Source organism: Plecotus auritus (genome assembly GCF_963455305.1).
Source record: "Plecotus auritus genome assembly, chromosome: 4".
NCBI lineage: Eukaryota > Metazoa > Chordata > Mammalia > Chiroptera > Vespertilionidae > Plecotus > Plecotus auritus.
The window spans coordinates 24,715,365-24,837,260 of NC_137775.1; the positions used below are offsets into that span (position 1 = coordinate 24,715,365).

Below are 121,896 nucleotides of genomic sequence, written 5' to 3' on the forward strand. Positions count from 1 at the left end.
TAGAGCATTTTGCAGCTCCAAGAGTGGGCAGTAGGTATGGAAACAGTGGCATTTTAAAATCCTGTGCTGACCATTTGAAGGAAAACCCTGCTAGAGAAATAAATGCAGCCATTTGCAAACGTAACCTATAAAGGCCTTGAGAAATTGTTAAAAGAAAGGAAGCTTTTCTTACAAAATATATGCTTTTAGGAGTGTGATTATTTAATCCAGTAAAGCTTGTTCAGTTAAAAATCATATCAAACTTATGAACCAGGAGGTCATGGTTTGATTCCCAGTCAGGGCATAGGCCCTGGCGTAGCAGGCTCAATCCCCAGTGGGGGGCGTACAGGAGGCAGCCAATCAATGATTCTCATCATTGTTGTTTCTATCTCTCTCTCCTTCTCCCTTCCTCTCTGAAATCAATACAACTTTTTTAATCATGTCAAAAATAAGTACTTGAATGGGGAAACTCCACACTATAAAATAAATATCTAAAGGTTAATGGAAGAGCAAAAATCATGGAGGAAAGGAAAGGAATGAGGCCTGAAACCACCAGGAACCCAATGGCTCCACAGAAGACAGCGAGTGTTCCCAAATTAGACAGAGACTCCCAGGACCAGAACGCATGGCTTCAGTTCTCCTACCTCACTACCCTTGGCTTTCTTTAAGGAAACACCCCACACAATTCATACAGTCACCTCAGGCTAGGCAAGGAGATAAAAGACATGTCTGTGTAGAAGCAGCCCTCTTTTACAAGTGCCAGTAAATTCACCAGTTCCTGAACAATGGAATTATCTGCCAGACAAGGATAATATAATGACAATAATGTTCTATTAAAACTGTCTCCATGCTCATGAATACATTTCCTTTCCTAGAATTCCAGCAGTCAAATAAACCCTGTGCTTTTTCAAAACTTCCTGACATTTTTTTCATGAGGAAAATGCCACTTTATGGTAATTTCCACTGTGTTTTATATTTGATTTACTTATAGGAGTCGGTATTACTAATTTTGCTTCTATGCTTCAGCCATCTCTCTTTCATTCTCCCTCACTGAAAATGCTGTGATTGGATAGCCTTATAATCTGTGTTTCTTTTGTGCTTCATTGTATGATCCCATGAAGACAATGGGCATTCAAAATATGTATCTTTATTGAATGTTGAAAGTATAACAGTAAAAATTATTACATAAAAAGATTTCTTTCAAATACAAAAGTCTTGAAAAAATGTGAAAAACATCCACTTCCATTCTGCACTCATGATCTGAACTTCCTGTCCACTTTCTCGCGGTTGACTCTTAAAAGTTAGACATGGTAGAGTCCTTGTGAGTCAATTCAACTCCTTTTCCATAGACCTTAACATGATGACTACCCACTGGAACTTACTCTCTTCATTTCCATTCTTAGAATAAGCCTGGAACCCTGAAGTGCAGAATTTGTTCTCACACTTGCATGTTATCCTTGTTCATGCACTGCTCTCTGAGTACATAGGGTATCGAGGACCCTCCCAGAATTTAGAAACCCCAACTACCCACAGCATCCACATCACTAGCCCTCCAACCTGGCATGTATTTCTTCCAGAGTATACTCACCCAAGCATAACATCCAAATATGTCTTCACTTAAACTGTAGTGGATTGTTTTTCTTTAAGAAGTGGAAAACATGAAATGAAGGGGACCAGACTATGCCACCCCAAAAATATACCACTTTGGCATAAAGATTATTTTGAGCTAAAAACAACTGAGAAAAAACAGACACCAGAAGAGCTCTTCCCTCCTTTTTTCTATCTAAAAGTAGGACATAAATTCCCCTTGTGAAGGTATCCCCTGCCCTCTCCCGTATCAGGAAGAGGATCACCAAACATGGAGACAGCACTGAAATAAGTCTGCATAAACAAGCCTTAATAAATAACCCTTAGCCTTAGCTAGTTTGGCTCAGTGGATAGAGCGTCAGCCTGTGGACTGAAGGGTCCTGGGTTCGATTCTGGTCAAGGGCACATGCCCAGGTTGTGGGCTCAGTTCCCAGTAGGGGGCATGCAGGCAACAGCCAGTCAATGATTCTCTCTCATCATTGATGTTTCTCTCTCTCTCTCTCTCTCTCTCTCTCTCTCTCTCTCTCTCTTCCTTCCTCTCTGAAATAAATAAAAATAAATAACCCTTAGTTACCATTAAATTTTTCCATATATTTACCTTAACATAATTATGTCTAGTCACTTCTCCAGAATTTATTGCCTTTGTTAAAATGGTATATAAGTCCTCTGAGCCTAACTGATTCTTTGTTTTCATTTCTTTTCTGTGGAATTGCTGTATAAATAAAATTAAAAATAAAGATTTTGTTTCTTTTCTCTTGTTAATCTGTTTTGTTTTATTTTTCAGTTTAATTTACATGTCCCAGGTCCAGATCCTAAGAAGGCAGAGGAAAAGTTTTTCCTCCCCTGCAGAAATAAGATGAAAAATATGTTAATCTAATTTTTGTTTCTCAGGCATGGATCAAATTCAAAACTTTTCATTTGCCATGATAACAGAGCTAACACAGGAATAAAGGAAATGAAAGAAGAAATAATGGCTTTGAGGTTTTCAAGAGCTAAAAGTAGAAGTTGTGGATGAGATGTTCATGTTCTGGCTTCAGGGACTTTTCTGGCTCATGATGTCCCCTCCTCATTAAATAGCCATATCATCCAACTAGAAAGCTTCATTTTATAAAATATAAATTCATTGCTTTAGTGAGTTTAATACAAAACATTTTAATCAGTACTTTCCTAATTTTAAAGTCCTAAAAATGTCAGTTCATGCTCTTAATTTGACTTTTTTCTTATTAGATTGATTTATTGGTACTTTCTCTCTCTGAGGTTTTCAACTACAAAGCAACCTTTTCTGCCTCGGAGCCCAGGCACACAAGTTGAAGAGCATTACAGAAATTCTAATATTCGTTCTAGAGCTGCAAGGCCGTGGTGAGGAAGCCACTGCCTTTCAGTCACATAAGGAAGCCTAGGCCCCTGGAGTCACATTTCATGGATTCTGAACACAGTATTCTTGACTAACAGGCTGGGTCAGGTCACACCTGCTTGAGTGGTGGTCTGAGGCCCTGGCTTCATTCGCCACCACTTGGGCTATAGCTTCTGACCAAGAAACAAGCACCTGGCATGAGGTTTTCCTTTGTCTGGTAGCGAGGACACCTGGCTTCTGTATTCTTGCTTCTGGGATGAATGTGCCTACTTAGAAATCAGTAAAAACTAACATAGTTATTACCACTTGGTTTCACGTGTGTTATTTCTCCAGGTCACAAGACAGTGCATACTGTCATAGAGTGATTTCTATTTTTATGAAATTCAGTACAGCAAACCTTTATTCAGTCTATACTCTGTCAACGGCACAGGTCTAGAATCTGTAGGGATAAAGAAAATGCTGACAAGCATCTAACAGGGAAAACATTCCCCGACTTTAAGGAGCTTGCACTCTATGGAAAATTCTCAGAGCACTGCATCTGAAGGACAGAGGTGACTCTTACATATGTTTCAAAACAATCATTGAAAAAGAAAAAATAGGACTAGGCCACTTTAACATCCTTCAGAGCTTAAAATTAAATGTTGCTTTCTGTATGGTTGACCTCTAAGGCAATCAAAATAAGACATAAAAAGCTACCGATTGCTACTGAAGTTTAAATCATTTTTCCAAAATGAGTTTGCCAAGAAAAAAGGAGGTGTTTTCTGCGGTGAAGGGAAGGTGAATGGGCGGGAGTGTTGAAGCGTCCCAAGGAATCACATGTGTCTAGGTTTCTGCATTTATCTGGCCCTCTGATTCCAAGAGCAAAGCAGCTAAAAGGCAGAAACTGCAGTGCTCACCTCATCTTGCCACGGGATGTTACATTCTTTCTATAAACAATAAGGTGCAAAGGTTCAGGGAGAGTGAGAAGTCTGACCTGAAGCAATTTTTCCACTACTTATCATTTTTGACAGTTACCAGAAATCAAGAGAAGGGATTTTCTTGTCTTATTAATTTCTAATCTTAAAGTTCAGGGGGTTAGTCTTTCTCAAGATTAGGATGCACTAAATACATCCGGAGGAAAGGGTGCAGTGCATTTTCTAAGAACACTGTCCAGATATGAACTCTCTCCTTTTATTCAGGATATCAGAGGAAGGGGCAGGAGAGGGGAGGAGAGTTCAGTCACCTCAGCTCAGAGCGGATGCTTCAGTAAGCACTTTATATCGCTTCCACCCACAACAGGGCAGTAGCCATCCTGGTGATGGAACTCAGTCCCAGTGCAGAGCCCACATCCCAGCCAGGGGCCGTGGGAGTCCACGCAGCTATAGATAGCCCCCCAGAACTGCCTTGGGTGACTTGTTACTACCAAGTGGGAGCGTGCACTCCTGGAAGATCCCTAAAGTGAATGCAAAAAGGGCTCCAGAAGCATGCCTTTGGCTGAACTTTAAACATCAGAGAAATAGTTGCAATGTCTCAGAAGGGATAAATATGCTGATCTTCCCATTTTAACCTATCTCATGCTGTGATTTCTCAAGGCGGTTGCATGAAAATAATATTTCTCCTCTTTAGGAATTGGTGGGCTCCTGCTGCTTATTTTCCGGTGGCAGACCTTGTGACCTGATATATGGACACCTTGATGAGCCACTGTGGCTAGAGCATTTGACACCGGCACAGAAATCTGCTCCTCCACAGGCCATAGGCACCTGGTGCAGGGAGGGGCCCCACAGCTCGTGCTGCCACAGAAATCACTCAAGTCAGAGACTGTTCCCACCACCCCACCCCAGCAGCCCAATCACCCCAAACAGGAGCACCTCCAAGCTTAGAGTCCTCCAGAAAAAGGGTTTCCACCATTCACTCTCTCTGACCTTGAGACATTAAAATAAAGCACTTCCGTCAGCGTGTACTATGTCCAGAAAAGAGGTTTCTGGAAGAAGGGTGACTTATACAAGAAATACTGGTACTGCAATCCTATATAATAAACAGGTACTATGCAAATTGACCCTCACTCCCTCGTGCCCTCGCACAAGATGGCCGCCCCCATGTGGTCAGAGATGGCCTCCACAAGATGGCCGGCAGGGAAGGGTAGTTGTGGGCGATCAGGCCAGTAGGAGAAGGCAGTTGGGGGTGACCAGGCCAGCAGGGGAGGGCAGTTGGGAGCGACCAGGCCTGCAGAGGAGGGCAATTAAGGGCAACCAGGCCAGCAGGGGAGGGCAGTTGGGAGCATTTGGGATGGTAGGGAGCAGTTAGGCTTTGATTAGGCTGGCAGAGGAGTGGTTAGGGGGTGATCAGGCTGGCAGTCAGGCAAGCGGTTGGGAGCCAGCAGTCCCGAATTGTGAGGGGGATATCCGACTGCTGGTTTAGGCCCGATCCCTGTGGATCAGGCCTAAACCAGCAGTCAGACATCCCCTGAGGAGTCCCAGATTGGAGAAGGTGCAGGCTGGGCTGAGGGACAACCCCCCTGCCCCCAGTGCATGAATTTCATGCACCGGGCCTCTAGTAAGAAATAAATAAATAAAGTACTTCTAGGTTTTCATATAAACTCAAACCATATTTAAGAACCTGTTCCCCCCCACCCCCCCAATATCTTGTCCACAGTGGAGACAGAGGCAGTTATTGTTCCTTGTCCTCATACTACCTCTACCTCTTCGATGCTAGTTATGCACATTTCCGTATCTCCAAACCCCATTAGAAGCACTATTCACTGTAAGATCTATGACAAGTCAGTTGACCTCTCTGTGCCTCGGTTGTCCATCTAGGGGTGGGGAGAGAGCTACAGAAGGTGATCTCAAGATCCCTGGCACCTGTACCTGGTCAGGGTTCAATGACTCCAGCAGTCCTTAATACTCCAAGAAGTGGCTTTGTGGAAATGGTTGAGCCACACTGGGATGATGAGGTTGGAGTATAATCATATCTCTTTAATAAGATTGGACTAAGGAATGTGGATCAGGAATGCAATGTGGTGTGGGTGGGAAAGCGTAATCAGAGTGCAGCGATGGCATATCCTCAGCCCACAGACAAGATTAGGCAAATTCCCGACACTTGATGAATGATCAGCTGCCATAGGAAACATGACTCTTCCCCGAAGAGCTGCCTATCATCTGTTTGGCAGGAGCCTCAGAGTAGTGACGCCGATGGTTTGCTCAGTCCCTGGGTGAGTCAGCACTGACTGGGATGTTGACAAGCGTGGGAACAGAGACTGACAAGGTGAAGGCCGGGTCTGTTAGGCTGATGATCGCCCGGACACATTCCAGAAGGCTTGCTGTAGACACCCATGAACAAAATGTCCTAAAACTAACCTTTGAACCCTCACTTGCAAAGCCTGAAGTGAAGGGCCTTGGAACATCCTAGGGGTGGATCCGCACACCATGGATGGGGTCACAGGCAGCTGCATGCACCGCCAAGAAAAGGACACGGGAAATTCCCAGGAGATAAGCAAGTGCGAAGCAAAGAAGGACCGCATCTTTGGAATTTTCTTTCAAAAATCAGGGCTCAGGGTTAGGGGAGTATCCAATCTGATGAGAACTATCCTGGACAGGCCTCTCACCCTCCCTGCATGGGAGAGGGTCCCTGGGTTGCCTTGAGGAGCTCCACTGAGCAGCGTGGCAGCTTCCCCAGTTCTCTCCAATCAGCTGGGTCTCCCAGGCACCAGGTGATTTCAGATCTTATAAAGCAACAGGGTCAGAGCACTAAAGACCTGGAATCCCCTTCCCAGTTGCCACGCATGTGAAAAACTTCACTGGGAGAGTTTGTAAATACAAATATTATTATTTATAAAACATATTAAACATATTAAACATATAATTGTTCAAAACATATTAAAAAAATAAACTCCCCCATCCTTAGTTCTATTTCCTCAAAGACCCATTTTTAAATAGTTCTGATTATAGGTCTTCTACATCATAGACCTAATCCATATATGTGCGCCTGTTTTTCTGGCCTTATCAGCTTCAAATAATAGCTTCCTACCATGAAAGACGTGTAGATTTAGTGCACTGCCCTACCTCTCAGCTATCTGCATTTCACCTTTCTGTTCTTATGAGTTACAGTGACATTGTAAGATCTCTAATTTTAAGGTCTCTAATGGTTACATGCATAATTTTAATATGCATAAATTCTTATCTTCAGCTTCTAACATTATCAACCTGCTCGCCATTCTGTAAGATGAGGAAAGCAGCTCAATGCCTATAACCTTGGCCCCCCACCCTTTCCTCTTCCCCGCCTGTCTGCTGGCTAATGTCATCCAGGCTTGTAACCTTTCGCACTCTGTTCTGTAATTTTAAATTCATTTTCTGTACTTTGTCTATAGTTTGACTTTAAAAATTGAAAACCAATAAGACAAATTCACAATATATAAATAGTAATTGCAGAATCAAGACCCATAAAGATGGAAATGTGATTTTGTTACCAAAAATATGCATTCAAAAAATGCTTGAAAAACAGGTTCCCTTTACTTACACTCCTATTTTTCTAAGTCATGTCACATTTCAACTTGCTTCATCTTATCATGGCTTCAGAATAGTTTTTTCTTTCCTTTATTGTAATGGATAGAATAAACATACATGTACCTTTTTACATATCTAAGATCTTTCAGATTATTAAACATATTTTTTCAATCAGTGTATTTTAATCACCACCTCCTGTCTTCCCTGTTCTAATTTGGGCCAATTGTTTCCTAGGCCTGTTTTACAGCTAACAACTTGAAATTTTTCATTTTATTCCTGAGGCAGTTTTTTCTGTTTATTAGATTACGTTTCCTGCATCCCTAAGTCATACCAGGGAGAGTAAATAGGAGCAACTTTCTGGGTCATTAGATACCTTACTCTGCATTCATTCTTATGTAACAGGTTGCTGGCTATAAATTTAGGTTCAAAATAATTTTCTCTGAGAATTTTAAAGTTTTGCTCCACTGTCTTCTAACACCAATATTATTAATGCAAAGAGTGATGACACCTTTTTTCAGGTATTCTGTTAACTCTCTCCACATGCTTTATACTAGAAATTTTTTTATTTCAACAGAATAGTTCTTGACGCATAGTGAATATTTTCCATCTGAAAACATTTTTTTAGTTCAGGTAAATTATCTTTTCTTATTTACTTGATTCTTCATCTCTGTTCCATCATCTTGGATTAGTTACATAGTAATAGCTTTCTAGATCTGTCCTCCATCTCAACTTCTTTCTGATGGCTTTCCTTTCTGTCATTCTCTACATTCTGAGCTATTTTCTCAATTATATCTTCTCTATTACTTATTTAGTTTTCAGCCATATCAACAATTCAAGTCTATTGATTTTTAAAAATCATTTGGGGAACCAGTGTTCAATATTTCAAGGGCTCTTTCACGTTCCTTCTTGCTCCCTTTCTTAGTAATCTATTCTTCTGTATGGGCACACCATCCCCTCAAATCTCTTTGAGGAGTAATTCAGTGTTTAATGCCTTCCTTCTTTCTTTTACCTGTTTGTCCCATGGTTAGTTGCTTGTTCACACATTTTGGTATTTCTCGTTTACCAAATATTTGATGATCCTTCATTAATCACCATATTTTAAATGTACGTTTTATTGATTTCAGAGAGGAAGGAAGAAAGAGAGAGATAGAAACATCAGTGATGAGAGAGACTTGTTGATTTGCTGCCTCCTGCACACCCCACACTGGGGATCGAGCCCATACCTGGGCATGTGCAACCCTGGCATGCGCAACCCAGGAATCCAACCGTGACCGCCTGGTTCATAGATCAAGGCTCAACCACTGAGCCCTGCCGGCTGGATGATAACTAATTTTTTAACAAAACAAAAAACATATTATGTATTTCCTACTTAAAAAAAAATAGTATAGTAAACACCCAAATACCCACCATCCAGCTTAGAAATAAAACTTTACAAATATAATTGAAACTCGTGATTACCACCACCACCACCACCACCACCACCCAGATTTTCTTCATTTCAGTCCTGAGCACAGCAGGGCAGGTGCCCTGGCAGCCCCACAGCTGGGAGGCACTTCTCCAGGGGACTCTGTCCTGGGGTGGGCGCAGACCTAAATGACATCTTGAGCTGATGTGGGGCTTGAGACAGTGGGATGGCCTGGGACAGGTAGGGTCTTGGAATGATACTCACCCAGTTGGAAGGGCTAGAAAAAAGGAGGAAAGGCCAATGGGATACTAAGACATAATAGCCTCTGCTTTTAATGACTGAGAACTGGGATAATGTTGGCATGGGGAGAACAGCATTTAGTCAAATACATGTTAATCAGACTGCCTTGTGAGCCCAGGAGTAACTTCTGAAGGTCCAAAGAGACACAGAAGCAGGGAATGGTATCCAGAATGTCTGTCAGGAGAAGCAAGCCCCTTTATAAGGCAGGATCCAGAGCCCAACAGCTGGGCTGGTTCCAAGTCCTAGAGAGAAGTACTTGTAGGCAGAAAACAAGTGTGGGAGATGGGCTTCCAGGCATAGGGAGCAAAGAGGTTGCCAGAATTTGGAATCAAGATATGCTTAGGTCTGAGAAGTAAGGATGAGCTTGGCCAGACCAATGACAAGAATGAAGATGAGCTCTAGCCAGTTTGGCTCAGTGGATAGAGTGTCAGCCTGCTGACCAAAGGGTCCTGGGTTCGATTCCGGTCAAGGACACATACCTTGGTTGCAGGCTCCTCCCTGGCCCAGGTCCTGGTCAGGGCTCATGCAGGAGGCAACCAGTCGATGTGCTTCTCTCACATTGATATTTCTGTCTGTCTTTACCTCTCTCTTACGCTCTCCCTAAAAATCAATGGAAAAATATCCTCGAATGAGGATTAACAACAACAACAAAAAGAATGAAGATTCTTAGAGACTGGAGCTGCTGAAATTCCTCCAACCGATACTCAGAATTGGCCTTAGGCTTAATTAATTAAAGTTAAGAAGTCTCAGCCAGGGAAGACAGGAGGTGGGGAAAGGAGGGGGAAAGGAAGATAGACCTTAGAAACCAGGTATGATCTGACACCATCACTTGACTTCAAGGGGATTTATATTTTTCAGCATCTGTGAATGAGCCAACATATCCAAAACGCTATGCAAAATTATAAAAACAAAACCCTATGCAAAATTATAAAGACCAATGTGCCCCCGCTACCAGCTCCCCTATATACCATCCAATAAATATCCCAGAGCTCCAAGAAGACCTGGTTCCATTCCTGAAACTTGTTTTGAGCACCTTTATGTGCCAGGCACTGTGCTGTGAAAGGAGACTTCCGAGGGGATGAACACTGCTTGGCCATCAGTGATTCCTGTCCTGTCGGGAAGTCGGACTGTTTCAGGCAGTATGGAAAGGACTGTGCTAGAGGTGAAGAGGGAAAGGCAAAGCAGGAGTAGACAAGGAAGGGAGACACACCATGATGTTCTATGAACTATAGTACTTGGCTGCTTCTGGAACCCAATTCACAGCAAGTGTTAAGTGTTCAGAGAGCATGGCGTTGGAGTCAGAGCCCTGGCATTGGAGTCAGACCTACCTCTGCCCATACCTTTTGTATAATCTTGGGCATGTTATTTTAAGCTCTATAAACCTCACAGCACAGTGCCTGGCACATAGAAGGTGCTCAAAACAAGTTTCTCCTCTGATCATCAGAGGATCTAGAACAGAAAGCACTAGAAATACCTTTATTACTTAGTATAAGGCCATACTCCTAAGAGGATGGGAATAAGGAGGAATAAAGGACAATTCAAAAAGAAGATCTATGCCATACTGGTTACTAAAATTGCTTAACATTTATTGCTTCCTTTAAGATTAGTAAATTGTTACGTCTCATTAGGTACACACACTAAGAATTGGAATTGATTAGACACCATAGTAGGAATGGATCAATTTCTTCTTGTCCAAAGTTTCCTCCAAAATAGTTATGTTATTTTTCTTTGTGCTTATGCAGATATATTTATTGGGAAATACCATATGTTCCTTCTCTGACAAATCCCATGCTGTGTTTATCATTGACATTCACGGTCCCCTTGCATAATGAGGTACAGTCAATTAACAATTAGCCATGCTGCTGGCTGATGGATAGGAGACCATCTTGACAATCTCCCTAAAGGTAGGAAATTATGGTAATTTGTTTCTCTTTGGCTTTGTAGGTTTCTTTTAACTACTCACTTGCAAATAAAAAAAAAAATCTGATTATCTGTGCATTTCCAAGAATCCGATCAAAATGATTTTTTTTGAATCCTATGAACACACAACATAGGAGGACTATTGTTTGGCTTCCTTTTTGTGTCTTCCCAAGCAGAAGTATTACATTGTTTTTCTTCACCTTTAAAATAGTCAGCATCTCTTCACCAAGCAGATAAAAATACTAACTACTGAAGATAATCTAGAGATAACCTTCAGCTGAGTCAAGCCCTGGCTGGAATTTCTGTCACTATTTCCATTCACCACATTGCACCACTGATTGTCTGTAGCCAGGCATTGACCACAACAATTTCTCCACTGGCCAAGGTCAGTGTTTAATGGTGATGGTTTTGACTTCAGTGAAGAATTCATAAGAGTCCTTGGCTCCTTCTCTACCTACTCCAGAACTCTTCATCCCCCCGAAAGGAAGGTTCAGCTCCCTGATGAGCCAGCAATTGGTCCAGACCAAGCCTGATTGCAACTTCTTAGCCACCCGGTGGACACGCCCCACATTGCTAGACCACACGGTTGCTGCCAGCCCATATTTGACACTATTGGCTCTTTTAATCACTTCTTCTTCGCTATCAAAGGGGACAACACACGTCACAGGACCAAATATCTCTTCCTTCATGCAGCAGGATTCATCCTTAATGTCTGTTATCACGGTGGGAAGCATAAAATAGCCTCCCTGATTCCTGGGGGGAAGACTCAGCTTGTCCACTCCCTCACCGCACAGAATCTGGGCCCCTTCAGCACGAGCTTTCTTGATGTAACTTTGGACCTGGTGGGTGAAAACCATGGTTAGTAACATCTTGCCTTCACACAAAGCAACCAAAAATTCAGTATTTTGAAATCATCTAGGAAAGACGAATGAGGTCATTGCCGAGAAATCTAAGGTCAATTATCTTATCACTCGGCTGCTGAGCCTGAGAAGCACAAGTGCTCATCACTTGGGCATTCAGTCCTCATATGGAAAAGGAGACAGTAATTTACTTAACGTTTAAGTAAATGTGTGCTTTTCATAAACCCTCTCAAAAGTCTGTTGGCAATGTATTGTTATCCTCTACTTGCTGATGATGTCATTGCGCCTCAGAAAGTGTATGCATTTCATAAAACCAATAAACAGGAACACTAGAATTTACATTCAGCCATATTCAGTAATTAAATACACAAAAAGAGTATTTTATCACTTTTTGAGGGGCTATGCCCATTGTAGAAAGTGTGAAGTGGAATGGTGTACAAGATTTAATTAAAGGTCAGTATATCCTTCAAATATCTGAGCTTCCAGAACAAATAATTTCTAATTTCTAGTCTCATTATTGATTATATTTAGAAATATATCTAGGTAACTATAATGGAAAATAAGTTATGTAATAAGCTAACCCAGTGACTTAGAGATGACAGATATTTATTAATAATAGTTGTAGACTTATAATAATGATATATACATTTATATATGGAAATGTTTAAGTCACAATGATATATGAGTCTGCCTCTGAGTGGTATTATAAGCATAAGAGAAATATAAAAATAATCCCCAAAATTTAAAGTACAGAACAAGAGTCAACTAGTACATCAAAGGCAGGGTCAATTTTGAAGGGGCATTTTGGGTTCCTACTTATCATTTATCATCTGAGGATTCTGTCCCAGTATTGAATTAGAACTCCACTATAGAACTATATTCAAAATAGAGCTATATATTTGCCATGTAAAACTAAAAAAGGTAGTGTTATCTTATTATTTGTTGCTCCAATTTGTACCACACTCAATACGCCATAAGTCAAAGACTTTTTAAAAACAGAACATTTGGTTCAATTTATCCTCCCCTCTGCTACACCTCCTCCCCCAGATGGCACAATTATCTCAAAGCCTTCCCAGAAAACCCCTAGGCCAGTTTGTGGGTAAAGACTAAAATATGTTTGGACTTCTCTTCTCCCTCCTCTCTCATTCCTTTTGAAACAACCCACCCACATTAATGGAAAGATGACAAAGGCTGCCTCTGGGGTGAATGAAGGAAGTCCAGGCCAGGGTCTCCAGCAGCACATTCTGGAGGCAATGCCAGGAAATGTGTCACAATTGGATGTACAAGGAGTGCTCTGGCTTCACATTGTCATGTCTAAACGAAATTACAGGATTATCTCTTAGAAGCTCTTGGGATAATCAAATATGAAGAGAGGTGTTAGTTTCAAACTGTGGATTTATCAAAATATTTAATGCATAAGGTGACTCATACTAAACTGAATTTATTTTCTAGAGTGATGATAGAATGATATCTATACTAGCAGCTCAGGAACTGAGATTTTCAGTAAAATCTGAAAAAAAAACAACAACCTTGGGACTGGTAATATGCTATGAAATGTAATGAATTATTATTACAAAACTTTTATTGAGTGGAGAATTGTTAGTACTTACTAGCTTTGCATATAAAATCAGAGCATAGAGAAGAATGGACTTGGGAGCCCAACTGTGCTCAAATTACTCATGAGCTAAGGGATTTTAAATGCTCAGTGTCTCAGTTTCATCATCTGAAAATAAGATTAACACTGCCACCTATTCATAGGATTAAATAAAATAAGATAAGTAAAATATTTAGCATAATGTCTGGGGCACAGTAAGTCTCTTGAATGCCAGCAGCGGTCATTGCTGTTGATGAAGATGACAATGAATGCATGATCTGACACATACTAGCTAAGAGACTTCAGAGGTGTCCCCCTCTGTGTATCAGTTTGCTTAGCTGACAAAGGAGATAGGAAACTTTAAGAGTGGACCTCATAGCCTGGTCCTACTGGGAGATGCATCTATGAACATCCTCTGGGCTTCCTCAGCCTCCCTGTAAACACTTGAGAATTCTATCTCACTAGTTATGTGCATCTATGGGAAGGCAGGCATACAGCCAGATTCTCCAGACAGACAAGTAGGGGAGGATTATGGAGGGTAAAAATAGAAAGAAAAAGCAACTGTCTGAAATAGGCAAGGGAGACTTTCCTTCATTCCTTGAGGACAGAATCATCGCAATTTACTTTGCATCCCCTGCAGCTACTAGGAACCTGGGATATGACATGTCCACTTAGGAGCATGTTCTGTCTCTGAGTTTCTGAGCCCTTTGCCATTACAACACAACCTTTACACATTCTACTTGGATTCTTCTGTCACTGCATCACCATTCTATTATGACAATCACACAGAGGTAGGATGGATACAAAGACCCCAGACTCTGCAGGGCTATTTCGATTTGGAGAGGATATAGACATAGTACAGAAGAGGAGACAAGGAATGCAAAGACTGCAGATAGACCTTCCTTGGCACACAGCCCCCAGAGCTTTCTGGCAAAAGGCAAGGAAAGATATCCCCTGTCTTCTGATCCCAGATGGTTTGGCAGACTGAACTGAAAAGTCACAATCTGAAAAGGCCAAGAGGAGGAAATGGGGGGAAACCAGGCTCTCCCTTCGTATCTTAGCCTGGACTCAGATGAGAACTAGCTCACTTGGTGAAACTCACATGGGGAGCTGGGCTGAGGCAGGAGATGGACCTGGGGTTGGGGTTACCCAGAACCTGCAGGTGGTGCACTCCTGTCTAAGGGGACACACACATGCTAAAGGAGGCCTCAGCTCCCACTGCTCTTGATACATTCTCAGTCTGCAGCAGGTAAGTCCTCAGGATCTACCAGGACACCCCGTGCATGAGGATCACTGTCATTGGACCCCAACCACCAACATACTGAAAAGAAGGTGATTTAAGGTCTTCTCTGTGGAGCCACTTAAATACATAGTTTAAGGTGTGTATTTTACTCTAGAAAATTTTTTGAAAATTGTATACTAAAATATTTTGATACTACAACTTGCTAAATTCTCTATGTTCATGTTAGGGGTAATTAAAATTACTGGGAATCACCAAAAACAAAATGAAACAGAAGTTTGATAATTTGGAGGAATATGTTGTTTTCAACTAAAATGTATTATAATTGAAAAGTTGTGGTACCTCTTTATAAGTTGATTCTTGAGAAAGCAAGAACATTGGGGAAGGGGGAATGTGGACCTACAGAAAACGGTCCACTTGCCTATTTGTAATAATTCTGTAAAAATCTCTAATGAATTTAGAAAATAAGCTGATCATATTTTTTGAAATTCTTAGTTGGCATGTAAGAAGTTGGATCTGTATAATAATGAGGTGTTGAATGCCAATATTTTTCCAAAGATTTTTAAGAAACTAGAATTCAATTCTAAAGTTGCCTGTGACATAAGCTGAAATAACCAATGGAAATAACCAATGAGGAGAGTCTGAAGCAAAACCTCAAAGGCTTGTATGTGTTTATATGGATTTTTTATTGTTATTGTGATTTAATGATCAATGATACCAGATGCTTGTGTTCAAGTGTTCAAGGAAAATGGAATCCTCAAGTTTGGGGGTATAACTAGAACACAAGATGTAGTGTTAATTCAAACATTTGTCCAACAATAATATGCACCTATTATGTTCCAGGCACTTTTTTGGGATGTAAGGATCTAGCAGTGAATGAAACTGATCATGGATCTTGCATTCTAGACAAGTAAAAATAGTCAATAAAGGAATAAATAATACATATTATATGTCAGGTGGTAGTAAGAGTCACAGAGAAAAATAAAGCTGCAAAGAGACAGAGGAAGTGAGGAGGAGAAACCAAGATGGCGGCATAGGTAAACACCTAAACTGCTGCCTCACACAACAACTTCAAAACTACAACTAAAAGACAAAACAGACATCATCCAGAACCACAGGAAGGCTGGCTGAGTGGAAATTCTACAACTAGAAAGGAAGAGAAAAGCACACTGAGACTCAGAGGAGGTGCGGAAGTAAAGGCAGAGGTACGGAGGCACACGTGCGGAGAAGGCTGGCAACTGAGTATGCGGCTGTCTTTTTCAAATGGGAGGCAGACAAAAGCTCCTGACTGCTCTGAATTCCAGTTCAGGGCAAGACTCTGGGGACCCAGACTCATACGGGAAGAAACTGGACTGTCTGGCAGTGGGCGGAACTCGAGAGCGGCTTTCTCTCAGAGGTGCTTGCAGCGCTTACCAAGGGATACTGAGAACCGGGGGCCTCTTAGGGCAGGGCTGATGGGAAGCCATTGCTGTTTGCTCCACCCTGAGACTCCGCCCCACCCCAGCTGTGCCCAGAGGCTTTTGCATATGAATGGCCTGGTCCTTTGAAATCTAAACTTACCTAACAAACTGCAGCTGAGTCAGTGAGACCCAGAACATCCAAAAGAAGGCCCAAGGCCCCACAGCAGCTTGCATTGCTTCACAGCTGGGCCTCATCTGGGCACCTCCAAAACCCAAACAAAGAAGAGGAATCTGCAGATCTCTCCATAGCTCCTGCTGGGTGGCCTCAGGCAGAGGCTAAATTAGCACTTCCTTGGAGATCTAAAAGCCAGTGTACCCAGGGGTCAGAGTAGGACCATCCAGTTTACAACTCCTCAGATCCATAAGGGACACACTCAGAGGGCAGACTCAGTGAGCACCAAAGCCCCACTGAAGCAAGTCTTGCCTCATAAGGGTGTCTCCAGCACAGAAGTTCTCCCAGGATAGACACAGCTGATCCTCACAGCCAATTGGCCTGGAGGTCAATTCCTCCCAGTGATACCAACAACAATCAAGGCTTAACTACAACAAGACTGTGCACACAGCCCACAAAGGGGTGCACCAAGATTGTCCACCTCAGGTAACTGGGGAGGCTGAGCCAGTGGGCCCTATAGGACACCTAGCACACAAAGCCACTCTATCAACTCAGGGAATCAGCCAAAATGTGGAGACAAAGAAACAGGTCACAAATGAAAGAAATGGAGGAAAGCAAACTACTGGATATAGAGTTCAAAACCATGGTTATAAGGTTTTTCAAGAATTTTCTAGATAAATTTAGTGAGACCCTCGAGGATATGAAAAAGGACCAACTAGAAATTAAGCATACACTGACTGAAATAAAAAATAACATATAGAGATCCAACAGCAGACTAGAGGATCACAAGAATCAAGTCAAAGATTTGAAATACAAAGAAGCAAAAAACACCCAACTGGAAAAGCAAAAAGAAGAAAGAATCCAAAAATATGAAGATAGTGTAAGGAGCCTCTGGGACAACTTCAAGCATACCAACATCAGAATTATGGGGGTGCCAGAAGAAGAGAGAGAGCAAGATACTGAAAACCTATTTGAAGAAATAATGACAGAAAACTTCCCCCACCTGGTGAAAGAAATAGACTTGCAAGTCCAGGAAGCGCACAGAACCTCAAACAAAAGGAATCCAAAGATGTCCACACCAAGACACATCATAATTAAAATTCCAAGAGCAAAAGATAGAGAGAATATTAAAAACAGCAAGAGAAAAACAGTTAGTTACCTACAAGGAAGCACCCATACAACTGTCAGCTGATTTCTCAACAGAAACTATGCAGGCCAGACAGGAGTGGCAAGAAATGTACAAAGTGATGAATAGCAAGAACCTACAACCAAGATTACTCCACCCAGCAAAGCTATCATTCAGAATTGAAGGGCAGATAAAGAATTTCACAGATAAGAAAAAGCTAAAGGAGTTCATCACCGCCAAACTAGTATTATATGAAATGCTGAAAAGTATTCTTTAAGAAGAGGAAGAAGAAAAAAAGGTAAAGATAAAAATTATGAACAACAAATACATATCTATCAACAAGTGAATCTAAAAATCAAGTGAATAAAAAATCTGATGAACAGAATAAACTGGTGAATATAATAGAATCAGGGGCATAGAAAGGGAGTGGACTGACAATTCTCGGGGGGAAAAGGTTGTGGGGGGGTGCGGGAAGAGACTGGACAAAAATCGTACACTTATGGATGAGGACAGTTGGGGGCTGATAAGGGCAGAGGGTGGGGTGGGAACCGAGTAGAGGGGAGCTATGGGGGGAGAAAAAGAGGAACAATTCTAACAATCTGAACAATAAAGATTTATTAAGTTGAAAAAAAAAGAGACAGAGGAAGTTCTGGTAGGTGTGACTTTATATAGGGTGAGCAGGCAAGCTCTAATTCAGAGGGTAACATTTGATCTAAGGAGAAAGCCAAGTAAATCTATGAAGGAAGAACATTCCAGGGTGCATGGGCAGCAAGAGCAAAGGGCAAGAAGGAGTGGCCTGATATTTTCAAGGAAGAATAGGGAGGTTAGCATGCAGCAGCAGAATGAGGGAGGGGAAGGGTGACAGAGGTAATAGGGACAGTGGTTAATGGGTGACAGACTCCCGGGTCACTTTAAAGACTCAGGCTTGACTGTGAACAAGGTGAGGTATGACCATACATAACAAGATACATCACAGCCAGGTGTATCAAATAACTATGATACTAAAGCAAGGTTTAAAAGTAACTTGGCTAATCTGGAAATATCAGCATGGACACAGGATCCTCTTAAAAGGACAGCGTGCGAGCTCAGCACAACCAGGTTTTAAGTTGCCTCCTCTTGATTGCTATCAGCATCCTGGGACATCTAATGAGCACTCACAGGGTCTGATGCTGGCTTTGAAGAGGGCCTATTGCCCATGTGGGGAAGAGCAGCTCATATGGCTGAAGCTGTTTGTTGTCAGAGAGCAGAGATGCCTACAAGGGGACCTTGGGTGAAGCTCAGAAGAACCATGAGGCAGCCTAAAGAAAAGGCCACTGTGGGCAAGTAGGGTCATGCTGAGCATCAAAAATATCATATTATGACCAGCCAGTGTGGTTCAGTAGTTGAGTGTCAACCTATGAACCAGGAGGTCACAGTTCAATTCTTAGTCAGGGCATGTGCCCAGGTTTCGGGCTCAATCCCCAGTGTGGGGAATGCAGGAGGCAGCCAGTCAATGTTTCTCTCTCATCATTTATGTTTCTATCTCCTGCTCCCTTTTCCTTCCCCTCTGAAATAAATAAAAATATATTTTTAAAAATATTATGTTAAAGCCCACAGGAAAATCAAATACCTTTATTTCCTTCACTGATGTATATCCCTTTATTGGCCTAAGATAGAAAAAAAAAATAGTCTCTCTGTTGATTTCCTATAGAGAGAACTAAACTTCAGGTGAGTGGTGAATTGCAAAGGGGACTTCAGTCTGCACCAAGCCCCTGAGCCTACTGCAAAAATGCTTCTGGAAGTTAACTTTTGCTACATAGGAAGCATTCAGAACATGTTTAACTTGTTTTGCAACAGTTATTTGCATGTGTGGGTGGGCAGGCATGGAGGCCTGGTGTCCAGAACAGCCGGACAAGAGAGGACAAAGAAGTCTCCTGCACCTGGTGATTCCTCATTCCATGAAGGGGCAACATCCACAACTATAAGTCCCATGGGCGTTCTGAGGACTGCTGCCTAGGCACCTGCAATCTTGCAGGCAAATTCGACTGGGAGAAAACAGCCATGCTGGTTAGCCTCACTTTAAATAAGTGACCACAGCCTCAATGAGCCCTTGGAGTTGCCTGCTGACAACACAATCATTTCAAGGTCCGTTCTCTCTCCTGATCTGCAAGACTATTCCATACCTTCTCCTCTCTCCTGAAACCCCCAACACCTTCTCTCCCCATCACCTGCTTCCTATTTCACTGAGAAAAAAAAAGAAGAGACCATCAAGCAACATCACCCTCCCACCTATGACCTCTGTGCTTCACAATATTGTGAAGGTCAATGTTAAAATGTGCTAAGTCTGCCAAATCAGTGCAGTGCCACAGATTTCTACAAACTTAAGTAACGGCTTTACCCCTTAGTGACTGATGATGGAAGCACATTTTCCTTGGTGGGCCTTAGTTACTGCATCTGAAGACAAGAGCCTTCTAGTACCAAAATCTATGACTTGTTTTGGGAAGAGTCACATCAGGTAATAGATTAAAATGACTTTAGAAATCGAAATTCCATAAACCACCCATACACCATTCATGGCTTCTCCCATGTAGGCCACTGCTAGTCACTCCACTAACTAAAGACCACATAATTTGGACTGTGTGTTCTGGAAATTACAAAATGCTATCTGCTGCAAGCCAGAGGCAGTACCCTCTCCACTGGGAACAGTTACTTATGGAGATTTTAACCTTTATACTTTGAAAATTGCCTTTCTCACTCTTCTGGTGGTATCTCCATGCTAACTTCTCAAGCGCATTCATTTCACACAGATGCTATTTTAAATCTGCACTACATTTGTTTATTCACATCCAACATTTTTAGACTCTGTATCCAGAGATAATTTCCCACAGGTCATAACTGCTCAAAAATAAGGTAGTAATTAACAATATTCCAAAGCATGCCTTGCACTGAGCTTCTCTCCAAACAATAACTCTTCCTGTGATATATATGGCAGAGATTTACTTACTTTCTCCAAATGAGCTTTACTTATCAGAGCTCCCATGCTGGCCGACGGGTCGGAGGGAATGCCTACTTTCCACAGTCTGGTAGCTTCTAGAAACCTCTTTAAAAATTCACTATAGATGCTCTTCTGGACAAAGATTCTGCTGGTACAGAGGCAGATTTCACCCTGCCAAGAATGACACATGAGGAAAATGACAAGACTGCAGGACACACTCTTTCATGGACAGATCATGCTGCACTCTGAGTAAAAAAAAAAAAAAAAAAAAAATATATATATATATATATATATATATATATATATATATATATATATATGTATGTATTTCTAAGCCACTTTCTCTAGGAATTTCTGAGAGAGAATTAATTATAATTATAATGATGATGAAAATAATCATTATACAGAATGTTTTTCACAAAAACCCTATTGGAAGGCATAATTATTACAATTTCCATAATTTACTGGTAAAGAAGTGAAGGTTCAAAATATTATGCAAGTTATTCAATTTAGGTTGAATAAAGATATATCTCATTCCACTCATCTTTCCTTCTATGGAAGTTCTAACTCTTTGGCTTAAATCTTTGTTTTTTATCTTAAAAAATTTAAAACACAGCTTTGGAGAAAATCATTCAATATTTATGCTCCATCCTGGGAACTGTCCTGGGTATTGAGGCTAATATGTTGCACAGAAGCAGGCACAATTACCCTCTCCATGAAGCCTACAGTGTAGGATATCTGATCTCATGTTCCTCACCCTCTGGGTGAGGCTGTGGCCTTGAAGACCCTGATGAGAACTATGGACCCCAGGAAAACACCTGTTCCACAGTTTCAGGAGATGCAAAGTTGCCCTGAAACTCATCTGTGACTTTAAGGTAAGAAACTAGCTCTAGACTGGTTCTAGTATTTATTTCTAAGGATGAGAATGCATTTGGGAGGCTTCTGGGAGGAGAAAAGGGTTTACTGGAGGTAGGCCATCTAGACAGCAAGAAGAGTCTGGGGAAATCGATGAATACCAGTATGGATAAGCTTGGAGTAGCAAAAATCAATCATTTTGCCCATGGCTGCTCCCTGATAAAGGTTGTATAACTCAAGAAAAGGAACGTGCTGAACAGAAGCTGTGACTCTACGAGGCTACGGATTGACACTAAGATTGAACAGATGGTGAACGGAATAACACAAAGTAACGATTCTCCTTTCACTGACAGCACTGGATTGACCTACTCCCTCCTGGCTGTGCATTGAGATGAAACAGATCCTACTTGACGGGGCAGCAGAGTTCAAAACCAACCAATAAACAAGCAAACCAAAACCCAGAGGACATGCCTGGTTGGCAAAGCTGGACCTGACAGTGGTTGGAATACACTCCTCCAGGTTGGCATCCTCAAAGATGATGGCAGGGTTCTTGCCCCCCAGCTCCAGGGAGAGCCTCTTGCAGTGGGGAGCACTCAGCTGTGTGATCCGCTCAGCTGTGGGCTGGCTCCCAGTGAAGGAGATGAGGGGCACCTCTGGATGGGACACCAGGGCCTCGCCTACCCTGGGCCCTGTGCCGAACACAATATTTACCACACCTGGTGGAACACCTGGATGGGAAACAGTATCAGTTACAGTAAGTATTCTCAGCATGTTGAGGACTTTAGGTTACGTGGAGATTCTCCTTGAAAGTCCAATAGGTAGGACTGAACTCTTATGGCTATCTCTAGTTTAATAGTAAGGCAAAAACTACAGTATCACCTCTGCCTAGCATACACCCTAGGAAGAATTTCTCCAGGTGCTTTGCCCCAGAAAATGCAGGGTACAACATTCTACATAATTCATTCCATAAAACTGATTAGGCCTCCGAGGCTGGGGATGCAGAGATTCCTCCAGTAGGTCAAGCCCGGTGAGGGAGGAGAGCCCTGCTCCAAGCTGGCATCCAGGAGTCACAATGCCATGTGAAAATGTCAAGTAGTGGGGAGGGCAAGTGCTGCAAAATCCAGGGAAGAAATTGACTCTCTTGGTTCAGGGGAGTGAAGGCGGCTCTCCCCACCCAGGAAGGTAAACTTTTGAGTTGAAGGTCCTGAGCACCATGATATAAATGTATCGTTACAATCTAGGTCTGACTTAAAGTACACAGCCTAGTTTGCCACATAGGATTAATACCAGTAAGTGCTGATTCACATTTACTGGGTACTTACTGCGGGTCAGTCATTGCTGTGAGGGATTTACCTTCTTTAGATCCCCCAACACTTCCATTAGGGAGGTAGCATTGTTAGGAAATAATTGTTAAGTAAATGGATGCTTATCTAAATGTGCATTATCCGAATTAGAAATGGCCCTTGACTTCAAGTGTTCAGAGAGAAAATCTGTGTGCAATTGTGTTGTGTCCTGGAAGCCCTTAGGGTTTGCCTGGAGGCAGCTGAGTTTGTTCCCTCTGTTTCTTCAGGCTTGAAATACATCAGGAACAGAAGTCTCCAGTGTATGAGGATTTTGAACTACTTCCTGCTCCTAGTATTTTTCCCTTGCTCCAGATTAGACATTCTCTCAACAGAAACATAATTTTTTTGGATTAGAACATTGTCTTCAAGGATATGCTTTTAATATATAAATAATAATTTTACATTGATAATTCATTATCATCCAAAACATCTTTGCATAGAGACACAGCCTTAGTCCAATCACCTTGAGGCCACAACCGAGGCCCCATTCAGGTGAGCCCCCAAGGGGAAGATTCAATGAGCCTCATTTCCAGTGATGGCTCCTCTGCACTCAATGTGCACATGTTGAAATCTAGCTTAGAAGTCAGTTTTCTGGGTCATATATCTCTGCCAGGTGAGGGAAGGCCCAAAGCCAGGCACCAAGTGACAGCAGCTGGGTCCTGGGTTGGGGCAAAGAAGATGCTTGGGGGAGAAGGCCTCCCTGTGGCTGATGGGAGGAAAATAAGAACAAGTGTCCCATTGAAGCATCCATCTTATATAAATACTGCTGTTTGAAATTTTAGCCCTGCTTTTTGGCTTCTGTAAATTCTTGCTTGCTAAGACTACTCCCACTTCAGAGAGGCCATTAAACCTTCCCCAGACAAGGTTATCAGTGCTGGTGCCAGGCCAGGCCTCTGGTTGAGGTCTCGAGGCCCCAGCACATACGGGCTCTTTAAGAACTTGCAAAAGGGGCCAGAAACACCCCATATTTGGGAGACAAAGAAGGTAAAAACATATAAATAGGGAAAATTCCTGCATGTTGGGCCCAGAATTTGAGAGACATTCTCCTCTGGACCCGCGTGTAATAAATGTAACTCCATCTCTCTAAGTATTGCTTTGTTCATCTTCAGTTTTCTGTAACATTATTGGTTCCCTGACCAGGAACAACTGTGCTTGGTCTTTTTGGCCTCCGGTGAATGGGCCGGGTTTGGGGCCCGGGGAGCCAGATAGGCCTCCGGAGGTGCCGCTCTGCTGATTTAGCAGAATTGAACCGGGAGACTCTGGGCGCTCCCGGACCTCAGCCCAGGACCCGGCTGGCATCTGGAGAGAGTGGACGGACACTTCTGGACCTGTCAACAGAATCTGTAAGGTAGGGGCCCCGTCAGTTCAGCCCACTCCAAGTGAGTGGAATGGGGAGCTTGATCACCTCCCTGGAAGCCATACGGCTTCCTCAGGCAAATTAATCAGGAGTCAGGAATCAGGTGATTGTTTAAACTCTGGGTAAATATCTGGTAGAAGTAAAAAACTCGGACTAGCTAGTATGTAAATGTGGGACTCTGGAGGTGAATGAAGGAATTATGAGTTCACTCTGTTGTTTGTTTGTGGGGGACTAGCCAATTTGCTACTGAGAAGGGGGACTGGACACAGTCTTAACTCCTCCGGTAGGTTCTCACCAAGTCGTTGGTTGAGAATTCTGTTCTGGGGCATGGGTGCCGGGAGTGCCCCCAAGCCCGTCTGGGGAGTTGGGCATTGTTTTGTTTATCTGCTCAGCTCCAGTTTGGGCTAGTCTACTGAGAGAGTGTGAGTATGGATGTTTGTCTGTCTCGGCATAATTATCTGCTCATTAACTGGTCTTTGTGAAGCAAAAGCCACTTTGTGCCTTCTGGCTGTACACAGGAGAGTATTTGTTATCTCTTTCTATTGTTTAATTTGTTAAAGATAGGGCGGACCTGCTGTGATGGTCTGCAAACGTCTTAAGCAGCGCTGCTGAGTTATTTTTCTCAGAGATGTTTGCTCTCTATCACAGTAGGAGGGAATCAGCCCATTTAGCTAATAAAAATTTTTCTCTCTGTTTGTATAAGTAAGGGTATCAGTTTGCTCTGATTTGTGAATTTGCTGTATTAAATAGAAATTTTAAAGCCCTAGGGTTAATTTAAAGGTATAAATTTGTGACATTTCGAAGAACAAAGAACTTTTATTTATGACTTTCTTATCTCTTTACAGGCCCTGTCCCTGCCTGTGGCATCATAGTCCAACATTTGTTTGACTTGCTGTTTTCAGTTATTAGGATCCTCATAGGGGACATAATCCTCTCTCATCCTGATTCTAATAGCATCTGTAACTGGATTAAAGATCTTTTCTTTCAGGAGGCCATCCAGGCTTTCAGTTTGCAAGAAATCTCCCTACACACCCTTATCTTCCTCCTCCCTATCTTTCCAGGCTAAGAGTCATTTTTTCCCACAGGTCGGACCTCAGTCTTCGAAAGGGAGGACTGCTACAGCGGTAGTCTGTAGTTTTCTCTGAAACTCCCACTGTTTCTATTTCTCCCCTCTGTAGGAATTGTCTTCCTCAGACTCACAATTGGAAAAAGAGACAAGCAACTGGACTGGGGATGGGACGGGATGGGACGGGACGGGGTGGGGAGGGGATGGTCAGAGAAATCAAGAATGATAAAGGAGGAGGATTTAAGATCCTCTATGGGCTTAGAATAAAAAGGGAAAATCTATTAGGGAAAACAACGGTTACAGAAAGAAAAAAGTATCCTTAAATGTAAAAAGCCTAAATATACAGGATCTCAGACCATTTGCCTTGTTTCAGGACAGAGTAAATGGTTAATGCAGAAAAAAGGGGCGGGGGGGGGGGGTCAGAAGTTAATTATGAAGCAGGGAGAGATAGGTTTTTGTTGATTTTTACTGGCTGCAGACCACTCTGCTGGCGTAGGGGTCTGGTCCAGGTGTCTTATCACAACTTCACTAGATTCAAGGTCGCAAGTTTTCTGCAAGCATAATTAATACATTAAAAAAACTAAACCACCAAGAGCCAAGCGAAGGAGAAATGGAACTGAAGTCCGCAGCTGTCCTGGTGATTTAAAACTGGTTGCTAGGCAGACTCAGCCCCTGAGAGCCAGGTGAAAGAAGTGGGGCTGGATGCCCGAGCTGCCTGCAGTGGCCCTAGAAGAAGCCGCAGCAGCGAGAAAAGCAGAGGACAGCAGACATTTACCTGACACTAGAGCTACCCCACTGCCGCCCAGTGAGTAATGAGTGTTTTACAACAAGCAATACAAGACTTAGGCCTTTGGCTTGCTGGCTGCAGCAGTTAAACCAGAGCCAGTGACTGCTACTGGCCTTCCTGCAGCCCCAGGAATAGAGTAGCAGGCCTGGGATCTGTAAAAGCAGCAGATAGAGCTAGTGAAAGCTCCCTGTTTGCAAATGTACTGAAAGGGTTCAGTACCTGTTGCTGCTGGAAGAGGAGGGGCTGAGATCCCCTTCCAGTCCACTCCCTTGGGAGAGGCCTGGTCACTGCTCTGCCACAAAGGGGACTGGCAGGAAGACAAGGGACCTAAAACCCAAGCCACTGCCACAGAAGCTCTTTGCAATATGCAAAGCTATTTCTAACTGCAACTCTGGCTGTTTTGGACTGGCAGCTTAAAGTCAAAGAGCAAAGGAAAGGCACTCTCCCTGGACCGGGGAGCCTTCAGGACTTTGAGATTCTCCAAGAGATGAGGAGTCTGATGGAGGGATGGCAGAGACACTGTTGGGTTGGAAGGACCTAAGGCCACATGTTAAACTCATACATTATGGCTTTCTAGGCAGATGTCCAAGCCCAGTTATGTAGGGGTTAAGCTGCCTGTTTACAGCAAAACAACTTTCTCCCATGCCAGAATAAATTTTAGGGAAATTAGATAGGGTGTGTTTGTGCCTAGAAAGAAGAACTGGCCACCATGCACAGCCCTGACAGTGGCCTGCAGAAAACTGTATAATAGATTTAGATGATGCCTGCGTCTTCATGGACATGGCTCCAGAAAGACAAGGATAATTTTGCTTTCTGTGGGAAGGTCAAGAATAGACTTTAGTCACCTCCCTAAGATATTTGTATAGCCCTACCATGTGTCATATATGGTAGCAGAAGATTTGGCTACCTAAGGTGGCCACAGTACCAATATTGTACTTCATTGTGTTAATAATATTGCATTAACCTTACAGATTTGAATGCAGTTGCCAAAAGGGCAGGTACCCAAATGGACAAGGAAAATACCCATCTGGTTTTGGTCTCTATTGAAAGACAGTTGACAGCCTGTATACTGTCTTACAGGCCTGTGTGACCATGCCCATGTCAGGTGTGGCACAAACTTCAACTTTAGGAAACTGGGGAAGGCCTATTTGGAACAGAGGGAAGTGATAAGTACCAGCCCTTTGTTACAGGAATTACAGACCCCGTGAGGTCCTGTGACATGTGAGACCCTGTAAAGCAATAAAGCTCCCTTAGTCCTTTCTGAGAGGGCATGTCACCCCCCCCACCCAGAGACCATATGACATTTTAAGGACAAGTTAAGTGGGGGGAACCCTACTACAAGGACAGCTATAATTGTCTACTTGAATACAGACACATTTTGAATTTCTCCTTGTCATTTGAAGACAGTTATATTACTCTGAAGAATCCATAGAAAGGACTGACAAGGAAAATCAGAAGATCTTAAAGCAGGTCAGTATATTTTTCTCCTTATATAATTACTCTGAAATTTGGCAATGCTTAATAAATAATGGCAATACATTTCTTTGCATAAATTCAATAAGACTGGTTTCTAATAGTGGTTTTATTGACCAGAAACTTTGACTGGAGTGTCATGTTTTAAAGAGCCCTGTCTGAACTCTGAAGACTTGAAGCCAGTAAGAGTGCCAAGGAAAAGCCTGGTATCCTGCTTGGGAGACCTGAAAATGGCTGTTGCTGGAGCATCAGGCCCAGGCCCTACCATCACTGGCGGTTTGTCAGAGTAGAAGGGGAGCAATAAGGACGACTCTGCGTCCCTGCGGAACCCCACACACTCTAGGCTGTGATGAGTAGGAGGGCTACTGAGATGGGCCTTAAAACCGAGGGCGTGGGCCCAGGTGGAGTCGCTGCAGGTGATGGATTCACCTAACTCAGCAGATACTACAGGCAGGCCTGATGGCAGCTGATTGGCTTGGCTTCCTGGCCCTACAGGGCACAATATGATTCAATCATGAAATTCTGGCAAAGGTAGTCAGTTACCATTCTTGTTGTGTTTATGCAAACAATCAGGCCAAATTAAATACAATAGGTAAATTAGTCTTTAACTGGCTCTTTTGATAAACATAGAGGTAATTTTGAGGAGAAAAATTCTATTTCAATAGAGGTCATTAAAACTGAAATGTTTTCTTTCCCTTCCACTGGACCATTTGTTACAGTTTGTCTTTGCTAGGTCACAAGCCCACCTCCTTCTGGGCCCAGGCCTCATCGTCCTTGTGACAGATAGCAAGGATCTCTTGGCTCTGAGAGAAAACTCCGTCCCTCTTCAGCACGAAGCAGCTACAGAAGAAATTCAACATCCATTTTCCCTAAAAGAATTCAGAGCCAGGATCCTTGAGGTAATATATTAGGCAGTTAGACAGACATGAGGAGAGCAGGGACGATGAGCCAACTAGTGCTACAAGATGTAACTAAGTCTTTCCACCTCTACGTATGTGAGACAAGGGGCATAGGCAAAGAGGTACTCACCAAAGTCCCAGCCCCTAGAAAAGGCTGGTAGCCTATTTGTCCAAAAAACTTGACCCCTTTGCATTTGGGTGACCTACTTGCCTCTGGGTGGTAGCAGCCACAGCTATGCTTATTGAAAAAGCAAATAAGTTAACCCTAGGGCAGTAACTAATCCTAACTGCCCCACATGAGGTCGAGGTTTTACTCCAGAACACACTAGAGCACTGGATGTCAAACACTTGAGTCACCCAGTTTTAGGCTCTCTGGTAGACAAAAGAAAAATCAGTAACAATTTATACTGATAGCAGGTACGCATTTACAACAAGGTAAGGGTTCTCCACAGAAGCAAGAGGAAACTGGGCCACAGATGAAGCTGCCCAGGAGGCTGCCCTAAAACCAGTAGGGCCTCTATAGATTCTAGTGACTCTTCCAGATCCTGACCTACCCAATCTAGAAAAGCTAAAATCCATAACCAGTCTTTATTCAAGTTCTTACAGGCTTTACAGTCTACCCAGGAAGCAATCCAGAAGCACATCTGAGATGCTCTGCCTGTACCAACTTCTGATCCGGTTCATCCCTTCCACCCTGGTGACTATTTGGGTAAAGAAATTTGCCATCCAAGGACTGACTCCTACCTGGAAAGAACCACCTCCACGGCAGTCAAGGTCAACGGAATCCCAACGTGGCTTCATCACACCTGGCTTAAAACAGCCTAGGAAAAATTGAGAGTCCAGGACTCTTCGGACTCTCTAAAGATTACTCCTGGCCCTAATTCTCGGCCCTTATCTTATAAGCAGGCCCACTAACTTTATTAGGCAGAAAATTAAGATTATAGTCCTCAGGGCTAAATATAACTACAATGACTAAGAGTCAATGATTTGACTCATGTACATAAAACCAGTGGGGAATGAAGCATCCGTCTTATATAAATACTGCTGTTTGAAATTTTAGCCCTGCTATTTGGCTTCTGTAAATTCTTGCTTGCTAAGACTACTCCCACTTCAGAGAGGCCATTAAACCTTCCCCAGACAAGGTTATCAGTGCTGGTGCCAGGCCAGGCCTCTGGTTGAGGTCTCAAGGCCCCAGCACATACGGGCTCTTTAAGAACTTGCAAAAGGGGCCAGAAACACCCCATATTTGGGAGACAAAGAAGGTAAAAACATATAAATAGGGAAAATTCCTGCATGTTGGGGCCCAGAATTTGAGAGACATTCTCCTCTGGACCCACGCGTAATAAATGTAACTCCATCTCTCTAAGTATTGCTTTGTTCTTCTTCGGTTTTCTGTAACACCATCATTGGCAAGAGGAGGCCCTGCATCACCATCAAACATCGGGCATGTGGATATTTATCTGATATTTGGATGGGGGTGGGGGCATGAGAAGGTGGACTCTATTTTGTAAAGAAGGGGATTAGGACCTGATCCCTGTGTAAGAGAGTCAGGCACATTCACATCATACCCCCTCCAGAGGCCTAGGGCATCCACAGACGTGATCCCAAAGACCTAGGCTGGGAGGCCTCATGCCTCGGTAGGATACAAGGGGAACGGGCAGCTGAACAAGGTCCTAGGCCCAGTGCTCTTCCCTAAACAGGCATGGTTTAGCCTGCCCTCTAAATCTTAAAGAACTGACTCAACTTTCCTGGGAGCAATGTGTACGTTTTTGCTTCGACAGAAAAGACATCTAGAAAAGAGAGATGGGCTCTTTCCAAACATGCACTCAGTGGACACAGGTGTGCCCAGTAGTACCTCCTCTGTTGGAAGCTGCCCATTGCCTTCACTAGCAGAAAGGGGTGGACAAGGAGTCCGGAAGGCTGGCCAAGGGTCAGAGCCATATACCCACTGTCTCATGGAGACAAAGGGAGCTGAAGCAACTCCACCTTTTAATCTTATATAAATCCTTGCTGATGGGCTATCATCGAGCTATTACTGGAATTGCCTGCCTAAGGGCTATGGGTGTATCCCAAAACCTGAATAAAAGGGATCGCAAGGTCAGAGCAAGGCGGAGTCCTCTCTTGGGCTTCCGCCTGGCCCCCAATTCCCAAATTAGTATTTTCTTGTCTTGTCTCTTTCATTTGTGTGCGGCCTCCTCCAGAACCTGAACCCTGAACCTGAACCCTGAACCACGTGGGTCATGGGGGGGACGCTTGCACTCCTTCTTGAAGGAAGCATGCACAGCAGAGACCAAGAGAGCCAGAAAGACAACCCCCTCCCTGCCACTCACCCATCATTCCTACCCAGGCCATGGAAACACGAGCTGAGGGACCTGACAGCGAGCGGCCTTCTCATGGGGTGCAAGACAGGCTCTCCTGAGTGCTACCTTCCAACCCTGGTGCAGTGCCAGGCTGAACACCCCAAAACTGAACCAGAAACCCACCCTGAGTGTGGTCATTGCAATATTAGCAAAAAGAGGACACGAAGCCAGGTTCTATCAGCACCTGAGTAGTGATTCCAAATGCAGGGGAAACAGAGGGATGTATTTCAAATCTCTTGAAAATGGGCTGTTTCTAGCAGGTATTCTATAGCTATATAAACCAGAGAAGTACCAGTAGTACTCTTATTTTCATCAAGATTAACTCGTGGTTCCAACATCAGATTTAAGTTGACTTATCAAGGACAGCCCCTAGAGCAGGCTGGTATCTGGCTCGTTGGGGCTCTTTAAGCCTGTCCTTGTCTTCCTATCGTGTGTCCTTTGCTGCCAGCTGAGCCTCCAGGGAGGAACTGTCCTGCAGTGGCATGTTCTAGGGTTGAATAGAGGAAGCCCTGTGAGCAAGCCCCACGGATGAAGGGAATTTCTCAGAAAAGGAACAGGGAGACAAAAACCAAAGATGTCAGTGGAATCTGATTTGCTGTTTAGTAGGTTTCTATCCAAAATAACTTTTCAAATGTCAGTGACCCTAAGGGGGCTAAAGCCTACACAATGTGCAGCCCCCAAGCAAATCCTCCCTCAAACTCTAACACCTAATTACCTGCTTTCTCCAGGAGTTTGCACATCATCCACGCAGTCACTGAAGTCAGCTCGCTGGGCTTGGCGATCACAGTGTTGCCCGTAGCAATCGCCGGAGCAATCTTCCAGGTCAGCAAGTAGAGTGGCAAGTTCCAGGGACTGATCAGACCAGCTAACCGAGAGCAGAAGCAGTGCCAAAATGACATGCCCCTCGGAGCAGACCAGCCCTACAGGGTTCTCCTTCACGCTGCATGGAACCTAAGCTCCTAAAACCCCCAACTTAGCTTATCTGTAGCCAACTTCAGGGAAAGCATTCTAAAATGTATTACCAACAACTGTGCCTTGTAAAACTATAAATCAATACAGTTCAGTCTTTTCTTGAGAACTCAATAATTATATTAATGAGCAACAGTTGTATAAATTTGGGGGCTAAACAGTTCCATAATGTGATGAGTTTTGAGATTTATGATCATCTTTACATGTGTCTAAATCTCTCCCTCCTCATCATTAAACTGTCCAGCTACCATTTCTTCAGAGTTTATTGGATGGAGACATAAAATTCAAGCTTTTTAGAATTATGTATAAAATAAGAGCCAATAGGTTCTGAGGCTGTGAAATCCATCTTAGATGGGCCAGAGGATTTTTGCATTAAAAAAGTTTCTCTAAGTTCTCACCTGTATCCTGATCAGATGGGTTTTCTCTTTAAGTAACAGAACCAACAACTAAAATGTATCTTCATGTGATAGTATGAAACTGCCCAGCCTCCCAACCATGAAACAAGCAAAAATAAAAACGAAGTCACTTAATTTATAATCTGTTTTCAAGTCTGTGCTATAAAAGTATATAAACATAGTTTATGTTATTACATTTCCCATTAAAAACTCTTTGCTTTAGGAGATAATATTTTTGCAGCATAATGTATTAGCATACTTCTTAGGAGGATGTCTGAATTTTTCATAATGCCTTGAAAATACCATTTCCAAAGGTTTAAAATAATCAAATTGGTAAGATGTCCCATTTTCTTTCCTTTTAACATATTCTTTTATCCTGTCATAAAACATAACTGGTAAAATATGAACAGTGGGGGTTTTCTGAGAGGAAATAGTGACATCTAGTGGAAATTTTCAGTCATTGCAGATATTTAGAGGTCTTCAAAAGGCAGGAAGCAAAGAAATGAATGAGGAAAGTAGATAATTCAGCCAAAGCTTATTTACCATGTACCTGGCACTGTTCTGACTGTTCTACACTTACTAATTTATTTAATTCATATAAAATATATAAAGACAAAAATCAAACTATTCTTTCAGTTTTTCAGATAAGAATAGTGCAGCACACAAATGTTATGTAACTTGCCTCACACACATCCAGAAGCCGTGCTCCTAATCTACTTCCTGGAAATAGACTTTTTTTTGTTACAAGAGGGAAAAAGATCCTCCTTCGTGAATTTCCTTTCAGCATCGTTCTTTTACCTGTGATTTCCCAAGAACAATCTGCCAGGAATAAGTAGAGAATTTCACACAAAGAAAATAAATGAGAAATCGATTTTTAAGGCCAAAATTGTATTTTAGTCACAGTAGAAGAAGTCTTTCCTTTGCCTTAATCTGTCCCTTTAGATCAATTCTACAGAACTGACTGAGCTGCTCTCTGTGCAATCACGGCCCAGGCTTTCCTGGAACGGCACCTACCGATCCCCACCGGGGCCCGCACGGTGTAGTGCAGACAGCCCATGTGGTCCATCTGGGTGCACTCGGACGTGTGGTGCAGGATGGAGGAGGCAAAGAACCGGAAGTTCTGTACAGACCGGGGAATGTCCATGGTTCTTGCCAGGGTTATGGTTTTCCCTGTGAAAAAGTCAACAACAGAAAGCACAGTTGGTGTGTTTCACCATGGACAGTGGAGACAGTATCACACACATACCCCGCTCACCTTGCAGGTGCCTCCGTTCCTCCTAGCCTGGGACAGACATTCGCTGACTATACAAAGCGTTGGTCATGGTTTAATAAAACCGTGAAATAATGAGATATGAGGTTATAGGGTGAGGTGGGGGGAGGCAAATTGAGTCAAATGATCTTTGCTTTGTGGACTGCACAATTCAGAGCTGTCATCATAAATCTGCCAGATGCTAACACTTCACCCACACCAACTCCTTCAAAATCGCAAGCTTTGTACATGTCACAAAGAGGGAGTTGGAATCGTGGGTGTAAAGATAGCTGCTATTTGCACATCACAAAAACCACTTTGATAAACACGTGATGTATATTAAATGTCCCCCCGACACAGGGAGGGGTCATTAAGATGGGCACGTGGCAGAACTACGGAAGGAAACCCCTGGCGCTGCAGCTGTGTGGCACTTGATCGCCCATCACGTGCCCCACGCGCATCCTAGCTCCTGGTTGAACAAACCAGAAACCTAAGCTTGCCTGGAGTGTTCCTTAGTTGCCCTTAGAGATGCGGGGACGCTGCGGGTCCAGGAGCTCCAGCAGGAACCATTTTCTTCCTAAGGACTTGGAGTCAGGCTGCTGCCTAACCGCAGGCTGGTTTACAGCACGCACATCGTTTTAAGCAATTGTCTTTCCTAATAGATATTACTGCAAAGACCTACAGGCATTTACTACTCCATGACCCTGACTTCTGGGAAGCAGGTAAAAAATTGTGACAATTGTGTGGGACGTAGAACAGTGGTGTCTCAGATCGCTTTCTAAGTAACTTGACTGTGAACTGCTCTTCAGATTACCTTTGCTTTCTAATTCGCCTCTTAGAATTGATGGAAGATCACGTGATCAACCCTAGTTCTTCCTCCCTCCCCAGCTCCATGCCCTTTGACATGCATGTTTGCAGTTCCTTCCAGCAAACAGAGTGTATTTATTTCCCTGCCCCTTGAACTTGGGTTCAGCGGGGACTTGCTTTGGCCATGAGAATGAGGCGCCTCCGCCCTCAGAGGCCTTGGGTGGTTTTGCTTCCCCCTCTTCCTCCGCCAGGAGAAGCCTGGGTGCCTGCGGCCTGGTGGTCCCAGGAGGGGGAACACGAAGGGAGTGCCCAGTTCCAGCGATTACAGTTGAGGAAGAATCGTTGTCCAGCCTCTGAGTAACGGGTTGCACTTTCCATAAAGCATTTAGTAAGCGACAGGTGCACTCAACCCCCGGCTCTCGTAGACAGAAGGCCGGCAGAGACAGCCCTGCGGATGCGCCCGCGCTCACCTTGGTCCTTGGATTCGGCCTGAGCCAGCTCCTCCAGGGACTGTTCCAGAAGGTCCGCCAGGCGGTGCAGCACCTGCGAGCGCTCCTGCGGGCTCCTGGCCGACCAGCCGGGGAAGGCGGCTCTGGCAGCCTCCACCGCAGCCTCTACCTTTGAGGAGCAAACGGAAGAGGGTTGTCTTACCCCTTACGACTGTTGCTGCTCGCAGGGATCGCAGGAATCCAGAATCCATACAAGCCAAGATTATTTCCTGCCTAATTCCGCATATTCCCAGCACTGATTTACCCACAAGGTGTTGCTGATGTGACCAGCAAAGCAGGGGCACCACAAAAACAAAGAAAAAAATGCTCCATTTCGAGCACGGTATCCAGAATGTGGCAATCAGATAATTAGAAAGAAGCAATTTTAATTTTAACAGATGCACATTTTCAGTCATTTCAAAATATAGACTTTTAAAATATCATATGAGAGGGGAAACTTAGTTGAGATCCATAGAATCTCTAAACTCTTAATCCAGCTCAGACATATATGATAATTTTGTTTGAAATCACTGTCATCCCATTTGGAATGACCAGTCATTTTGGTCATTTATTGACTAACTAGAGGCCCCGTGCACAAAAATTCGTGCACTGGTTGGGGGGTCCCTCAGCCTGGCCTGCCCCCTTCTCACAGTCCAGAAGCCCTCAGGGGATGTCCTACTGATGGCTTAGGCCTGCTCCCCACCGCCGATCAAGGGAAGGCGACGCCCCCATCACGCCTCTGCTGCTGCCTGGGGCTCGGCCCTCGCAGCCACTGCGGTTTGCCTGAGCCTCGGCCCAGCCCTCATTGCCTGAGCCTCGGCCCAGCCCTCATTGCCTGAGCCTTGGGCCCTGGGCAGCGGCAGCCACCATCCGCAACTTGCCTGGGCCTCAGGCTGGCCCTGGGCAGCGGTAGCCGCCATCCGCAACTTGCCTGGGCCTCAGGTTGCCACTGTGGCTTTGTCCAGAAGGACACAGCATCAAGTCCCCGCCCACCCGCATGCACCTGCCGCACATGCAGCCTCCTGCTGATTGGTCGTTACGGCATGATGGCGTGATGACCATTAGCATATTAGCTCTTTATTATATAGGATTTTTATATATAAGGAAATCTGCTAAGTGATATTACACAAATTATTTCATTTAACCCCTTTTAAAATTCTGTAACATGAGTATTGCTTTGCCCATTTAGATGAAAAACACTGAAACACAGAGAGCTCAAGGAACTTGCCATAGGTCACACAGCCAATAATTGGCAGTCAGGATTCAAACCCAGATCTTTGTGGCTGCCAAGACCACGAGCCGGCCTGCTATGCATAACAACCACCCGTGCTCCTTGCTCCCTGTCTATCTCTGCCCAGTGCAAGAGGCCTCTTTTGGAGAGAAGGGTATCTGTAATTGAACAGAGAGCTTGGGGACCCAGTTTTAGAGCTAAATCCAAAAGGAAATAGTGTATGGGAAAGTATGTGCAAGGCAGAATAAATTTTCAGACCACCTGCTGCCTTTCTCCTCTCTTAGGCGATGTCTAAGAAAATTCATAGATTGTGTTGCCCTCTCCTCTCTCACGTGCATGACGAACATTTATAATCATCGCCTTCCCCGCCATTGGGCCCACAGGCTCAGCCCCAGAATTCTCTTCACAGGCTTCCCGATGCCACAGCTTATTTCTTGTATCATGTGACCTAACAATTCCACCACCGGCACTTAGGCCCTCTTACCGAAAGCCTGATCTCACTTCTCTCCTGTTTTCTCTGTGCGAACGAAGTCACTTTCAGATGAGCTGAGGTAAGGTAAAAAATGATTCTCGCCTTAATTAGAAATGTCTGGAAAGATGATGGTTTCACCTCAAAAACTGAGTCTCTAATATGGACCTGCAGACAGGATGAAGGAAGACATGTGGGCCTTAGGGATCTCCACCACAGATGCAGGCTCATGGACACCCTGTTGCCAAGGCAACAAGAGGAGAGTTCATTTCTACAGTAATGTAAAATTCTAATCTTCCTATAGTTGTCAATATAAAACTCTAATCTTTTTGAGAAGCAGAAAACTCAATTTCAGTAATGTCTTCTAAATTGTTTAATGCCACATGTCCTGTGTCCATTTACTACAGAATGCATATTCATCTACTATATACAATATTAGCAAAAGCTAATACTTAGAAAGCTTTAACAGATGCCAGACACTAAGGGTTTTACATAAGTTAGTCTGTTTAATTCTCAGAACACCACTGTGAAGTAGACATGATTTTCCCCATTCATAGATAAGGAGACGGAGGCAAAAGGAGGTTCAACTCAAGCTCAAGACCATAGGTACTAAGTGGTGCAGCTCATCTTCCAAGCCAGGCTGTCAGGCTCCAGTCTGTGCTTCTGTCTGCAATGCTATAAGGCAGAGAGAGAGAGACCACTGTCTGAGCCCAAGCAGCAGAGATGAGCGTTAGCATACTGTGCTCTGTAAAATAAGGATGATGACAGAGTCCCATTTGTAGGTTATGACTCCTATTGGGGACAATTTATACTCAGGGGCTTGGTGGATGCAAAGTATATCTCAAAAACTGAATAAATGGGAACCACTGTGAGCAGCACCAGCTGCACTTTCTGTGAGTGACTTTTGGAGACGTTGGGCATGTCGTTTGCATGGTGACCATATAGTTCAAACCAGCGGGGGGAAAAGGATTTATGGGATCAAATAGAATATTTGCATGGTAGATTGCTAGGAACTCCGAAATATTTAATCCTCTACTAGTGGGTGTAGCCATAACTTGAAAATGCATGAGCATTAGCTGCAAAAAATATTTCAACTGAATTTATCATATTTTTTTATTTTTAACTTCCCTTTGGAAAACACGCTAAGATGAGGAGGATTGGAGAAAACAAGGATGAATTTCCCACATCTATCCAAGGTCATTAGAAGCAAACAAAAGTGTGGGTACAGTTTAACCAATATTAGCCAATATTTTCAAACTTTAACCCACAAGATAAGGTTCTTTTTAATGCAAGACAGATTTAAAATATATTAACAATAGAAAAATAATAGTTCTTCCAAAAACCTTGCATATAATACTATATATTAAGGTTACAGTTACCTTTAAATAATCTAGTTCTCTGTACTTTAAAAAATAAAGTTTTTGGGGATAAATGGTGATGGAAATAAATAAAATAAAAATAAATAATTTAGAGTCCATTAGGCATTAGATGAGTATACATACATCAGCCACATTTATCACCCCAGATATATTTACATTCTCAGTGCAATAACTGATGAAATATACTTCAAATGTTTTATAAAATTCTTCCAATAAAATTAATTCTACATCACTAAAAATTTTAATGTGTGTAACACGAAGCTGGATGCTGTTAAATTTAACTCTAAAAAGATGGAAATTTGATTTTTAATTTCCCCATTGAAATGGTCAGTTTTATTTCACTAGATATTTTGAAGAAGTAAGTATTAGAGGATAATCCCATCTAATAAAAGGCTAATATGCAAATAGACAGAACGGCACAGCACCCAGAACAACCAAGCAACCGAACAACCGGTCGCTATGACGTGCGCTGACCATCAGGGGGCATGTGCGGAACATGGTGGGCATTGGCTGCTGCAGGATGGTGGAGCAGGTGAGCGGCGGTGCCAGACCATGGTGGGGTGCCGGTCGCTGTCATCAGGGCAAGCCTCTGGTGGTTACTGAAAATTCTTTGCTCCTGCGTGTCACGGTCCCACGCGGTGCTCGCACCTGCTGGTGGCGCCAGCCCCGCTCGCACCCACGGCCGGTGCCAGAGATGCCACTCGCACCCACTGCCAGTGCCAGCCCTGCTCACACCCACGGCCGGCGCCGGAGCCGCCACTTGCACCCGCTGCTGGTGCCTGGCTCTGGTCTCAATCACTCGGCGCCATCAGTGGGTGCGAGTGGCAGCTGCCGGCCCTGAAAACCCCTGAGGGCTTCTCCACCTCCCCCTGTTCATGAGGGGCGATCAGGACAGCAGCCACCACTCTCACGCGCTGATGGCGCCAGCCCCGCTTGCACTCACTGCTGGCGCAGGCCCCATTTGCTCCATGCCATCAGTGGGAGTGAGCAGGGCTGGCACCATCAGGGCGTGGGAGCTGTGGTGGCAGGAGCGGGGCTGCTGGCAGACAGGGGACCAGGGGCCGCGGTGGGAGGGGCTGGGCGGGGGCGCAGAGGATGGGCCGAGACCCGCCCCCATGCCTACCGCAGCCTCGCGGCCCACAGTTCCTTTCAAGGTGCATGAATTCGTGCACTGGGCCCCTGGTCTAAAATAAATGCCTGGGTTTTCTAATTTTGTGTTTTAGTAAAGTAACACATTCTTTTAGAAAGCCATGGATATACTGGCAAGTTTAAGCAACACTTGGTAGAGAAAGGGAGCACATAATGCTGACAATTCTTTCGAACAATACTTTTTACTAGGCCCCTATTAAGGAATGCCTGAGACTTGTGTCTGTGTCTTAGGTGGCCTAGATTAATGATTTGCTTCTAACATATAATTAACCTGAGATTTGCTCCATGTACCATACATGTCCAGTTACAAAGTAAATCTTTCTAGAACTAAAATCTGTCTTCTGTCAAAGTTTAACCTTTTCCCAACCCCCACATCCTCCCCGTTGCTTCTAGAAAATTAGTTATACACAATTCACTGACATATTAAGACCATTTCAGTCTTTTGCTTCTAGAAATGAATTTACACATAATTCACCGACCTATTCAGACCATTTCAGTCTCCTAAGTGAACACACTCACCTCTTCTTTTCCACTGTTTGGTACTCTGCAGTACACCTCCCCTGTAGATGGATCGTAAGAATCTATATAGGAGTTACAAGGTAAAAATTTTCCACCTATGAAGTTTTCCAGCATCAGAAGTGTCTTTGTTCCAGCCATAGTGAGAAAAGTCCTGCCTTTCCCCTTGACAGTTGTTTAGCCAGGTTATCCCACCGCTTTCCCCCACTGCTGAGTTAGTCTCCTCCTCCTGTCCAGCCAGGTCTTCATCTGCCAATCAGTGAAAGGGGAGGTGACCTGCCACTCTCAGACAGTATTCCAGTCTCCAGATGCTGAGTGAAGAGAGTTGTCAAATACTTCACAGACTTCCAGTACATTGTGAGAAGTGGATAACAGTGTTAAACTAATATCAGCTTATGTGTTCATGGTCCTTTAAAATTCTCAAAAGGCGTCTGTGTGTATCACATAGTATTGGGCTCACGCTATAAGCTATACATGGCTCAAACGTTGACGGAGTGCCAGGCCCTGAAGCAAGTCCTTCACAAGAATTTACTCATTTATTCCACACAGCAACCTTCTATAAAGTGAATGTCATTACCTCCCCAACTTTGTAGAAGAAACTGAGCTTCAGAAAGGTTAATGTGTCCAAGACTGAATACAAAGTTGGTAAAGAATGAACTTTAATCTTTGTCACTAAACCATGTGCTTGTTTCCTCACTGCATCTCTGCCCTCACCCTGCAGAGGTGGACTGAGAGCAGGCAGACATCTCTGGTAAGGGTGGGGGTAGGGCAGTAGGGGGCAGGAGGCATGGAGGGACTGAGAAAAAAAGAGAAAAAAAGAAAGAACTCATGGACATGAACAACAGTGAGGTAATTGTGGGGGTGGGGTGGAAGAGGGCTAAGGGGATAAATGGTGAGAGAAAAATAAAATAAATAATAAACAAATAAAAAAGAATACCTATCAAAAAAAAAAAAAAGGACAGATTCTCTTTTCAATTGCTCATCGGCTGGCTTCTGTACCCTGGATGCCTTCTCTCTACACTCCCTCTCCATCCTGACACCAGGGCTGCAGAGGCAGTGCCCATATTCCGGGTGGCCATAGAGATGAAGATACAAACCAAAACTCTGTCTGAGATATAACATATAACATACAAAAAATTCCTGTTCGATGCTTCTTTGTCTTTTTATCTATTTTTGTTCATCAGTTTATGATGTTCATTATATTCCACAAGAGTGAGATCATGTGATGTTTATCTTTCTCTGACTGGCTTATTTCACTTAGCATAATGCTCTCCAGTTCCATCCATGCTGTTGCAAATGATAAGAATTCCTTCTTTTTACAGCAGCGTAGTATTCCATTGTGTAGATGTACCACAGTTTTTAATCCACTCATCTGCTGATGGGCTCTTAGGCTGTTTCCAAATCTTAGCTATGGTGAATTGTGCTGCTATGAACATAGGGGTTCATATATCCTTTCTTATTTGTTTCTGTTTTCTTGGGATATATTCCTAGGAGTGGGATTACTGGGTCAAATGGGAGTTCCATTTTTAGTTTTTTGAGGAAACGCCATACTGTTCTCCACAGTGGCTGCACTAGTCTGCATTCCCACCAGCGGTGCATGAGGGTTCCTTTTTCTCAGCATCCTCTCCAGCACTTGTTTGTTGATTTGTTGATGATAGCCATTCTGACAGGTGTGAGATGGCACCTCATTGTCATTTTGATTTGCATCTTTCGGATGATTAGTGACTTTAAGCAGGCAGGGGAGGAGTGGGGTGGTGGGTAAGAGATCAACCAAATGACTTGTATGCATGCATATAAGCATAACCAATGGACACAGACACTGGGGGGGAGGGCGGGGAGGGTATATGCCAGGTGGGTGGGCGAGGCCGGGGGAAAGTCAATAGGGGAAAAAGGAGACATGTGTTCTACTATTTGTAATACTTTAAACAATACAAAAATAAAATAAAATAAAAACATTAAAAGGAATTGTTACAGACACCTATCCATGGTGTCTGTAACAATTTCTACAAAATGGTAAGAGAAATGAATAACCCAACAGAAAAAAATAAGCTCTGGACACACACACACCACCTCCAGGAGGATAGTTGTTTTGTATCTTTTCTAGGTTTTGTTTAGTTAAATGTTTAATTTATTTAATATATGTTGATAATAATATTTAAGGCTATACTCTGATTCCACTTTATATAATACACATATATACATATGTGTTTGTGTAGTTAGTACCTTACATTATATCTTTGTACATATATATTATATATTTGGTGTCACTAATTCCTTTTTTAGTGGTACCTAATCTGTTTATCTAAATACTAGTACCAGTTTTTCATTTCAATTATATTTTTCATTTTTAAGAGTTATATTTGGTTGACTCTAAATTTGTCAGGTCATTTATATAGTCTATTCTTGCTTATTCACATTTCCACATTTTATTTAAATATTAAGGATTTAATTATTTCACTCAGCTATTTTATACTATGTAATCAATAATTCCAATATCAGTAATACGGGAAAGGGAGCTTAACCTATTTAAGACATTCTAAAGCTGAAAGGTAACGCCATACCCATGGTCTGATCCATTGAGTTGCCTTGAAAACATAACTCTCCAAGAGTAGTATTTACCTCATTATCAGTCTTGAAGGAAACCTGGTTTATACCTGCATTCTTTTTTACTATATGCTCAATCTTTCTACTTTATTATGTTACTCAAGTCATTTATGACCTTCTGTTTCCATGATCTATGAGGCAGGGCTGTTGAGAATCTCTTGATAATTTTATTTATATCTTTTAATTTTTTATTTCTAGTAACTTTTCATTATGCATTTTGATGCTATTTGGTACTTAAGTTTCATTTTTGTACCCATGGTTGTGCCTCTTATCGATATGAAATGGATCTCTTTATCACAGTTAGGGCTTTTTGTTTGCTTGCTTTAAATTCTTAGTCCAGTATTAATGTTATTCCTGGCTTCTAGAGAGACAATGCAGTGTAATGGACATGCCTTCCAGTCAGGCTTCAATACAAATTCATATCATGGCTCTGTAATTGATTTGTTTTCATTCAACTTCAGTCTTATCTAAAGATTGAGGTTAATAATGCCTGCCTCATATAATTATAAAAATGTCATATTAACTGAAATGCTGTGTGAAAATTGCCTGGCACATGGTAGACACCCACCGCCTGGTAGTAACTTTTACTTCTCTGATACATTTGTGCCTCTTTTTCTTGTAATCTCTTATTTTAGGTGTATCTTTGGTAAATAGCGTATAACTAGCTTTGCAGTGTGAGTCTATCCTTTTAAGAGAAAATCTAAGCATAATGCTTACTCTTCCATACTTTATGTCCCCATATTTGAGATATAATTTCATTTCATTATTTTGTTTTATACTATTAATTTACTTCTGCACATTTCAGGGGTTTCAATGTGAGAGAGAAAAAGGAGCATCTGGGAACTAAAAGCTGGCCTGGCACTTGCAGCGAGGCCATGGTGTTCTCCTCTGAACATGAATAGCTCCCAGATCTCCTATGTCAGATAAGGAACTTGAAGTGAGAATGACCAAAAGTCACTGTGCAAACCACAAATATGACTGGGCAACCCCCTCTTGTGGCTAACCTGTGCAACTGCTGCTGCTTTACCTTGTTCCATTTCTGTGCTAGATAAAAATTGATACCCAATTGCAAAATTCCTCCCACTTTCTGACAGCACCTAATCAAGAAGAAACCCTCGCTCACTTGAGCCCTCCTCAAAATTACCTAATCACGCTCAAATTCTTTAAGCTCTCCCCCGCTCCCAACACCTTCTTACTAAGAAGTACCAAGGTGTGTGGTCTCTGTTGCTGCAGCAAGCAAGCCTATGTATTTTGAGTGGTATTCATTTCACATCCAACCCCAAGATTGCCCCAAGGAAATAATGAAATTCAGTTATAGTCAATGATGGCATGTTTCTAGGGCTTCTGGAAAAAGACATGTTCTCTTAGCCTGCCCTTGCCCTGAATGAGGGTCTGAGGATCTATATGTAGAATCCCAGGGGGTCTGGTGGAGTCTGAGGGCAAACCAACCCTAAAGAAAGCAGAGTACAGATGAGTCCTTGCAGACATTGTGAGCTGCTCCATCAAGACTGAGTCAAAGCCAGGGCTAATGGTACTTTCTTTTTTGCTTAAGTCACTTGAAATTAGGTTTCTGTCAGGTGCAACTATTAAATTCCCGCTAAATATAATAAATAAATAAAACACTTTCTTGCCTTAGCAAGTTCACTCTAAAGTGACAAGTACACAAATACTTCTTAATAAAGAAATGTATTTATTATACGGGTGTGTTCACCTGGTGATAACTCACCAAGCAGCACATTTATGCTCTGTGTACTTTATCATGAATGATATTTTTCAATTAAGAAGAAAAAATTGCTGTTGTAGATGGTAAGCCTGATCACACCGTTCCCCAACTTTAAAAAGTTATGTGGTCCATCAAATCAGAATTCCAGGCTCAGCTGCAGATGAAATCTACCCAAAAGCAACCCGTACCCAGGAGGCAGCCCAATGACACTTACTATGTAAATATGCCTTGGAGTTTGTTGTTGACACTTTAAGAAAACCTTGACTCTTGTTGGCTTATGAACCAGGAGGTCACAATTTGATTCTGATCAGGGCACATGCCTGGGCTGTGGGCTCGATCCCAGGTGTGGGGTGTGCAGGAGGCAGCCGACCAATGATTCTCTCTCATCATTGATGTTTCTATCTTTCTCTCCCTCTCCCTTCCTCTCTGAAATCAATAAAATATATTTAAAATAAAAATAAAATAAAAACATGATTCTTACAGGGACTTACAGTCTATAAGGCATGCTAGATAAAGATAAAATTATCACGTATGTAGTTCTAAAAATGAGAATGAAAAAAATAAAGTTAAGTTATGGTTAAAAAATGGATGAGATTAATTTGATCTGCTAGTAAGATAAAAAGCAAGAATTCATGAGCAAGAGTTGGGAAACTCATAAGTGAAAAAGATCCCATAAACCCTGGCCAGTGTGGCTCAGTTAGTTGAGCACTGTCCTATGTACCAAAGAGTTGCTGGTTCGATTCCCAGTCAGGGCACATGCCCAGGTTGCAGGCTTGACCCAGGGTAGGGTGGGTGCAGGAGGCAGCAGATCGACGTTCCCCTCTCACATTGATGTTTCTCTCTCACTCCCCCTCTGCCTTGCTCTCTCTCTCTAAAATCAATAAAAACATATTTTTTTAAAAAGGAAAAGAAAAAAAAATATCCCATTCAACCCCAAAGTCATATTTAGTGATAGTGGTAAAGAATCTCATATACATTTAAGAAACAAAACACATTTTGCTGTTATGCTCAAACTAAGACATTTTATTAGTTGGCTTTACACCTTAAATAAGGAAGAGTTTCCACTAATTCCAACCTAATCTTTCAAAAGTTTACTTGTTGGAGGAAGAACATTCTTATGATCAACACAAAATACCTTTATGATTATAACCTTCAGTAAATCTTTCCTTAGAGTTAACAAAAAAATTTGCACTGGTCAAATATTAACTACCTCAACCACCCAATTTAGTTATTTTTCCAAAATGTATGCAGTAGAGTTGAAATCCAAAAGGAAACTGTAAACATTCCGTAGTTTGGCTGGAAGTTGAGTTCATTTCATGATGATTCAATTCTTCTAATACGTATTTTAGATAGTTTCCATAAATCTTAGCAAAGTAAATCCATTTACTAACATTTCAAAGGGAAAGATGGTTTGGCAAGTTGAAATTTTTGCAGGAGTGATAATCAATACTTCTTTGCTGCTGATTATAGCTTTAATTTTCTCTCTCATTAAAAAAAATACCAATTGCACATTGTTCCTTTAATTGAATAACTGGATTCTTTAAAAACATAGCTTAGTTATGTCCTTGCATTTGGAAACACTGAAGAAGTTCTGACCCATCATTCTTTTATCTGCAAAGGAGAAAAACATATTTGCTAAAATTCAATCAATCATATTCAAAGAACAAACAACAGGCAAATGGCAGTGAAATCATTTTATCAAGATGAATCTTTTTTCTTTTTCCTGCCACTGTTCCCTTCCCTAGTCATATATTTCTGAGATTAACTATAATCACTCCATTATTTCCCACAAGGGACTGCATCTTATTTTTAGAATGAGCTTTTATAAGAGTGCTTTGGCAGATTAGATGTGATGTTAATGACAATGATATGAGACAGCATTTATGGAATGGTTTATGTGTGTCAATTACTGTGCCAAGTCTTTCCACTAATCATTTCATTTCACATCCACAGCTCCGGGAGGCAGAGCCCATTACCCATCTTTATAGAACAGTGGTTGGCAAACTCATTAGTCAACAGAGCCAAATATCAACAGTACAACGATTGAAATTTCTTTTGAGAGCCAAATTTTTTAAACTTAAACTTCTAACGCCACTTCTTCAAAAGAGACTCGCCCAGGCCATGGTATTTTGTGGAAGAGCCACACTCAAGGGGCCAAAGAGCCGCATGTGGCTCGTGAGCCGCGGTTTGCCGACCACTGTTATAGAAGAATAAATCCAGGGAGAAATGTTGTGCTTATGCTGCTAGGAATCAGCGGAGCAGCAACATACACTTGGGCAGTTTAACTCCAGAGTCTTTTATATGACGCACGTATAACTGGATTTTGCTACAACCTAAAGCCCTCTGTTCAAAGTATACATACAATTAAATGACTTGAAAAGTTTCATGCAGAAAATAATTATATAAATGAGTAAATTCCCACCTTAAAATATAATATTCATAAGACTTATATTGATCATGATACTGAGAAGAAAATTTAAATTACTGAAATTTTCTGGTTCATTTCTGGCTATTTTCTCCATAACTCAGCTGCACCTCACATTATATAACAGGTCTGCTTCAGAAACATTACTAATATGTTAACTGAACTTTTTGAATGAATCATTTCAAATGTCCTGAAAGCCAGTCATATAAAGAAAAAATGTTAATGTGGGCTCTTCTATTAAATGAAATTACTGGCCCCAACTTATTTGACTTTCAAAGTCTGTATTCTCACAATTTGGATTGCATACTTACAGACTTTTCAATGGATTTCTTTTAATTTTGAGCAATGTTACTGATGGAGAACATGGTTTGGAAGTATCACTGTAGGAAATTCCAAGACCAAACATTTCTTCCCATTTTTTTTTTAATTTTTAATATAAATTTAAACATTTTTATAATACCATAACTGTGTTTCCCTTAAGCCATAAAATCTCATTAGTCACCCTTAAAAAGTAGAAAAAGACATCATAACCATGGACACATAACCGGTCACTTTACAATACCTCAGTGACTACACCAGCAGCTACTGTAGAACCACTGTAGCGTAGCATGAACCTCCCCAGTTCCTTAAAGTCTTTGTATAGCTCAAGAGCCACTGGTCTTTGTGTCTGTAGCTCTACCAACGCATTCTGACCTTTAGTCAACAATCTATCAAGAAAAAAAAGGAAAAAATGAATATTCAATAGAGGTGAATAAATGTAATAAACAACCTGAAAAATAAATATTTCACACTCAATCAACAAATCAACTTAGTCTTTCAAAAACTTAAAAAGAAAATAAATTTTTCTTAAAATGAAAATGTGTCCTTTGAATTTTTCTAGGTTGAAAAAAAATCACAGCAGAAATTCTAGATTAGTTCATATATATATATATACACACGTATATATACATATTTTAAATATTTTCATTGATTTCAGAGAGGAAGGGAGAGGGAGAAAGCAAGAGTAGCATCAATGATGAGAGAGAGTCATTGATCGGCTGCCTCCTGCACACCCCACACTGGGGATGAAGCCTGCAACCCAGGCATGTGCCCTGACAGGGAATTGAACCGTGACCTCCTAATTCATAGGTCAACACTCAACCACTGAGCCATGCCGGCTAGACTATACATATATTTTAAGAAATATTAGTTCATCTTTCTCTCTCTCTCTCTCTCTCTCTCTTATATTTTACCAATCTTCAAGCTATCCCTGGGAGGACGCTATAACGTAAAGTATGCTCAAACCCCCTCTACCAAAGCCTTCCCTGTCATTCCCTCAATGAAAGAGAGTTTCAATTATCTAATCAAGAAATTGAGGCACTTGTACTTTACAAGAGGAATGCAATGCCCTATGTCTTCCCTAGTAAAATTCTAATTAATAAATTATGTGTTGAAGTTATCTTTTTAGAGAGAGTCATCTCCTAGTGCGAACACAGAAATCGGTTCTTTAACAAAGGTTCAGGACATAATCACATAAGATTTTTCCACAATATGATGTTTGTAGGAAATGAAGGGGATGGGGCATGGGCCTGATTATAAGCAGGTACACACAGATAAGCCAATCAACAAAAATCCAAAAAATGCATGGACACAACACCCTTATTTACTAGAAGAAGCAGAACCCAACAGGGGACATTTAGACATTGTTCTCTATTTTAATTTTGATCTGCTCTAGAAAGAGAACAACAATCACAGACTCATCTTCTGAAAAATTAGTTCAGAGACAGACTGATAGAATAAGCTAATAGTATTACAAAATTTCCAAATATTGGTTTTAGACAATTTCAGGCCAAAGTCTCATTCCTTAGGAAGGAGAAGATCCAATAAACTTACGATTTGCGCTTAGTTTTTAGAAAGTTCAATTCCATTCCATACAAAGCAATCGAGTCTACAAAGTGCCTTGAGTGGAAAAAAAGGCCAAATAGCACTGGTGCAAAATAGGAGGAAAGGACTAAATTATAAATAAGATGACAGGGAAAACTAACATGAGAATATATTAAGACCTAATATCACTGAGCTAGGACTTATAGCAGGATGGGGAATTCAGGATTAGATTTGATGAGACAATTTCAGATTGAGAATTCTCCAAATCATTTGTCTGGGTCAAAGAACCTGGCTCCTGTCAAAAAGGATGTGACTTATGTGAACCTACCGTGTTAGAATCCTGGCTCTGCTATTTGCTAGTTCTGTGACCTTTAACATGTGATACAAACTAAGTTTCAGTTTCCTCATCTAAAAAATGGGGAAAATAATAGTACCTACTTCATATGGTTCCTGAGCATATAAACATGTGAAAGCATTCATGACAGAGCCTATGAAACAGCAGTCCTCCAGAAATGTTAGTCCTTAGCACATTTCTCAGCACATCATGGCAGTCACTCATGCTACAAGCTAAAGGCTGAGGTTAAAAATAAACAAGGATCTTTAAGAGATAAGAAGCCCTTTATAACTAATGGAGAAACAGGCATGGTTTAGAGCAGCGTGAAGATTCTCTCTTCCACTTGCAGCCAACCCATTAACCCACTAACCACCTTTGGCCTCTTTCACAGGTGCAGATGAGGAGGAACACCCAAGGACAGAAAAAAGGGGATTTTGGGTGGGATTCCCCATAGATAGGAAGGGAGGAAAACCCCAAGGCTGAAGCAGCCAAGCCAAACTGTGGTTAGCCTTTAGTTGATTTAGGGTAAGAAACTTAAGTTCTCAGGAAGCACTTCCTTTGAAAGTGCTAGCCTTGTCCCAGCCCAAGGGGAATGGTCCACACTAGGCCTAGATATTAACAGTAAGCAGAGGGGACCAACGTGATGCGATGAGCTGCGCTAAGGTTCCAGGTGGACACTGAGCGGAAGGAAAATACTTTCCAGGTGGAAAAAACTAGGAGCTACAGTGTGTGTAGTTCGCTTTCTCCCTGGGTGTTCGTAGCATAGGGAATGACTCCCTGTAAGGAGAAGACAAGAAAGTTAAGATCACTCAGCTGGAATTTGGAACCAGTGGCTAGGCATAATTCAAGTTCATCTTTTAAAATGTAGGACTGGCCCTAGCCAGTTTGGCTCAGTGGATAGAGCGTCAGCCTGCGGACTCAAGGGTCCCGGGTTCAATTCCGGTCAAGGTCATGTACCTTGGTTTCGGGCACATCCCCAGTAGGAGGTGTGCAGGAGGAAGCTGATCGATGTTCCTCTCTCATCAATGTTTCTAACTCTCTATCCCTCTCCCTTCCTCTCTGTAAAAAATCAATAAAATATATTTAAAAATAAATAAATAAATAAAAATAAAATGTAGGACTGGTGTTTTTTTAAATGCCTTTATTTTTACATTGCTTGATACATACATATAAATTTATATTTCCATTTTATTTACAATCACACCCCACCATTACCACCATGCAGAACAGAAATTACATCTAGCATTCATACCTATATAGGAGCTTAAATATTTATTTTTGCGTCTGTTTTAATCTAGTCCTTAAAAAAATGATTTCTGGAACAAGTAAAAAGAGAGTTCACTTACCACCCCTAAAAATATTACACACAAAAAATTAAACTATAAGAAATTTGCTTAAATTGCTTGTGTTTATTATTTATGCATTAAAACACTTACTTAGGCTTCTTCTTGGTGACCTCACCCGTGCTTTTGTTCAAGACACTAATCAATCGTTTAATAACAGCAGGCTCACTGACAGTCTGGTAGTGTAACAGCACCTAAAACAAAACATTGTAACCCTGAATAACTGCTTACCACAGCATCTCTGGCCTATTACTTGCTCACATTTAATTATATTAAATGCAGCACTATTGCCTGGGGTTTTTAGGTTTTCCAGTTGCTTCCTCCAAGTCTCACCATTCTAATTAGCTTGTTCCCCAACTTACTAGGGGGAAAAGGTCATGGGAGGCAGTTCAAACATCACCACCACTCACTATGTATACTTCAGTGAATTACATAACCTTCCTTATAGGGTGAGATGAGAATTAAATAGGATCAGAGACAGTGACTGGTACAAAAGGTGTTCAATAAATGTGAACTGTTTCATCATAAAAATTAGGGAAGGGGAATCATGTGACATTAAGCAAGAATTAATATATTCACTGTTGGATAATGAGAATAAAATATTATAGGGGAGTTTAGAATGGCTTTGAAGTCAGACAGATCTGAGTTCAAATCTTAACTCCATACTTTCCAGCTGTACAATTTGTGACAAGTCCTTTAACCACTCTTTATCCCCAACAGCCCAGCTTCAGGATCCTTAACACTGAAATGAGGAAAATCAGATGTTATTTTAAAGTAGTGCCTAGCCACTTTAAAATGGTAAACATTCAGTTAATTGATGGCCTTACATATTAGCTATTATTGTTCATGTTTTATAGATAAGAAAATGTAAAATCAAAAAGGCTAAGTAACCTAATGTGGTTATGGTGACGTGTGTCAGAGACAAATTTTTGCTGAGGTCAACTGGAGTCAGAGTTAGGCTGTCCTCCATTCAAATAGTAAGGACTGAGTGTACACTATGTCTATAGCCTAGGTTAGTGGAAAAATCAAATACCCAGGAAGTGGCCAAGCTATCAAACGTTTAAATGGTTTGTAAGTACCATGTTATGCTATTTTCCTGAAGAAACACTGACACTTCTATTCTGAAATTTCCTGGCTAAAATAGTTTGCATATTCAGAAAACAGAAGCCTGAAGAGTTTCAGATAAGGTTTAAGATTCTGTACTTTATGTGGGGTCGAAAGAATTAAATTGTCTAGTGCTTTATAAACTATAATGAGCTACATAATCTGTTAAGTAGCACAATAAGTCAATGAGAAAAGGAAATTTCTTAAAGGAAAATTGAAGGGTTATTTCCCAAAGAAGGAGGTAAGAGTTCAGGCCACCACCAAAAGATGAATAAATAAACAAAATGTGGCATTTACATAAAATGGATATTATTCAGCCTTAAAAATGACTGAAATTTTGATACATGCTATAATATGGATGAACCTTGAAAACATCATATGAAGTAAAATAAGCAAAGTGCAAAAGGGTAAATAGTATTTGATTCTATTTATATGAGGTACCTAGAATAGTCAAATTCAGAGACAGAAAGTGGAATAGTGATTACCAGGGGACAGGGGCAGGAAAGGGGAGTTAATGTTTAATGGGTACAGAGTTTCAGTTTGGGATAAGGAAAAGGGTCTTGAAATGGATGGTGTTGATGAATACATAACATTGTAAATGTACTTTATGCCACTAAACTAAACACTTAAAAATGGTTAATACAAGAATAAACTGTGTTTCATACACTCGCAACTGTAAACCTACTTTTGCATCACCCTGTATTTATGTAGCAATAATAAATAAGTCCCTAAATAGTAAAATTTTAATTACTTAGGAAGCCTTTTCTTGGTTAAAAATTACATTTTGAAAGGTTTCTTCCCACAGGAAGTGGACAATGACAAAACGTGACTGCTTTTCTGAAACACGTTTCATCCTGCATTCGTGAATCAATACACGTGAGAGCAATCTCATTAAGCAGCACTGAAAAACTTTCAATTCAAACTTATTTTTAAGAAACTACAGTAGACAGGAAAACAGTATTACTATTCAAAGTAACTACTGACCTCTTGACCTCTGTACCTCTCCATTGGCAAAAATTATTGCTGCATGAGTAAAAACATGCAGAAACCAACCTCTCCAGCTTCTCCACTGGACATACTGCTTTCTAAGAATTAGTGCCATTTGTTCATAACAATTAAGTTGTAGTTCTTTGCCTATCAACACATGCATTTTGAATATTTAAAAATTAAATATTTTCATCTATAACAGATTTTTTTTTTGGAGAGAAGCTTCTACTCCCTTTTTTAGCTTATGGGAGAAATGGAATATAATTATAAAACTAAAATACATAAACAGTATCTTATAAACATTTTATATGATCTAATTTACATAGAATTATAAAAAATCATCAGCAAAGCACATGACTCAAATAAAAGGGTGTAAGTACAAAATGAATTTATTAGCTAAATAAATGTATGTTTAACTCCTTAAGTACTATCACTAACTTAAATACAGTTTAAAAGTCCATTACTATTACTGTCTTACTTTTATTGCAAAGATGCATCGAATGGTGAACTGTTTATATTTTCAAAGGGAAGCCATTTAATTCCACTGAGAAACATTTTTTTACTGTCGTGCAGAATCTGTACTATATAAGCTGATCAAGAAAAAAAAAGCCTGATGGGAAAAATGCTCATTTGTTAAGTGGCAAAAACAAGTTACCAACCTATAAACAGAGTATGGCCTGAATATCTGAAAAAAATTACACAGAAGACAAAGAATTCATGCTATGCACAAGTAGCAGTATCTTTTCTGGATAAGTAACATTATAGCATAAAATCACCTTCTTCCCATAAATGTTTATGTTTCAAATGAAGCTGGTCCATGATAACCGGCAAACCAACCTCACAGCATGCAGAGTCTCAAGGTGTTGCTTCAGCACAATTAAGTTTACCCTATGGCAAGCATCCCCAGAATATACCCATAAATACCAATGGGTAGACAGCACGTACACAGAAAAACACACCAAAATGTAAAGAGTATATATTTGTGGATTATGCAATTATAGAACAATCTTACTAACTTTATTTTCTTGTGTTTTTCAAAGTTTTCTGTAACAATGTGTCACTTTTATAATCAGAAAAACTACAAATAAGCATATTAAAACAAAAAAATAAAACAGAAAAACCCAATTTACAATTAGTCAGGTAACCTTTAGAACACAGTGAAAAAGGATCTACCAATTTCCCTAGATGAGTTGTATTATTATCATGAGTTTGTATCCTATTGATTATGAAATATCTACTCATGCCTCTTTGAAAAATACTGAGGCTCAAGGAATAAAATAAAAAGTAAAATAAAAATGACTTTCAAATTCTAATTTCATATTTTTCTGGATTAGAGTAATAAGATGTTAGCTGAAAATAACCATAGCACTATCACTTGTAAAAAAAAATTATTACTTTTTAGAATAAAGTGACTTTGAATTTGTAAAAACAGTAACAACTGAACATTTTGAAACTTACAGGAAATCCTTTAGTGATAGGAATTTCAATATTAAAGATGAGGATTCGAGCTCTGAATCGAGTGCAAGCTTTAATGGGTTCTTTGGGACCACAAAATATGCAGCCAACACTGTAACAAGAAAAAAAGGAGAGAAGGTAGTTGGGGGACAAATAAATATACATCCAATAGGATTACCTCTACAATCATTTACTAAGTAAAACAAGCAAGCAAATTAGGGTCTTTTTCTAAATATTCCCTTCTGGGTCAAAGTCTGGCTTTATACCTTATATCATTTTCACACATAACAGCTTTCACTCAAAGAACAAGTACGTGAGCTGACATGTATTGATTTCAATTTTAAGGAGGTTTGCTTATTATCCTTATACTTCCACAGTGCCTGGTTTTGGCCAAATAAGATTCAGAATTAATACTCATTCTTTCATTTGAACTGGTCAAATGCAAAATGTATGTGTTTTGATGTCCTTTATCTAAAACAATGGTTGATTAAATTCATTTTCTCACTCACTTAATTTTGATGATATCCATCCCAACCAACGTAAGACTAACATGATCGCCTGCTGCTGCCCAATCGACAGGTTCATCATGCAGAGTGATTCCTGGAAATGAGTAAGAACCAAAGAATACAGTGAAACACCTCAATATCGAACCATAACAACCAAGAGAGTTTGGCTGATTTGTGCCTCATCAGCCACTACTCATCGTTTTCAATATGAATGGATCGAGAGTGAGAAGAGTAACTGTGAATGCTGAGGAAGACGCACTTCCTCTACACTTGACTCCTCTGGCAAACTACCCTAAACATAAAGTGGCTTGTATTTGCCATAAAAGGCTGATTTCTGCTTTTTCAATCAAGAATTTTAAAGTCATTTACACAACTGAGTATATTAATTAAACAGGCCCCATTCAAATATTTGTTATATTAATGGATGTAGGTATAACAATACAGCTCCAATTACTTTTAATAACATAAAAAATGGGACTGGGGAAGCTGTCTAGTCTTCAGTTTTACGTCGTTTTAGACAACCACCTAAACCAACGCCAGTGTTCTCCGAGAAGCCCATGGGCATCACTGCTCAGTCAGACGTGCTCTTGGCAGATCTTTCACTAATTCCTGTCTCAAAAGAATGGCTGCCCAGAGACAGAGAGATGCACAGTGATAACTGGTTATATAAAAAGAGATTAATAGTGTAAAAAATTTTAATTTAAAAATGATCCCAGGTGCTGCCACATACCTCTATTACCTAGGGATTAGCCTAGAGAACAACTGCAAGGGCAATCCTCCGCTGCCTTAAAAGGAACATCATATTTTATGATTCCATGGGTTAAGTTTACGGGGTAAGCTCCTTTCCACTGGAACTTTAGTCTTGTGATGAAGACAGTATGAAGGGCAACAACTGTGGAGTAGTTCTTAAATGACATGTTTTTAGTAAATTATAATTTACCCTCATATTTCTGAAAATATTATTTTTCCTATGTAGCATACACTTATGCGAGTTTCTTTTAGACTTTTTGAAAATTCAAGGAGAACTTTAAGGTCTCTGAAACAACCTACACTTTTATTCAAAATTTCAATTATGTGCACATCTGAATTACTCTGAGAAGAGAGCCATAATTTTCATCAAGGTATCAAAGAGGTCCTTGCCTCTAAAATTGTTAACAATTCTGATATTAAGGAATATTTGCTAAATTTTCAACTAATTAAATTTAGTTTTTAAATGTAGATTTTAAATTACCATGATTTTGCTATGAAATGTGGCACTGAAGACAGGAGCTAGCTACTTAACATACACTAGAGATTGCCTTAATTTAAGATCGAAGGGCATTCATACCAGAAGTTCAATTAACAATATAAAAAACCAGCAGATAATATATAATCTAATTTTCTGCCCCCAAACATGTTACCCTGTCCTTTATATGCTATCTATCTTCTTGAAGACCTTCTTCACTGGACAGACATTACACACAAAAAGTCCTTTTTTCAACACTCCATGCACTTGATAATGTTAATAAGGTAAAAACATAATTAAGAATTTCCACTTGTTGGTTGCAGATTTAGTCACTTCTCTCTTTTAGGACACAGCTGGTTAATGAGCCACAGTAGCACCTAAAGTGTTCAGATAGAAGTGTGCATTAAACAACCGAATAAATGAAGCAAAGCACAGTGTTAGAAATTGAGAACAGAGAGCCTCCATGCTGGGGTAGAAGCACAGCTCTCAGGAGAAGGTGCTATACTCTCCAGGGGCTTCTGATATGGACCACTGGATTAAAGACAAATGGGTAGAGTTTTTCTGGAAGGGAAGTGACAGGAAGGAGTAAGGCACAGAGTGTGGGACTTTCAGAAGTGACCAAATTGTCACAAAGTAGTCAACCTGTAAGGTCCATGGATAATTTTAAAAACATGGTTTTAATTAATGTCTACTGGTTATTCAAAAAAACACTTCCTAGTCTCAAAAAAGCTTGTTAACATAAATCAGTATTTCAAAAGTATTGTAGCTCTTGATCATTTTAAAAAACAAGAGATCTGAACCTGCAAGTTTTTTAAAAAATGTATATGTATTATTGTTTATCTAAACAGAATTGTCATGATCCCTAAGCAAGCCGAAAGAAAAAAGTAAAATGGAAATAATTTTAACTTTCATCCCCTTATTCATCTTTAAATGTAGGTTAAACACTATTACCTAGACACATGTTCATTAATTTCTTATAATCATTAAGAAATTAGCTTTTAAAGTAATAAGCAAATTAATTTTTTAAATGTACATTCAAATTTATAAACAACTCTGGATATAAATTATAAACAAGGTTAACAGAAGAAGAAGAACTGAAATTTCAAAAAATTTTAACATTCCCAGTAGATTACACTTTAGTTTAAAATTGTTACAAATACTATTACTTTATAGTATAAACAGATCTTCATTTTTAAGTTGAAGTCCGAGACTTAGTTGAAAGATTTAATCTTAATGTAAGTATAACATTATAAACTTTTAAGCAGAATTTAGAAAAGAATAACATGTACACATGTAAGATCAAATGATTAGAAGATGAGAACAGTCATCAGCATCATGAAAGGTCATATATTAGATTATGTACAAAAGCAATAATTGGTGTACTTTAACTAGCTCACAATTAATTTCTCTTTTCAACATCAGGATTCTCTACATTTACATCTTATTTTCCTAGGTCTTCCTATAATTTTTGGGAGGGGGGTATAAACATGATCAAAGCTGTTACCATATAGTGATTCTGAAATACACATTTCAAAACAACAGACTGCAGCAGTCTGCTTTGCCACTGACTGTTTAGTGCCCGGTTAAGTTGGACTTAATTTCTGCTACTGAATACTATTTTAAATGTATCTGTCAGGTGTCTCTACATCTGGTTAAATCCTAAACAGACTTCTCACATCAGCGTCAAAAAAAAAAAAAAAAAATGCTACCACAGTTAGAATGCTATAGGTACATATATACACACACAGTCACAACAGAAAAAAATCGTTTAATGTTTTCACATTTTTATCTTCAACAGTTAGTATCATTTTGACAGTCAGTTACAATTTCAGTAAGATGTTATTTACTCTGGAGTAAATAATTGCACTACTTTTTAAAATCTGCTGTCTCAACGTATGGTTTGTTTAGCAGAAGAATTTTGCAGAGGAATACCTTTTGCAGTACAGGTTTCATTAGGAGGCATTGCTAGTAGTCGGTCACCAGTCTGGATATAACCAGCCTCAATTTTCCCAGTTACACAAAATCCAGATCCTTGATCTGCAAAACATACCCAAGCTTATAATGATTCACATAGCAATGTTATCTGATGATTAATGCTATTAGCTCTATTTGGTTCCCTAGTAGTTATATACAAAACTGTAGTTCAATGAACATCAATGTTAATCTCAGAATCTTTAACATCTACTAATATGGTATATCACATTCTACTCTTGATTTCCTTACAAATAAAAATATTCATATTACACAAAGAGGAAATTCATTTCTTCTTCAAATATATATTGAATGTTTACTAAGTACCAGGCACTCTGGGGATAAAGAGATAAAAATATAATCACCTACCCATAAGGAGTTTACACCAGTGAAGAGAAAGACAAAAACAATTACATTGTCCAGAGACAAATGTTACTTATAATGAACACTTAGAAACAGAAAAAGGTACATAGAAGAATCCATGTTGAAGGGGAACAAGTAAAGTTTAGCTGGGCACTTAGAAGGAGAAGGAACAGGAGATCACCAGGTAGCTTGTGTGTATGGGTGGGGAAGCAGGAAAACACTGCTGACCCAGGAAACTTCATATGCAAAGGCACAGTTATAACCGCATGTGGGATGTGCTAAGACCCAGTGTAATTTATATGGAATTTACAGGGACCACATGAAATAATGAAGTGTCTACAAGACATACATGTGGAAAAGATGCATTCCAGGGGGCACAAATCACACCAAATTCCAAGAGAATGGAGCCCTGGGAGCACATTCCCTATGGGGATGTCCAGGAGCAGGCAGTCCATTTACTAGAGAATGTGAACAGATGGGGTGGAGATACAGATCTGGGAAGCATCAAGACACTGGAGGTAGATGAACTCATGCATGTCTGTACAAAAGGAGCATGTAGAGTAAGAGGACTGTAACAACAGAACACTAGTTAAGAGTTAGAGGAAGAGGAGCACAGAGAAGATATAGAGAGTCAAAGACATAGAAAGGAGAGCAGGAGAAAGTGGGTCACAGAAACCAAGGGAGAAAAGTTTTAAGGCAGATGTGACTACTGGTCTCAGAAGTAACACCAAATTCAAGTAAGGTGGAAGTAAGATACAATTGAAAAATGTTATTGACTTGGGCAACCAAGAGATCATTTGGTAACATCAGTGGGAACATACTGAGGAGAGCAGTGTAGTCAGAAGCCAGGAAGTAGCCAGAAGACAGAATAGGAGATGAAAAAATAGAGTCAGCAAACATTGCTAATCAAAAAAGAAATTTAAGCACCCCTTGTATTTTAAATAGATAACAGTAATTTGGAAAGCATTACCATATATACTCTTCTACTACCAGAAAGCTAGAAGCTAATAACAGTAATAAATTTCAGCTTTTTAACCAGTTAACTGCCACGATATTTTGAATTTAATTAAAAAAGGTACGCCGCTTGTGCCGATACTTGTGGCGTACAAACGGTTAAAATGATTTTTGTGAGACACCTTCATTCATTCGCTCATTATTAAACATTTATTAAGCATGTATTAGGTGCCAGGCACTGAGCCTGGTCCTGCAGATGCAGATAGAGAACAGACAGTCCTTGCCCTCAGGGAGTTCGCAATCTAAGTGAAATAGACAGCACTCAGACACTTATACTACTGCATGAGAAATGCAATGACAGAGGATACAGAGAACACAGAGAAACACCTCAGAGGATGTGTTTGGTGAACTCGCCAGTCATCAATTTACTGCTTCTCAGTTCCAAATCCACTCTTTACTGCCTGCTCTGTGAATAATGGAGATATGGGGGACAAGTGACATTTTTACTGTATTGACATTTTTAATATATAAATATGTTACATCCTTCCGCTTACTGAGATTGTTTATTCCATTTCCATGTTATATATTTCTATACTAGAGGCCCAGTGCACAAAATTGTGCACTCGGGGGGGGGGGGGCGGGGGGAGTCCTCAGCCCGCCTGTGCCCCCTCGCAGTCTGGGAGCCCTCGGGGAGATGTCCGACTGATGGCAGTCTGACATCCTTAGCACTGCCGCCAGCTGTGAGCCCAGCTTCTGGCTGAGCAGCGCTCCCCCCGTGAGAGGGCACTGACCACCAGGGGGCAGCTCCTGCGTTGAGCATCTGCCCCTTGGTGGTCAGTGCGTGTCATAGCAACTGGTCGTTCTGAAACCAGCTCTCCAACATCCCCCGAGGGGTCCCGGATTGCGAGAGAATGAAGGCCAGGCTAAGGGACCCCACTGGTGCATGATCAGGGCCAGGGAGGGATGCAGGAGGCTGGCCAGCCAGGGAAGGACCGTGAGAGGGCTCCAGGGTGTATCCGGCCCGTCTCACTCAGTCCTGATCGGCCAGATCCTAGCAGCAACCTAACCTACCAGTCGAAGCATCTGCCCCCTGGTGGTCAGTGCACATCATAGTGATTGGTCAACCGGTCAACTGTCTGCCCTCTGGTGGTCAGTGCATGTCATAGTGAGCAGTTGAGCAGCCTCAGCATATCATTAGCATATTACACTTTGATTGGTTGAATGGTCAACCAGATGACCGGACACTTAGCATATTAGGCTTTTATTATATAGGATAGGGTCTTACACTCATTAAGTGAGATGTATTCTTAGGTATTTAATACATCACCTCCTCCAGCAATGTCTGTACCCTTCTGTGTTTGGGTACTTTCCCTCAGCCCTAGGGTACCACATAGTTTCCTTATCTAAAAAAGAATAATATGCAAATTGACTGTACCTCTGCTACACTCACAAGCCACTCCAACCAGCCAATCAGGAGCGAGTATGCAAGTTAACCCAACCAAGATGGCTGCAGCCACGGAGCTGCAGTAGGCAGGAGGCTTGGGTTTCCCCTGCAATGGAAGAAGCCAAGCTTCTCTGCCACCCTGGCCGGCCCAGGCCTACACTCAAGGCTACAAAGTTTCAATTATAAAAGATAAATAAATCCCAACAAAAATGGCAGCAGCCACAGAGATGGAGAAAGCAGGAGGCATGAGTTGCCCCTGGCAATGAGGAAGCCAAGCTTCCGCAGCCCTGGCCTGCCTTAGCCTCCACTACAAAGTTTCAATTATAGAAGATAAATAAATCCCAACAAAAATGGCTGCAGCCACAGAGTGAGCAGGAGGCTTGGCTCTGCTCAAGGCTACAAAGTTTCAATTATAGGAGATAAATAAACCCCAGATACCAGGGCCTCTGCTTGTGTCACCAGGGGGCATGGCCGGCCTGCAAACCACCACAGGCCCCTTGCCCAGGCCACCCCAAGCCCCAAGGGAACCCCACCCTGATCCGGGACACCCTTCAGGGCAAACCAGCCGGCCCCCACCTGTGCACCAGGCCTCTATCTTATCTAATAAAAGAGTAATATGCAGATTGACCATCACTCCAACACACAAGATGGATGCCCCCATGTGGTCAAAGATGGCTGCCCCCATGTGGACACAAGATGGCCACAACAAGATGGCCAGCAGGGGAGGGCAGTTGCGAGGGACCATGTCTGCAAGGGAGGGCAGTTGTGAGCAATCAGGCCAGCAGGGGAGGGCAGTTGGGAGGGACCAGGCCTGCAAGAGAGAGCAGCTGGGGGCGATCAAGCCTGCAGGGGAGGCCAGTTAGGGTGGACCAGGCCGGCAGAAGAGGGAAGTTGGGGGCGACTGGGCCTGCACGGAAGGGCAGTTGGGGGGGACCCAGGCCTGTAGGGGAGAGCAGTTGGGGGGGACCAGGCCTGCAGGGGAGGGCAGTTAGGGGTGACCAGGCCTTCAGGGGAGAGCAGTTAGGGGTGACCAGGCCTGCAGGGGAGGGCAGTTAGGGGCAATCAGGCTGGCAGGGGAGCAGTTAGGCATCAATCAGGCTGGGAGGGGAGTGGTTTGGGAGTGATCAGGCTGGCAGGCAGAAGCGGTTAGGGGCAATCAGGAAGGCAAGCAGGCGAGCAGTTGGGAGCCAGCAGTCCTGGATTGTGAGAGGGATCCCAGATTGGAGAGGGTGCAGGCTGAGCTGAGTAATACACACCCCCGCGCACGAATTTTGTGCACTGGGCCTCTATACTACACTAACTAATAAAAGAGAAAGATGTAAATTGACCGTCACTTTGCGACGCCCACCAGCCAATCAGGAGTATGCAAATTAATCCAACATAGATGGCGGGTTAATTTGCATATGCAGGAGCCAAGCAGCCAGGGGTGGGGCAGCTGCTTGCGCACGCGCCAGCACCAAGCGGCCTGGGTCCCGGGGACAGGTGTTCTCGGGACACAGGCCACTCTGAGCCTGTAGGCCCGCGCATAGGCCTGGAGCGGCTGGGGTCCCGGAACGCCCATGACCACTCCGAACCTATGCTTGCAGGCGCCAAGCAGCCAGGGGCAGGGCGGGAACATCGCCGGGACCCAGGCACTCTGAGCCGGCACACACGCAAGCAGCCAGGGGCACGGCGGGAACATCCCCCGCAGCGAGCGAGCAGACAGCAGACTGTGGGAGAGCAGACAGCTGGGCCCTGCTTGCCTCTGGCCGTGGCAGCAAGGGGCAAGCAGTCCCCCACAGTGAGTGAGCAGAGAGCAGGGCCCTGCTTGCCTCTGGCCGTGGCAGCAAGGGGCAAGCAGTCCCCCACAGTGAGTGAGCAGAGAGCAGGGCCCTGCTTGCCTCTGGCCATGGCAGCGAGGGGCAAGCAGTCCCCCCGCAGGGCCCCCACAGAGAGCAGACACTAGGGCCTGTGATGGTGTCAAGCAGGCAGGTCCGCAGAGAGCAGAGAACCATGGGAACAGGCCTAAGCTGTCAGCAGGACATCCCCTGAGGGCTCCCAGATTGGAGAGGGTGCAGGTCGGGCTGAGGGACCCCACCTCCTCCATGCAAGAATTTCGTGCACCGGGCCCCTAGTATCTTATATCACTCTTTTATCACATTAACAATCCATTGAACTTCCCATTTTACCTATGTGTAGTAGGTGTCTCCTGATTGAATCCAGACTCCTACAGATAGATAGGAAATGAATAAGAGAGAGAAGAACAAACCATGGGTAGGCATTGTGGCAACAGGGACCCTCCAATGTGGTTAAGAAATAGTGAACAATCCAGTTTGGTAGAAGGATACAGAAACTAAGGGGATCTACTGTGAGAAAAAACTACGAGGCTAGAAAGATAAAGGATAAAGTATTTTCATACCTGAAAAATAAATGAGACGGGGAAATAGTGAGTAAATTGAAGATTTTTCTGGGCAGGGGAGTTAAGAAACTAGTACTGTGCCCTTTAAATTTGGCAGTGATCCTCACATTGGCATAAAGAAGGGAGAATCTGAAAGACAATATAATAATTTTGTCCAAGAAAAGAGGTCAGGAGATAACAGAAAGGCAGGGGTCATACTGCAACAGTACTGCAGAGGTAGCACTTACCTTTGAAAACATCAGATACACATAATCTGAAAGGCTTATCGATAGATCGTTGAGGAGGCTTGAAGGAATCTGAAAAAAATGGCAAAAAAGCTAGGTTTAATTTAAAAGTAATTTTTGACTCATGTCCAAAGAGCCTAATAAAGCCCCATCTCTCTTAGAAAATAATTATTTTTTATAAATATAAAAATTAATAGCAAATTGACTGTCATTCATATACTTTGTAGTTTATAAAATGTTTTCACACATATTAAATCATTTAATGTCAATCAACAACAGTCTGTGTGGTGGGTAGGGTAGGTATTAGCCTCATTAAGTCAATAAGGAAAAGTGAGTATTAGTTTAAATATTGCATGTTATTTCAAATCTGGTAACGTAGCTCCTCCAACTACAAATCCTCTGCTTTTGCACACACAACACTGTCTACCATAAAGAACTCTAAACAATAATTAATAGCAAATTTATAATGCATCAAAATTAGTAAGGCAATATTCTTACCAATTTGTTCTAGTAAACATAGTCCTTTATACCATTTTGTAAGTTCACTCGACTGGGATTTAGTGATTAGATTTTCACCACTGAGACCACTTGTAGGGATAAAAGCAACATCACTTTCCTATTAAAAAAGATTGGATATATGAAACTTAATACAACATTGTTTCTAAAAAGTTAAAAGATTCACCATTACCATAATTGCACCAAGTTGGCAAAAGCAACAACAATGTACTTTTTTTAAAATTAATAGAAATCATAGTACTACAATCCTGATCTCATCTGACATTTTCAACTTTTTTGATTTTGCGGGAAATTTACAAATGTGTTCCAAAACATGCCAAGCATTTTACCTAGTAACACAGGCATATTTCACATTTTTGCTATAGAAATTCCTCTCTACTGCTTTCCACTTTTCTCTGTGATTGCCCTAAACCATATACCTAACTGAATAGGTGGAAAAAAAGTATTTTACTTGTATTAAGTCCAAGCCAATTTACAAAATATATGCAATTTAAGGTGAAGTAATCCAAAGAACAAAGACATAATATATACATGATACCGGGGCAAATAAAAACAAAAAGAATTCATGACATTTAACAAGAACACCAACATATTTGTTTTTTCTCTCCTAATAATAAAATGAGACTTAAGGAAAGTAACTACATAAATAAATTTAAAATTATCTTACCTTAAAACCTGCTTGCTTAAGAAAGTGCCCAAGTTTTCCAGTAATCTCTTGAAATCTTTCTTGTTGCCAATTAACCTGATAAAGATCCAATTTAGGTTTAAAACTATGATTCACACACAGGCTATATATAAAATTTAAATTTATACAATAAAATGTAAATAATCGACTATAAAATAAATATAAAATCTATTAAATATAAAATCCTTTAACCAGTTAACTGCCATAAGCAGCTATAGATGCAAGTGGCGGACCTTTTTTAACTGAATTCAAAATATCGCGGCAGTTAACTGGTTAAAATTAAAATTCAGAATATGAGATTTCACTATTAATACGATCTAAAAGTACCTTCTACAACAGAAAGCCTAGAAACAAACTCCAATACACACAGACATTTTTGTATATGTTAAAAATGATTTCAAATTTGGGGAGAAAAATGGATAATTTATTAAATTGTGCTTGGACCAACTGATGAAATAATACAAAGCCAAATAGACTAAAAATGTATATGTAATATGAACTCTAGATAGCATTATGCATACTGTATTACTTAGAGGTAAGGGTAGCAATGTCTGTAACTTACTTGGAAATTCATATCAAAATGAAATGCATTAAGATAGAGACAGGGGAAGATAGACAAAAATGTGATCAAACAAGTAGTAGAATCTTTAGTAGTGGGTATAATATAGGTGTTTACTTTAAAATTCTTTCAACTTTTGTTTACATTTGAAATTTAAAAGGTATATGTGATAATGATATCACAGAAGAACTATGTAAAAAAATGTAGGTGAATATGTATCTGATTCCAGGGTAAGAGAATACTTAAAAGGAAATATTTATAAATTTGAATATATGTCAAAAGCACACCACAAATAAAATGAGAAGTAAAATAATAAATTGGTAAAAATATCTAAGACAAAGATAAAAGATTAATATCTTTAATAAGTAATGCTTACAAATTGATAAGAAAAAAATTCATAAATGAGCAAATTTATAAATAATTCCAAAAGAAAAAATATAAATGGTCAATAAATATACGAAGTATATTTACATATTATTGTAAATACTAAAAAGCAAGTTAGGAAAAGAAATATCATGTTTTATTTATCAAGTTGGAAAACAATCCTTTAAAATCAGCAGTGTTGATAAAATGTGGGTAAGTAACTATGCCATATGTGTCAAGAGAAAGCAACTAGAACTTCTCTCAAAGGTGTTTTTATCATGTCCAGTGAGTCTTAAAAATTTATATGCCCTTAAGCCAGAAATTTCCACAGAATAAACTATTTCTAAACACACAAGAATACACACAAAACTAGAAACATTCATAAGTGTGGGGCTGTTTGAATAAATTGTATCTTTAAAATAAACTAGAATAAAGCTATAAAAACAATCTCTTTGTACAAAACTTATTATTACTTGGAAACGTGTACAAAACTATTGTCAACTTTTTGAAAAGGCAGATAATAAAAAATATTATTTATACTAAAATAAATGTGTATTATTTTACAACTAAAAACATATTTAAGGTATTTTAATTTTGAAAATAAGAAGACATCTTTTTGCTTAAAATTACCCATATACCATTTATTTAATATCAGAATCATGAATTTCTTTTTTCAGATACAGCAACTGGACTTTTAAAATACACTAGTCACATCTAAGGTCCTCAATATGGCAGAATAACATTTTAATTAGCATCTAAAATCCTCATAAACCCTTTACATACCTGATCCATTTTATTGACTGCAACTGCAAGCTGTGTTACTCCAAGAGAACGAACCAAGAGGCCATGTTCTCGCGTTTGTCCCCCAGTCTCAAATCCAGCTTCAAACTCTCCCCTGCTGGCATCTACAACTAAGACAGCTACATCTGCCTAAGGAAGAAAAAACAATCAAAACTAGAAATAACGTCACAGAATTTTAATTCAAAGGGCAGATTTTTCAGCTAATTGTGTATTGGTCAGATCTGAAAGGCAGATTCTAACCTGACACCAAACAGCAAAGCAAATAAAACAAAAGAATTACGCAGACGGTTTACAATTTTTCAATTAAAAGAGTACCAGCATGCAGCAGGGGAAAAATTATAAGAATAAAAATATTCTCATATTTGATTATATTACTAGAGGCCCGGTGCATGAAAATTCGTGCACTGGCAGGGAGGGTCCCTCAGCCCGGCCTGCCCCCTCTCACAGTCTGGGAGCCCTCAGGGGATGTCCTACTGATGGCTTAGGCCCGCTCCCCCATCACCCCGCTGCTGCTGCCACTGCCAGCCACCGAGGCTGCCGGCCCTCAGCCCTTTCTTCTTAGCACTGGCCCTGCCCCCTGCCCACTGGTGGGGTGGGTAATCTGGGGCCAGGCCAGCTGGGGGAGGGGCTGTGGGAGGTTGAGGCACTGCAGTCGCACACCGTCCAGCCTCTGCGGAGGCTCCGGGACCATGGCACCACCACCTCTCCCAGCACTGCCTCTGCTGAAGGAGGGGCTATGGCACGGGTGGGACCGGACCAGGCCCACCGCGCTGCTGCCTCTCCCGCACCGCAGCTGCCCTCGGCCTTTCGCAGCCCTTTGCAGCCATGGTGGCTGTCCTTGCCCTTTTGCAGCCGCAGGCAGCCACTTCAGCTTTGTCCAGAAGGACGTCCAGAAGATATCCAGTCTAATTAGCATATTGCCCTTTTATTAGTATAGATTAAAATATCAGGGTAAAGGAGGAAAAACATAAACAAAATTAAAACAGAAGTCACACTTTTGTCAGGTGACACGGGCAAATTTTTGAACTCTCCATATTTTCCAGTAATCATGTTATAAAAGAAATTAATGTCCTATATGTGCAGTGTTACATGTAAGTTTACAAACTAATTATTTTTTAATCCTATAAAGAATGTAAATAAACCATAGGGGGAAAACTCCCAAGCTTCATTATTTATGCATAAATTCACTCTGAATATATAGGACTTGAATGTATAGAACTTGCAAAAAGGCAGATGTTGAAATCGTCACTCCAACTTAATAAATGAAATGTATATCTCATCACACATTTTTACCATTATCCTCTACCTAATAAAAGAGTAACGTGCTAATTGACCGTACCTTTGTGATGACCGTACCTTTGCGACACCCACCAGCCAATCAGGAGTGAGTATGCAAACTAACCCAACAAAGATGGTGGGTTAATTTGCATACACAGGCGCTGAGCGGTCGGGGGCAGGGCAGGACACTTATGTCATCACCATGGCAATAATGCAGGCGTTCCGCACCACCCCAGCTGCTCTGGGACTCTGGGCAGCATGGGAAGGTGGAAAGGTGGCTCTGGCCAGAGCAAAGGCAGTGCTGGCAGCCAGGGGAAGGAAGGCCCATTTTTGCACGAATCTTCGTGCATCAGGCCTCTAGTTTTTACTAGAAAGAAATTCATAGGTTTTACACGTTTGCTTCTTTGTAATGAATTAGAAAAAGTTTTATAAAGTACTAAGAGATCATGAAAAATATTTCTCTATTTTTTCTAACTTTTTAAAAGTTAAAATTTTAAAAGTTATAACCTAGAATTATAACCTCAGCATCCGGAAGTTTTATATACATGTAGTGCACTATCATTAAGGAAATATCTGGTACCTGGGCCGCTCCCGTAATCATATTTGGAATGAAATCCTTATGGCCTGGAGCATCCATTAATGTTATAACTTTGGTTGTGGTCTCAAACTTTGTCATACCAACATCCATTGTTACTCCCCTTAAAGAAAACATAAAATGGTTAGAATGCACTATATAAATAATCAGTGTAATGGATTAAATTATTTCATAATATAAGTTAAATGACAGTCTAAATTCTTAATAATGGGGATTTTATTATATAGCCTATTACTTTGAGAAATTAAGCTATCAATTTGGGCTAGAATTTCTGCTGTGACAGAATTACACCCATAGAACTTTAAAATAAAGTGTGGATGCAGCAAAGCTTTTTTTTTTCTTTCTTTCGGTAAGCAATGCAGATTGGAAACAAAGGAGGATATGTGGAGACATCTCCAAAAAAGAGAACAGTAAAATGAAGAAAAGGTAAAATGAAGAATGACCACTATCAGGGGGTAGTTTTCCTCACCTTCTTATGTTTATGCTTCACTAATTATAGAAACAAACTTAGGAAACTTTCATCTGTAAGACCATCAGTATGTTACACATTAGAAAACAGGAGATATCAGAGGAGAGGCCCCATTTTTTAAAAATTGAGAAAGATGAAGAGTAGTTTGTTTCACATCCCATTTCATCCTTCTTAAAGACCAAATACAGTGCCTCTTGATAGCCACACAAATGCAGATTCGGGTTATAAGAAAGCCCAGGGAGGGTCTGCAAAGGTACTAAGTCATTCTAGACTTCAGGAATTTAGAAGAGAAATCAGGTGGGCAATGAACTAGGTAATTACCCATCTGTTCGGCCCAGGATAATCCAGAGTAGTAAATGAGCACCCCCTTTTACTATCTAGTATCCCAACAACTATAATGATAAATTACATGTTGACCCTAACAGTAAGGTAACTGTGGTCTCCTTACTCAAGCCATTCTAGTTAAATCTGAACCCATGGGCCATTTGAACTTCTGAAATTATGCTTCATTCTCTTTAATAATCCCCAAATAAGTGCCTTTAGATTAGTGATGAACCGAGACTTATTCCAAGATCCTCCCTAGACTTCTTTGATCACTATATACTCTTCACTCAGCTCTGGTCTAGATTTGTAAGACTAAAGATGTCATTCATTTTACTAATTTCTGTTCAACACCCAATTAGAATGGAGAATTTACAAATATTTAACATGCTGGGATAAACAACACATCATATTTTTGAAATGTTATTAAGGAACATAAACTGGCGAGTTAAAACTCCCATTCTATATCTGGAAGCTTCTCCTAGCTACAGAATGAAGGAATATTCTAAAAATTGCATCATGCTGAATAACAGAGATATAACAGATAACCAGCAGATGTATTCTTTTAAAAACCACTAAAAGTATTGACTACTCTAGGAATGAGATTATTATGTCACTTCCCAGCTCAACTCACTTAAGAAAATTCACACAAGTCATTCTAATTTATAGTGTCCTCAATCTGTTTATGTACTTAATAGATGACACAAAGCAAAAAAAAAACCATATACTTTAATAATCTGCACAGCAAACTGGTAGATAAAAATGTGTTTAGTCTTCTGATATCATACATAAATTTCACTGTTTTCCAATATATGTTTTTTAAAAATTTGCAGCTGTCCCACTAACTTTTCTTACTAGGTTGGAAAACAAGCATGTTATACTGTATGTAGAATAAAGGGGACACCTATAAGAGAAAAAAACACTGTAACATAAATTCCTATTTATCAAAAGAGGTAAGGAATATTAATATCCCCTTTACTGAGAATTACCTTATATATTATAATGTAGACTATCCAAGACTCCAAGAAAAAATACACATTTTTAAAAAGCATGAAAATCCAAATATATTCTCTATTCTCATTCAGAATGAAGACACAGGCACAGAGAATAACCATTGTTGATTCAAGACTTTCAGAGGACTTCAGGTCTTTAGAGTAATTATTTTGAGACAGCTGACACATCTGCCATTTCACTTAATTATTAAGGTTCTCTTTCTTTCCTCACAAAGGTGCCACTGCCACCCCCATCCCTACAATTCTAACATAATATGTATCACCATTCTAAAAGGCTTCAAAAGAAATATTATGAGTATTTCTAGCTGCACCCTCCTGCTAGAATCTCCCCAATATTAGCACTGAACACAGTAACAGATACAGAAGTAACTGACTTGATTAAAACTATATGGTAGAAGATAGGTTTAGTCACTTGTTGACTTTTGTCTCATGAAACACAGCACAAAAAGTGTAAAAGTAAATTAAGTCTGGTCATTTGCATTTACAAGACATTTTACTACAAAAAGTTACCTTTCCTTTATAATCTGACATAAAATTAAATGTCTTACTCAGAATTTTAATTCAAAATCAAGGCAATTTGACATATACTTAGGGAAGTAACAACAGAAATGTCACTCATTGAATAATTAGCTAAGCATTTTTATACTTTTTAAAAAGTTTCAATAAATGTTCTTTTAAACTATTCTCATAGAAATTGGAAGAGAAAAAACATGCAGATTCATTATGTATGTAGTAATGAAAACTACAGTAAAAATATTTCCCATATAATAGAAATCTTTTTTCTAAAAATAGTCTAAAATATTTCATGGTGTTTCACACATATTCAACACATTTTACATACTTAATTAAAATATAATTTCAAACTGAAAATTTTGAAATATAGTGACTACCTTTCCCTTTCTTCTCCAGTCTCATCCAAGACCCATGCATATGCAAACGAAGCTTTGCCAGCCTTTTTAGACTCTTGTTCATACTTATGCATAGTTCTTTTGTTTACATTACCCAGAAGATAAAGCATATGGCCCATCAGAGTACTTTTCCCAGCATCAACATGACCTAAGGAAAATTGATTCAGGATTAATACTAGGTACATTTTCCAGATGTTGTTCACATTGAGGCATTGCATGAACATGAATTCAATAGTTCACAGCAGTGTTTAGAGTAATAAATATCAATTTTTATTAAATGATATTTAAAACAATTAAATGGGGGGGAAAAGAGCATGTCTTTTTTGAGAGGAGGGGAATTTTCCTGATTTTTTTAAATTAAAATTGTCAACAAGACATGCCATTTTCAAAATGGTCACAAATGAAAAGGTCACAGTGAAGTCTAACGACCTTGGTAAGTTGGCATTATTTCACCCTGGGTGACTAGAAAGCATTATGATGCAATGCCCCCTTGCTTCAGGTCCATTACACCCATAGAGAGACGCAGAGTGGAACAAGTTCCCATGCTGCAACTAGGAAGCTGTGAGGCTGAAGCAGAGTTGACTGACAGTCCAGTGGGGCAAAGGACATTACCAATGACCACCAAGTTGAGGAGTTGCTTCCCTCCTTGCCGCTTCTCCAGCTCTGCTTTGACATCTATCTGCTGCCTCAGCTTGCCAGGCTTTCTCACTGGTGTTTGTGTTGAACTCTGCTCCTCTGATGCTTGAATGGGGTGGGGTGGAACAGCTGATTTAGAAACGGAATCGAAAACATCAGAAGAAGCCATGCTGGTATCGTCACTAGGGTGTCCTTTTTGAGGTGTGTGGAAACCATGACCATTTTCTTCAGCTGTTACTCTAAAGAAAGCAGAGATAGGAAAAGAGTGTTAAAACCAACTCTATAATGTCAGAGAAGTCCTCTCTTCATCTTCCTTACACTTGCAAACCAAAAATGACCTCTGCTAAGTGGTTAGAGTCTGTTAAGGTAGAATGATAAGTAGCTAGACACAAACCACACAAATACAGACTTGGAAGATCTCAGAAGAAAAACAGTCTACCAAAACTATGATAAGAAGAAAATACCCCGTAAAATAACTGAAATTCAAAGTCTAATTAAGCCCATAGTCTTAGCCATATAATCCTATCAAAACAGATGGCATAAAGGGGGCATTTTTAAAAGATTGACACAAAATGTGTTCCTGGAGATAAATTAGTAGTAAAAAAAAAAATTAGTTTTATCCCTAACTTATTCTAACAAGAGAGAGGACTTACAATCTCTTTTGCTCAAACTATCTTTAAGGGAGCTATCTCTTAAGGTCTACATATTCTTAATGCTTTTGGCAAAGGAGTCTCAATTCATTATTTCAAAAAATACTTGATTGATTTACTAAAAACTACAACACATACTAGGCACTGATGTTGAAAAGATGATATAGAAATGAGAAAATTATCTACTACTCTCAGAAGCTTAGAATCTAGCAAGGGGCTCAGACACATAAAGTAGAAACAAGACCACCTAGAACTTATTCTCTCCTTAACAATGAAGATGCCTCTTTGACTATTCTCCATAGAAACTATAGCAGTGCTATCCTGGGGATAGCTATAAAGAATGTGACTTAATCCGCCAGACTGTGATATGCCTTACATTTCCATCATTGACTATAGATAAATAGAATTAGGACAAAGAATAGGTTAAACTGCAAGTCACGTTTCCCTCTCAGGGCATTTTTATATGCTCCACACTTAATCCTATATTTCAAGAAAGAGACAGATTGTTATATCTACAACTTTGTTAAAAACCTCATATCCATTCCCATTTTATTTTGTTTTGCAAAATCTCCAATAGCCAATTTTGGTGTTCATTTTTTTAATAATGCTTAAATTAGTTTCATCTTGAACTACAGAGAAAAAATTTTACTAATGTGAAAAATGCTCCCATCCTTTAAAAAATTCCAACAGGCTAAATTAAGTGAGATCAAATTTAGACTATAATTTGCAAACATTTACCTGAATGCCCAGAGCTAGCTCTAAAACCAGTTATGAGTATGTGAAATAGAGTTTATTCTTATATTATTCTTATTTATTAACTAGAGGCCCCTTGCACAAATTCATGCACCAGTGGGGTTCCTCAGCCTGGCCTGCGGGATCGGGCTGAAACCGACTCTCCAATGATCCCCTGAGGGGTCCTGGATTGCGAGAGGGCACAGGCCAGGCCAAGGGACCCCACCCAGTGCATCATCAGGGCCGGGGAGGGATATGGGAGGTTGGCCAGCCAGGGAGGGACCGCAGGAGGGCTCCAGGGCGTGTCTGGCCCATCTCACTCAGTCCCGATCGGCCGGACCCCAGCAGCAAGCTAACCTACCAGTCAAAGCGTATGACCCTGGTGGTCAGTGCATGTCATAGCAACTGGTGGACCAATCAACTGTCTGCCCTCTGGTGCTCAGTGCAGGTTATAGCAACTGGTTGAGTGGCCTTAGCATATCATTAGCATATTACACTTTGATTGGTTGAATGGACAACTGGACACTTAGCATATTAGACTTTTATTATATAGGATTATTGCATTATTTATTTGTATTGCAACTATAAACCTATTTGTGCCCATCCCATACAAGTAATTCCCAAATGCTACTTACCTACGCCACCTAGTGGCACAAGGAGTCCCTATCTCAACAGTGTTAGATTTCACAAAATCATGTTTTTAAAGGAGCTATAAATAATTTAATTTAAATAGGGAAATTGATAATGAGACAGATTATGTTACATACATGGGTAAGTCTAGAACTAAGTGTAATTTCCTATGCCCTTCATTTGTACTATGACATATTGAAGACTGTGGGTAGCTCAATGTTAATGATATATTTTCTGATAGTCTAACAGGACACAAACTAATTTCAAAAAAGGAGGGGGGAGGGTTATAAATCTTACCCAGGCACTTCAAATCCCATGGTTGGCTTCTTTCCAGATACAGTCATTTTAGCAACTTTCGGCACAATATCACATTCACTTCGAGATGACTGGGAATCTATTGATTTTCCTAATTAAAGAGTAAAATACAGAAGTTTAATTAATTAAAGTTCATTTCTAGAAACATATATTAAATAAATATATAATGAAAATTACATTTCATAGAATTCATGTCTTTATAAACATATATTCTTTTCTCTAAAACATTTTAGTGAAACATTAAAAAGCTGAAAAAAATTCTTCTGATACCCTATTCTGGAAAATCCCCTATATCAGGCCTTTGTTGGGCTTAACCTCCACCAAATCTCTTCCTAATTTTGAATTGACTCTTAAGTTTCAGTATTAAGAGGTCACGAGGTGGTTTCTGCCCTGCACCTTGTTCAGACAATTCACATAGACCCTCTATCTCCCTCTCCCACCACACCCTTTCACAGTACTAAAACTGTTTGGTCAGTTAGCAGATGGCTAAACTATTTTTAATCCTGTGATACCTATAAACTGATGAGAAAGCTGAGAGTCTGCTGAATTGTGCTGAACACTGCATTTATTTTACTTGCACACAATAATAAACTTAGTAAGACAGCTGCTATCTAAAAATATGGGGGGAAAGGTAATTGTAGAAAAAGTGAATTAAGAACATGGAGGAGGATAAATTATGAGCTACATCGAAGTAAGACTTAATGCATATTTGATCCTTTAAATGCGCGCACGCGCGCACACACACACACACACACACACACACACACACACGGAATTCATGAAATTGCTTAGAATGTAACTTTATGATTTTCAACGAGAGTCCTATCAGGATTGGGTCCACATAAGACTACAGAAACTGCGACACTGAAGAAATAACAAACAGCCAGTTGCTTGCTGAGACTGAGGGTAAATGAGGCAAGTAAAAAGCCTGGTGAAGCAAATCAAGTTTTCGACAATCGTTGCACAAAGGAGAATGATTTGAATATTAAAAAATTAGGAGGACTGTTGGATAATATTGAGAGCCCACTTAAGACTTGTAATAATGAATTTATGATGGAATCAATCTGCCTTTCTCTGTGACTTTCTCTAGCAATGTTCAGCTCAGGAATAGGCACAAAGAGGACATTATTAAATGCTTCATTCAGGGTTAAGTTTCTACCCAACAGGTGCAAGAAGTGAGCAGAAAAAGAAGGTAGTTGAAGGTACCGGCAAAAGTGGAAGGGTTGACATTATCTATAATAATAAAATAGTATGCTAATAGACCGGACATCCTTCTGGACGACCCTCTGAAGCCGAGGGGGGTTGGCGGGGGGGGGGCGCCGAGGCAGAGGCGGCCACCGCAGGGGCAGATGCCAAGCCCCTTGCACGAATTTTGTGCATAAGGCCTCTAGAAAATAATAAACTCTAAACTACATTTAAAAAAATAAAATATAAGAGTACTGATGCACTGGGAGAAAGTAAGAGAAAAAGTCATGACATGAGCACAACCAGGCAGTTGTGGCCAGAATGAAATGTGTGAACTAGCAATTCTGAAGGAGGGGGCATTAGTGAATTGCTGATGAGAGGTGAAGGTCACTGGAAGTGAGGTAGTCAAGGAACTGAAAGCCCAGAGTGTCAGACTTGGTTTTACCACAGTGATGCTCAGGCAAGCTATGGTTGTGAAGAGTTTAGGATGAAGAAGGAAACTGCAAATCTGCTGCCAAAGTCTTCAATATATAAGAAAAAGTGGCCAGTAGATGAGGGCAATGAGGACTAATGAAAGGTTGGTTCAGGCAAAAAGACAGGAATTTTAAGGGAACAGAGATTTAAAAAATAAAAAGGATTAAGGAATAGCAATGTTGGAAAAGGCAGCAAAAAGAACAAAGCTGCTTTTCTAGACCCTGAAGTTTGAAAGGATATCAATGAAGTAAGGCAAGGAAGTAGAAAAATACTAGAAAAACATTGAGAATTATAGAGGTATTTGCTTTTCATAAAAAATACAGTTCCTAAGATTATAGCAAATGTAGAGAGGAGTGAAAGGTGAGTGAAGGTTAGGAAAGAGGAAACTGAAAGCATTATCCTAATGTTTTGTGTATGAGGGTTGGGGGAGGACACCCTAATTGACTAAGACAAGAAAAAGGCACGGTGGATTTTGGCCTCAGTTAAAAGAATAGGGGGAAAGAATCATAAAGCACAAAAATGTCTCAATCCAGGCGATACGTTCCCACTTCCCATTAAGATTAATTTTAATACCTTCCAATCATTTTGCATGAGGAAAATTTCTTGACCCACTTACACATTTAGTACATTGAAATAATGTAATTTTGACTTTAAAAAAAAGTAGGTGTCTGCCCTGACCGGTTTGGCTCAGTGGATAGAGCGTCGGCCTGCGGACTGAAGGGTCCCAGGTTCGATTCCGGTCAAGGGCATGTACCTTGGTTGCGGGCACATCCCCGGTGGGGGGTGTGCAGGAGGCAGCTGATCGATGTTTCTCTCTCATCGATGTTTCTGACTCTCTGTCCCTCTCCCTTCCTCTCTGTAAAAAATCAATAAAATATATTTAAAAAAAAAAAAAAAAGTAGGTGTGTCATGAAATAACATAAAAGGTCACTAAGCATAGAGAAAAATCATAATGTGACCCTATAATATTTCTCAGGATGCAGTATATTATTTTTCATTCTGGTGATTCTTATTTATAGGACATCAAACACAAGATGTAGTATTTCAAATATGTGGTTATGTAAGTGCAAGACTTTTCTTAGAGGAAAAACGTCTAGTATTATAGATCTGAATATCACCCACTAAAGAGTCAGTCTTAAACCTTTTATTTCAAACCCTTGCTGAACTTAAATGAAAACCTCTGCTTGCACATCCACAATTTACCCTCTTCAGACTCACCTCTTTGGTCTTTAAGCACACTCAGCATTCGACTACTAACTCTTTGAAGGTAGGAACTGATTTATAGATATGTTCACCTAGTCCACAGAACATCACCCAGTGCTCTGCCAACAATAAGCATCCAATAAATAGTTTAATGATTAACCCCTAGTGGTTTAAATTTTGAAACCATGAATTGATCTTTCACTTTTGCAAATTATATCTCTTCTTTGGACAATAACCTCCTCTACCTACTCTACCTACTTCTCACACTTAATACCAGCCACCTCCTAAGATTTAGGGATCCTGGCACTTGCTATAGGCACTCTCATGTGCTCTCCTGCCAGGTGCTCTGCATGCTCTTTTCCTTCGTAACAACCACAAGGGTAGGTTTTTATTCCTACATCAGATATGCCAAGGGTATACAACTTGTGACATACCCAGATTAAAAAAAAAAAGAAATTAATCAAATGGTGGCTATTATCAATGAGTGTTTACTCTATTGAGAGACATTTATAAAAGTTGAAGATGAGTTAAAGAGACAATAAGCAAGAGAATTCAAAGTATGTACCTAAGTGATTATGGAAGACTTAAATGAAATGAGATTTAACCTGACCCTGAAAAATAAAGAGGAGACAAAAATAATATGAGAAAGGGCATTTTTAAGTGTTATTGGGGCAAAAATTCTGAAAAAGACTGGGCAAAGATCATTAAATTTTTATAGTAAGACTATGAAATTGAGGCTTTGAATGAAAGGCTTTAAAAAAAAAAAAGACCTTTTACAGATTTATTTTCATCCAGTAAGTAAAAAAGTATAAAGGAGAAGTAGTATTAAATAGTCTAAATTAAATTAGGAAAGATAATTAGAAATGGGGAAGGCCAAATTAAGATTAGGTAAAACCATAGAAACTTACATGTAATTTTTCCATAAATTATGCTACTCTGTCTCATCACTATAATTCCTTTACTTTTCCCGCTCACAAGGCATCCCCCAGCCTTCAGTCCTAGGATGCTATTTAAATTCTACAGATAAAAGAATAAGGGAAACGTAATCAACTCTAATTAGTCCAGTATGGCTAGAAATCTAAGGCTGTCACCAGAAAATTCTAGAACTTGAGCCTTGACCTAGCCATCAAAGATTCCAGAGACCAAGTTTATCCCACTGCAAAATGAGGATATTACCACCTACATCGTCTATCTCACAAAGATGCTATAACTAATATTATATATGTGAAAGCACTCAACTACTAATTTAAAAAATATTCTTCAAACTAAAAAAAAAAAAATCTTCATTCTACGGAATTATCATTGTTCATATAATATTCTTGCCAGAAAACTCTTAAATCAAAAATAATTTAAGTTTGTGGTCAGTACATGTTTACTGTAATTATTTTTAGTTTGACTGAATAGTGCTGCACCCATTAACTTCTCCTTTTAAAATGATTATAGATGACAGGGTCAACAAATGCTAGATGTACCTAGTCATTGACAGTAGCACAAAAAGTATGCTATACCTCAGCTTGAACCCAGTTGTGTTTTGTTTTTTGTTTTTTAATTTATCTGTCATACAAGTAAGTTTAAGGAGCACATAACAACACACACACAAAAAAAGACCCAAAAGTGCAAAATCCAATCAATGGGACTATTTGAGGGGAACACAAGCCAAGTTGATGTTGAAGTTCATCTGGAAGAGTAAATGTGAGAGGATGGCCAATAAAATTTTAAATTAAAAACCATGATAGGGGAACTGCCAGATATCAAGACCTCCTATAGCCCTAGCCAGTTTGGCTCAATGGATAGAGCATCGGCTTGTGAACCAAAGGGTCCTGGGTCGATTCCAGACAAGGGCAAGTACCTTGGTTGCAGGCTCCTCCCTGGCCCAGGCCCTGGTCAGGGCTCATGTAGGAGGCAACCAATCGATGTGTTTGTCTCATATCAAAGTTTCTCTGTCTTTCCCTCTCTCTTTCACTCTCCCTAAAAATCAATGGAAAAATATCCTCGGGTGAGGATTAACAAAAAAACAAACAAACAAAAAGACCTCCTATAAAACTGAAGTAAATTAACATGGTAATGGCACAAGAGTAACTTGATGAATCTGAATAAAGTACAAATGGACCCATTAATAGGAATATATTTTTATTTGTTATACATCACAATAATACTTGAGTATATGGAAAAACATATAGGAATATATAGGAATATGTTATATACATTTATAAATAGAAATTCAGTATATGCAAAGAGATGTTTCAAATCAGAGGAAAAGGATGTGTTACCCAATATTGTATTGGGAATATTGGCTATTCATTTGAGGAAAAGGCTTTATCATGTCTATGGTATATCATATAAATTTCTTGATTAAAAATATGAACTTAAAGAATTATTATAAAAATATATTTATAAATTCAGGTAAGACTGATGAGTCTTATATAAAAATTTTAAAATTTCTCCCTGATTAAGGGTACCACAAGTGGACATAAAGTATGTGGGGAAATATAATAAAAGAGCTCCTAGAAACCAATAATAAAAAAAAAATCCTCAGAAAAAGTGAGCAATCAATAGACCAGGTCAAACTACACAACAAAGAAAGATGTGGCAGAGGAAAGGGAAGACAGGAATGGGAGCGGGGGGGGGGGGGGGGGGGGGGGGAGGGGGAGGGGGAGAAGGGGGAGGGGGAGGGGGAAGGGGGCAGGACGAGGACCAGGAGGAGGACTGAAAAGAGAAAGTAGTGGAAGAGGGGGCATGGAGGGCAAGAGAAGGAGGGAAGAATAGCAAAAGTATTTCTCCTTTTGAAAAAATATATATTTTTATTGATTTCAGAGAGGAAGGGAGAGGGAGAGATAGAAACATCAATGATAGAATCATTGATCGCCTGCTTCCTGCACACCCCCTACTGGGGATCAAGCCCACAATCCGGGCATGTGCCATGACCACTGAGTCACACTGGTCAGGCTACTTCTACATTTTTATTAGCATCTAGTGTTGCCAAAGCAAAGGGTTGGAGAAGAGCACTATCTGACACTGTTGGCTAGAGTTCAGCCTAGAACACGGTTGGTAGGGAGAAATGTGATAAAACTAAAAAGTATTATTATATACTTCTAGGAATGTGTTCTTTTTTTTTTAAATATATTTTTATTGATTCAGAGAGGAAGGAAGAGGGAGAGAGAGATAGAAACATCCATGATGAGAGAGAATCATGGATCTGCTGCCTCCTACAAGTCCCCCACTGGGGATCGAGCCCACAACCTGGGCATGTGCCCTTGACCGGAATCGAACCTGGGACCCTTCAGTTCTCAGGCTGACACTCTATCCACTGAGCCAAACCAGCCAGGGCATGTGTTCTCTCTTGATTTTTCTTAGAATAAAGTAAAAACCTACTTAGCAATAACACTTAGAATTAATGTACCACAACCCAAATGCTTCTCATCAATGATCCTGATTACAACATAATACTGAAAACATTCCCTAGAAATTTCATGTTTTATTTTCTAATCCTCACATGAGACTATGTTATTGAGACACATGCTTTAGAGAGAGAGAGAGAGAGGAAGAGAGAGAGAAATGTCGATGTGAGAGAGAAACATTGATAGGCTGCCTCTTTTATGCACCCAGGCCTGGAATTTAACCTGCAACCTTTTTTTTTTTGGTGTACAGGAGACAAAGCTCCAACCAACTGTGTCAACTGGCTGGGCTGGAAAGTTCATGTTTTGAAACAGAGTTCCAAGTTCATCCAATCAATCATTCAATGACAACTTTATATTCAGAATGCTCTAGTAAGGTTGAAAGTAATGCTCTAAAGCAATGATTTTCAACCTTTTTCATCTCATGGCACACATAAATTACTAAAATTCTTGACACACCAAAAAAAGGTATAATTTTCTATTCCTTCACACTGGACTGCTATTATGTTGGCAGTTGTCATTTTTTACTTGACAATCTAAAGGAAATGAGGTCAGTGCCCCTGACTAGTCAGGTATTGCATGTTCTAAAAATTCTTGCAGCACACAGGTTGAACAATTTTGTATTTTGTGTCAAGTAATCAATCCCCTTGTTTAGACTCCCAGGCTCCTTGACAGCAGGGACTGCATCCTTTGGATTTCTCTATTTCCACAACCCACATAGTTAATGTGTACAAACTAAATCATTTCCTGATAGTTCTGTCAATGTTCTGATAAATTCCTAAAAAAATTAAGGTGAAAAACTAAAAGGGAATTATAAATGTGACCTCTTTGCACATGTATTTTTACTAGGTTAAAAAAAAAAATCATGGTAAAGTCTATCTTGCCCTTCTTGGATTCTTTGGGTAGGATTTCTCAACCTGACATTTTGGGCAGGATATTTCTATGTTGTCCAGGGCTGTCCTCTGCATTGCAACATGTTTAGCAGCATCCCAAAAATGTTTCTGGATATAGCCAAATGTCTCTTTGTGGGGCAAAATCACCTCCAGTTGAGAGCTACTGCTCTGAAGAGTTATTAGCAAAAGAATTAAATACATATTACAAACCCTACATACCCTCACCATATCAAATGCATACATCATCCAAACTTACCCTCTTGTCAACAAAACGACCAATTCTGAAGTCTTTTCCCATCCAGCCAAGCTAAAAACCTGTCACTGATTTCTGATTCCCTTTTCTCTTGAAATCTCTACATCCAATTAATACTAATTATATGGACTTTTCCCTCATAAATATTTCTCAAATTTTTCCTTTCCCACCTACTTAAGTCAAGCCCTTAGGCCCTTAGTGTTAGATATGGCGTCTCTCTGCTTTCTGTCTCTTACTTATCAAACAATGTCCTACCGTTATTTTCATGAGAATTATTAATACAAGGAAGCTAGGCTTCTTGGTAATACATGAATCAGAGAGGTCAACTTCAGCATTGCATGATGAAACATTCTTGGATTCATTCCACAAAGATTTACCAAGTCTATGAGGCAAAAACACTAAATAAAGCAGATGTAAATTTGCTTGCATACTTTTATGGTCCCACAGGAGAGACCCGATAACCACTACATGTCAAAACTGCCAGTTCACCAGTTACTCTGTTTGGTAAAGTAGGTAAGATATGTATTCTGCAGCCAGACAGCCTGAGTTGAATCCAGGCTCTGCCACTTACTAGTTATGTGACTTCAAGGGAATCATTTAACTTCTCTCTGTGCCCAGTTTCCTCATGCATAAAATAACAATAATAGAACCTACTCAATAGTGAAAGAATTAAATGAGTTAGTATATGTAAAGTGCTTAGAGCAATGCCTGGTATATTTTAAGTACTCAGTGCTTCCCTCCATGACAGAAAGCAACACAATTTTCGGGTCTCTGATATCACCAAAATGCCAACTTCCTTTTCCTCATTTGACACCAGGGAATCTACATACACAAATTACTCTCTGGCAAACACATATTAAGTCATGATGGAAAGGAGGGAATGCCAGCAATGTGACACTGTGCTAGGTAATGGGATAAACAGATCAAAGGATAAGATGTGATTAGTATCCTCAAGCATAACCTAGTAGAGATACCACACAAGCATATTCTTATCATGTAAACTGCTATAATGCAGGCACGAGAATGCACATAAAAAGAACTAGCCCGCCCATACTAAAAAAATCAGGCCAGGTTTTCTTCAAAAGATTCCTAATGAACTTGGAGGGAAAAAATAAGGAAAATAAGATCAGGGGACACAACATAATGCTTGCTACTGCCAGTGGGTCAGCATGGCTGAGACATAGGGTGAGAGATGAAGTGGTGAGAGTGGTGAGACATAAAGATAGGTTTAAAGCCATGGACAACATTTAGGCACTTGATTTTGAAATGTAAGAGCCATAAAAAGAATTTAAGCATTGGAATACTGTGCTTTTAAAACTTACTCTAACCATAGAATAGGAAATGGATTGTGGCAGCAAGAATGAGGGCAGAGCAGTCAGCAAATTGTTATAGTAATACGTGTAAGAAATGCTATGGACTGATCGAAGAACAATGGAGAAAGGGATATCTAAGAAATTACTAGGTAACTTGGTGCCTTACTATATAAAGGGAGGTGAGAGAAAGGACAGTTCCCAGATTTCTCTAGCAAGGAGGGAAGAAGAGGTGGTTATGTCATCACCAAATGGAGAATACATTCTGGAAAACTAAGAAGTCTGTTGGTCAGGATATTACTCCTCTTGGATAGTCCTTTTATGTAATGTGAAATTATAGAGGTCCACAGAGCAAATGCTTTCTCCTAAATAAGTGGTAATTGCCACCAAAGATATTTTTTTTAAAACAGTGCCTAAAGCCCTAGGTGGTTTTGCTCAGTGGATAGAGCATCAGTCTGCGGACTGAAGGGCCCCAGGTTCAATTCCCATCAAGGGCACATGCCCTGGCTGCGGGCTCAATCCCCAATAAGGGGCGTGCAGAAGGCAGCTGATCAATGATTCTCTCTCATCATTGATGTTTCTACCTCACTCTCCCTCTCCCTTCCTCTCTGAAATCAATTAAAAAAACAAACACCAGTGCCTAGATACTATCACAGGTCTTTCCATTTTTCAAGTTAAATTGTAACATGTTCTTGGCACTGGAGACACAAAGATGAGTAATTGTCTCTATTTTCAGGTAACTAGATGTGATGGACATGTAGGTAGACAAGATTTAAAGAAAACACAGACAAGGAAGATAAGAGAAATCTGCAGACCACAAATGTTATGACTGCAGCTGAGCAAGTACAAGAGCACAGAAAATGAATAAGAGGGGACAGGCATGAGAGACATACATTAAGAAATAATGACAATAAATTAAATATTAGGGAGGCAAAAAAAAAAAAAAAAAACCACAAAAAATAGATAAAATCTAAATCCCGAGGACTCTAAATTAGATATGAACATAAAACACATTGGGTTTGAGATTCTTTCAAAGACAAACAGAAATTGGATGGAAACCTTAATAATCAAGTTTACAAAGAAGAAGAAATGAGAGCATCATTAAAACATGTAAAGCAACTTAAGACTTGGGAATGGATGCGATAGCCTACCGGAAAGGAAGGGTGAGAAGGCAGCCAATGAAGGAACTCTAAGAGGAAGGCAGAAAAACAAGTATTCACGTTCCTTGTAAAGTCCTTACATGAACTGAGATTCATACAATCATGCAGTTTTGCAGGCTATTTTTAAGAAGTTATTTGGTTCAACCCATTATTGCAGAGATGAAAATTAAGTATATTTCTAAAGGCCACATGTCTAATCAGGAAATTTTGCTCTTGTTTTCTTCAGACTACTTCCAAGGCACCCACCCTCCCCTTCCCACTGTCTGGTTATACCTCCTCAGAGCTTCATGGGAGGGATTTTCCCAATATGAATGAACCAGGTTTATTTTGAAGCTAAATGTATATAAAAACCGCTTAATCAAGTATCTCTATAAAATGTCAATGCTTGCCCTAGTCAGTTTGGCTCCGTGGATAGAGAGCATCAGCCTGTGCATTGAAATGGCCCAGGTTTGAGCCCAGTCAAGGGCACGTATCTTGGTTGCAGGCTCAATCCCTAGACCCTTACCAGACTCTGCAACCAATCGATATGTCTCTCTCACATCAATGTTTCTCTCTCTCTCTGTCTCTCTCCCTTCCTTCCACTTTCTAAAAATCAATGGAAAAATATCCTCAGCGAGGATTAACAAAAAAATAAAAAATAAATAAATTTCCTATTTTAAAAAAATGTCAATGCTTTGTCTACATCATGATTTTGTGATTTTGATGATGCTAATCATGATTTCAGATACTTCTGATAATAGTAAATAAAATCACCAATTCTGATTTGGTTCAATATTTGCATTTCAAAAATCTCCTAAGAATATACATAGTTAGAGAGTCTAGCAGTTAAATCATTCTCTGCTTAATAAAGAAAAAATTGCTACTACAATTTAATTTCTGGTGGAAAACCAGAAAGCTAAGCTAGTGTTCCTAATAACACCTGGATACTATCTTTTTACTTTTTGCTTATGCTGATTTTAGGTGGGGAACGGGATACTTAGGTTATAAAGCATGCATCTAGCATAATTATATCAATTTTAGGTCACACATAATCTCAAATTCTTGAAAATGAAAGCTCCAGTCCAAAATGTTATGACTTGAGATTAAAAGGCCTTTATTGTATATCCTCATATAGCAAGTTATTTCCGTCTATATTATAAAACATCCACATAAAGAATATGCCTTACCTCTCCAACTAACATATGAGCACCAGAAGGGAACTTTTGATATTTTCCAGAATATCCAATCCAGTACCTGGTAAATACTAGTCACTCAAATATTTGATAACATTATATATGAAAAAAAGTAATATATTATCTAAGCCAGTGATTCTCAGCTTGGCAGATGTTAGATCAAAATAACAGACAAAAAATAACAATAAAAAAATAATAAAGACATCTTTGCCTCTTCCCCTTTGAAAACCATTGTCACTGGCAGATAATGATGCGGACAAGAAAGTGTCAAATTTCTCAGAGGTCCTGGGACAGGAAAAAAATGATTAAAAATGACTTATCGTGTATAAAACTAATTATTATAGATGAAGTGAGGTTCTTGTAAGTTAAACAACTTGTCCAATCCAGCTTAACATTCTTTGCAAATTATAACTATCTGCCACTTGTTGACTGGTTTTAAGTTAATAACTAAAAAGATGCTTGAAAATCTGTCACAAATCAGGAATCTAGTTCAGATGATCTCTTGAGGTTCCTGGCCTCATAATCCTATTTTAAAAAATGACTACTTAGCCTATTCAGTGAGAATCTCTTCCCTATACACATATGTATCAGTAATCACTAATGACATCAACTGAAATTTTTTGACTATTTAATACTATCATCCACATCAAATAGGGTATTAGTTAACGAAAACTGTTCTTAAAGAAATAATATTATTAAATCCAATAAAAAACAACCAAGGTTTGGGGTTTTTAAATATAAAATCCATAACTAAACATGAGAAATATTACTAGGGACATTTTTCAAAAGTAAGCTTTTTTACCTGGCGGCATTAAGTAATTTCAGATTTTAAAAGTACCAATAAAGATGTGAAAATACTGGTACAGAACACTATTTTTTGTTTTAAATAAAAAATGCCTTCTATAATTTCTAAATCAATGTTTAAAAGTATACTGTGAATCAAACTGGGATTTAAAAAATGATTCCACATTTAAAAATGTGTGTGCAGATTGGCAGATAGATGAATAGACATAGATGTAAACTAAAAAGAGGAAAAATATAGGATACAAAATGGTATGTATAATAATTGCATGTAAAAACCTTAACACAAAAAATAAAAATGCATTGGAAGGAAATATGACAAAACCCAAGACTGTTGTCTTTGAGTAAGAAAATCATGAGTAACTTTCTCCCCTTTATCTACATTAAGAATGTATTAACTTGATATTGAGAAAAGTAGTAAGTTAACAGGTGACTTGAAATATTTCAAAAGGAGGAAGTAATTTTTTATATTTACAAGATTAAGAGAAATATTCAAAATAAATTCACAATAGACTCAATATAAAACAGATTCACAATTAAAGTCATTCAGATCAAAACACCTTGGGCTAAAAAACATTTCAGGTTATTTAGAAAAAGAAAAAAACAAGTTTTCTAACTAAGTTCACTCTTTGCTATCAGTCATATTATTCCTATAAAAATTTCAATATGCTAGTACATACTGGTACATGCAAAGAAAAGATTCTCAAAAATTCAAAGAAATCATTGTTAAATTTTCAGTGAAAAATGACTTCAAATATGAAATCATTTCACTGAATCTGATTACACATTTAAATTCTAGTTACCAGATGTACATTCAGAAAGTACATCAACAGGCTATAGTGAATAAACCACTTCCTTAGAAATTACAGCTGCACTGTGATTTATTCAGTAAGAATCACTTTTCACTGTAAAACATCCTTTATTGCATAACTTGCCTCATCAAATCCATCATGCGGCATCCATCTCCTACAGAAGAAAAAAACTTTATACCCCAAAAGATTCATTGGGATCAGAATTTAATGTTCTATAACTATAACTGAGCCAGCAATTTTTTAAAATTAATAAACTTTGGATGAACAAACCTCAACCTGTATATTGGACTGGATTATATACCTTGAGATAGAATATACACAATTTATAATCTAATGTAGGAAATAAATTTTAATTATGATATTATGACCATTCTATATCAATAGGAATTCTTGCTACTTCAAGAGTTTAGGAATAAAGGCAATACTGTGCTACTAATTTTTCTTAAAAAAAAAAGAGAAACCATTTACATCTTATTTGTAAATATTTAGTGCTGAGATAAAATTTTTGTTAGACCAGAAAGAGGGCAGCCTACAAAACAAAGCCTTTTTATTTTACTGAAACTGTATATAACCAAACACTTTAAAAAATACTACACAAATATATCCATGTTGCTCATCATTCTTCCTTAGGCCTCCTGTTCCACTTACTATACACTCTTCCTAAGAGATCTCATCTAAAGCCCTATCCCTGCAATTACCTAATCTTTCACATCTTAAATTAGGCATGATGTTATTATGGGCAAAACTAAGAATGTATATTTGAGAAATATCTCAACAATACAAAATAACCTAAATTTAATGAGCTACTATGTGTCAAGAAATGCTAAAATGGCTTAATATATACTTAATTTAATATCACAATTACCCTAGAAAATAAGAACTATTATTATCCTAATTTTGCAAATGAGGAAACTGTGATACAGGGTGTTAAGTAAATTGCTAAGTGGTTCAGCTGGAATATAAATCCCAGCAGTCCACACAAGTACTTGTGCTCTTCCAAATTCCAGTGGAAATTAACAGTGAGAATCAGCAACTTCTAGTCATAAAATCAGAAAAACACTGAATTGAACAGAGGAAAAGGTACAAGGGAGAAATAAAAGTCTCCCAGTATGCACATGAGCTAAAATAAAATAAAAAAGTTTACAAGAAAGTTAAAAATTTTAAGATGGGGTCCAACTAGCAACAAATGATAAATAAAAATTAAATTGTATTAATCAAATCTAAAAAGGTTATTAAACTTCATTAATAGTTTCATTATTTAGGTGTCATTTGCACTGTTATTTTAGTGACTATAAAATACACACACATGGATACATACAGAGGCCTACACAGATTCAACCTAATCCTATCTCAACCTAGTTCTGAATTTCTTTCCTAAATTCTGCCTTCGGGATTTCTCAAAGAACATGACCTTAAAGACAGGGAGAGACTACTGTACCTGAATAATCGTAAACATACTTGAATAACTCACACACTATATCTCTAGACATCATGTTGAATTTATATATGGGACCAAAAGTCATTCTTAAATGGTTTAAGACTTGGTAATACCCAATATTATTTAATATCCAGAAATAATTAATTTAATTATTTAATAATTTAAAATGACTTAAAACAATTAGTAAAAGGAAGGGAAACTAACATTGTGTTAAGGGACTACTATATGGTAGATGCTGGGTTAAAGGATAAGTTATCATAAAACTCTGAAATAAAAAAAATAACTTTGAAGTAGACATTACTGCCATTTTGAAGAAGAAACCAAGTCTCAGCAATTTTACTGAGATCATGCAGATAGTAAATGACAGAGCTAGATGCAAATATTGATCTATTTGAAAGCTACCATCCTCTTCCACTATATAACACACTACCTGCCACAGCAAACTGGTGCATCTTTAAAATTCTAATGAAAATCTGAAAAAGTTTGACACTTCTCTACACAAAAATAAATTTTGAGGAATTAAGTGTAAAAATTAATATAACAATTTTCCCCAAAGATAGGTATAACCTAGAGGTTGGGGTTTGCTATTATTTATTTCATCTGGTAAGTTATAAATGAGAGTGATATAAAGTTTTTAAATTTTTCTATATAAAAAGATCTAAGCAAAGAAAACAAAAAGACTTGGAAAAATTATTTACAATGCATCCTATATAATAAAAGGCTAATATGCAAATTGTCCCCTCAGGAGTTCGACCAACTGGGAGTTCAACCACTCACTATGATGCGCACTAACCACCAGGAGGCAGCACAGAATAAAGGAAGGCCCTGGCCGGCAGCTGGAAGGCTCCAATTGGCTCTGATCGCTGGCCAGGCCTATGTACCCTACCTGTGCACGAATTTCGTGCACTGGACCTCTAGTATAAATAATAAAAGGTTAACATCTGTAATATGGAAAAATAGCAGCATTATTTACAATAGCTAAGATTTGGAAACAGCCCAATTGCCCATCAGCAGATGGATTAAAAACTGTGGTACATTTATTTACACAATGGAATACTATGCAGCTGTAAAAAAGAAGGATCTCTTACTCTTTGAGACAGCATGGAGAGACCTGAAGAATATTATGCTAAGTGAAATAAGCTAGTCAGAGAAAGATAACTATCACATGATCTCATTTATATGTGGAATCTAATGAACAAAATAAACTGACAAAAAAGATTGAGAGACAATGAAGCATGCAACAGACTGACATATTTCAGAGGGAAGGGGGGGTAGGAAGAGATTAGCCAATGAATTTATATGCATGGCCCATGGATAGACAATAGTGTGGCGAAGGCATGGAGAGGGGACAGGAGCAGGGTGGAGAGGATTAGAGAGGGGGAGGGGACATCTGTAATACTTTAAGCAAATTATTTATATGAGCCTCAGTTTCTACAATCTTCCTCATAGCCTCATAATGACCAAATAAAACATATACAAATAAAACATCAACAATAAAGATAAAATTTATTTTTTAAATGGCTAAGAACAAAGAATGAGGATAGGTAATCCCCAAGGGTACTATTTTTCATAAAATCATGATTTTTTTAAAGCCCAAAACAGTCAGTAGAAGTCATTTACTATTAAGCACCTCAATTCATTAGATTTTAATGTAATCACTTTTTAATAGCACTTGTTCCTTGGGTGGTAATAAAAGGATACTTCTTGAATTAAGTTCAGTTATCACTTGTTGATAATTTTCTATGTGCCACACACTGTGCTAACTGCATCACATGGGTTATTTTGCTGCTCCCAGAATCTTCTAAGTTAGGTACCATTTGCTCATAAATGGTATTCTAGACACTGCCAACCTATAACAGCACGCATAATGCACCATGGATACAATTTCCAGGGACACATAGATGACTGTCATCACAAGTCCCCCCGCTCCCAAAAACTGCATAATCCATCTTTGACTGCTATCCATTCTATTAATGAAAATTTCAGTAGGAATATAAAGTCCTGCAGTGGAATATAATACCCTTTACAAGACTATCAATATTATTATAATTCAATTAATTGTAAGTAAATTACTACAATCTTTCTGAAGGGTAACTTCACAATGTGTACTAAAACCCTTAAAAATGCCCATACCTTTTTCTAACAATACTATTGTAGAAATATCTTTTATAAAATAATTTTTAAAATGCACAAATGTACAAAATGTCTACTGAAGTATATTTTAAAATACTAAATTGAAAAACTAAAGTTCCTATAATAGATGTTGGGTTCAATGAAATAATGGAATACAGTACTATGAAACCTAAAATTATCCTATATAAAAGGCTAATATCCAAATTGACCAAACGGTGGAACAACTGGTCACTATGACACACATTGACACCAGGGCAGACGCTCAATGCAGGAGCTGCACCCTGGTGGTCAGTGCGCTCCCAGAAGCCAGGCTCATGGCTGGCAAGTGCAGCGGCGGTGGCGAGAGCCTCTCCCGCCTCTGCAGCAGCGCTAAGGATGTCTGACTGCCAGCTTAAGCCTGCTCCCCATTCAGAATATTTGGGTGGGTTGGGGCAGGGAGCAGGCCTAAGCTGTCAGTCAGACATCCCCTGAGGGCTCCCAGACTGCGTGAGGGCGCAAGCCAGGCTGAGGAACACCCCTCAAGTGCACGAATTTCATGCACCAGGCCTCTAGTTGGTAATACAAAAAAAAAGGTCTATGGGTGGTTGCTAGGAGCTGGCAAAGGGGAAAATGAAGAGTTGCTGAATGAGTATAGAGTTTCAGTTTTGCAAGATGAAAAGGTATGGGCATTTTTAAGTGTTTTAGTGTATACTCTGAAGTTACCCTTTAAGAACTTTTTCATCTTGCACAAGGTGAATATAGACAAGATTGCTAAACTGTAAAGTCTCCCAGTATGCACATGAGCTAAAATTAAAAAAAAAGTTTACAAGAAAGTTAAAAATTTTAAGATGGGGTCCAACTAGCAACAAATGATAAATAAAAATTAAACTGTATTAATCGCATCTAAAAAGGTATTAAACTTCATTAATAGTTTCATTATTTAGGTGTCATTTGCACTGTTATTTTAGTGACTATAAAATACACACACATGGATACATACAGAGGCCTACACAGATTCAACCTAATCCTATTTCAACCTAGTTCTGAATTTCTTTCCTAAATTCTGCCTTAAAAATAGTTAACATGGTATAATATATATGTGTATGCTTAAAAATAGTTAACATGGTATAATATATATGTGTATCTTACCACAATTTAAAAAAAATTTTACCAAGTTTTTTTTTTAAATTGTAAGTAGGTCTATAGCTCATGATTACGCTAAAAGGGATTTAAAAAGTGAAGTGTGTTCACATATTTAAAAAAAAAATTCTGTGTAAAAACACATAAAGTATTAAAGAGAGGAAGGCTTTGATATTAGAAGCATCTTATTCTGAATGTTAGTTCCATTGGCGAGTTTTGTAGCCTTTGGCAAGATGTTTAGCCATTTTTGAGCATCAGAGTCTCCAATTGTAAAACTAGGATAAAAATAATCCTTACTCTAAATTATTATTTTGAATACTAAATGAGGTAACAGATATAAAAGTTTAGTACAGTATTTGGTGTGTAGTTAAGTGTTCATTAATAGGGCCTACTATTATTTCTTAAATGCATCAAAATGCTAATAGTTAATTCTGCCTAATGAAATTAGTTATATGTTTTCCTTCCAATGGCTTATTTGAATTTTCTACTTTTACTCAACAAACATAAACTCAATAAATGTAAATATATTAATTATTGAATCTTGTGCTTAAAATGGCACTGTACTAGCAATTACAAAAAATATTACTCAGGATTTTAAATCAAACAGAACTGTTGTTTAAGTAAGGAATCAAGACTACAAACTGAATAAAAGTAAATAACCTAGAAAAGGACTTCAATTCTTAGGACTATTAATGTGCAAGTATTTAGAAAATGATATCCATTCTCTAAGAATGTCAGTCTCTTAACACTAGCAGAAAAAATACTTCAAAGTAGCTTTTACATATCTCACTAATAATAAAGCTTGTTTCCCTAACAAACCAGCGTTTATGCTTAAGATACTTAACAAAAAACAAACAAGGTCAAATCATTATAACAAAATTTTGTTGCAAGTAATATATAATGAAAAGGACATTGGAGTGTAAAAGAACTCAGTTTGAGTTACAATTTGCCTCATGTCATATGGAATTAAGGCAAATTATTTATATGAGCCTCAGTTTCTTCAATCTTCCTTATAGTCTCATAATGACCAAATAAAACATACACAAAGCCTGACACATCGTTTACATTCAACATTATTAATTCACTTCCCTTGAGAGATAGCAGCTCCCAGCACAGAATATTATAAACATAGCCAACAAAAAGAAACAGGTACACGTTCAGTGAGAAAACTCCTGGCTATATCGGGTGCTGTTCTTAAATCAGACCTAGCCCCTGAATGACAACTATAAAGGCCTAGGGGAAAGTCTGTGACTTAAATCTATGTTCTCAATGGCTACCACAAACTTTCTGATAAAAAGTGAACATGTAATAAATGCTGACTAAACTGAATTTTGTCTTTTCCTTCCTTTCTATCCCTTACTAAAATACCAAGCACTCAAAAAATATTAAAAAGATTTATAATTGCCTTGGAATGAAATAAGAAAGTACAGCCTAGCCGGTGTGGCTCAGTGGTTGAGTGTCAACCTATGAACCAGGAGATCCTGGGCTTGTCCCCAGTGGTGGGCATGCAGGAGGCAGCCAATCAATGATTCTCTCTCATCACTGATGTTTCTATATCTCTCCTCCTCTCCCTTCCTACCTGCAATCAATAAAAATACATTTAAAAAAAGAAAGTACATAAAAACAGATGTAATCTTATTATAATTTATATGGTCAAAAAAACATAATTGAGATTAAGAAAACTCTGCACTTAACATTCATGCAATTCACATATGGTCTGGCTATTAAGAAGATAAGATGTTTTGAGTCTGTAGCAAATTATTTTTAAATTAAGCAATTAGTGTTTCAGTTTTTCCAGTGTAGGTGTATATACAAAGAGAATCTTAAGAGATATCTGAGAACATTCTGAACTAGTTTTTTTTTTCACTCAAACCACTTCCTTTCAAAAGCCCACATAATTTTAAAGCAGAAAGTCAAATGATTCTCATTTTCTGTACATATAAATTTATTTTAATTGCTTGCACAAAATTAGTGATTAAAATTTTTTTACCAATTTAGCTAAGAAAAATATATTTAAAAGACCTAAGAAACTGCAGTTAATTATGCCTACAAAAGAGGATTCATTAGTAAAATGAAATGTGTAAGTACATTATTAAAAAGTTCATATAGATTTAGAAGTATTCATAATATCTCATACAATTTCTTTGTATTACAGACTTTGCAAATTAATAATAAGACTTATTTCCAGAATAAGGATAAGGAGAAAGAAGTTAGATCTCCTCCTAAAAATCTTACTCTCTCTTCCATTTAGTCACTCAGGTAACATCAAAGAAAGAGACACAGAACAATAAACAAGCAGAAAAAAATAATCTTGTCGGAAGTGTTTACAGCTCTGCTGCATCTTTTTAATTTCTTGCACCTTCTCCTGGGAACAACCTGCCATCAAGACTCAAAATTTGAGAACCAACATTTGAGTATTAGATATAAATAATATTTTATAGATATTCAAATAGCAGTAAACAGATATACTATGTGAAGTTAAATAAACTGCTGACACTGTAAAACTAGCAAAACAATGCTACCAAATAACTATATTCTCATTATGTAAAATTAAACTTTATTTTCTGAATGAAAGCTTAAATGGAAAACCAGATGAAATTCAAAGGAAAAGGAAAATGAGGCACAATAGTTTTATAAACAGTATGAGCAAACCAGCATTGTAAAGCAAACTTTTTCAAAAATAGATCAATTGTGCAGTACAGTATTGAAGTATATTTCTCCAAAACCTCCAACAAAAAAATAAACAACCAATTCTCTTAATAGTCTGATTAATATAAAAATGTATTGGCTACATTTATTGTGAGGCAATGGAAATATCAATTTTAAGAACTGTATAAAATGTTAAATTTAAATTACATTATTCCTTTGCCATATCTGTAATAACTATTTTTTCTTAATGCTCACTTATTTTAAATCAACTACTTTTCTAAAATAACCAAAATAAACCCAATGTTAGAAAAAGGTTCAACAGCAATCAAGAGTTCAACCTCACTTCTCACAATAATGTTTATTTTGTCTAAACTATTTCTCTTTCAACTTATGTTGACTGACTATAAAATTTTAAACCATAAATAGTATTTTTCTACAAAGAATGTTTCTTTCAAACAACACTATACATATATTTCAAGCTCTGTTGTTTTTTTGTGTGTGGAATACAAATAAGACTCTGTTACTTAGTTTTATAGTTTTGGGAGTGTTTACCCCCTTGGTTGGTTTAAGATGGCAAAGAAATGACCATCAGAAAAGTCCAAGATTGTCCCACGATTTTACTCCCTAAATATTCACTTGTTTAGCAGTCCATTTATATAAATGTATCACAAAAGTATATGACAACCCATTCTAAGATTGCTTGTATTTGCTACTGGTGAATTTCAATATTATATGTGTTAACAAAATGAACCAAAATATTATCTAAGTTAAGAAGACATAATAGCAGGGGAGGGGAGTTGGGTTAGAGAGCAACCAAATGACTTATATGCATGCATATTACCATAACCAATGGACACAGACACTGGGGCAGTGGGGGCTTCCCGGGGTGGAAATGACTTGGGGGGGGGGTCAATTGGGGAAAAAGGAGACTTATGTAAAACTTTAGACAATTAAAAAAAATTTATATCAACTTTAAAAAATTATTATACTCTAACTTAACTCTTTTTCACCAAAATCATAACACACTATTTAGAATAAATGTAACTTATGATTCAATAAATATTTCTTGAAAAAACAAAAAAAACAAAAAAAGAAGACATACCAACAGCCCAGCTGGTGTTGCTCAGTGGTTAAGGGTTGACCCATGAACCAGGAGGTCACAGTTCAATTGATCAGGGCACATGCCCAGGTTCCAGACTCAATCCCCAGTAGGGGGTGTGCAGGAGGCAGCCGATCAATGATTCTCATCATTCATGTTTCTCTCTCTCTCCCTTTCTCTCTCTAAAATCAATAAAAACATATTTAAAAAAAGACATACCAACATTTAATATATTATTTTAGAAATTAGAGTTCCAATTTACTATCATGATAAAAAGCTAATTTTTATATATGTAAGTATTAAGTTCTCATTCTAAAATATAAAAATACTGAAAATTTCTCTAAATGAGTAATAAAAAAAATTTCCTTCCATAATCTTCAGTAGATTGTCATGATAAAGTCCGGTTGATATGGGTAGTGGAATCATTATACCTAAGCATCTAAACCTTTGGGACAAAGTCTGCCCTATCACATATGCAGAGAGAAATAGCAAGGCTCTCAAATCAATCTAGTTTCACAGGTAAAAGGGGGATTTAATCTTATCAAGTATCCTATGGGTAAAAATATCCAGTTAAAGAGACAAAGCAACGATGCTTCTATCCTATTTTATGTTTCTATCTTATTTTTCTCCCAAAGAGAGAAACAGAGAGAGATAAAAGAAAAGGTGATAAAAGATAAAAGCAAGTTCAAAAGTATGCCACTAAATTCATGAGAAATATGGAGAGGGGGGAACTTCTACAGAAATAAAAGCCACACTAGGAACAGAACAGGACTAGGAGCAATACAATAATAATAAATGGTACAGCAATGTCTGCACAAGAAGAAAAGATGGACCAAAGACTATGATCTGTTTATGACATGCAAATATAGGTCACAGAATCATTTTCATATATTTAACAACTTGAGGATTATTTCAAACATGTATATCTTAAGGGAAGGGAAGGTGAGAGGTTGAACCAGATGTCAAACAAGAGACAAATAGAAGCCTAATCATGAGAATCAATCAATTTTAAAGTAACTATGGTTGGTTTAAAACTAAAGAAATTTTGAGTATAGAATAAAATGAAAATGCTATAATCTTGGCAATAAATAAATAACATGACAAAATATCAGGAGAAAAAGAGAGAGAAGAGGTCAAGTATGAGAAAGTATAACTCTGATGAGCTCAACTTTTAAAGCCAGGACTCATTAAATAGCTGTTTAAAGTTAATAATTCAGTTAATAGAAGTTTAAATATAGTATAAAAGTTATAAAGGTAAATACCTTATCTAAGAACTGAAAATATTAACAAAAATTATGAGAAATAAAGGAGAAGCAAAGTGTAAGAGTATAGTTTTCCAAGAGAATTAAAATTTTCAAAACTGACCATAGAATATTGAGGATAAATCCTATCATGAGATAATTTCAATGTCCTTTAAGTTATATAAGGATAAAGAAAAACTTTCTAAATGTTCTATTTTAAAAAATCCCAAATAACACACATAGCTATAAATTAATTTTATAAATAGATAAAATAATCTTAAATAAAATATTAGCAATGACAAAAACAAAATTCTGAGATGTTCTAAATTAAAATTACAGCAGAGCGAGAGGACACTTCTTCCTGTGGACTTTGCTGGTGTTTTCCCAGAATTAGCACTGCTTTACTCTCTCCCATCCTCCTCACCTATAGCTAATGTAAATCCTCTCAGAACTACTTATATTGTCCCCTGCCCCACTTGATGTTTAAAAATGCTGCAAAACTCTGGGATGATGGACATGTCTTTCCTACCTAGCCACACTGCTGGTGGTGTACACTCCATGTCCCAAGACAGGTCTTCTTTATTTGCTAGCAATGGCCTAAACACTTTTTAAAAAAAGACTTTTAGCCAAGGAAGTTAAAAAAATTGTTTTGTTTAGCAACAAATAAGATTCATCAAATTAAAAGAATAACCCATTATGAGCAATTAGGATTGTTCCAATATTACAAGACTAAATCAATACTAGAAAACCTGTTTAACAGGGTAATGTCTAAAGCCTTTTGCATCTATGAAGACAGTATATTTTTTCTCCAAAAATATTTTGATAACATTAAACATCTCAATAAAAATTACAATTGGTTAGCTCAACAAGCTGTTTCTAAAGCTCATATGGGAAGAGCCATGTGCAATAACTCAGGAAATTTATAAAAAAAATAAAATAAAGAGAGCTCTAGCAGGTTTGGCTCAGTAGACAGAGCTTCAGCCTGCAGACTGAAAGGATCCTGGGTTCAATTCAGGTCACGGGCACATACCTTGGTTGCAGGCTCAACCCCAGCCAGCCATGAACAGCCAGTACAGGAGGCAATCATGATGTGTCTCTCTCACGTCAATGTTTCTGTCTCTTGGTCTCTCCCCCTCCCTTCCACTCTCTCTAAAAAAATCCAGTGCAACTCTTCTACCTGCTCTCACTATACAATTATTTTTATGACACCATAAATATGCCTTTGGATGTATGTCATGTCATAACAGTAAAATAGATGGTTTTTTTAAAAAAGTATGTGCCTTTTAATGTTATTGACCTCCTAATTTTGATTTAGTAAAATGACTATAAAATAAGTGGTCAATAAAAGTTAACTGATTCTGTAATTGTCTAATTTAAGGTAAATCTTCTAATCCATTATTGTAAAAATGGTATGCTTAAAAAATGTAAATAAATACAGCTATTTAACTGTGCTCTAAACTATAAGAAAAAAAAAATCAAGGGAAAAATATCGTTGGGTGAGGATTAACCAAAAACCAAAAAAATAAAAAGTAAAGAGAGAGAGAGAAAACAAGATAGCCTACAAAATATTAAAAACCTAATAGTAATAAAAAGCTACAGTAATTAAAAATGTGGTATTGGCATGGAACAAAACAAAAAAAATAAATCTCCAAATAGAAAAACAGGGAGGAATTTAGTATATGTCAAAGATGGCATTTTAAATCATCAGGTTAAAAAAGAAAAAGAATGTGTAATCCAATAAAGGGTACAGTGAAAAATACAACTATTGGAAAGAGGAATGATGTCAGTAAAGAAAGTGAATTCCTAACTTCCCCGCTAATAACAGCTGGGTCAAAGACTCAAATATTTTAAAAACAAAAAATGAACTTGTCAATCACATTAGAAGAAACAAATAATTTTTTTTAAATTATATTATAGTACAGTGGAACTTTGAAACAAAAACCCATGAAAGATTGATAAATTCAAAATTAAAATTAACAATTTGTCTTCTAATGACCTTGAAAAATGACAATCAGAAAATGTATTTTCCATGTATATCACAAAAGATGAACTTACTTAGTATTTAAATACATAAATTAAATATAAATATATAAAATACATACACACATTCCTAAAAGTCATGAAATATAACTAGCAGAAAAATGGGCAAAGACTAGGAATAGACAGTTCCAAGTAAAAGAAATACAAGTAATTTACGTATATGATAAAGCAGTCAGCCTCACTCATTAAAGAAATATAAGTAAATGAAATTTTTTTTCTAATTATCAGGTTGGCAAAAAATTATAAATGATACAGATACAGAAGTGTCTAGTATCCTCCCATTTATGTAAAAATACACATACATTCACATATATATAATATGCAAGTCAAGTTTCTAGAAGAATAAAGAAACAATTTGCTTACAGACTTGTTTATAGCTTCCCGTGGGGAACAATACGAAACTGTACAGGGGTGAGACTCACTTTTTTCTTTAAATCCTTTCCTACATTTATGTGGACATATTCTAAGCTGGGAATACAGCAGAGAAAACATAAAATCCTTGCAGTGGGGAGACATAATAAACAAAAACAACTGTACACACACACACAATGGCAGATGATATAAGTGATGTGAGGAAAATAAAGCAGGGTTACAAAGGAGAGGGACTACTTATATGCAGGAAGTATAAAAGGAATACAGTGAAATACAGGTACATATGAAAGTTTCCCTACCACAAGACTGGGAGTAAAGTGATATGTAAACTACAACCTAAAGAGCAATTAGTCAGGGGGAGAGAAATAATGGTGGGAGAGAGAGGGTGAAAAGCAGAGAAAACTCAGGTATTCTTGGGTGGGTTTGAGTAGAGTGCACAGAAACAGAAACCAGTTCAGAAAAGGTCATATAAAATAATTAAAGTGTTTATACAAGGGAATAGAAAATTAAAGCTATATTTTAGGAAGTACAGTAAGTGTTTTGACAGAAAGAAACCAGTTAAATGTCTCAGTAACTTTCAGTAACTTTGTCCAAAGCTAAGGGGCTTTATGAGAAGACACAGCAGTAAGACAGAGAGTAGTGAGTCGAAAAACGTACAGTAAATCCTCATTATTCACAGATACCAAATTTCCTAATTCACCTATTCACTAAAACTTATTTGTAACCCTAAGGTCACCTGCGGCACTTTCACAGTCACTCAGACAAGTGCAAAGGAACAAAATATTTGCCCATCTCAGCTGAGGTCGCACAAGGTAACACTCTGCCTTGTTTCAGCTCTCATACTATACAAAAGTGTCCTTTTCATGACTGGATAGTGCCACATTTTTTGCACTGTGATTTTAGCTTATAATTTTGCTGTTTAAAATGGCCTCCAAACGTAGTGCTAAAGCACTATTTAGTGTCCCCAAGAACAAGGCAGCTATGATGGGCCTGATGAATACAAGATGTGTTAGATAAGCTTCAGGCAAGAGTTATAGTGCTATTGGCTATGAGTTCAAAGTTAGTGAACCAATAATATATAAACAATATATATTAAAGTATCTTTAAACAGATACATAAAATAAGATTATGTATTAAATTGTTTGACAAAAATGTTGTGACCAGACAATCACAGGAACCTAACCCTGTAGGAGTAATGATTCAGTATTCGCACATTTTATTCAGTGTTCACTAATTTATGACTTGACAAAATTTAACCACACAAATGAATCAACTGTATATATACATACATATACTTACTTATTTGTAAAACAGAAAGAATAGGACTGGTAATCAGTTATAAGAAGTAAATGAAGGAGAGAAATCAAGGATTATCTTAGCTAGATTTCTGGCCTACACAACTAGAAGATGGTAATCCTATATAATAAAAGCCTAATATGCTAAGTGTACTGTCATCTGGTCAGCCATTCAACCAATCAAAACCTAATATGCTAATGATATGCTAAGACCTCTCAACTGCTCCCTATGACGTGCACTGACCACCGGGGGGCAGACAGTCAACCAGCTGACCAGTCGCTATGGTGTGCACTGACCACCAGGGGGCAGACGCTCCAACCGATAGGTTAGCTTACTGCTGGGGTCCGGATGATCGAGACAGAGTGAGACGGGCTAGATAGATCCTGGAGCACTCTCGTAGTCCCTCTCTGGCTGGCAAACCTCCCGCATCCCTCCCTGGCCCCGATCGTGCACCAGTGGGGTCCCTCAGACTGGCCTGTGCCCTTTTGCAATCCGGGCTGAGGGACACCCCCACCCCATCCCCGAGTGCATGAATTTCGTGCACTGGGCCTCTGGTACTACTAATAAAGATAGGAAACAGAGGAAGTGATGGCAGCTTGGACCAGGAAGGCAAAGATGTCAGCTTTGAACAGTGTAATGTATGTATGCCACACTATAATAAATATAATTGTGTGTTTAGGACTCAAATCCCCCACCTTTTGAGAGTTAAGAATCATATCTTTGTTCATATCTCCTACAACTAAATGATGCTTTCCTTTAAGTCATATAATATAAACCAGGCATGTCAATACCAGAAATGTACACTATATCAATTCTTTTACCTTCCACTACCATCTTTGCCAAGTACATTATTCATATTCACCATAACCTATAACAGTGTTTCTATGTGAGTCCTAAAAAGTAAAAATGTATATAATTTTATCTTTTTGAAAGCAAGAAGTCTAAATAACGAATATCTTACAATCAGGCTGTTTGTTTTCTAATATGTTTACAGAAACATAAATTATTAAAATACCATTCTAAAATATTAACCTTATATAAAAAATTCTAATGAATAAATTATGGCATGTTTTCATACTTCATTTAAGAAAACCTCAGAATTATCATTATTTCTATGTAATTTTTACAAAAATGTACACATACACTCAAAAAATGACAAGTCTTTTTATACCCTAAAAACTAAAAATTACAATATACATCTATATACACTGAGCCTTATATAATTACAAAAGAAACCTAATAAAGATACTCATATCTATGTCTAGTCAACATTACCTTCCTTTATCTTTGTAACAGAAGACAATTTCTAAGCTACCACAAAACTGATTTTATAACCAAATATATACTTGTATGAGCAAGAAACAGAAAACTGATACATAGTCCTTCCTGAAGTATACAATTGTGTACTTGTTTATTTGCAATTGGCCACACAGAGATTCAGGGTCAATTTAAAAGGTAAATAATCAGAAATGCACTGTATTAATTTTATCTTTGGCATGACAATTAGTTGCATGACCTCCCACTGAATACTAAAAATTAGATACTGAGAGAATAGTTATTACTACTTATATGATTTAAAAAAAAAAAAAAGTGAAGGAAAGTTCAAGAAAGAAGGGTTCTAAGCCAAAGGGAGAGAAAGAAGTTAAGATGCCAGTTTAGTTAATAGGAAATAAAGAGAAAGGTAAAACAAAATAGGAAGTTCAGCAAAATGTTCTGTATGGAAATGAAACACCAGTTCTTAGCAATCAATGGTAAGAACCATAACCAAAAAAGCCAACCAAAGACTTTAGAATGCAATAGGACGAAACATCTACTAGTATGATCTTTTAAAAGACACAAGAAATTAAGAGTAAAATGGTCATTTTAAATGTCTTTTGTATTTTATATCGTTTAGAATGTAATTACAATATTTCTATTCCTAAAGTAAAACATGAATGTACTTGATCATAATGCAAATAAAAATGATTTTGCACCTCAAAATTGATATCTGAACTGGAAAGTAAACCAAAAACAGTTCGTATACCTGAGCTACCAAGACAGCAGTCGGTGCATAATATGCATTTAGTGGGAGCAATCATTATCACTAGCAGCATCTCCATGAACAAGCAGGCCCTTGTCTCTTTTCCAAGGGCTAATGGCCAAGAGGGGAAGGGGCAGAGGGTCTTCTTGGTTCCACGTTCTGAATCTCAAGACAGTGACATTTCCCTAGGCAACAGGGCAAATGCATTCCATGGACACTCCTGACAGACTAGTAGCCATGACAAGTAAAAAAAAAAAAAAACAGGGAGACATTAAAGAACTAGAGGCCCAGTGCACAAAATTTGTGCACGGAGGGGGCAGAGGTCCCCTCAGCCTAGCTTGCACCCTCTCCAATTCGGAACCCCTCAGGGGATGTCCGACTGCCGGTTTAGGCCTGAGGACATCTCTCTCACAACCCTGGACCGCTGGCTCCTAATTGCTCACCTGCCTGCCTGCCTGGTTGCCCCTAACTGCCCCGCTGCTGGCCTGGTCTCCCCTAACTGCCCCCCACTGCTGGCCAGGTCACCCCCAACCAACCTGGTCACCCTAACTGCCCCCCCCCGCCAACCTGGTCACCCCTTACTGCCCCCCTCTATTGGCCTGATTGCCCCCAACTGCCCCCCCTGCCAGCCAGGTTGCCCCCAACTGCCCCCCTGCTGGCCGGGCCCCCCCAAATGCCCCCCTGCCAGCCTGGTTGCCCCACACAGCCTGCTTGTTCAGTCATTTGGTCATCCTTCACTAATCCCCCTGCTAGCCTGGTCATAGGCAGCCATCTTGTAAGGGCATGAGGGTTAATTTGCATATTACCTCTTTATTAAATAGGATAGTTGCCTTCCCTATCACCCTATAATATAGAATTTTCCCCCTAAAATAATCTTATAAATGGTAGTTATAATCCTAATCAGCCAACAAAGGGACATTTCGTTCACACTGCAAGATCTATGTGACTTAAAAAGTATTGCATTTCCTACCTGAAAATTGGTTTGTTTAAAAGAAGGTACCACACAGTTCAACTCAATATGAGTTAAGTAAGTATTTGTGGATTCATGTGCAAAGTGGACCACATATGTAGCACTAACTCTATCAGGAATTATTGTCAGTTCCAAACAAACTCTTAGAACACAACTGACTTCTAAATTGGAGACTGCTTATACATAAATCCAGTTGATGAGTTATATACTAAAAGTTCAAAACTGTAAAAATGTTTGATTAAGGTCTAAGACTACAAAATCAGTAATTCAAACTTTAAAATTAATCCTAAAATATGATTTATATGATCTCCTAAAAAGCATGTTGTGCACTGAAATATGTAATTAGAAATAAAACCTTAAGACCTCGCAAGGAAGTATTTGGTCAAGAACTATAAAGACAACGTTGGCTTAAGTGTTCCCACCAAAACAGTGAATATAAGAACATCATACATAGCTAAAAAGACTGGAATGTCATTCTGCAAATAAATAGAAACTAGAACTACCAAAAAAAAAAAAAATCATTAAAAGCAGCTGCCAGAGAAAAATATATTTTTCCTGGTAAAAGGTCAGCTACTTCATTTTCATTAAGACTTAATATTTTAAATACTATTTTTTCTTCAGGAAATATTAATAATATAATACCAGCATCCTCTTAGTAGTATGCAAAAGTCCATAATTTCTACTCAGAAATTTTCCTTGGTATTCCTGATTACTAGAAAATATGAATTATGAATTCAAGTTGGTCAGATGTTATTCTAATTATTAGTAATTCCTTTCATTCTACTTATTTCTTTCTCTAAGGCAGTAGTTCCTCAGCAGAAGTAACATATCAGAATCACATAGGACTATTTTGAAAATATACGTTCCCAAATGCCATTCCTCAGAGAGGGGTTGACCACGTTTCAAGTGAAGCCACAGTATCTGTTCTGAAAAAATTCCCCCAGTGATTCTGATTGCTAGGTGAAAAAACTGCTTTAAGGGAAGAATTACATACTTGTTCTACTGTTCAGAAGAGCTTTTATTTGGTCTGGTATTGCTGAAACTTAGCATGCAAAGCTATCAGTAGCAAAGAGGAAAACTCCACATTTCATTACTTATAGCAAAAAAGTTAGAGATCTGATAAAACTATCTATTCAAAGGACATACAACCATACTTAAAAACTTTCTATATATTTATTTTGAAGTATGCATTTAGGGTAAATGGTCTTGAAAATATATAAAAATACTTTATGTTTTAATTCAACTTCAATATTTATACGGTCCCTTAAAGAATTTTCACTTTATTTTCATCAAAAAATGTATTTCAACAACCTCCACAGTATTCTGAAAAGTCAGGAATTTAAAGATTTTTCTAATAGAAAAATTTTAGTTTCACCTCCAGAAAAAAATGAAACTTGGAATGATACCAGTAATATTTTAAAATGTAATTCTGTCTCAGCTATGCTATGCCACATATAAGAAAAACATTCATCACTAAACTATAATAATCCTAAATGGTAGCATTTTATTTAAGAACAAAAAGCACAAAAATATTTTATAAAAGAAAATGTCTCATTGTAAAAAAGTTCAAGGCTTCAAACAAAAATACTGTATCTGAGGTTTGATTTCACAATATCAAGTTTTCATATTCAATTTGTAAACATATACCCAGTATAAGCTATCAACTTAAGTAAAGCCAGTTATCATTAAAAAAGATAGAGTAAAAACGAAATTTCAGTGCAAAAATTCATATCAACTAAACTTATCAACTTAAGACAATTTTAATATAAAAATCACAACTTAAATTCATAATATAAAGTCATCCTATAAAGACTTTAAATCACTTTAAAATAAAACGCTCTACAACAGTTATCAAGTTTTCCTTTTTGTGACTATTCTCTAGTAAAAACTTTCTTTTGATTAGCTTTTACAATGTCATCAGGAGATGCTGATTTGAAGTCAAATGGTGTTATTGCTATAAGAGGACTTATTTCTTTGTCCTTTATGTCTTGAACTTGTCTACTATAAAGAAAAGTCTTATAAAGGTCAAGGGTGCGTCGCTTGCAGCTTTTCAATGGGTAACGAAGACACAGTGTTGAAGCAAAAGCTGAAGGTCTAGCAGCAAGGGCCTTGGTCCAAGACAGAGAAAAAGGTGGTTTCCTACTCAGAGAGCCTTTATTGTTTTTCTTATTATCCTTAGCAGAAACGGTATGTTTCCCTAGCTTCGAACTCAGAACTTTAGTTCCTGGTGTTGGAGCAATTGATTGGTCTACTACAGGTTTTGGAACAAAATCTGAAGTTTTTATAAGAACACTAAGGTCAATATTTGAATCTATTTCAGGTGACCTCATTTCAGATAAACTGAGCTTAACGGAATCTTTCTTATTCTGAGCACTGTCTATATCAATCGTTTCTGCAATCAAATCAGAAAGTGACAAATTCTCAAAGTCTCTTGTAGGAGTAGTTTTATGAAATGCCAAAGATGACAGAGATCCTGTTAATTCTGATACTCCAGTTGAAGACATACACCGATTTGCTAGTTGTGATAGGGGAAAGGATCCCAAACTGGCAGATGACTGGTTACAAAGATCAGATAAAGTACAGCATTGGGTTGGATTGTTTTCTTTGTGGTCCTGAAACAGTTCAGCTAGGGATGGACTTCCACATTGGAAAAACTGCAAATTGTCATTTTTTAAATTATAATTCTTCGGACTTTGTTCAACTGAAGAAATGTTTCCAACTTCAGTCATTTTATAAGCGTTTAAATTATCAAGAGCCGTATTTTCCAATGAGCTAGTCAGGAGCAAAGGATTATTTAAACTTTCTAAACTGCTTTGTACTGGAATGTTTTGCAAATCAGGTAGTGAATTATTTTGAATAAATAAAGAGTTATTCGGTGTCGTGTTCTTAATCATTAAGGATTTTAAATCTGGAATTCCTTTGAAAGCAGAATCATCTTTGGGGACACATTCAGATGCATGAGGTCCTAACAAATTGACATCTAGACTCTTTGAAAGTAGACTTTCCAGACTATCTGTAGATGATAATCTGACAGATGGCTGACTTTTAAAAGAATCTCTTGGCATATCATCAATTAGTTCAGCTAGTGACAGCTCTTTTGTTAACTTACATGATTCTAGTTTCTTTTCACTTCTAGGCCTGTCAAGTTTCTTTTTTTTATGGAGTAAAAAGTGACTTGGTACAACTGAGGAATTATGATATAATCCACATTTTGCTACAGGACCAGAAAAATCAAATGGTTTGCTACTGCAATCCAAATGGTCTGCAGACTGAGGACAAGAGCTTTGAACATTATCAGCTGAAACTTCAGAGTAAGATAATAAGACTCCTTACCTTACAAGAGCCATTAATTTTCAGATGAATAGGTTCACATATGCAGAAGACAGTCACAGCAACCAAAAGGAAACATGAAATGAGGCATTAATTACTAAATGTTTCTTTGATTATGACATGAATAAAGTGATAATTGATCATTATTTAATAAAAAGTGAACACTCCAAAAATAAGAGAATTTTACCTTCCTTTAACTATCCAAAGTAACCTTCCTACTTTGTTCATTGACATATACAAATAAGTACCAAGTTAATTAATGTTCTAATTTCCATAAATTTTATAATGTGAGGCTATAACACTTAAATTATAGCCAGGAATGCCTCAAATTCAAAATGTCTTAAAAACCAATGGAAAGAAGTAGGCTCATTTTCTGTATTTTTAATGTATTAAAAACAAGCAAACATCATCCTAATAATTAAAGTTCTACAACGATCTGGGATAAACTATTGATATAGAAGACATATAACAGACTCATTCTCATATTTGGTTAGTTAAAAGTACTTACCACAAAATTAAAAAACAATTTTTAAAGAAAATAAAAATCACCCTTACTGAATGGTAGCAGACTACATATAACTTTGTTGTGGCAAAAAATCTAGTCCTCAGCTTACAGTAAATATCAATCCATTAACAAATCATCATATTCCTACTGATAGATCTCATACCAGTTACTATAAAAGTATCTCAGTTCCCTTCTTATGTCAACTAGATCCCAAATTTAATCACAAACTCTACAAACTTGAAATTAAACATCTGGCTATAAATGCAGGAGTAGTATAATTATGATATTTATGATATTTAACCATCTGTACACCATAAGCATCTATAGACACAAGCAGCGGACCTTTTTTAATTAAATTAAAAATATCGTAGCAATTAAGTGGTTAAATAAAACTAAATTGCTTTTGTAAATACTATAAGCATAAAGGGATTTTTTTTTACATTGTCAGGCTATTAATTTCCATCTCCTGAACTATTAGAGTTAAAAAACTAAAGTAATTTAAAAGCTCTCTAAGCTACTACCAAAAGGCTAAAGTGTCTTGTCTAGTTTTTAATAGGACTTTATTTCCCCTATATCCTGTTAGTTATGAAAGCAAGCAGAGGGGCAAAAAGGCTTTGACAGAGGGAACAGAGCACTCAGCTTAAAATTTCACAAACTAGAAAACCAAATGAGTTATTATAACATGCAAAATTTTCTGCCCATTTTCCTTAACAGCCAAGCAAATCATAGCCTCTTTTAAAACATTAACTGTAAAACAAACTAAAAGAGAACAAGTAAAAGCATACCTTTTGCTATCTTTCCTGTCGATATTGCTCCCTCATTCTTGACCTTCAATTTCTGCATTTTATCTTGTTCCAGAACCACTGACAAAGCCTTCTGCACATCAAACTTGTTCTTCAGAACTGCTTCAATCAATATGTCATCTGGCACAGCATCTCCAAATACCTCTCTCATATGATCAAGGCATGAATAAAGACGAGCTAGAACAGACAGCAATAATTAAAAGCTATGCTAAATGGTATCATGAAAGAACCCTCAATCTTCAAACCTGAAAGAAGAATTTTAAACCATAGTAGGATGTTCAACTCTCCTTTTTCCTCTACAACTTATTTATAACTAGAGACCCGGTGCACAAAATTCATGCACGGGGCAAGAGGGTCCCCTCAGCCCAGCCTGCACCTTCCCCAATCCGGGACCCCTTCGAGGATGTCCAACTGCCAGTTTTGAAACCAGCAGTTGGACATCCCTCTCACAATCCGGGACCACTGGCTCCTAACTGCTCACCTGCCTGCCTGCCTGATCGCCCCTAACTGCCCCCCCTGCCAGCCTGATCACCCCTAACTGCCCCCCTACCAGCCTAGTCACCCCCAACTGCCCCCCACCACTGGCCTAGTTGCCCCTCACTGCCCCCTCTGCCAGCCTGGTTGCCCCCAACTGCCCCCCTCTGCTGGCCTGGTTGCTGCATGCAGCCTGCTGTTCAGTCATTTGGTCATCCCTCACTAACTCCCCTGCCGACCTGGTCGCCCCATGCAGCCTGCTGTTCGGTTGTTACTGTGAGGGCATCATTACCAATTTGCATATTACTCTTTTATTAGTATAGATGATTTATATTTTTATCCAAACATACCCATCTTCTATACCAAAGGAACAATTTCATTAATTAAGAAATCACTGTAATAATTGTCTCCTAAATAACAATGACTAATGCTTGAAAAAAACTGTAAATTGTATACATTAATATCTACTATATAATAGAGGAAAACCTAAATACAAATATCTTTGTAAAAATGTTTAAGAGAATTGTAAAGATGCAAATTCAGAACCAATGTCATTACCATTTATGAGTTCTATCTTGACACTTAATTTACATGGATATGACCCATCAGGACACTTGCACAGTGTTACTTTGGACTTAAAATTTAAAAAACAAACAAATAAAAACAGCCTCTGGAACCTAATGTTTTGTAAAGAAATGAACTTCTATAATCTAATCGTAAGTCCTACATAGAGCATATGAAACAGTAATTATTACTAAAAGAAAACAAATCACTGAAGTTTCTCTCTTAAGAAGATCAGGTGAAGATTTCAATAAAAATTCCAGTTACTAAATAACAGCCACACAATCAATTTTCAAATATACAATTAACCATATGCTAACAAAATATATTTAATAAAATGTATATTCCTTCAAAATATAAGATACATTTGTACCATTACTACCCACAATCACTACTATGAACAATCACAATAAAACTGACGTTCTAGTATACTGGTTATTAATCATTTTCAGATAAAAAACACAGACTACTTTTACTATACCTTGATCAAATTCACTTAGCTGATGGTTCAAAAGAGAATTGGAGGATTCTTTCAGATCTTCATAATCATATTCTTCTACAGGCTCAGCAGGTTTGTCACGTCGTGAGTAAATAAACTGAGCAGCTAGAATATAAAATGATTGAAGAATGCTTTTATATAGTCATTTCTCATTAACCTTTCTTTTTTTCACAAAAGTTAAAGCAAAAATTAAGGATTCTGATCTACTATCTATAGCCATTTATCTACATTCTACAATACTGGATAAAAACAAAGACAAAACATATCATACCCCAAATCCTTCTCAAATGTCCTTACTAACTACGCATTAGCTTCTTATAGTCATATTACTTATTTCCTCCTATTTTCAAAACCATTACCCTGAGTTTACTTTCTCTACAGTTTTCAAAAACTACCTTTCCTAGTATCTCATCCTTGCCTACTACTCTATCTTCCTTAAAAATTTCTCTTCTTTGGTATAAATATTCCAAACCTCATATCAAACTTTCTTATTTGTATAATTATGAAAATATCAGAAACAGACTAGGTCTTCAATTTTCAAAAATTGCTAATTTGTCTAAACCCAAGAGTTTAGATCTTAACTTTTGAACAACTCATACTTTCAATCATACACTGATAACTGTATACTAGTATCATATTCCTAACTTTGACTTTCAGACCTCAGTCTCTGCTACTCTGCAGTACTGGCACAGTGTCAGTATGTAAATGGGTATTATATATTTCATTAAAAGGAGGAAAGACAAAACATCAAAGTGCCAATATATGCCTGAATATCACATACAAAATACAAGTGAGCAAAGAAGAAAATATCATGCATGCCCAAAGTGTTGTTTCTTCTGCCTTGACTAGATGCCCACTGAGCTCAATTCTTAGAGACTGTGTTCAATTGTGAAGGTATAAAATTAAAGAATAGGAAAGAAGGATAGAAATATCAATATAATATTCTAAAGGCAAGGTATTATTAGAGATTTTATATTCTTTGGCTTTCTGGAAGAACATGTGACATAGAAGTCTATTGCTTAGCATTCCCACATTTGACTTTTGTGCATGTTTTCAGAAAGTTATTACCTATGAAAGTAAGGAAAACTAACTACATTCAAAATTTATATATATGCATTTACTAGTAGATAACACTATGGCTTATGTAAAACCTTTAATCAAAATGCCATGGCATAATGCTACCTATTCATAGTATAATCAATGATGGCCTTATAGATTAGCAGGAAGGCAAAAATAAAAATGAGTTGACATATTTTAAAAGTCAAATGAGTAGTACAGATAACAAGTGCTGCAGAAGCAGAGAAGATTAAGTAATCACTGAAGACTGGAGCAGTTATAATAAGGAGGCAAGAACATCAGAAGAACTGAAGAACAGAATAAAAGAAATATAGAGCATCTGAGAGGATTCAATCTATTCTGCTATAATGCACATTTCCTTAACCAAACTAGATCATATCAAATGATAATTAGGGGAATAATTATACTATTCAAGTTGCTTTGGTTTATGAGCTATTCCCCCCAGTACCTCAATGTTTTGCATCACTGCATAATGGCAACAGGTACAAAGTCCGTGACACCAACCATACAAGAGCCTATATGATAAGAGCCTAATATGCTAAGTGCCCAACCATTCGTTCGACCATCCCACCAGTCGCTATGATGCGCACTGACCACCAGGGGGCAGACGCTCTGAGGGGTAGGTTAGCTTGCTGCTGGGGTCCGGCCCATACAGACTGGGCGAGACTGGGCGAGACGGGCCGGACACACCCTGGACGAATCCGTACACTGAGCGGTTTTGGCCTGATCCCTGCAGGCCAGGCCGAGGGACCCCACCAGGCCTCTAGTTATAATTGTAATTGTATTGTGATACCAGATAGCTCCACATGCTTCCTCTGGGCTCAGTTGGGCCATGTGTCCTGTCTTTGTGTGTGCTTACTGCTTGGCTCTCTAAGATCTGTAAGCATTTTGCCTCTGCAACATTACTCATCAGTTTTAACTCTTCCTTAACGTCGTTTTTCCATCAGGCTTTCACTTTTTTTTTTAAATATATATTTTATTGATTTCAGAGAGGAGGAAGGGAGAGGGAGAGATAGAATCAATGATGAGAGAGAATCATTGATCGGCTGCCTCCTGCACGCCCCCTACTGGGGATCGAGTCTGCAACCCGGGCATGTGCCCTTGACCGGAATCTGAACCTGGGACCCTTCAGTCCACAGGCCGACACTCTATCCACTGAGCCAAACCAGCTAGGGGTCACCATTTGTTTTTAAATGTAATGACCTATGTTTACTGGAATATTTATGAGAAAGTTCACGTAGCCCTGGCTGGTATGGCTCAGTTAGCTGGAGTGTTGTCCTGTGAACAGGAAGGTCTCAGGTTCAATTCCCCATCTGGGCACATACCTAGGTTGCAGGTTTGATCCCTAGTCGGGGCACATTTAGGAAGCAACTGATTGATGTATCTCTCTCACAACATTTCTCTCACACTCTCTCCCGCCCTCTCTGAAATCAAAAAAAAAAAGGGGGGGGGGTTTCACCTTAAAGAAGCAGTCTGTTCCAGTAATATCAAGAAAGTTAATGTATCTTTTCAAAATGTGCAAGAATTTTTATTAAGATGATAACTGTTTTTGTTAGTACTTTATAGATGAGTGGTCTATCAGGATCCTATTTTTTCCCAGAAGTTCTGCTTTTTTTTTTAGCATACAATTTTCAAGACCACAAGTTGGTCATTTTTCAAGAATTCATATATATCCCTATTTCCCTCCCTCTTGTGCAAAGAGAATGTAACATTGCTTTATAAAGTCAGCCTGGCTAAAACAGCAGAAGAAACATCCTACTTCACAGATACTCTAAAATGACCACTTTTTTTCACGTTAAAATCTCAGAATGAGGGAATGTCTCAATCACATGGCATCTTAGCATTATGTAATGGTTAAGACTGATGGCTGATTTTTTTTTTAAGTAGTACATAAAATAATTGTACAATCCATAGCTTTTTAGATTTAATAAAATGTGGTAGTACTAAAAAAAAATGTAAACAGGGCCATTTTGTGGTTAGTAACTTACAAATTACTTTCCTGGCTGAAATAAACAATTCAGTTTAGCCTAAAAGTAACAAATGAACTTTGCCCAACTTCCTCTCATAGCTCTGAACTGTGAAGAAAAACCTAAGAGAAATCGAAAATTAAGTGAGGCAGTAAGTTATATACTTCTCTCATCAATTTTCACTTAGGAAATATTGACAAAGAAAAGGAAGTTGTCAATGTCTGGGATTCTACTCTACCTCCTAGAAGCTATTTTTTCTACCCCAAACCCACACACAAATCAACTCCAAACTTATATTGTGGCAATTGTTTTGGAAATATTAATGGCCGGATTTCCAGGGGAGACAGGCGAGAAGGAGGGAAGTTAGAGGGAGAAAAAAATGTCCAAATATTTGAAGTTGAAATGAGAACCCAAAAGATAACAAATACAATTTAAAAAAAGAAAAAAAAAAGGGCAATGGTAAAAAAGGAGGGCAAATATAAAATGCTGTTTCTTTCTAAAAATTTAAATGCTTTCTGAAAAATTAGACACCTATAATGACTTTCAAAATTAAGGTATTTTCACAAACATATAAGTTCAAAGAATTCAAAACCTGACTCTTAAAATTGCCTAAAATTGTTTCCCAAACACCTTAAAATAAAAATCATGTGAGGCATTCATTCAAGATTTGACTTTCTAGGTCTCTTCCCCTGGAAATAGTTGGATTCAGTGGTGCTGGAATGGGGCAGAGAATCTGTATTTTTAAAAACACTCCCAGCTGATTGTTATCATCTGGGAAGGTTAGGAAACACTAGCCTACAAGCCTCCTCAGCCTCCCCTTGCATCTGCCTCACCTGTAGTCCAGTCACTTTGTATTACATCATTACTCCCCTAAAATCAAAACCTTTAATAAGCTGACACTACACACCTAAAATTAAAAACTGCCTTCCACAATTTGGCTCCTATTTTCTAGCCCTCTTTCCTACCGCAACTGCATTTATCTTCTGAGTCTTCCCAAACACATCTCACTCAGAAGCCACTACGTAAGCATGTTGTTTCTTCTATCTAGTATGCCCTTCTTACTTCCGTATTTACCAGTCCCAATCAGTTGACTTCTTGGTGTGTACAAAAGTAACTCTCAAAGAGTCAGATTATCCTGGATGTGAACCACAAACAAGACACACTTCACGAGCTGTGAGAGACAAGGTAAATTCTGACCTCAAGAAAACTAGGCCAGCCCAGCCGGTGTGGCTCAGTGGTTGAGTGTCAACCCATGAACCAGGTCAGGGTTTGATTCCTGGTCAGGGCACATGCCCAGATTACAGGCTCAATTCCTAGCAGGGGGCGTGCAGGATGCAACCAACCAATGATTCTCTCTCATCATTGATGTTTCTATCTCTCTCTCCTTTTCCCTTCCTCTCTGAAATCAATATATATAAAGAGCCATAGCCAGTTTGGCTCAGTGGATAGAGCGTTGGCCCGTGGACTGAAGGATCCCGATTTCGATTCCGGTCAAGGGCATGTACCTTGGTTGCAGGCTCAATCCCCATGGGGGAGGCAACCAATCAATGTGTCTCTCTCACAATGTTCTCTGTGTCTCTCCCTTCCACTCTCTCTAAAAAACTCAACGGAAAAATATCCTTGGGTGAGGATTAAAAAAAAAAAAAAGAAAACTAGACCAATCTCAGAAAAACACTCTCAGAATGCCTAACCTTATGTATTCTTAGCTCATTACTCAAGATTAAGCATAATTTATCCAAATAAGACTAAATGTGTTAATCTGCAATATTAAGATGTTTTTCACTAGTCCCTCTCTCTAATGAAGCTTTTCACCCATGCAAGCCATACCCAACCAACTTCCAAGTCCTGTATAAATCTTATGGCCTATAATTATCTCTGGAGCCTATAGGTCCTAAACAAATGGTTCTCAAATAAAGTCTCAGAATACCCTGGAAGGTTTGTTAAAACAGTAGCTATATCCCATCTGCAGAGTTTTTGACTCTGGGATGGGGCCAAGAATTACTTTTCTAACAAGTTTTCAAGTCAAGTGGTACATGGACCACACCTTGAGAACACTGTCTAAAATATCCTCACCTCTTCCAGATCAGTATAATTGTCTCCTAACTAATCTACCTGCATTTACTCATGTACTGCCTTCAATCCAGTCTTTATGTAGAAAAGATTTTTTTTAAATCTCCTATCTAATTATCATGCTGCATCATCTTCCCAGGTCAATGGTGATAATGAATTGTAGGAGCCCAAAAGTAATATCCTTAATCTCTACAACATGTGGTCTTTTGAACCCCTGAATGAGCTTTAAAGAAATGCAGATTAAGCCACCCCTCAGCTTCTAACCAGGATTTTTCTATACTCTATTTCCTGATGCAAAGGTTAAGTCTATGCAAAGTACATTTCTTCTTGGACAGCTGGCTCTCTTTTAGGAAGACTGGAAGGCTGGAGGAGGAAAACAAGTGCTTCTTTCCTTTTTGCTTCTTATCCAGTCAGTCACCTGAGCAACAGTTCACCTTAAAGAAGCAGTCTGTTCCAGTAATATCAATTAATATCATACTGCTTCTTTAAGGTGAACTCCCAGAAACAGCGTCAACACACCCCCCACCTACATCTTCAGACACTATGATCAGCCAGTTGGCTAGAACTGCCTCTTCAAAGGCTGATTTCAGCTTCACAGGCATCCTTCCGAGACACCAGTGCCAGCTATGCAGTGTTCCCCTCCTCAGAGGTCTGAGACCCAGCTCCACAGTACTGTTTCTGAACTTCAAAGGCAAAGTAATAAAGCAAAACCTGGGTTGCAGGTTCGATCCCCAGCCCCAGTTAGTTGGGGCATGTTTGGGAGGCATGCAATGGAAGTATCTCTCTCACATTTATCTTTTTTTTCTCTCTCACCCACCCCCCATTCCTCTCTCTCTAAAATAAAATTTTTAAAAAAGAGCTAGATGTATTCCAGAGTAACAAGAAAAGACAATGGCAGGAAGAATGGAAGTGCTAAGACAACTTTTAGAAGACCTAGCTTATCTAATAAAGAGGGAATATGCAAATTGACTGTCACACCATAATGGTCAAGATGGCTTCGCCCACAGAGGCCGAGTTCCTGTAACAAGCCTTAACGAGCAATCAGTAGGGACCTGAGGCTGCGCGCACGCCCCCCCCCCCCCCCCCCCCCCCCCGCCTGGTGGGGCTTGACAAGGGTGGGGCCTGACAAGGGTGGGGCCAGCCGGGTCTGGATCTCGCCCAATGGGGGTGGGGCCGGCTGAGTCTGGGTCTCCCATGATTTCGATGTGCCACAGGTATGCGGGGCTTGACTCTGGGTCCCGTGGTGTGCCCCAGACTCTGACAGGAGGAAGATTTTCATATACATTTTACTAATTTTCTTTCATCTCTGACGCTTCTATTATAGAGAAAGGGCAAATAGCAATATTAAAGTATTTCCTCTAATTAATCCCCTTTTAATGTGCACGAATTTCATGCATCAGGCCACTAGTGGCTTTATAAATAAATGGGACTTCCAAAAAGTCAGAAGAGACATATTTGGTCTATAAGTGGCACAGGTTTAAATAGGGGTGGGGAGAGGCAGGAAAGGGTAAAGGGAGAATAAATGGTGATGAAAAGAGACATGACCTCCTAGCTGGTTTGGCTCAGTGGATAGAGCATCTGCCACCAAAGGGTTCTGGGTTCAATCCCAGTCAAGGGCACATGCCCGGGTTGCAGGCTTGATCCCCAGCATGGGACGAGTAGAAGGCAGCCAATCAATGATTCACTTTATCATTGATATTTCTCTCTCCCTCTCCCTTCCTCTCTGAAATCAATAAAAATATATTAAAAAAGAAAATGTCAGAGTTCATTGCACACATTAAAAAAAAAAGACATGTCTTTGAGTGGTAAACACACTATAGATGATGTATTATAGAATTGTACACCTTAAACCTACATTATTTTAGCAATCAATGTAACCCCAATAAATTCAATTTATGAATGAATGAATGAAGTGGTATAGGTTTACAGGACATGTCAGGTTTTCAGGAAAGTAATGGGTTTATAGGACAGCTCAGCAGACCACAGTATTAAAGAAAAGGCAGACTGATAAAAAATGTTAATCACATTAAATCTTTAAACTTGTGAAAATGAATTTTATGAATTATACCAGTATTTATGCTGTACCTAACTATATTAAATTACACTCCCTTTTATAGCATAGTAAAATTAGCAGGACATTTTAACTAACTGTTTACAAAGTAGAATGAAATTTGAAGACAGCCCTAGCTCGTTTGGCTCAGTGGATAGAGCATCGGCCTGAGAACTGAAGGGTCCTGGGTTTGATTCTGGTCAAGGGCACATGTCCGGGTTGCAGGCTCCATCCCCAGTAGGTAGTTTGCAAGAGGCAGCCGATCAACGATTCTTTCTCATCACTGATGTTTCTCTCTCTCTCTCCTTCTCCCTTCTTCTCTTAAATCAATAAAAATATATTTTAAAAAAACAAATTTAAAGACAGATGTATTATATGAGAAATTAGTGAGAGGAGAGTCTGGATTAAAGTTTCAGTCTTGCTGCAAAGAACATGTGAATGTTTTCTTTATAAGTGGCAAAAAAGAAAACTTTCAGCAGATTAGACAGAAGATGCAGCTCTGATGTGGAATCTGAACTCTAAAACAATCTATGGCTCCATCAAAAGTTGGAACTACATTTATCTGGTTTATTTACCAAATTAACAATAGATAAGCTAAAATACTGTACAAAGGAAATTCTATGCATAACACATCAATGTTTCTAATATTCAAAAGTTTCCTGAGAATATATAACAAACTGCTGTCTGCCTTCAAAAGTTTTAGTTTTAGATAAGATCAACATTTCAGTACAATTTAGTTTAATTGCATGTTGCAAAGAACATTGGAAAAGCCAGTTTTCAGAGTTTTCTTCCAATTAATTAAAGCCAAGTGATGTAATCAAAACTTTAAATTCTACTCACAGGTAAAGAAATTATTCTTTCACCTTTAAAAGTTAACATATAATTACTTTTTTAAATATTACTTAATATTAGTCTTATGGAATCACTCTAATCATAGAATGACACTAATACTTAACATTTTTAAACACCCAAATAATGAAAATCAAATTATTTTTAAAATTCACCTGTTGATGGAGAAATGCAATAATCATCTTCTACAGACTGGCCATAGAGATCATCATCTTCAAAATCTAAAATAAAAACACAAGAGATAAATTCATTTACCTTAGTTATTAATAAAAAAAAAGCATCTGGATTCTTTCCAAAGGAAATTAAACTGTTCATCAAAATTAAAGGAACTTGGATTGTCTACTTTTCCTAAAAATTTTACCTACAAGATAGGTATTTACTGATTTTCTTCATTTATACACGAAATTCGTGCAAGAGTAGGCCTTCCTTCCACCGGCTGCTAGCACTGGCCTCCCTCTGGCACCCGGGACCCGGGCTTCCCTCCGGCCCTGGCTTCCTCTGGAACGATGTCCTGAATGATGTCCAGTCTAATTAGCATATTATGTTTTTATTATTATAGATAGAAACATACATGGTTCTTCAGTTTTTAAGATAATTTGGTCCAATTTTTCACGTCATGTGATCAAAAAGTAATAATCCCACAGATAGTTGACAAATATCCAAAATGAAAACCATCCATTTTTTTCACCAATGCTCTCTAAAAACAAAGCATTTTTCATATAACTTTATGCGTGGCCCATAATTGTCCACTGCATAGAGATGTTGTGCTTGTCCTAAACTAATTTTAATTTTACTATCGGTCCCCAAAGCACAGGTTATAAAATCAGACCAAGAAAGCAATTTGTCTTCATGTAGAACAAGGTAATCTATGAAAACCAGCTTATCCTAAACTCCCTCAAAATCACTCTGCTCAGGCTTATTGGCCTTTTTTCTACTGACTAGAATATGTTTTTTAACCAAATTTTCGTAAAGCTGTTTCCTCCTCTTGGTTAAGGTTCCCATTCAAATGTCACCTAATTGCATATGTCCTCCCTGACCACTCTTGGTAAAAAGCAGCAACCCACCCCCGTCATTTTTTACTCTCTAGCACACTCCTCCAATTGAAAGTCTTCAAAGCACTTTACCTGTTTCACTCCACAAGATTATAAGCTTCTTCAGGGCAAGACTCTGTCTAGCCAACTACCTGGCACATGTTTGGTACTAAATTTAAACTTGCTTTATTATAAGTGAATGAAACAATTTAAAACTAAAAACCCACAAAGAATACAAATGTTTGCAAAAGTATTTTATTCATTCAACAAATACTAACACTATGTCAGGGACTATTAGAGACATTTAGGGTACAAGAATGATAATAGGCACATTCCCAAAATCTTCACAAACCTGAAATCAATCAGAGAAGACAAAAAATGGGCAATTACAAAACACATATGGCAAGTGTTTGACATGAAGTGGGAGTGAGGTGGCTAGGGAAAGATCCCAGGAATATAATACTTAAACCAGTTCCAAAGGATAGTTAGCTAGTTTCTGAGGGTGTTCATGAAGCAGGAACGCCTATTCTAAGACCAACTGTTTATGGCAAAGAAAAAAATAAACAAATGCTATTATTGGATTAACATGTGTAATTCAATAAATTAGATCACAATTCTGAGTTAATAAGTTAATAGCAAATAAATGAAGAGCCATTCACAAAAAAATATTTTTAGATATAAAAACAGAAAGAATCTTTTTCATTATTTTTCAATACTGAAATTGACCCTAAAAGTACCACAATATAGAAAGATAAAGAGAATTCATTCCTGGTATTTTTGTAAAGTGGTTCTTTTCCTCAACAAAATTTTGGGAGTATTTACTTCATGTAAGCAATGTGGCGGCTATTGGAGTAAATATCAAATGTATGGACTGTGTCTTCCTGGCACTTTTAAATTAATAGCTAAGGCAGTCATGTAACGTGCTATCCAAATTACAGAGAAGAACAAAGTGAGAGTTAAATAGAGGAACCAATAGGTTTTGGAGCATAAACTCTCCCTAATGAAGTTATATTAGTTTTGAGAATTTTAAAATTATTATTCTGAGAGTACAAAGGAAAGCTTAACTGGGAAACAGAGAGAGATACTGGACCCTTAAAATGAGTAGAACTTTGTAAGGAAAAGGGGGTGAACCTCCTATTCTATAGGAATAGCTTGGTTATGATGTCATCAATTGTTCCAAAGAAACCTGACAACCTATCCAGGAGTTTAGCACTCCCTCCCTCAGGCCAAGCACTTCTCCCGGAAGCTTTCCTTCCCGTGGAATTCATACTCTACTCCTCCAACACACTCTGAATAAGGTGCTCTTATTTGCAAAGCTTCCTCGAAACTTACTTTTTGTAGCATCTCATACGTTAATCCTCTGTGACTTGCTATCTCCCCCTTTAGACTCCCTCAAACATTTTACTATCAGTCCCCAAAGCTTAGAACAGTACACCAAGCATTCAATTAAAGAATAAACAATTAATGTTGCTTGAGGAAGTAAAACTTATTAAAGAAAAAATTATTAAAGAAATTACTTTATTAAAGTAATTAGGCCTATTCATGTCTTTTATAGCATATCTGCAAAAATACCTCCCAGGCTAAAATCATATCTAGGTAACTGTGGTCGACATGCAATACTTATATCCACTGCAATACTTACAACAGCCTCCATTCTGAGGTGAACACTAGGAACCTAACAAATATATGGCAGGCTGACTGAGTTACAGCCTCCAAATGCAGTTCAGAGTGTTAGCCTCCAGGATGGTGAGAGCATACTGATGTCCTACAATAATCTACTGGGAGTGCCAATAATAACCACCACGTCAAGCATACTACATGCTCTGCACTCTACAAAGCAATGGGTCTTCGTTCCTCTTCTGCACTCAGTCAAACTTGTCTATAATTTGTTTGTATTATGCTTAGCATGGCCCATAATTATCCACTGGCTAGAGATGTTGTGCTTGTCCTACACTAATTCTAACTTTTTTTTAAAACTCCTAGAGAACATTCAAATACATTTTCTTTTATTTCATTTTTTTAAATCCCCAAGTCCTTCTCGAAGCCTTCTTTCGTCTATTACTGCTTTTTTTTTTTTTATCCCAAAATGCATTTACATTGAGAATTTTCAACCAAGAATTAAGTATACACCTAAGACCATCTAATCGACTTATTCTTTGGGTCTTTTTAATAGGTATCTTTTCTACCGTCCCCTACATTTCCAACTTAATTTGAAACTCATAGAAAATAAATTAATCAGTTAGCTCAAGCCAGATTCTGCACTAAATATGTATGAGAACACAAAAAGATTTACCATGTAAAACTAACACAGTTAAAACAAAACAGTTGGATGTAACCATTAAGTCAGTCACTCCGTGTGTTACAAACAAGCAAGGTTTCATGGGCATGTTGGAAAGGGGGTTGGGGGGTCGGGAAAAGGAGCCAGAAGTAGGCAGTGCGTGCCAGACCCGGGAGGAAACAGTGCGAGGGAGAGGTGACGATGCTTACGTGCACAAACACCGCCGCGTCCCAACTCGCCGAAATCTGACGCTGCACTGCATCTCCCCTGCCCTGAATAAGCTCAATCCCAAAGGCAGAAATCACGACATAAAACAACGCCATTCTCTGGCACGCAGATAACCTATTTTCTCCAACTGAGCCTCCTCTGAATTCCAGGCTTGCACCACTGACGAGGAATAAACAGATCCCAGTGATGCCAATAAGCTGGGATTCCACCTGAAACGGAGAACAGGACATCGCGGCATAAGCTTGCCACCTACCTTCATCGTAGTTATAGCCACGAACATTCCGATGCCGGGCCATGGCGGCGAAGAGGGCGTTCGCCACAGCCTCTTACAAAACACCCGCTCAGAAACTGACCTGGCGCCAACTACGACCCGGAGAACACCTAAACGCCATTTTGGCTTCCGGCAGGCCTCTGCGCCGAGCGCCTGCGCACGCCGGACGTCCTGTCTGCGCACAGCGCGCGACGGCAACCTCTGAGGGTCACCCGCCTCACAGGGAACGCATGCGCATTCGCGCAGATTGGAGGTTCCTTTTTGGCGTGGCCCCGCCTTCAGGCAGGTTGACTGACAGGAGTTCCAAAGAGGCGGAATTCCACTGCTCACAATTTGTTGATTTGCATCAACAGTTACTAGAAAGTATCATAAACCTACAACCGCGTTCCAGATTATTTTCCAGATTTGGTTTCTGATAAACTACTGAAAAAGCTGACTGAGTGCCAGCACTCCGTCTTATGCAACTCTCATCTTTGAGGCCTAGTTAGGCCCATAATAAGCACTAACAAACTTGTGTATATATTTTTAAGAATTAACCCAAGCTTAGAGGGAGTGGAAATGCTCTTTTTAAATTGAGAATCTGATTACAGTAAGTCACCAGGCTTTCATGTAATACGTGGTTTCATGCATATGAGTCTTGCATTAGTACCTCCAGTAAACAATTACTGGCCATATAAAGGATTATCTCCATGATTCTCTGAGCATTCATTAACAAACAATCCTGTGTCACATGCTAAGAGTATTAAGTATAGCTTTTTAGACATAACACATCTAGGGCCACTTATGGTAATGCTGAATGTTGTTGATGAATAAATCTATAACCTATTATTAAGTGCCCTCATTTCTTAGAATGAAAAGTGAATGATGCTATGTAAAAAAACAATCTTATCTTACTGAACAAACTACACTTCACTTTTAGCTTGATTTTTTGAAATGGTCATACTTTAAAGACAGAAGATAAGTCTCCAATTTTTGAAATAAATTAAAAGCTTAATCAGCTTTTTATCATCCATAATAAAAAAAATAAGAATAAAAATTCAATTCATATTCATAAGTGACTTGAAATGTAATTTATACATGCATTTGAATGTGTCTGACTACCAAATGTTTGTTCTGAACTATCATTGTGATTTAATGTAGCTTCTAAGACAAAATTTTACACAAAAATAGTTGCTGATTTTATATGGTTTAAGTCAGTGGTTCTCAACCTTTCTAATGCCGCGACCCTTTAATACAGTTCCTCATGTGGTGGTGACCCCCAACCATAAAATTATTTTCGTTGCTACTTCATAATTTTGCTACTGTTATGAATCGTAATGTAAATATCTGTGTTTTCCGATGGTCTTAGGCGACCCTGCTAGCAGTTCTCAGCCTGTGGGAACCTATGGGTCGCAACTCACAGGTTGAGAGCCGCTGCTGTAGAGCCTAAGACCATCGGAAAACACAGATATTTACATTACGATTCATTAACAGTAGCAAAATTACAGTTATGAAGTAGCAACGAAAATAATTTTATGGTTGGGGGTCACCACCACATGAGGAACTGTATTAAAGGGTCGTGGCATTAGAAAGGTTGAGAACCACTGGTTTAAGTGTTTTCTTTATTTTACACTTTTAGATAATTTTTATATTACAGTCTTTTTCTTCATAAGTAAAACCAGGGGCCCAGTGCACAAATTCGTGAAAGGAGCTGTGGGCCGCGAGGCTGGTGGGCACATGGGCAGGTCTTGGCCCATCCTTCGTGCCCCTGCCCGGCCCCTCTCACCACCGCCCCTGGTCCCCTGTCTGCCCGCAGCCCCTCTCCCATGGCACTGCTCCCACACGCTGAGGGTGCAAAGCAATTGGGGCCGGTGTCAGCAGCAGGTGCGAGTTGCGGCTGCTGCCCCAATCACCCCTCAGGAACAGGGGAGGTGGAGAAGCCCTCAGGGGCAATCAGGGCCAGTAACCACTGCTCGCACCCACTGATGGTACCAAGCGAGCGCCGACAGGACCACGGCGCTTGGGAGCAAAAAATAGCCACCAGAGGCTCACCCCAATGACAGCGACCAGTGCCCCACCTTGGTCTGGTGCCCCCACTCACCTGCTCCACCATCCCACCACAGCTGATGCCTTCCATGTTCCACGCTCTGCCAACAGCTGCCGACGCCTGCCATGTTCCACGTGTGCCCCCTGGTAGTCAGCGCACATCATAGCAACCGGTTATTCGGTTGTTCGGTTGTTCCACCATTCAGTCTATTTGCATATTAGGGTTTTATATATAGATAGATAAGGGTAGTAATAGTATATAACTCAT

General features: G+C 39.0%; 2 protein-coding genes across 7 annotated transcripts; both read right to left on the reverse strand.

Moving 5' to 3' along the window:
- Positions 1-10,663: 10,663 nt before the first annotated feature.
- On the reverse strand, positions 10,664-39,404 carry ALDH8A1 (aldehyde dehydrogenase 8 family member A1). 3 transcript variants are annotated; one of them, XM_080664580.1, is made up of 8 exons: positions 39,185-39,358; positions 36,153-36,305; positions 34,420-34,567; positions 32,908-33,063; positions 31,245-31,394; positions 21,716-21,972; positions 20,399-20,560; positions 10,664-11,862 (listed from the first exon to the last, which is right to left on the reverse strand). In XM_080664580.1, the coding sequence occupies exons 1-8, from the start codon at positions 39,320-39,322 to the stop codon at positions 11,410-11,412; spliced, it is 1,617 nt and encodes a 538-aa protein (XP_080520706.1). In that variant the 5' UTR covers positions 39,323-39,358; the 3' UTR covers positions 10,664-11,409. The 3 variants fall into 3 exon arrangements, with proteins under 3 accessions (XP_080520706.1, XP_080520707.1, XP_080520708.1); XM_080664581.1 differs by lacking the exon at positions 36,153-36,305 and having other exon boundaries at positions 39,185-39,404; XM_080664582.1 differs by lacking the exons at positions 36,153-36,305; positions 39,185-39,358 and adding an exon at positions 37,991-38,450.
- Positions 39,405-44,510: 5,106 nt separating this feature from the next.
- On the reverse strand, positions 44,511-119,822 carry HBS1L (HBS1 like translational GTPase). Of its 4 annotated transcripts, none has more exons than XM_080666427.1 (18): positions 119,586-119,806; positions 115,951-116,016; positions 107,765-107,887; positions 106,231-106,425; positions 72,558-72,666; positions 70,225-70,487; positions 69,595-69,760; positions 66,887-67,004; positions 65,011-65,157; positions 63,288-63,362; positions 62,603-62,720; positions 62,108-62,176; positions 56,683-56,787; positions 53,529-53,619; positions 53,023-53,131; positions 49,567-49,667; positions 46,496-46,640; positions 44,511-45,119 (listed from the first exon to the last, which is right to left on the reverse strand). In XM_080666427.1, the coding sequence occupies exons 1-18, from the start codon at positions 119,626-119,628 to the stop codon at positions 45,108-45,110; spliced, it is 2,055 nt and encodes a 684-aa protein (XP_080522553.1). In that variant the 5' UTR covers positions 119,629-119,806; the 3' UTR covers positions 44,511-45,107. The 4 variants fall into 4 exon arrangements, with proteins under 4 accessions (XP_080522553.1, XP_080522554.1, XP_080522556.1 ...); XM_080666428.1 differs by having other exon boundaries at positions 72,558-72,654; positions 119,586-119,803; XM_080666430.1 differs by lacking the exons at positions 106,231-106,425; positions 107,765-107,887; positions 115,951-116,016; positions 119,586-119,806 and adding an exon at positions 104,944-104,989.
- Between the last annotated feature and the right edge of the window lie 2,074 nt (positions 119,823-121,896).

Bases quoted from the DNA above. Each gene is read 5' to 3' on its own strand.
- HBS1L (XM_080666427.1), bottom strand. From the start codon at position 119,628: ATGGCCCGGCATCGGAATGTTCGTGGCTATAACTACGATGAAG. The intron at 107,888-115,950 runs GTGAATTTTAAA...TTTATATTCTAG, and splicing joins TTGCATTTCTCCATCAACAG to CTGCTCAGTTTATTTACTCA. The intron at 70,488-72,557 runs GTAAGATTTATA...TGCTTTCTTTAG, and splicing joins ATGGGATTTGAAGTGCCTGG to AGTAACAGCTGAAGAAAATG.
- ALDH8A1 (XM_080664580.1), bottom strand. From the start codon at position 39,322: ATGGCTGGAACAAAGACACTTCTGATGCTGGAAAACTTCATAGGTGGA. The intron at 33,064-34,419 runs GTGAGCGCGGGC...ACTTTTTCACAG, and splicing joins GGCCGAATCCAAGGACCAAG to GGAAAACCATAACCCTGGCA. The intron at 20,561-21,715 runs GCATGTCCTCTG...CATTCTTGGCAG, and splicing joins GGTCCAGCTTTGCCAACCAG to GGTGAAATCTGCCTCTGTAC.